General features: G+C 47.0%; 1 long non-coding RNA gene across 1 annotated transcript; it reads right to left on the minus strand.

Annotated features, from left to right (window-relative positions):
- Window positions 1-18,963: 18,963 nt before the first annotated feature.
- Window positions 18,964-85,574, minus strand: LOC145533115 (uncharacterized). The gene is made up of 4 exons (XR_014073871.1): window positions 85,404-85,574; window positions 23,808-23,998; window positions 22,494-23,486; window positions 18,964-19,581 (listed from the first exon to the last, which is right to left on the minus strand). It is a non-coding gene; the product is annotated as an uncharacterized LOC145533115 (long non-coding RNA).
- Between the last annotated feature and the right edge of the window lie 58,605 nt (window positions 85,575-144,179).

The following is a 144,179-nucleotide window of genomic DNA, read 5'->3' on the forward strand; positions in this document are numbered from 1 at the left end:
GTGGTCCCTGCAGCTGGCAGTGGTGAAGACAGGCAGCTCTTGCACGCACAGGTGTACACAGCTGTGTGCACACATTCATGTACACACTCACACACACATGCCCCATCACATCTCTCAGTCTGCACAGGCCAAGCGAGCCTGCCCAAGCCCCTATCTGCATTAGGGGAATGAGCTTCCTGGATTCTCTCAGCCCTGCTCTTTGGCATCTGAACATCAGGGATGAGCCCATCTCATGCCTTTAACCCCATCTCAAGTCTAGACCCCAATAACACCAGGGAGGGTCCCACTGTGTGCTTCTGATATTCTTCCCACTGCTTTGTAGGATGGCTTTTGGGGAGGGGGATCCATTTAGTTGTTGCAGCAGGAAAGGAACTCATTCGACTTTTTTGGTAGTTGTACTTAAGCGCTGATGTTTTTGAACTGTGGTGTTGGAGAAGATTCTTGAGAGTCCCTTGGACTGCAAGGAGATCCAACCAGTCCATCCTAAAGGAAATCAGTCCTGAATATTTGTTGGAAGGACTGATGCTGAAACTCCAATACTTTGGCCACCTAATGCGAAGAACTGACTCATTTGAAAAGACCCCGATGCTGGGAAAGATTGAAGGCAGGAAGAGAATGGGACAACAGAGGATGAGATGGCTGGATGGCATCACCAACTCAATGGACGTGAGTTTGAGTAAACTCCGGGAGTTGGCGATGGACAGGGAGGCCTGGCGTGCTGCAGTCCATGGGGTTGCAAACAGTCAGACACGACTGAGTGACTGAACTGAACTGAACTTAAGCATTCACTATTTCTATCAACTTTTAAAATATTGTTACTCTGGAAAAGATTTTCCAGTTAAACACTTTTGTCATCTACAAATAGTCTCTTTTTGTTTCTTTTTTTTTTTTTTCCATTTTCACTATTTCTTACTTCTTATGCCTTATGAAGAAAGGTTGAATTGTCATAATCATATGACAGAGCAGAGAATTTAGGATGTGTGTGGAAGCCAAAACAGCAGAACACACCTGCCATCTACCAAACCATGCCCCTTCCACAAATTTAGACATTGACCTGTTAACTCCCAATGTGCTGTTACTTGGAGGTGGGGCTTTTGGAAAGTAATTGGATTTAGATGAGGTCATGAGGGTGGGGTCTTCCTGATGAGATTAGTGCCCTTACAAGGAGAGGTAACAGGCAGCTCATTCAATCAGGGAAAAGGTGGTACTCTGTGGGCAGAGAGCTCCCAGCAGAACCAACAGTGCCACCACCTTGATCTCACACTTTCAGCCTCCAAAACCACAAGGAATAAATGTCTGTTGTTTAAGGTGCCCAGACAGGGATATTTTCCATGGCAGCCCATGCAAATACTACACCTTCAAGGATGAAAACCAATGGCCCTCCGTAAAATTTAAACAAAGATTACAGGCAGATGTTAGGAGAGTTACCTTCCACTCCAGGATGGAAGATGAGAGACACATCTTTAATGACATCAAATATTCCCTCCTCTCCACTCAGCAATTTGAACAGACCCCACATATTTGTCCAGACACACACCTTCTTCTCTTCACGTAATGAGGGATGGTGCTGGCCCCCAAAAGAACCTGTACACAAACACCAGGGCCCACAGCCAGCCCACATCCAACCAGCTCACATCCAGCCTCCAAAACCAAACCCAGCAAAGGCTAGCGCTCACCCCAGCTACATTCACACAGGCACGCTCCCCACAATCAAGGACCAACCAGCCCAAGTCTCAAAAGAGACAACAGAGCTGAGAAGCCTCCAAAAGAATCACTTATTATTATTTATTCCCTCTTTTCATTTCTAATTTGCTGTATGTTTACTTTCCTTTTTTCACTTTCGTTACAGTTGCCAGCGATGTGTCAGTGTTATTGTTTTTGCTCTTAGTTTCAAAGAGCTAGCTCTGGGAAGTATTCCTCATTCCTATAATTTCTGACTTTTTATTTCCCTCTGTCTGCTAAAGAATAAAGGCTCTGAAAGCCTCTCTTCTTTGAAGTTCATTTAAATTTTCTTCAGGGCTTTGTTGAGTGTCCATTTGCTTTTGTATTTGGATGAAAGGGTAATCTCTTAATTGGATGATTATACCATTTTTATTTATAGACTCCCATGTTACAGAATTTTTTTTGTAGAAATGAGTAATTCCTGCTTTGGCCAAAGAGTCCTGCATATGTCTACTTGCTCTTATTATTTATAGTAACAACTTTGCCTCTGCCCTCATTTTATTTGTGTTTCCTACTAATAGTGAATTACTGTCTCTCCCTGTAATTGTGGGGGTTTTTTTTTATTACCCAATCACCTCTGCTGCTATTTTCTAATAGATTTTATTTAAAATACCCTGATGCTACTATATTATCTGACCCTATTCAAGAAGTTTAATTAATGCCATCCATTTATTGTTTTTAATACTTTTATCAAAATAAGTTAATCTTAAATCTTTTTTATTTTGGGTGGTTCAGTTTACTTTTTCAGGCTATTTAGGTATAATTTTAGAGCTTCCCTGGTGGCTCAGACAGTAAAGCGTCTGCCTACAATGCGGGAGACCCGGGTTCAATCCCTGGGTTGGGAAGATCTCCTTGAGAAGGAAATAGCAACCCACTCCAGTACTCTTGCCTGGAAAGTCCCATGGACGGAGGAACCTGGTAGGCTACAGTCCATGGGATCGCAAAGAGTCGGACATGACTGAGCAACTTCACTTTCACTTTCACTTAGGTATAATTTACATACAATATTCTATTAGTTTTATATCTATTACATAATGATTTGGTATATGTGTAAAATGAAATGATTACAATAAGTTAATATCCAACATCTCATATAGTTACAAATTCTTTTTTTTATTTTAAAGTTATTTATTTTTTAATTGAAAGATAATTGCTTTACAGAATTGGGTTGGTTTCAGCCATATCAACATGAATCAGTCATAGGTACATATATGGCCCCTCCCTCTTGAGCCTCCCTCCCATCTCCTCCCCATCCCACCCCTCTAGGTTTTTACAGAGCTCTGATTTGAGTTTTAAATTAAATGTGCTTAATCTGCTTTCCTACTGTATTTTTATATTTTTCTTTTATTGTACAGGGGTGTCTAATAAGCAATGTCTTGTTAGAGTTTGGTTTTTAATCCAGCAGGGACTTGACTTTTGATGGGTGAATTTAAACCATTGTGGTTATTGATAGAGCAATATCATATAACCATAATCCACCTGGATTTGATGTCTTAAATTACTTGGAAGGTGAACATTCCATTCTTAGCACTGCTGTGACCTTAAGACTACCTACACACACTTTCGGGCTTCCCTCAGCCAGTAAAGAATCCACCTGCAATGAGGGAGAGCCCTGTTTGATCTCTGAGTCAGGAAGATCCTCTGGAGAAGGGATAGACAACCCAGTGCAGTATTCATGGGCTTCCCTGGTGGCTCAGATGGTAGAGAATCTGCCTGCAATGCAGGAGGCCTGGGTTCAATCCCTGGGTTGGGAAGATCCCCTGGAGGAGGGCATAGCAACCCATTCTAGTGTTCTTGCCTGAAGAATCCCCACAGACAGAGGAGCCTGGTGGACTACAGTCCAGGTGGTTGCAAAGACTTGGACTCGACTGAGCAGAAGCACAAGCACCCGCACATTCAGCCAGCGAATGTCTGCAGCAGTTACCAGCCTCCCAGCAACATTATCCTTTGACATCTTCGTGGAAGACAAGGACGGTGTTCTCTTCCAGATGCCCTTCTTTTCCATGACTTCGGTCTCAGATTATGGGATTTCTTTTTCAATGGGTGGTTGTTTACATCTTGACTTTGTTCATTCACGGGGTAAATATGTATGCAGCTTACACTCGGCAGCCAACACGGCTCTTAGAATGATGCATACAGCACAGGGCAGCAAATCAAGAGTCTCTGGTCAGAGCCCGAGTGCTCCAGCAGGGAGTATGGGCACCAAAGGAGTGTGAGAGATGGTGATGAGCACCACGGAGGAGCAGAGGGCAGGACATGCCAGCAGAGAGCTGTTTTCTGTGGTGGTCAAGGAAGTCAATGAATTAAGCTGGCATTTGAAGCAAAATCTGAATGAAGAGAGGAAATAAGCCCCATGAAGAGCTGGCAGGGAGAGTCAGGCAGAGCTGACATTCAGTGCAAAGGCCCTGAGGCAGGTGTGGCTCATCAGGCTCACCATGAGTAGGGCTAGAGAAAGGGGTGGGGGTTGTGAGACCAGCAATGCTGGGAAGTAGGAGTGGGGGAAAAGGGATGAAAGCAGTAAGGCAGTCTTAAGAAGTTTTGAGAAGTTTTGAGCAGAAAATGAAAGTGAAAGTCACTCAGTCATGTCCGACTCTTTGCGACCCCATGGACTGTACAGCCCATGGGATTCTCCAGGCCAGAATACTGAAGTCGGTAGCCTTTTTCTTCTCCAAGGGATCTTCCCAATGCAGGGATCGATCCCAGGTCTCCCGCATTGCAGATGGATTCTTTATCAGCTGAGCCACAAGGGCAGCCCAGAATACTGGAGTGGGTAGTCTATCCCTTCTCCAGAGGATCTTCCCGACCCAGGAATTGAACCTGCGTCTCCTGCATTGCAGGCAAATGCTTTACCAACTGCACTATGAGGGAAGCCCCATTTTTGAGCAGAGAATTGATTTAAACTTTAAATGACATGATGAAATTTTAAAGGAACCCTCTGGCCACTGGGTGGGGACAAGGCTGCAAGGAGCAGGCTGGAGGCTGTGGTTCTGTGTAGGCACTGTGGTCACGATGAGCATTGGCAGGACCTGGAGGTGCTCTGTGGCCGTGCTAACAATGTGCTGATGTGCTGGCTGAGAGGCGAGACAGAGGAAAGCTTAGGTACTTGGGTCTTCAGTCGTTCCAAAGATGAGCAGCAGGTTAGACGAGATCAATAACCCAACCGTCCCCTTGAGTGTTTTGTGTATATTTGCTCTGTCAATGTCCATCAGACTTCCCTGGTGGTCCAGTGATTAAGAATCCACCTGCAAGTGCAGGGTTCGATCCCTGGTCCTGGAAGATTCCATGCTCTGTGGGGCAAGTGAGCCTGTGTGCCCTAACTCCTGAAGCCCGCACGCCCCAGAGTCTGTGCTCTACAACAAGAGGGTTGTCCTTGCCCACCACAACTAAAGAAAGCCCAGGCAGAGCAACGAGGGCCCAACTCAGACAAAAATAAATAGCAAATATATTTTTTTAAAGTAACACAAAATAAACTTTAGAAAAACAACTGTCCATCACCCATTCGCAGGTATTACTTTTCTCTTAAATTGGTAGTTTCACAGGTCAGCAAAAATATTTCCCATTATTGTTTATTTATTCAAGAATTCTACATTTCAGGCATACCCAAGCCTTTCTGCTGTCTCAGAAGAAATGGAACACTGCAGGTAAGTCCTGGGAAGAACCAGCCTTGCAGAGTCTTTGTCACCCCACTGTGAGAATGACGGTGTGGTTTAGGTTATGGGCTGAATTTTTGTGTGAATGAATTTTATGGGTTTATGTTATGTTATGGGCGGAATTTCTGTCCACCAACCCCCAAATTCATATGTTGCAGCCCTAACTCCCAGCATGTCAAAATTTGACTGCATTTGGAGATAAAGCCTTTAAAGAGATGACTAAGTTAAAATGAAGCTGCTAGGGTGGACCTTAATCCAATGTGACCGGTGTCCTTGTAAGAAAGGAAAATCTAAACATAGAGACAGCAGGGGGGACGTACACAGGGGAAAGGCCATGTGAGGACCCAGGAGAAGACAGTCATCGGCAGGTTGAGGGGAGAGGCCTCAGGAGAAACCTATCCTGCCACACCTTGGTTTGGACTTCCAGCCTCCAGAGCCACCCCTGCATCAGTATCTGGTCTCTCACCACCCGGCTGTGTTATTTTGTGATGGCGACTCTAGCAAACCACCAGAGCCTGCAATCATCTCCTTTAAGAATTATGAAACCATGATTCCACCCTCTTCCTACTTGGTTACAGTGGAGAAGATTGAAGCTATCTTGATTTTATTTAACAGTTCTGCTGAATGTGTTCCATTTTCTTTTGGAGGACTCAGAGAATTGTTTTTGCGTGCTTTTTTTTCCTGGCAATTGAAGGATGTTGCCATAATTCAGGATAATCCAACCTATGGCTATTGTTGTTTAGTCATTAGGTCATGTCCAACTCTTTTGCATCTCCATGGATTGTAACCCACCAGGCTCCTCTGTCTGTGGGATTTCCCAGGTAAGAATACTGGAGTGGGTTGCCATTTCCTTCTCCAGGGGATCTTCCCAATCCAGGGGTCATACCTGAATGTCCAAGTCTCCTGCTTGGTTGATGGATTCTTTACCACTGTGCCACCTGGGAAGTCCCCAACAGATGGCTGGCAAGCCCTTTTCCCTATCCTGGGTTTTCTGGAAAGTGTTACTCTTATAAAGGGAAGTACACTGCCCTGTTGTGAGAGGATCCTGGTCTGGCAGTGCTTAGATGTGGACACAGAGTGGAGCAAGCCGACTACAGAGCAGTAAGGGAGGGTCCCTCCAGAGGGGGAGGCTGTGCAGAGAAGAGACTGGGCATCCTGCTTAGGGGAGTGGGACCCCAGGAAGAGCTCTTCGTCTTTGTCTGGGTGTAAAAGAAAGGATGACCTGGTAGAGTGTGGGGTGAGGACACAGAGGATGTCTAAGAACAGGGAACTTTAGCAAAAGCCCAAGGTGTGAAACAAAATGAGACACAGGGAGGCTTGGTGTAGCCAGGGTCAGGAACGTGGTGGCCGGGAGACTGGCCCACACTGGAAGCTGGGGCTGACAGTGATCAAATCTGCATGTCAGACCGAGAAGCACTCTGTACTGCAAAGCAGCGGATGCCAACAGGAGTTGTCCGGGGAGGCTGTTCTCCCCCTGCAGATCTGCAGGAAAACTCACCTGGCTACACACACCCAGACAGAGAGGTGCTGGATCTGGTAAGGTCGGGAGCCCAGTCGCTTCTCCCAACCTACCTCCTCCACCTTTGACCCCTGACCCACGTTTGACCCCTGGCAGTCTTTGCCCCACCGTCCCCTGGGAGGAGCTTCATGGTTAGCGGAGGAGCTCTGAGCCTGAGGCCTTGGCCCGGGGGCTCCTGGGCCCCACGCTCCTCCTGACCATGACCTTGACCATAGCCAGTGGGGGAGTACGCCTTCTGCCGGTGGCCGATGGTTGTCCAGGTGGTCCTGGGGGCTGGGCCGGGAAGCTCTGGTGAGAGTCGAGGGCCTTTGGGAGCAAGCAGACACCGACCTGCACAAAAAGAGGGTCCCTTCGGAAAGCAGCGGGGGAGGGGAGTGTTTGAAGAGGGGCTGACACCACCAGACTCGAGGGCGTAGAAGACCCTGGATCCACAGGACTTGCAGGTCTCGGGGCCTTGGTGGTGTTTTCTGTCAAATCCACCTGGATCACTACTCTTCCACTTTCAAATTTTTCTTTTCTTTTATTAATAGTTACCTAGTATTTATCTTATTTCATTAAGTTCTAGAACTTAATAAGTTCCCTTGGTGGTAAACGATTTTCTTTCTGCTCTCCAAGGGCCTCAGAGTTCTCTTCTCCATGTCTCTATTTTCTCACATTTTTTTCTCTTTATTCATTTCTTCTACATTCTGGAGGCTATGTCTCCAGCCTTAAATTTCAGCCTTAAATCCCAGCCCCACCCCCTCCCCAGACTTGGGATGCTGGCAATTTATCTAATCTCTCTCAATTTCAGTTTTCTCATCAATAAAATTGGGATAATGGTGGCATTTACCCTGTAGAGTTGCTGTGAAAATGACATGCAATAATGTACATAAAATGCCTGGCAAACAGGAACTGCTTCAGTAAACCTAGCTGTCCTCACGTTCAGTCTTATTTGGGTTATACGCTCATTACCATCCGGATTAGGAGAATATTCTTGGAATGTCTGCTGTTTGATGACATCCGCGCCAAGTTCAATGTTTGAGAACAGGTGGACGGCTCCGGCCGATGCCATGGGTCCCGTGTCTGTCTCGGGGCTGCCGCCACATCCTCCTCCGGCCCCCTGAGAGCGGAGCAGAGGCCTCGGCCAGAATCTTAGGCTTCCCAAGGGAGATCCGTTCCAGTGTGAGACCAGCCTCTGCGCTTTTGCTTTTTCTTTGAAACAAGGAAAGCTTGCAAGGGATCAGCAGTTCTTCCCAGCTCATCAGAGAGCAGGGTGTCTGGGAGGTAGCTGTGATGCCATGAATACCAGGCCAACCTGGAGAACTCTAAGGAAGGCCCCGTGGTGCAATAAGGCAGTGATGCTGCTGAAGGAACAGTTGCAGGGAAATCTATGGCCCAAGGAAGGGGCCGCATGTGATGTCCACATTCCCTGGAGGCACTGCTTCCTTTCCTCCATGCCACTGCACCAACTGCCCAGCGCCTAACCCAACAGCCCCCAGAGTCAGGCTGGACCCCAAGGTCGGGTACACATGTGCTTTCAGGCACCATAACAGGTTCCTCTTGGAGTAATTCATTTGGTAAATTTTACTGAGCACCTACTATTGCACGCCCATTCTAGGAGCTGGGGTGTCTTCAGTAAACAACACCCACAAAACTCCTCTGCTGCACGTCTGCGTCTAAAGGGCTAACAAAACCCTTTGTTGGAGCCACAGTATGATCCGGTGACTTGGGCTCTACAGCTGGCCCAAAGCCCATAGCCAGCCGGAGCCTGGCCACCCGCCCCCACCCAGGGTACCCCTCCCATGGCACCTGTTCCATCAGACTTTCCAAGCCACGGCCTGGACCGCTGGTCTGCTGGTGCCAATTCTTCAGCTCAGTCGCTGGGTGTGAAATATCATAAAGTCTTTCAGGAATGTTTTGGAATCCTAGCTTCTGTAGGAGGTGGCTCTTACCGAGAATTTCTTTTCTTTTTCTTTCCAGCCCGACATGATTTCATCAGTATTTTAATGAGAAACAGAGAGCAGGCCCTGCGGGGGGTACGTCTCTCATATTTTGCCCCCCCCCTTTGTCATCTCCTGGGATGCCCCTCTCCCATGTCCTCTTAAGCTCTCAGCTTTCGGTAAATTTAAGGTCGCCCCGCTCAGGACCATGTGTCCTTTTAATGTCATTTTTTGCTGGATTGTGTAGGCAACCTTTTTTATATAGGAGGTGTTCCTTTGAGATGCTGCCAACCTGATCTCATCAGAAGTTTATGAGAAAACCCAATATGCTCCAGTCCTACTGCCGTGGGGGTGCGAGCCAGCGAGCCAGATTTACCCACGGCTCCAGCACAAACAGGGCTGAGCATCTCCCGCTCCGTCCCGCACTGACTGGCTCCAGAGTGGTCTCTGGGGCTGCTCGCTCCTGCCAGAATGCTCATGACATCACTCATATTATTAATAATTACAGGTTATCCACAGATGGACGGGCAGATGGACACACAGCGACAGAGATTTGTTTAATCTCAGCAAGGCCATTTCCCGACATCTTTCCCCGTACCCACTCTTGCTGCCTCCCTGGAGGAAAAATATTAATAAAAAAAGCAAAATGTCTATGAAAGAAAAATGAAAATCCTGTTGGAGGTTTCGTCACATTCTCCCCCTTCAGGAGGAAAAAAAATGACCTGTCTCCCTTCCCTTCTTCAGCATCGTCTGTGCAACATGCTTCTTTGTGAGTCTTTGAACAGAAACCATCCCGGAAGAAAGGCACCTCGCTGTTCCTCACTCGAGGCTCAGTTCGCTCAAGCTTGACCTCCAATCCCAAATCCAGAGAGAGAGAAGGAATGAGAGTCTGACCTTACACGTCTCACCGCCTGGCCTCCAGTTACTTCCAGGTCTTCCAGAAGAGAAACGGAGCTTCCTTCTGCCTCTGGAGCTGGAACACTGGGCTCCTGTCCTTGTTCACCTTTAGAGGTGACCACCCCACGTGCTCGAGGTCTGAGGTCCTTTTGCTAGACCAATGCTGCCCTTGGCACAAACCCAAAGGAGACTTGGATATGGCAAGCTGCCAGCCAGCTGACCCTAAGAGCTCTGAAGGGAAGAAACTTCTGGACCTCGCAGTAAGGTGGTCCGAATGTTCATCTCTCACGTTGTTACTAGCTGCGCTTATGGCCCACACTCCACACTTGCTCAGATTTTGTCCGAAGCATCGTTGTCCTTTATCCCTCAGTCTCCTCACTCTTTCCTGCTGCTCCATCTCATCCCCGGCTCCAAACAAGGGGTGCGTGTGTGTGTGCTAAGTTGCTTCAGGGTCGTGTCCAACTCTCTGAAACCCCATGGACTGTAGCCCACCAGGCTCCTCTGTCCATGGGATTCTCCAGGCATGAATACTGGAGTAGGTTGCCGTTTCCTCCTCCAGAGGATTTTCCCGACCCAGGGATCAAACCCACATGTCCTACGTCTCCAGCCTTGGCAGGTGGGTTCTTCACCACCAGCGCCACCTGGAAAGTCTCACCCCCCAAACACTGCCCAACAGTGAACCCAGAGGTAATAAAAATGTGACAATCTCCTCTCCTTGTGCCAGAGAACATGATGTCTCTCCTGTTCAGTTCTGGTTAATCTCTTCATCTGAGTACAAAATGTTTACATCTTGTGTTCTAGGATCTTAAAGGACAGAATCCTAAGAACTTTGCACATTGTTGAGCCAGACCTACCAGATGCTTAGATGCCCAGTTAGCACTTCTTAGCCTTATGGACTCTGGACTCCTCATATATGTGGCTGTGGATTAAGAAACACATCTGGTATATTTGCAGCTGGAGTAAACAAGACTTAATCATGGCATCTTCCAACTGGAAAACAATTTTCAGAAAACAGCTCACCTTCTGAGTATCCCTACACAAAATGTGTTGGGGCAAAAGAGTTACTGATCATTTTTTAAACACCCAGGTATTTGACTGTGTCACCCACCTTGTGCTGTGTTCCTGCCAAGGCTCTCCATGTGTGAAAAGACCACCTGGCCATCAGAGACTTGGCCACTGGTCTTGGATACAACTCGTGCACACCTGGACTAAAACTGCCAAACAGTTCCTTATTTCCCAGACTCAGAAATACTGTGTCTTTCGAGGGTTCATCACAATCCCATGATTATCAACTGAACCTGTAGTTTTTCTCTGATAAAACCCAACCCATATAAAATGCTTGAAAGGTTGCCAAACAGCCATGTTTTAGAATGTGCCAGTTCTCAACAGTGTGGTCTGCATTCATATAGAATGCCTGCTGCATAGTCACTACTTAAGAAATGCATTTGTCTTCAATAAAAAAAAGCTGCATAAATATATAAAAATGTGGATTCCATCCTCCAAGTGAAATATCCCTCATCCCAGTGCAAAGGGCAGGGTCATGTTGAAATGAGTTAATGGCGGAGAGAGAAAGCCACCTGGCTGTCCTGTTGATGCAGACAGCACACAGCTTATTAAATATTGAAACTCTTTAGAAAGATCTGCCGACCACCGAGTCCAAATCATCTGTGGTGACTGAAAATAGGTGATTTTTGCAAATCACACCCAGCCATACCTGCCTGCTCAGCTGAGGCACAAGCCACCAGCATCGGGTCATTTTTCCGATGGCACAAACAGGTTTATGCCACCACCTCCCCAGTATTATCAACCAGCAGAGACATGTGCAGACCAGTCGGCCAGGCTGAGGCTCTGGTCTGAGGCCAGCCACTGCTGCCCAGCTAACTGGCCCACCTGGGGCTCCTACCTTTGACCTGGGCTTCATTAGCACTGCACTTTTACCCCCTGAGCCAACGAGGCTGCTGAAATATGAATCAGCTGTCTTCTCTCAATTCCCCAGTCCACTGGCAGAGGTGCTAATGAACAGGGCAGTGGCCAAAGAGCGCAGTGGGAGAAGAAATAGATTTGGGGAAGCCACAAATTGGATAATCTACCTCTGGACAACAGCGATGTGAATTGTGATGCTGTCTATGCAAAACCACCATCCACCTACCAGGCTCCTCTGACCCCTTCTTCCAGGGTGTTCAGGCCTCCCCATCTCCACCACCCCTCTGTGCTCATCCCGCATGCCCCCCTCAGATGTTACCCTCGTGGACTTGAAACCAAGAATGTTCCACCAGTTGCAGATACCACTTATGTTTGAAAGGGAAAAAGTAAAACTGAAAAGTTGGCTGAAATGAAAATGCTTCCTCACTTCCTAACTCTAAAATCATGCATGAGTTCATCAGAGCTAAGAGTTTGTTTGCTGCTGGGCCCCAGTTCTGCAGATACCCAGTGCCTGGGCGGGTCCACCAGGGGGTCCATGCACCCTACCCCAGCCCCTGCTCCGCTGGAAAGCTTGCAGGGCCCATTCCACCCACCTGCACACATTCTCCTCAGGTCACACCATCCCCATGGTCTGGTCTCTTCCAAGCCCAGAGAACTCTGATTGCTCTTCATAAGCCAAACATTCCACTCCCTTCTGAAACCCGCTCGCATTTTGGACTGTGACCTTGCTTGCCCTTCTTGAAGCAGATGTTTTCCACATCATCACACTCCAACTCGACGAGCCTCATCTATGTAGTGGTGCTGAGGCTGGCGTGGCAATTCCATTTTTCTTAGCAGCACTCAGCCATCATCATTTATCTTAAAAATTGGCACATTCCTCCAAATACATTCATGAGAAGGTTGGGTGTCTACTCCAATGAGAGTCAGAATCTTAAAGAAAGCATCTCCACCTCCTTTTCTGCATCCTAAAGCTACCATGAAAAAAAAAAAAAGACAGGATGATGTGTTCTATAGAGGCAGAGATTTGGGGGAAATAGACATTGAAATGCATGAGGTGAAATATATCCGAAAATATAAGCTCAAAACTTCATTCCATAATGAAACAAATAGCAAGCAGAGGGAAAAATTCTAATCGCATACGTAGAGATCAAGAACATATTGCATTTCTATGTAAAACAAACTGATTTCTCACAACTCAGAAAGAAATTAGAATTATTCATTCATAACTTCATAGATGAGGTTTTGCGTCTAACATCCCACTAATCCCTGTTTTCATCACAACTGCGAAAGAAACAGCCAAGCTTTTTACTTTGGGGACATCTGCAATTCTCAGGGGGAGAAAGAGGTGGATTCGGCCTATTTTGTTAAGTGTATCATCAATAATTCTGGGCTAAGGCCATATGCCCCAGTTCCCCTCGAGAAGCAATGTAACAGAGTCCCCCATGGCCTACAGCACTGTGCACATGGACTCTGCTCCAGAGGGGCGAGGCCACCATGAGCCCACTGCCAAGGACAGGAATATCCAGACATCAGAGGTTGACTTCTTGGCTTCAACCAGGCAAGTGGAACTGAGCTACATTAGATGATGGCTCCTGACTTAAAGGAAAGCAGCCTCGTCTTCAAAAGGTGAAGGTCTGCTTACCATCCCCTCCAGAATAAACCACATCATCTGCAGAGAACACTGGCTCTGAAGAGTCATTGCCCATCTGTGAGGCTATCAGAAGTCTCTATGTCCAATAAAAAGTATCAGGGACCCCCTGCCTCGAATAACCAGTACCCCGAAGTGAGACAAGGAAATATCCCTCTGCCATGCTGAGAAAACACTGTCAGCAGGGGCCAAGAACCCATGCATGTGGGAGATGTGGCCTGCCAAGATCTTCTTATTGCTTCACTTGGGTTGCTGATTCAAGTTTAAATCAACAAAGACATTGTGTGTGTGTGTGTGTGTGTCCATGTGCCTGCGCAAGTGTGCATATATATGCATTTTTATGCACATATTCCAACAAGGAGGAGGTGGTTGAAGACAGTTTTAACTGGCCTGAGATCTCTGCCTGGACTCCTGCAGCCTGGAGGCATCCATGCCTTCCTTCCTGGGGTGGAGGAGGGGGAGATGGGGAACTCTGATCACAGGTTTCTGCTTCTTTTTCAAATCTCCTCTAAAATCAACTGGCAAGGCAGGTTTCCACCATTCCTTGGATGAGATTCACAGCAGCAGTGAAGCTGCTCATTCGTGCCCGACTTCTTGCGACCCCATGGACTGTAGCCTGCCAGGCTCTTCCATTGATGGGATATTCCGGCAAGAATACAAGAGTGGGTTGCCACTTCATTCTCCAGGGGATCTTCCTAATCCAGGGATCGAACCCAGGTCTCCCACATTGCAGGCAGACTCTTTACCGTCTGAACCACTGGGGAATCCTGTAAGTTCACAGATGGCTTTAAATCCAGGGCTACATGTTATAGAAGCCAGTTTCCTGGAACCAGAGGCCACCATGAAAGCAATCACCCTATGCTTGCTGCTCTGTAAAGACCCTGAAGTCCACATGGGTCACCCAGGTCAGCCATCCTCAATGATTCATAACTGTGACTGGTTCCCATAGTCATTCACAAATCGCTCCAAACGGGGAGGGATGACCCCTGCCCCTCCCCGCACCACAAGACACACCTAGTTCTTATTGGTGGAAAGTTTCAGATCATTCCAAAGAAGTACACTGGCTTAAAGTTGAATATCATTTGTAGACACAAAATTTATTTTATAATACTAAAGATAAGAACTGACTTTTCAAAAACCATGCCAGAGTCCAACTAGACAGAATGTTCTTCAGATATGTTATTGGTGACTTGTGTCCTTTCAAGGATGCTAGAGTCCTAACCCCTGTCCCTGTGACCTTGTTTAGGAACAGGCCCTCAACAGAGGATCAAGCGAAGAGGAAGCCATGAGGGGAGGAGTTAATCCATCCTGACTCACGTCCTTACAGAAAGGGGAAGTTTGGATACAGCCGCAGACAGAGGGAAGACAACTTGGAGATCCAGGAAGAAGGCAGAATCTCCAGGCCAGGGAGGACCCGAGCCCCCAGGAGCCAGGGGGCCTGGGGCAGACTCCCCCTCACAGCCTCGGAAGGAACCGGCCTGGATTTCAGGCTTCTGGCCTCCAGACTGAGAGACAACACATTTCTGCCGTGGAAGCCTTGAGTCTGTGGTATTTGTCTCAGCAGCTGAGCTGACTGATACAAGGTGTTTGAACGGTCCACTCCCCCGTCACAGCTATGTCCTTGGCGGATCCCACTGGCTCTGTCTCTGTTCTCTTGTGTGTGTGGCGGGGGGGCTTTCCTGTGCCCTCAAGACCCCCCTGAACTTCTGTGGGGTAATTATTAGGTGATTAGTCTTAGGAGGCTGAACGCACAGACAATGGCCAGATGACAGACGACAGTGGACTCTGACCTGTGACCCCAGCTGTGACCATCCCAGGAAGCCAAATCACAGCCTCTGCCATCATCAGCCCAGAACAGTCAGAGCGGGTCAGTAACTGCCAGCTTGCATGATCTTGGCCCCCACTTCCGATGCAGAACCAACCAGAGAAAGTCAAATATGCTCCCCAGTCTCATCACATGGGATGCTCAGCTTCCAGGAAGCTGCCTCCAGCTTTCCCAGACTCAGTCGGGGTACACCTGGAGCCCACCCCCCGCAATGGCTTTTCTACCATAAAGCTTTTCTGGTCCTCCACCTCCTCTGAGTCTCTGCCAAACATAAGGGACGGTGGCTGAGCCCCTTGCTAAAGCCACCTCTGAACAGTCTCTCAACTTTGTTCTCTTTCGGGTGGTCCTCGTTTCTCTCTACAGACTGACTCCCACATTATGTCACATGTTCCATAGGGGGAAGCACATTATAGGTTTCAGGAAATAATTTCTGAATGGTATTAATGTAAAAATGAATGTACAGTACATTGACATGACAAAAAAATAAATATCTGTTGAATGAGTAAATGGGTTTTACCTAGCTTGGTATCTGGGAGGAAAAAAACACCGAAGAATATGAAATACCACCACGAAATGTATTATTGAAGTGTGATTGTGTTTGGTACTCTGGGCTTTGGTCAAACTGGGGGAAATGGCCAGATTGTGAGTTTCCATTTTCCAACATAACATGCATTATTCTTTCAGCCTTATTTATTGTGGTATTTTTCAAATTATAATAAATTTGCTTTCTTCTGAATATTCAGATGCTTCAAAAGGTACCCAAAGGATGCAATTAGCCCCTGGGGAAATATGCTATTATGTGCACATATCATGTTTTGCATAGGCTTTCCATCATCTACATAATTTATGTGCTTCTGCATAATTTTGCCTCTTTTTATGTTTTCTATGTGTTTGTGAGATAATCTAGAAGTCAGTTTCCTACCATCACGCACACAGAAAGAACTCAAGTCAGTTCCTTCACCCAATCTGCTTTCCTTCCAATGAACCCTCTTGCAGAAACCTCAGGAGACAGTTGCCTTTCATAGGCACCAAACATCAAGGCAGGAAAAAAGTGGAAGGTTCAGGGAGCTTTCAGGAATGAAACGGAACCTTGTCCATTTTCACATTCTTCTGGGTATTCACTGGGGTCTCTGATGGATGGTGCTAGCGTTTTAAAGCTCTTTAAACTGTTTATAATCCTCACTTTGGTTTTGAAACAGAAAAATAATGCCAAAATTAATGGCTTTTTAAAGCTTCTGATGTGAGTTGGTTGCATACAAATTTCCCTAAAACTGAGAAAGTCCCTCATCAAGGGAACAGGTAAGTTGAACACAGCTCTGGTTGATTTTCCCTTCTCAGCTGCCTTTTCTGTTTTCCATAGATTTAATTTCTGTCTCTCTGTGTCTTCTTTGCTGCTCGAACCTCCTTACAGAGCGGTTGTGGTGTATGGATTTGAAGTGCCTTCCTGAGTGGTGACTCCAAGTGGAAAGCAGGCTTTGTCTACAAGGTCAGCCCTACAACCATCCTTGCCAGTCATGCCAAAATTTTCCTAAGCCTCCTTTGTCATGAAGAAATAGTGATATAAACTTAATACCACACACGCCCTTCTCTGGGCCAAAACCTGGAGGTAAGGCAGGTCAGAGTTTTAGAAATTACCCTACAACTTGCTTCATTCATATAGACGGAAAAATGGAGATGAGGGGAGGTCTGAGAGGACCATCCCCACAAGACTGAGTGATGGAGGAAGGTGTCAGTGTCTGCAGGAGTCCCTGAACTTTCTGACTCTCTGTCTAGACCTATTTTGGAGGGAAATCTGGGTGAGAGTGGCTTTCACTAATCCACACACATCAGGGCCAGGCTGTGATACACACTGCAAGAAAGCAGACAGCTGTGGGAGAGGGCACTGCCCCCAAGGACCAGAGCACAGGGCTGACCACAGGTACCCAGAGCTCTTCCAGGTACCCATGAACATGATACATCTCACTGCTCCCCAGTCTGGGACATGAGACCCTGAGCAGTTAGACATGGCTGGAGAGACCCCCAAGGCCAACCCCTGTACCTTTTACCCTCTCTATCTACATAATCTTTGCAAAGCCACACCCAGAAGCCCCCCAAGAAAGGCTGAGCAGATGGTACCAGAAAAATAGTAGATAGATACTAGGACATGTTTTTTTTTTTTCCCCTGAACATTCTTAGCAATCAAACAAACAAACAAACAAAACAAATTCCTATCAGAGCACAATGAATACTTGTCACACTGAAAGTGGAGCTCAGGTTAAAAGGAATGTTGGTTCAAAATTTATAATTTCTACAGGATAAATATCAGCATCTGTAAATGCCAGGGAAAACACTCACAGAACTGACAAAAGTGAGGCATCCAAATGAAAAATATATCCTCCTTGTCACAGCATGAAGCACTGCCAAAGAATCAACCAAGGGAGGAAAACACATCACTTACATTGGCATCATTAATATCAGGCATCTGGAAATCATGCCAGAGATGAGAACCAAGGGTCCAAAGCAATCCATCCTCAGAACTGTAGACTATGGGGTCTTGCCCCAGGTCCCACTAGTATCAGCACAGATGTGTGAGCTGAAGAGGCTGCTACTTCCTTTGGGAACCCTTCTGCATGCTACTGACCCTGGACCACTGTTCTCCACTCTTTCTCCTTCCAGGTGCTACCTTTGGCTCAAGCATCACTCTGTCTCCTCTCACATTTCTGCCTTTTCTGATTGTTCTCTTCCTCTCCAGCTCTCCCAACACAGCATCTTCATTCTGATAGAGGTTCTTTCTTATGTAAGCTACAGAATGTTCAAGGCCCTTTCTCACTTTAATACCCAGATCAACTGTCCTCCTGGTGTGAATGAGCAAACTGAGCCTTGGGGAGAAGGGAAAGGGGGCTGGTTGAGGAAAGGAAGGGGAAATCAGAGTCCAGACTCAGCTGGACTCAATACGACACTTACAAACCTTCCAACTGAAGAGTCACTGTCTTTTAGTGATAATAGAGAAAGTGCCTGCATGCCCACACGTTTTTAAAAAATTAGCTTTTTTTTTTTTTGAGCAAAGTGGTGATCTCAGCACAGGTGTCTAATTACTCATCTCACTGAGACACTGCTGAGGTATGTGCTGTGCTTAGTCACTCAGTCCTGTCTGACTCTTTGTGATCCCATGGATCGTAGCCCACCAGGTTCTTCTGTCCATGGGGATTCTCCAGGCAAGAATACTAAAGTGGGTTGCCACGTCTTCCTCCAGGGGATCTTCCCAACCCAGGCATCAAACCCAGGTCTCCTGCACTGCAGGCAGATTCTTTACCATCTGAGCACCAGAGCCACCAGCCAGCCAAAGTATAAAAGGAGACTAAAAATAGTAAATAAACTAGATGTGTGTCTTATCCTCCCACAATCCTTGCATTTGACAGGAGCTGGCACACGTGTACCTACAGGGCACATTCCATCTGGAAGGAATCTCTCATGTAGATCACAATTTAGCAAAGGCCCTCCTGCAAGGACCCATAGTTTATCCAACTAAGCAAAATCAGCAGAGGAGAGGACTGGCAGCTGAAGCAACAGGCAGCATATAAGTGGCACCAAGATGTCACTGAAGGAATTCTGTTTCCATCAAGAATTCACACACTGTTTAGGAGTAGAAGTTGGCAGAGAGTGAGGTACTAAAGTCTACCCTGAGCTATAGTAGCTCTCATGAACTATTGAATTATAAAAACAAATTACAAGGACTTCCCCAGCAGTCCAGGGGTTAAGATTTCATGCTTCCAATGCAGCGAGTGTTGGTTCAATCCCTGGTCAGAGAACTAAGATCCCACATGCAGGATGGTGCAACTAAACACACACACACACACACACACACACACACAAATTATGTAAATAGCTATTTTTTTAAATTTGTTTCTTCTAATGCAATATAAGCTCCACACTGTCAGGAGCCATATCTGTCTCATTTCCAAGCTCAGCACCAAGTGAGGCTCATTGTCCATAAAAGGTGCAGGATCAATGCTCTAGATCAGTTCAGTTCAGTTCAGTTGCTCAGTCATGCCTGACTCTTTATGACCCCACAGACTGTAGCATGCCAGGCCTCCCTGTCCATCACCAACTCCTGGAATTTACTCAAACTCATGTCCATTGAGTCAGCGATGCCATCCAACCATCTTATCTTCTATTGTCCTCTTCTCGTCCTGCCTTCAATCTTTCCCAGCATCAGGGTCTTTTCCAATGAGTCAGCTCTTCACATCAGGTGGCCAAAGTATTAGAGCTTCAGCTTCAGCATCAGTCCTTCCAATGAATATTCAGGGTTTATTTCCTTTAGGATGGACTGGTTGAATCTCCTTGATGTCCAAGGGACTCTCAAGAGTCTTCTCCAACACCACAGTTCAAAAGCATCAATTCTTCGGCACTCAGCCTTCCTTATAGTCCAACTCTCACATCCATACATGACTACTGGAAAGACCATAGCTTTGACTAGAGGGACCTTTGTTGGCAATGCTCTAGAAAACGGAACAAATAAATGGATGAGTCCAGTGAGAAATCCTCAAGGAAAGATCTGTCTTCTGGGACTGCCCAGGGTTCCCTCTCCACCCCTCAGGGTGGGGCTGCTGATCTCTTAGAACACAATTGTATCTGCTAATGTTCTGGCTCAATAGATGAGATGAGCATTATATGAATAGTAGCACAAACACAGGGAAGGTAGAATCCACCCCTTCTCTTTATAGCCATAACCACACCTAGAGAGACATTTCTGTATTCAAAAATAAAAGAAGAGTTAAACAAAGCCCAGAGATTCTGTGATATCCAGAAACAAAAAAACTATGCGAAAAAAAAAAAAACTTACAAAAACAAACTTCAGTAAAGTTGAAGAGCACCTATTGGAGCTCTCAAAAATATCTTTACAAAATAGGAGAAGAAGTTTCAGAAACAAGAGATGAAGAATGAATAAATAACTACCAGGATGAGAGGCAGTGAATAATTCAAAGGGAGTCAATAAAGAACAAATTAAAGAAAAGAAATGATGTTGACACGGAACAAAACAGGACCTGAGGCTCTAAATGAGGCAAGTGATCTGGCAAGTAAACATCAGATCCAGAAAGGATTTATGACCTTCCAAGGAATGAGGGAAGAAGGACAAAATAATTAATATCATGAGAGAGAATATGACAGATGAGAAGGGCAGAGAATGGAGATGGGATGTGTAGATGGTTGCTTTTCATGAAGAAAAGCCCAGGATAAATGGAACAGAAGCAAAATAAATCTTCTTAAAGATGGAGGGGGAAAAAAAAGCTTGAATCTAAAGTCTGAAATAGATTTCCAGTAGCAAAACTGGATTTACACTAAATAAAACCCCATAGAAATACACTGATAATAGCCTCAAGTTTTAAGGTTAAATAAAAAATGTGACAAGCATGCATGAAGGAAACAGAAGCAAAATTGAAAAGAAGTTACTTACAGAGAGTAAGTGAGGTTGGCCTCAGATTTCTCCTTTGTGACATTAAATGTCTTTATATCTTTGAGATATTTGGAAGCCCAAGAACACAGAAAAGATTCTAAAATAGATTGATAAGACATTACTATACAACTGGAAATAAATAGACAATTTTTTATACTTGATATTTACAGAGAATATGCTTTCATATGCACTTTTACATTAATTTAATTTAATTTAAAATTGAATATAAAAATTTAACGCAAAATTTTAATTTAAAATCTAAAATTTTAAAAAGGCAGTCACTTTCAGAGTTAAAGTTTATCAATAAATAAGAAAGATCAACATGGAAGATTCTGTTACCAGTAATGGTGACTGAATCATTGGGATTAACTCTGATTGAAAACAACAAACTCTCATTAAAACAATATTTTGGTTCAAAAAATAGACATCCCCTTAAAAGCAGAGAACAATGAATGGAAATAGGGTTCCCCAGGCCATGTTCCGGAATGACTTGGAGAAGTCGGAATCACAAACCCTGAGGAGCTCGGAGGAGACCCTCTTTTGGTCCTGGGTTATTTTGATGGTGTGAGGCCAACACTGACATGGCCTTTCCATTCCCCATCTCGGGCGACTATATATAGGAAAGGGCCCATAGGGCTCAGACAAGCCTCGGGTCCTTTGGAGGCTGTGATCCCTGAGCAACTGTGTATTGATACATATCAGTGCCCCAGGCCCGGGCGGGACGAGGAAGATCAGACCAGAGTGTGGGGATAATATACGGTATTTGCTTTTTCTCCTTCTGATTCACTTCACCCTGTGCGATAGTCTCTCGGTCCATCCAGGCCTCTATAAACATATGGACATCAAGGGGTAGGGCGAGTGAGTGGGAGACAGGGATTGGCATATAAACACTATTGATGTTATGGATAAAATAGGTAACTAGTGAGAACCCACTGTGTAGCTCAGGGAACCCTACTCAGGGCTCTGTGGTGACCTAAATGGACAGGAAATCCAAGAAAGAGAGGGTATACGTATATGTCGAGCTGATGCACTTTGCTCTGCAATAGAAACTAAAACAACCTTGTAAAGCAATTATATTCCATTTTCTTTTTTTTTTTTTAAAGAACATGGGAAGCTGGCATCTCCCTGAGGAGGGCACAGTCACACAAAGAGTAAATATTCACAGGGCCACACAAGGAAATAAGCAAGATGTGTAAGGACGCACAGAAATCTATGAGAACAGAAGCAATCCTTACAGACCTTGGTGCTGGAATTATCAAACAGAGAACTTACCCTTCCCATGCTTCCCACGGTTAAAGGACCAAACAACAAGATGGAAACCTTCAGAGAATTAGAAAATAAAAATAAGAGGACAGAGCTGATTTGAAAAAGGACCAGAGAGCTTCTAAAAATGAAAGATGAAATGACTAAAAATTTAACAAAACCAATAGACACACTTGGCAGCAGAATGGATGATAGACAAAGAGAATCAGTGAGCAATAAGGAAAATAAAAAGCAAAATCCAGACCGAAGACTGGCACACACGTCAGGAGGGAGGGTCAGGAGTGTGGGGAACACATGCATAGTCAGACAAGCACGCATATGCATGACCGGAGATCTAGAGGTAGAGGAGAAGAGGAAGAACTGGAAATATCTTGAGATCAGGAGTGAGAAGCTTCCAAAACCAGCGGAAGACCCCAATCCACAGACTCAAGAGGCCAAAACAATCTCAGATACGAAAAACAAAGAGAAATATCTAGAAAAGTCAAGTGACCCTGCAGAGAACTAAAGACAATAAACATAATTTAAGAGAAACTAAGGAACGAAGGTAACTTTCCCCTGTGAAAGGTCTGCAGTGCAAGAGTGAGTTTCTGGGCAAATACAAGTGACATAGTGACAATAATTATTTCTGTTGTTGCTGTTGTTTAGTCACCAAGAGGTGTCTGATGCTTTGGGACCCCATGGACTATAGCATACCTGGCTTCCCTGTCCTTCCCTACCTCCGGGAGTTTGCTCAAATTCATGTCCGCTGAGCTGGTGATACCATGCAACCATCTCATCCTCTGTCATCCCTTCCTTCTCCTGCCCTCAATCTTTCCCAGCATCAGGGCCTTTTCCAGAGAGTCAGTTCTTAGCATCAGGTGGCCAAAGTATTGGAGTTTCAGCTTCAGCATCAGTCTTTCCAATAAATATTCCAGGTTGATTTCCCTTAGGATTGACTATTTTGATCTCCTTGCAGTCCAAAGGGACTCTCAAGAGTTTTTTCCAGCACCACGGTTCAAAAGCATCAATTCTTCAGTGCTCAGCCTTCTTTATGGTCCAACTCTCACATCCATACATGACTATTGGGAAAACCATAACTTTGATTATATGGGCCTTTAGTGGCAAAGTGACGTCTCTGCTTTTTAATACATTGTCTAGGTTTGTCATAGCTTTTCTTTCTAGTAGAAGGGTCTTTTAATTTCATACCTGCAGTCACTGTCCGCAGTGATTTTGGAGCCCAAGAAAATAAAATATGCCACTGTTTCGACTTTTCCCCCATCTATTTGTCATGAAGTGATGGGACCGGATGCCATGATCTTAGTTTTTTGAATGTCGAATTTTAGGCCAGCTTTTTCACTCTCCTCTTTCACTTTCATCAAGAAACTCTTTAGTCCTCTTCACTTTCTGCCATTAAAGTTGTACCTTCTGCATATCTGAGGTTGTTTATATGTCTCTGAGCTATCTTGATTCCAGCTTAGGATTCATCCAGTCTGGCATTTCACATGATGTATTCTGCATAGAAGTTAAATAAGCTGGGTGACAATATACAGCCTTGATGGACTCCTTTTATAATTTTGAATCAGTCCATTGTCCCATGTCTAGTTCTAATTGTTGCTTCTTGACCTCCATACAGGTTTCTCAGGAGGCAGATAAGGTGTCTGGTATTCCCACTCCTTTAAGAATTTTCCACAGTTTGTTGTGATATTTCTAGTGGAGATGACAGAGAAAGAGAATGAAAATTCCAACCAGGATCTAGGAAATGGTTAAAATACACTAGATTGTATATTACCTGGGAGAAGGAAAAAGATTTGGGTGAACTTTAAACTCGAATACATTAAGTCTGCATGTTGCAATTTTCAGAATAACCCCAAAAAATAAAATCTGAGAAGCTGTCCAGCTTGAAAGAGGAAAAAGCAGTGAAATGATTTTTAAAAATCCAATCTAAGGCAAGCAGGAGATAAAAAGAAAGATAAGGTCAGTGGGGAAAAAAAAGAAAAACACAGAAGAAGGTGGTAGAATTAAACTCACACATCTGTGGACAGGAGCTGCGGAAAATCTGCCCTTCCTCCCTGGAATTCCAGGATTTGCAGGTTCTTAGACTCGGCCTTCCTCTAAACAAAGGGCCCAGAGGCTGCCAAGAGAACAGATGTCCTTCTGGGTCCTCCTTCCAAACTCCAGGAATCTTAAAGGAGCAGGAATCCACAAATCCAGTCTGGAGGCTGTGCCGGTGGAGGGGGGGTGGGGGGCAGGTGGAGAGAGGAAGAAGCAGAGAAGAAACAAGTGAACTGCTTGCAAAGGTGTAAAGATGGAGAAGATGGAGGTTGGGCCGAGGCTATGGAGGCCGGGGTGTTCAGTTCTGCCCCAAACCCTGAGTACAGCAGGCAGGGGCGATGGGAAAGAGCCCAGAAAGTGACCCTGTGGGGCCTGAGGCTGCATTCTGCAGTGCATGAGAATGCCTGCTGCTTTCCCTGAGGTAGTGGGATCCGGACCCATGGTCCAGGCCTTGGCAATCCCGTGACCAGTCCCTGGATGTGGGGTGCCCTCACCAGAGGCTTGACCTGGAGCCAGGCAGCATCCTGTCTCCAAGGGCAGTTTCTGAGGAGGGCCTCCGTCATGGTTTTTCACCAGGAGCCAGCATGTCTCCCAGCTGGGGAGGGAGAGCCTCTGTCCCCATGGGGACCTGGACCCTTGGGCGGCCACTATGGTGTCCAGATCAACACGCCTGGCCACCTCCAGCCAGGTTTGACTCTGACCCTGAGCTGTGAGCCTGCCTCCCTTCCCCACCTGTCCTCTCCTCTCTCTCTTCATCCACGGCCAAAGCCTAGGCTGTGAATCGGGTCCAGGTTCAGCTCCCATCTTCCTGCCTGCGCCCCTGCAGGGCGTCACAGGGCTCACCTCTGGACTGCTGGAAGCGCAGCACTGTCTCCACCAGGGCGGTCCTGACGTGTGCAGCACACAGGCTGGACAAGGTAGATGGGAAGCGTCCCCTTCTCAGCTGGAATCCCCTGACCCTCCCAGTTTGGTTCATCAGCTGCTTCACCAAGTCTTTAAAGGCATTGCAGGGAGGCTTTCCCTCCAACAGGCCCTCAGGACAGGCTCCCCAGGAGGGTCTGAATGCAAAGAAGTATTTAAGATGCTCTCTGGTTAGCCAAGCCCCTCGGTTTTGTTTAGAATGGTTCTTTTAAGTCTGAATGCAAAGTGTTTAGAAGTGAAGGGATCAGATGCTCTGAAGCCAGAGAACGTGGGATTGTTGGGGTGAGCAGGAAGGAAGTTGAGAGCCCTCCACCACAGGCATCCGGTGGCACAGAGGTGGTGCCCTGGGCCCGGAATTCAGCCCACTCAAGCAAACTCTCTTCCCAAATATGTCTTTCCCTCCACCTCAAACTGGCCTGGAAATTTGTCTGAGTTTCTGCTGGCCATAGGGCTTCCCAGGTGGCTTAGACCATAGAGAATCTGCCCGCAATGTGGAAGACCCAGGTTCAATCCCTGGGTTGGGAAGATCCCCTGGAGGAAGGCATGGCAACTCACTCCACTATTCTTGCCTGGAGAATCCCATGGACAGAGGAACCTGGTGGGCTACAGTCCATGGGGTCACAAAGAGTCCGACATGACTGGGCGACTAACAGTTTTACTTTCAGCTGGCCACAGAATGGAAGGGATACCCCTCACCTCCCCACATTTCCTGGGACAAATCACCACTTATTTGGCAAAAGTTTCAGAGACAACACCCAGGAAGGTTCCTTGTGCAGAGCCCAAAGCCTGGCCCAGCGGGAACCAAAAAGCTGGAACAAATCAAAGAATTAAATTTTCTGTGGATCATGGGAGGGAATACCTGCTGCTTCTCCTATCTTTTATTTATTATAATTAATATGTTTAACTCATGCATCTTGCAGATGCAGGGAACAAATAACTGAGAATATAATGAATATGTTTTATTAAAAACTTCAGATGAAGTTGAAAAAAATTAGAATGTCAATTAATTACCCTAGCATCTAGTTACATAAAAGCATACAGACAGATGCTTCATAATCATTTTTAAAACAACTAGCAAAATATCTAGTTACTATATAGATTTTTTCTCATGGTTTTCTTATGGTAACAATTGTATTTCTAATACATTATGGTCAATGCAGAAGATGTCATAAGCCAACAATCAACTTGTTCGTGATTCTTTTTACATTTCCTGAAACATAAATGCCATGATCTCTACAAATCTGCCATTATTGCAGTTGTGTACAATGAGATTAGTGGTTTGAAATAATATTTTTCATAACAGTACCCAAGGCCAGAGGTTCACAGATACATCTCAGGGAGTTTTGTAAGTTACTTGAGAATTTTTTTTTTTTCTGTTGTCATGTGGCTGAAAACCGAAAAAAGAAAAGTATTTTTGTAATATGAAAACTTCTCTTTTACCATAATTTCCCATCAAAAGCCATCTCTATGGAATAAAATTTCAGTTTCCGAAGTGACTGTTTCTCTTACTGAAGTTGGTGGAATCCCCAGGGGTGTCTCAAATATACTTTGGGATTTTTCCATGGCTCTTTTTCTTACAGAATCATAATTGGATTCTGATGTCACAACTTACAGAAATAATATACTTCAAGTCAACAGAGCTTGCATGCAAGTGAATCCTTATTTGTCTCTTTTTTTAAAGAAAAAAGAGAACATTTTCACATATACATAGAAGATTATATTGGGTGTTGAATTATCGGATTTTTTAAAGTGAAAATCGTTGACCTGTGTGCCTTGGGACCTGCAATGGGCAGACTCCAAGGTGGTCCGTGATGTTCCTCATGGTGTTCACACCCTTTTGTGGGACCCCTCCCCAGCCTTGGGATGTGGGGCAACCTTGACTAACTTCTAACCAACAGAATGTGGCAAAGTGACAGGAGGCATGGATTACACACACAATCACACTGCACACCAATGTAACACTGGCCTTGCTTGGACACACTCCCCTTTGCTCGCTTTGTGAGATGGCCTATGGAGAGAGCCACATGGCCAGACCCCGAGGGTGGTCTCCAGCCAACTGCCAGCAGTAACCTTAGGCTCCCAATCCTTCTGCTGCAAGAGAATGCATGCTAACAACAAATGCATGATTTTAGAAGCAGAACGATCCCTAGCTGAGCCTTCAGATGAGACCATAGTCCTGCAAACCCACCTTGATCAAAGCCCAGACAAGGTGCACCCTTACTTTTGATGGACGGAAACACTGAGATTTAATAAGATGTCGTTCTGAGCTGTGAAGACTGTGCTAATATGTCACACAGCACTAGGGAACTAACACAAGATCTATCCATTCCTAACCTCTCTGCATCAACTGTTGAGACAATTAATCTCCGCAGCCACCTTTCAGCGAGTTCCTTTCCACTTCCAGCCCCTTTGCTCTGTTCTGCTTGCCACTGGCAAAGGCTGAGCCTCCATCTCTTGCTGCTGAAGCCCTGGGGTGTCTCCTCTTGCTACAAGGCAGAGTCTGAACTCCTAGGCTTGGCAGTCGCCACCCTCATCAGGAGAGCTGGCCCTTTCCTTCCTCTGCCGGCACATTTGCCCCATTTCTCCTCCACACCTCACACTGCTTGTCACCTTGCAACTCTGCCTCTGCTAAGTCCCCTCAGCCCTGCCCCCCATACTCCTTACATTTCTGATCTTGCCTGAGCCCCACAGGAACCTTGGGGGGTGATCATTCCCACTTTGAACAGGAAAATATAGGGGGCACCAGAATTGCCCAGGCTTACTGCTGGTGAGGGCTCTCCTGCAACTGTAACCCAGACCCGCCTCTCGTCCAGCTCTCCCTTCCCTGAGGACAGTCCGGGTCCTCTCTTCCTGGATTGGGTCCTGCAGATGAGCCCTGCAGTGAGAGGCCCTCCATCCTGAGAGGTCGGAGGCCGGGGCTGAGCTGCAGCCCTGTTCTCTGCCTTCATACCCACCCTTTTTCCTGCTCTGTGCCTGGAAGGAGAGTGGCCTTGCATGTGTTGCAGGCATCTGCAGCATTAATCCATGAGCAGGGCTGCAGGAGACCCAGAAGGTACAGGGGGAGTGGGGTCTCCAGCCTCCTCCATGTCAGGTCACCCTCTGCCTACAGCCACAGCTTCTGCTGGGCAGCCACTCCCTCTCCAGTTCTGTTGACCACTCTCCCTGCCTCCCTGGCCTAAGATTGGCCCTGTCCCTGGTGACCAGCTCAGGATCCATCCCCTCCCTTAGGTTCCCCGAGCTCTGCCCACGGTGGACACACGCTCCCTTCATGAAACTCTGCTCAGTCTCTCCAGATTGAATCTACCCCCTGTTTCCCAGCAAGCCTGCCGCAGGGCCCCACTGGGCTGAGCCTGGGACCCCTCTCTGGCTTAGAAAGATAGCTTGGGCTCCTCTGTGTCTGCCCAGAGAGAGCACAGCCCCTTTCACTGACACCCTTCCTCTCCAGGAGTTATGGTGCTGCCTGACCTGGTGCCACCTGCCGCCAGGACTCCTGCATCTCCTCCAGAGCATCATGGAGGCTTCCCAGGGGCCCAAGGCGGCTGCAGGTGTGGCTGCATGCCTGTGCATGTGTGCAGAGCCAGCAGCCTCCTGCTCTTTACCATAGAGGCACCTAGACTATGAAAGAGCTGTTTTGTTCATTATTATCTGCTGGAGTATCTTTAACATAACTCCAACAGATCCCAGGAAACGTGATCTTGAAAAAGAGCTGGTACAGTAATTAAAGGTCGTATTGAGAACATCATTAACGTCAATGACCCAGTCCGTTAGCAGTTTAACTGCCTTTTACCTTAACATGATTATATTCAATGAAATTCTGATGATGTTAAACAAGTGAGAACAGTGAGAACACACAGTCTCAGGCTGTGCTCTCGTACACAGCACCTCCCCCGTAGTCAGATGGCTGGGACACCTCACACAGCTGGCCGTGTGGCGGGACTCCAGCAGCAAGCCCCAGCCACAGAACGCCAGCTCAGCTGCATTCCCATGTATACAACAAATACTCCTGAATAAACCCGGTAAATCCAACAACTACAGTGGTTCCTGCGGCTCTGTCAAGACACCTGTTCACTGAATTGCCAGAGAAAGTCAAGTGCTGATTCTCAGCTAGTGCGGTGAGGGATTTGTACTGGATGAAGTGGATTTACGGTCAAGTGGCTCCTCTGAGAGGCCAGATGGACTCTGGCGTGGACCACAGGGAAGAGCTGGGGTTGCCCTCACTGGTTGTGTGGTGCTGAGTCCCCGTGAATCCTGGGAGTGCATACCAGCCCTACACACTGGAATCCATAGGGACAATCGCAAAATCCAGAAAACATGCCCCTCACTTGCCCAGACAGAGGTGAGTCACCCCAGATGGTAGAGATTGCCTAAGTGCTGCGTGACCGATCTGTTCTCAGGAAGTGATGACCTCTTTCTGTGTTATGTGGCACTCCTGAGCCAGCAGATGGTTTGGCTTTAAGGGGAAGCATCTTTATCCCTGAGGGTCCCTTGGACTGCAAGGAGAACAAACCAGTCAATCCTAAAGGAAATCAGCCTTGAATATTCATTGGAAGGACTGATGCTGAAGCTGAAGCTCCAATCCTTTGGCCACCTGATGAGAAGAGCCAACTCATTGGGAAAGACTCTGATGCTGGGAGAGATCAAAGGCAGGAGGAGGAGGGGATGACAGGATGAGACGCTTGGATGGCATCACTGGCTCAACAGACATGAGTTTGTGCAAACTCCAAAAAATAGTGAAGGACAGGGAAGCCTGTTGCAGTCCATGGGGTTACAAAGAGTTGGACACAGCTTAGCAACTGAACAATGAACAGCAATGCTTAGACTAATCCAGGCAACATTCTTAGTGAGTTTACATTCTATTTCTCTGCAGTAAACCATCCAGATGACTGTTTTCCTAGACAAAAAAGGTAGAAATAGACAAGCTCCAGAATAGCCTGTGACTTTAAGTCCTTCTAGTCCACGTGTCCCTCACTTCCAAAGGCTCCAAGTATGTCCCTTCTTTGAGCACAGTTAAGATGACATTTTGTAGCCTCTCTTACACCCAGGTGCAGCCATGTGACTGTCTCTGCCGTGAAACCTGATCTGCGTAGGCAATACCTGGACTTGGCATGTAAACCCACGTTCTTCTGTCACTCAGCTCTGTCTGGCCAGTTGTGACATTCCTGCCTGGCCGTGGAGCAGCCCGCGTGCAGCTCTCACCCTGAAACCACGGCCACCTGACCTTGGCGCTCCATCAGCATGGTCACACCAGCAAGAAATCAACTCCTGCTGTCGTTAAGTGTCTCGGATTTTAGCCGTTGGTCACTCCAATAAGGTCCAAGGTCCATGGAGACAATACAGCTTCTTTCACTCGAAGCTGAGGTTCAGAAGCTCAGATTGTTTAACCGAAAGCATCTCTGGGTGGGGACAAGCCTTCCCGTCAGCCCTCTGTCCTGGCAGCCTGCCCTCTCATGCACAGAGCTCTCTGAGCTCACGCTGGCCATGGAGTTAGCAAACCTGATGACCGGCTGGCAGGACTGGGTACTCGAGGACACATAAGGCCAGCTCTGACCCTGAGGACCCCCCACCTGAAAGCGCATTATGATCTGCGGCAGTTTTTTCCTGCCCACCCTTTATTTCCTTGGGTATCTGCTCTCAGTATCTAGTGCCCTGCAGGCACTGAGGCAAAGGTGTTCCGACAAGAGACATCATGTTACAAACAAATGCATCCATCATTCCTAAATAACTGTTCTCTTGGACCCAGTATACCTCAGCAGGGCACGCCTCCTTGCCTTTTCCATCGGACGCACAAGTAACCTTTACATTTCAAGCCTCTGAGATCTGGGGCAGCTGCTTCTTCAGCACAACCTGGTCCATCCTACCCGACTCCTCCTTTCAGAGACTATTCACCCAACTCTGAACCACCCGTGGTGGTTTAGTGGCTAAGACATGTCTGACTCTTTGTGACCCCATGGACTATAGCCCGCCAGGCTCCTCTGTTCATGGGATTTTCCAGGCAAGAGTCCTGGAGTGGGTTTCCGTTCCCTTCTGCAGAGGATCTTCCTGACCCAGGGATAGAACCCATGTCTTCTGCATTGGCAGGTGGATTCCTTACCAGTGAGCCACCAGGGAAGCCCTGAACCTGAATCGCCCAACTGGAATCAATTCTCTTCCCTGTCTATTTCCAGAGTGTGGCTCAGATGATAAAGAATCTACTTGCAGAGCAGGAGACCCAGGTTTGACCTCTGGGTCAGGAAGATCCCCTGGAGAAAGGAATGGCCACCCATTCCAGTATTCTTTCCTGGAGAATTCATAAATGGAAGGAGCCTGGTGGGCTACAGTCCATGGGGTCGCAAGAGTTGGACACGACTTAGCAACTAAACCACCATGTATATATGTACAAATTGCACACTAAATATGTATTTGTTTGGCTTGCTGCTTTTATTCATCTTTTTATCCCCAGGACCTGGTACTGAGGATGGGCTGTGACAGGGACTTGCTGAATCCATCTCAATTCCCAGATGAAGCAGGCCCTCGGGTGCAACAGAGGCCACCTGTTTAAACACATCCAAACAGGCTGTCTCGCTCCCTGGCATAAGCCTCGGGGACGTTCTCATTCTGGAACAAAATGTCAAGGTGTTTGTGATTCAAGTTACGGGTCTTGCATGCTTCGGTCTATGCCAGGAGCACAATGGAAAATGGAGACTCTGGGAAAATAGCATCCTTCCCAGAGTGAAGGGATGGGAAGGGTGAGAGCCAGGCTTTAAAGTGCTCGGTGACGAGCCTGAGCCATGGCATGCCTCCTACAAGCCACGGCAGCTGTGCACCGGCTCCTCGGCCCATCCTGGTGCCAAGCGCTGGCTCCCTGGGTGGTGTGCCGTGGCGTGACATTATTGTCTGTGACAGGGACGCTGAGGGAGGACGACCGTCTCCTGCATGGAAGCTTGTGTGAGTGGAGAAGGTTAAGAGCAGCTGTCAGCATCGGGTCAAGATGCCAGCGAGACCGCAGCCCTGTCCTCAGACAACCACAGCCTAAATGCAGAAGCCATGTGTGTGCAGGGTCCAGGTCTGCTTGCAGCCAGCGTGGACCATCCATCCCCTCATCCACCCACAGGGAGGTCTAACAAGATTGGCAGCTTAGACTCAACCCCGTGCCCACCACAGACATCCCAGGGCAAAATTGAGCGTGTGCCACTGTTTGCTTTACTGAGCTCCACGAGGTCATCGCTGGTCCCACAGGGCTCTCAGCTTCCAGGTCTGAGACCCCTAAAATACCTAGGGGACAACTGCTAATTCACAGTTCTATATATTTTTTTCTTCTCTTTGGTCAGGGGCATGTGTCACAGCTAACTCCTTGCTAATAGGAGTGTGCCAGGGTGAGATTTGTACTATCACAGCACGAGGAAGAGTCGCGAGTCCCTTGTGGGAAAGGTGAGACCCCCCCACTTCCACCAGGGCAGGAGTCTGGGGGTCTGAGGAGGCTGGGTGGCAAGATAGAGTGGAGATGGGGGGAGTCAGCTGTGTGCAGGACAGCGACAGGGTCCAAACCGGTTCAGTCAGGGAAAGTGGAAGCAAGAAGTGGGAGCGTGGCCAGCAGGGCAGGGATGCCGAGCCCAACGCGGAGGGGTTCAGGCTTCCCCTGGGCACGGGGCGGAGGGATGTGTGGGCCAGTACTGCTGATACTGCTTGGGTTCCAGCGACTCCTCTGCTTATTCCCAATCCCCGTAGTCAAGATTGGAAGACAATGTGTCACTTCTTTTTTTCTTTTAATTTGGGCATTGCCAATGCAGAGAGGTTTTTATTTATTTTTAAAATGTTTTATTTGTTCATTTCTTTATTTACTCGGTTGCACCAGGTCTTAGTTGCAACCTGAGGGATCCTTCAGTCGCAGCATATAGGATCTAGTTCCCTGACTGGGGATTGAACCCGGGCCCCCTGCATTGGAGGAGCTTGAAGTCTTAGCTGCTGGAGCACCAGGGAAGTCCCAGTGTGTCAGTTCTATTGTTTAAGCCAGGTAGAAATGGGTGCAGTTTCAGCTCATTCCTTAGGAGGAATCTCTGACTGATGAAATGGAGGGGGCTGAGTGAACACACCATTAACAGAAGTTAATGGATGGATTGCTCCCCTTGAGTGAGTGGTTTTGTGCCCAGAGCCCGGATCAGATCTCCAGTGGATGAAAGAAACATCAATTTCTTTAAAATACACAGGCTTTTCAGACAGACCTGTGGAAAAGGGGCAAAAAGTACAAATATCTAATTCACACTTTTTTGGGCCCAGGAATATTTAAAAAGTCGTTATGATAAAAGGGAAAAAATGTCAAAAGCAAAAAAGATTTTAGTATCAGTTAAAGGTTTGCCCTTTAGACCAAGTCCATTCATTCTTCATAAAAAGGCTCGCAGAAGGTTCTCATTTTCTTGGTTTTTCTGGCTTTTTTCTACCAGAACCAGCACAGGTCTGAGGTCAGGTGTGTCTACTACTCCCAGCTGACCTTTGGATTCATAGGTGGGTTCACTGCATATGACCAGAGACACAGGGACATCTGACAAGAGCTCTCTGGAGAGAAGGTTCAAACTAAAGGGAAGAAGAGGTCTCAACCGACTACTGGCCTATGGGCACATGAAACTCACTTTGGACACACTCTTTCAGTCTCTCACATGTGAAACGAGTCGCCAGTCCAGGTTCAATGCATGATACAGGGTGCTCAGGGCTGGTGCGCCGGGATGACCCGGAGGGAAGGGATGGGGAGGGAGGTGGGAGGGGGGTTCTGGAAGGGGAGCACATGGACGCCCATGGTGGATTCATGTCAATGTGTGGCAAAACAAATGCAATATTGTAAAGTTAAAAAATAGATAAATAAACTAATTTAAAATAAAAAAATAATGATAATAATAAAAAAGAAAAAGTATACAATGATGAGCCGGTTTCATCCTTTCGATGCAAGTAGGGAGGCCTCTGCGGGGCTCACCTCCGCAGCCTGGGCACGGGGGCCGCACACCTGTAAGGAGATTTTGGGGACTGTTCTGTAGCCCGCAGCCCCCGCCCCCCACTGGACTTTGCCTTCATTCCTCACCACCGGTTCAATGAGCTCTGATTCAGACATCACTTCAATAGGCCTGATGCAGGTTACACATACTTGGTGAAGCTGATTTCCTGCCACCTACAGAAAATGAATCACCCTGACCCCCGACTCCCCTCCTGAAAAAGGTCAGGGGGTGGTGAATACCCTCCCCAGGTTCCCAGTCCCACCATCAGCGCTCCCAGGCCACCTTCTCCAGGGGCATTTCTCAACCTGGAACGTACCCAGGACTCCCCTGGGGCTCTTACTAATGGCAGCGTTAGATGCAATCGGTCAGATGGGACATTTCTAAGAAACTTCCAGGTGCTGTTCAACATCTAAGATCTTGAGCACACCCCACCCTAAGTCAGAGATAACCTCCATCCCAAGTTTATTTTGTGCCAAAGGCTTCTTTGAATAGCTTTGCTGCACCAACCTAACTGGGGCATGAAGGTGACCTCCATGTTGTACCACTAAGATACCCAACGTGACCAGACAAGTATTTGATTCTATTTCATAGTAGCCTTACTTTTACCTAGCACCAAGTGTACACCACAAGGACCTTCAGAGACAGTGCCCACCTTCTATCTAAGAAAGACTAAAGAAAACTCAAGCATCTGCTAATAAGGGTAGACCTGAAAATAATAGAGGACTTGGTAATTTTTACACTGCCCAGGATAATAAGAACTTTTTGAAGAGTATTTTACTTTCTGAATGCATATTTAAAATATCATGTCATTGCACATTCACACACAAATACAAACCCATATACTGTTTGTTCATTGTGGAAAATTTTAAAGATACAGAGTGGCATAAATAAAAAATTAGAAATCATCCTTCTCTCTCCCATGCATGTGTATCTTGAGGTTATAGTATATATAGTTGTATATTTTTCTTCTTTAGCTTAATATTTTATCAGTATAATTGGAAACCATATCACTCCATTAAAAACTCAGTACATGTTATTTTTAATGGCTGCATGGTATACTCCATTATTGTACAATGTTTCCCCTTTTAGTAAAAATTTAGGCAGGAGTTATTGGTGATACATGGGCTTCCCTGGTGGCTCAGCACTAAAGAATCCACCTACCAATGCAAGACATGGGTTCTATCCCTGGATTGGGAAGATCCCCCAGAGAAAGAAATAGCAACCCACTCCAGTATTCTTGTCTGGGAAATCCCATGGACAGAGGATCCTGGCTGGCTCTAGTCTATGGGGTCACAAGTGTCAGACATGACTTAGCAACTAAACAACAACAGTGTTGAGATATACATATAGTGCTTATGCTCAGTCATATCTGACTCTTTGTGGCCCCATGGATTGTAGCCTGCCAGACTCCTCCGTCCATGAGATTTCCCAGGCAAGGATACTGGAGTGGGTTGCCATTTCCTCCTCCAGGGGATCTCCCGATCTCCAGAAAGTTTGTGACAGTTTAACACTCCCAACAGGAGCTCAGAGAGATCTTGACTCAACCATAAACCTTCAGAAGCACTGAGTTTTATGAGGTTTTACATTCTGAAAACCATTTTCAAAACAGATGCGCACCTACTTTGTCAATGGCTGTGTTCATCCTTAGTGCAGCTAATAATGATTCAGGCATCGTCCTCCATCCTCTGAAGCAGAAAACTCTCCCACTCTCACTCTGGCACTACTGGAAGCAAGGTCTTGAGCCAGTAATAAATGAGTGAGGGGAGAAAAACCCAGAATCTTGTAATTGATTATTTAGTGCAAAAGAGGAGGAAAATGATCACAGGTGGTGACGGCAGATGTGACAGCCCAGGATACTTGGCAACGTGTGTGTCACACATTTGATTACCAGGACAATGGCTTCTAGGGTGCTGAATGTCCAAGAGAAAGGCTTTTGTCCCTCCACAGTGATGAGTTACCCATATTTTTATCTTCTCCACTTACTTCTCTTGCTTTTTTCTAAATACTTAAATCAGTGACATCAATAGCAGATGCTGTGTGAAATTAGATGCCTTAGTGAGGCTGTAAAATCTTCTCAATAAACAATGTTGGCAATTAATGTTTCAAAACGGGGCACCACGGTCATATCTCAACACGAATTCGTGACAACTTGAAAGACAGCAGCCATAGATAACAAGTCTGGCAAGGCGCCCGAATCAACTCTCATTCTAGGCACTAAAATTCAAAGTAGTGTTAGTATTATTCTTAATTAGTGCATACTAATTGCTTTCTAACTTTCTCTCTGTTTAAAAAAAAAAATCCTTTCTCTTCTGTCCTGAAGTTTCAAAGATACTCACTAACAGACTAATTTGGTAACAAATGCACCCTGTATATAAGGCATCCTGCTCACCAGCCAGGTTCCTGCATGATTCACACCATTGCTAAGATCATCTCCCTGGTCCAGAGGTTTGGGAAGACTTTGGCTTCAGGAAAGAAAGTCAGAAATTGCTCTTGAGGCTCTAACACATCAATGCAAATACCTCATTTGTATTTCACCACCACAATGAGGATAAATAGGCAAATGGTGCATCGACTGAAGTTCAGCTGAGTTGAAAGTCAAAGGAACATTCCACACTGAAGTAAGAAAATGGATTGGGCTATTCTAGCTCAGATGCCAGACTGCCTACACTTGGGCAATGCTGACTGAAGAGCCATAAAGAGTGTACACTGAAAGTATCAGCCAGCCCCACCCTTACTCATATTAAGACTTTCCTAAAGACAAAATTTCTGAAAAAGAAATAAAGAAACTGATCCCATTCGCAATAGCATCAAAAACAATGAAATATTTAGGAATATGTTTAAAAAGATGAAAGATCTCTCCACTGAAAACCATAAGACAGTGATGAAAGAAATCAAAAAGACAAAAATAAGTGGAAAGGTATCATGTGTTCATTAATTAGGAGAACTAATGTGTTTAAAATGTCAATACTATCAGAAGCCATCTATATATTTGATGCCACTATCAAGATCTCAGTGACGTTTTTTTACAGACATAGAAAAAAACACTTCTATAATTTGTGTGGAAGCATGAAAGACCCCCAATAGTCAAAGAAATCCTGAGAAAGAATAAAGAAGAAGGCATCACACTTCATGTTTTCAGATTATATTATAAAGCTAATAGTCATCAAAACAATATGGAATTGGCATAAAACAGACAAGTGGGCCAATGGAACAGAATGGAGAAATACCAAGCAAAGCTAAGCATATGTGGTCAACTATTATTAGACAAGGGAGCCAAGAATGCTCAATGGAGAAAGGACAGTCTCTTCAATAAATGGTGCTGGGATAACTGGATATTCACATGTATAAGAATGAAACTGGACCCATATTGTACATCACTCACAAAATTAACTTGAATTGGATTAAAGACTTAAATGTAAGATCCAAAACCATAAAACTCCTAGAAGAAAACATAGAAACAAAACTCCTTGACCTAGGTTTTGGTAATGACTTTCTGGATCTGAGACCTGAAGCACAAGCAACAAAATCAAACATAAACAAGTGGGTCTGCATCACATTAAAAAGCTTCTGCACAGCAAAGGAAACCATCAACAAAGTGAAAAGACAACCTAGATAATGGTAAAAATGTATGTGGATTATGTATATCAAATAAGGGGTTAATATCCAAAACATAAAAAGAACTCATACAACTCAGTATCAAAAAAAAAAAAAAATTAAAAATTAGGCAAAGGACCTGAATAGACATTTCTCCACAAAGATACACCAAAGGCCAACAGATACATGAAAAGATGTTCAACAGCAACAGTCATTAGGGAAATGAAAACAAAAACCATGGTGAGATGTCGCTTCACGCCTTTCAGAATGGCTGTTACCCAAAAGGGAAGTGGGAAGCCTTGGTGAGGCGAGAGAGAAAGGAGCCCTCCTGCACCGCTGGTAGGGATGTAAACTGGTGTAGCCACCGTGGTAAACAGTCTGGAGGATCCTCAAAAAGTTAAAAGTAGAACTGCAATATGATCCAATATTTTCACTTCCTGGAATATATTCAAATGTAACAAAAACAACTTCAATAAGATATCTGCATCCCCATGATCATAGTAGCATAATTTTCAATAGCCAAGACGTGGAAAAAACCAGTGTCCATTAACGAATGAATGGATAAAGAAGTTGTGGTATCTACACAACCCTACCGTTTGCAACAACGTGGATGAATCTTGAAGGCATTATGCTAAGTAAAATGAATCAGACAAAGAAAGACAAATACTGTATGATCCTATTTACATGTGGAGTCTTAAAAAACTCTTAGAAAAAGAGATCATACTTATGGTTACTAGACGTAGAGAATGGGGTCGAGGGGGAATTGGAGGAAGGTGATCAAAGGTAGAAATTTCTAGTTAGAAGATAAGTAAGTCCTATTAATATAATAATGCACAACATGATGACTATAGTCAACACTGTCTTATGATATATAGGAAAGTTAATGAGAGTAAATCCTAAGAGTTCTCATTCCAGGAAGAAATTTTTTCCTTTATTCTTTACATTTTTCCTTTTATTTTACTTTATAAGAAGATGGATGTGAACTGAAACTATTGTGGTCATCATTTCCCAATATATGTAAATCAAGCCATCATGCTGTACACCTTAAACTTACTCAGTGACAGATGCCAATAAATTCTTAATGAAACTGGAAAAAAAGACTTTTCTTCTCATTCAGAAAGCCTGTGCCTCCCCATGGACATAGCTTCATCCACAGCAAACTCTTAAGGGTATAAGGAGCTGGGGGAAAATGAAACTGCATCAGCCCCTTCCAGCAAATAGGAGAGGGAGAGAGAGAAATTCAGAAAAAGAATAAAGATACAAACAAAACAAAAGAGACGCATGCAGCAGAGAGGTGATACAAAAGGGTCCCTCACAAACTGTTCTGTGGGATGGGAGGGATTCCTTCTCTTCCTTTATCTGCTTTGTGTCCGAGGCTTACATAGATCATGTTTAACTTGAATTCTCATAATTCTCAAGCCTTCGTGTTCTGGGAAAAGAAGTGAATGAGGTCTGTGAAGCTCACAGGGCTGGGAGGAATCTGAGCCGTGTTCTTTCCGGCTTAAACGCACTGACTTGTTTAACTGAATCGCATCCTCCCTTTTCGTACGTTTGGCCTCCACCTCTCACATTCTTCTCTGGCTCTATCTAGCCTCATGCTCGCTAAGTTGTGCTATTCAGAGCCAGCCTCCACTATGAGAGTTTGGTAGTGCTGAGTGGTTAGGATGCCATCCGACTGAAGCATTGTCTTCCTTCAAGAGGTCTTTATTCTCGTCTCTGGCCACAGCCAAGCTCTTTCACAAGGATGGCCTATGAGTGGAGGAGTGGGTACCAGCAAAAATTGCTATGTCTCATCCCCAGGGCAACCCGGTCCGCTGGTCAGATGTGAGGAGCAGGCATTTTGTACCCAGTGTTTTATGAAGATCATGAAACATGAGAAATGGAAGACACAGTACAGCGATCAAACACTGACCATCCAGCTTCCAGCTCTCTATCTGCCTTAGTGACAGCTCTTCTGATGGCACACCACAGGACACAAAGTGAGAACTGGCTTAAGCCAAACAGAAATAATCTTGTCATGCAGCAGAGGAGGCAGAAGTCCATTTGGCAGGCCCAGAGCATGGTTGATGCCACCAGGACGCCTCACTCAGCCCTGCTTCCCCGGGTCGGCCCAGTGCCCAGATTTCCCACAGGATCCCTGTCAGCTTCAGAACCACACCCTCAGAACACAGGACACCACAGTGTCTACCAAGACCTCAACTAGGGTCCCAGGTGTAAGTCTTGTTGGTCCTCACTAATCTGATTGTGTCATAAGCCTATTCCTAAACAAATTCCTACATCCAGGGAGATGAGAATGTTGCCTGGCTCAGGCTAAAGCAGATGCTTCACTCAAATATATTGGCTGAGCATTTTTGGTGGGTGTATACACCCAGAGGAGAGTTTGAGGTGTGGGACTAGGGAGAGGATAAAGGTTTGCTGGGAGGCAAGTGACAGGACTAGAGAAGCGTGTTGGTGGTGGCTGGTCACACAAGCTAGAGTTAGAGCAGGAATTCAAGTTATAACAATAACTAATCACGACAAGCCATGGCCATGCTTTCACTCTTCACACACAGAGACAATGGTAAGCATGTGTGTTGCACAAAACCAAGGTCACCAAAAATGTTTGTTGTGGTTCACGTGGCCAATTTAGGAGGCACGCTAGAGGCATCCAGCAGCCATAGGAGCTGGGGCCGCTGGCTTTGCAGAGCCATTGTAAAATAAATAAACCACTGTCTAAGTGGTAACCATGCCAGCTGCCTTTCTCTGCTCCACAAAGGCATCTAAGCTAAACTTGAAAATCCTTTCCTGTTTCATGGGTCATTTCTAATAGATTCATTCTATAATTTTCTGAAGAGTTACATGAACTGTCTTGACATTTTTGCTACAGTTTGTCATCTCCAAAGGCACACTGGTTCTGCATGTATTTCCTAATCACGTGTTTCTCATTCAAGGCCTGCTTCCTCTAGTCATCTTTCTCCCATCTCCTTTGAGTAGCTTTGCCCTTTGCACCAGTTACATGCCAAGCACTGTGCTAAGACAGAGGGATCCAGAAAGGAGGAAGAACCAGCACCAACTTTCAAGAAAACACGCTGTGGTGCAGGAGTTCCTTGTCAGCTGCTAAGTGATTTGAGACATGGGGGACACCTGTTTGTCCTTTTCTGCCCTAAATGACTCTCTACAAGTGGGTAGAAATCAACTAAGAAGTTTTAGAAAAGCAGATGGAAGCAAGAAGTACTCCACAGCTTGGGGCAATTACACAGGAACAAGACTTAACAGTGTTGGTTGGTCACAATGTTTGACAACAAGCTCTAGTAAGAAATGGGTAACTTTGTGCAAACCCAGGAGGATGCGATGGTTGGATGGCATCACCAACTCCATGGACAGGAGTTTGAGCAAACTCCAGGAGATCGTGAAGGACAGGGGAACCTGTGTGTGCTACAGTTCATGGGGTCACAAAGAGTTGGACATGACTTAGCGACTGAACAAGAAGGGTGCTGAGAATCTTTCTTCTGCCTTTCCAGATGCTGTCTATGCTCCAACCTTCTCCACACTGGCTCTGCCTAAGAACATGGACTTGCTAGATTGGTCTACATACATGAGCGTCCTTACCCTATAGCTTCAAGTTGGGTTCATCTATGAGATCGTTGTAAGGAGATCAGAGGAATTGAGCAAAAAGAGCGAAGTCGGGACCTGATTTGCCCCACCTCCCATCTGCCACGTCTCATGGGTTGGCCGACCTCCACTGAAGACCACACTTTCTGTTACGAAGTACTTGCCACCTAGCCATCTTCTTTCAAGTCCAGTAACTGGTCCCTTCTTCTTGCCTTCAGACGGAGGGTGATAAGACATTAGACTCTCCAATTTCCCTAAATTTTCCTCACATTTCTGCAAATAATCCCTTTATCATGTTTTCCTTAAATTACTCGATTTGAAACTGCAATCTAATTTCTACCAGGATCCTGACTGATAAACTCAGTTTAGCCAAAACTTCTTCAAATATCTTCTATGCATATTTGGTTAGTTTCTGAAGGATTTTCCAAAATGGTGCATGAAAACTGGCTTCACTGTCTTCCAGGACTGCCTCATCTCTTGGTCTTACTCTCCAGATGAGCTGTGAGCACTCAGCCAACTCCACTTTCCAGAATGATCGCAGCACTAAACTCTGACGCCCAGTGTAGTCTCAACACTGTCTTATTCCCCCAGCTGCCCTGGAAACAGAAATACACACACACACACACAAACACACACACACACACACACACACACACACACACACACACACACCAGCATTAAATTAAATGTGAGACAAAGCCAAGTGTTGGCAAGGATGCAGAACAGCTGAAGCCGTCAATACACTGCTTGTGGAGGTGAAATTCAGTGTAGCCACTTTTAGGAGCGGCTTTGGCAAGATCTGCTCAAACTAAAATACATCTACCCTATGACATGGCAATTCTAATTCTAGGTGTATCCAAGAGAAATGAGTGTGTATGTCCAAAAAAGACATGTACAAGAATATCCATAGCAGGACTGCAATAATATCCCAAAACTGGGAACAATCCAAGTGTCCATCAGCAGGCTTATAATAAATAGTGGGATTTAACAAAGAGCAAGCTACAGATACGTGAGACAGCAAGGCTCAATCTCAGTTACTATGTTTAGAGAGAAAAAAACCCAAGCACAGAAAAGTACACATTGCCTGATTCTATTTATATAAATGTCAAGAACAAGAAAAGCTCATGGATAGTGAAAGATTTCAGAATAGTGATGCTTTTGACTTCCTACTCAATACGTTCCTTTGAGGGATGTACTGAGTGGAAATGGGAATGAAGAAAGCCTGTGAGAGCTGAAAATATTTCATACCTCGGTCTGGGTGCAGACATATGTAAAAATTCATCATGTTGCACATTAAAGATTAGTAGTGTATCTTATCAAAGAAGGCAGTGGCACCCCACTCCAGTACTCTTGCCTGGAGAATCCCATGGACAGAGGAGCCTGGTGGGCTGCAGTCCATGGGGTCGCTAGAGTCGGACACGACTGAAGCGACTTAGCAGCAGCAGCAGCAGTGTATCTTATACTTTCTACTACATGTGTGTGTATATATATATATATGTATATATATATATATATATATCTCCATAACAAAGTAGAGTTCAAAATGAACTTTGAAGACTATAATAATATTAAATATAAATGTTTATTGAAATCAGATGTTTGAGTGACTCTAAATATGGTTGTTTATCAATGTGTTTAGACAAAACCAAAATAAAAGTCGGTGGTATTTCTTCACAAGAGCAGCACTGGCAGGTGGCAGGATAATGAAGGACTGCTCGGTGAGGTACCTATGGTAACTTGCAATTCACTTGCCACATTTTTATTTCCAGCCCAGGATCTTTTCCAGGATAAATCCTATAACTGTACAGCAGAATAAACACAACTTGCGGGGAAATGAGTCATTTTGCAGACCCCTGGGCAGGAGTGATACGGCACAGTTATTAGAAAGTTTCAGTGGCCTTCTGTCATGGAAGAACTTAGTTTAGATGTGGATGTACAGGTTTTAAGGGCTGCCCAGGTAACTCAGTGATAAAGAATCCACCTGTCAACTCAGGAGCACAGGAGACATGGGTTCCATCCCTGGGTCAGGAAGATCTCCTGGAGGAGGAAATGGCAACCCACTCCAGCATTCTTGCCTGGAGAATTTCATGGGCAGAGGAATCTGGCAGGCTACAGTCCACGAGTCCACGGGGTCGCAAAGAGTTGATCACGACTAAGCACTCACACAGGCACGCACACAGGTTTGAGTGAAAAAGCAGTTGTAGGTCACATGAAGTGAGCTTTCCTGGGAGAGGAAGGGATTTCTTTCTTCCTTTTAAGTCTAGAAAAAGTTTCTCTAGGTATCTTTCGCATAATTACACTATTTGGACAAAGAGGTGACCCAGGCAAGGCCCTGCCTTCCGCTTCTGCAAAAGCACCCTAAACTGCTCTACACTGCACCTAAAACCAGAGATGGCTGGGGTCATTGGCGAGGCATTTGGAGTTGGTCTACAGCTTGGTGTGAGGGTTTGAAGCGGAAGGCACCCTAGCAACGCGACACCACAGTCCCAAACGGAAAACCATCCTTGATGTCCGGGGCCTCCGAGCTGCGCAAGTCCCTCCCCCAGAGGGTCACCCAAGTTCCCAAGTGGGTTCAGGGGACTCGTCTGGGGTCAAGATATAAACCTCAAACCTGTGCTCTGTGAGAGTGGGGCTCCCCACGGCTGTCCAGGCACAATGCCGCCTCAAGGTCACCCTCTGCCCCTGCCTCCTGCCCCACCCTCCCCTCGTCTTGCTCCCGCTGGCCCCCAGCTCTGTGAGGCCCCTTCCCCACCTCCTGGCCGTCAGGCCTCCCCCTCCCTCTGCAGGAAAGCACTTCCTCTCACCTGGGCAGGTACCACGTCACCACCAGGACTCACCTAATGCTTCTTTCCCCAGAGAACCCTTGGTATTCCCTCACATACCGTACATTCTCTCTCTTTGTGGGGGTCATCATAATCCATGATGCTGTAGTTATGTTCATGCTGACTCTCCCCTTAGATTGGGCCCAGGAAGGAAAGAGCCTCCTCTGAATTTCCACTCTAAGTACACCCACAGCTGAGTACAGCACAGGGTGCCAGCTGCTAGGAGAAGCAGGTAGGTAAAGAAGGAAAGGGGTGATATAGAAAGGACTCCAAAGATGTGAATTACTGCTCCAGTCAGCCACCTGGTAAGAAAGTGCTCACTGAAGTGACAGACATGAAAATCAAATAGAAGATAAGATTTCATCCTAAAACCCAATGCTGGTGAGGCTGTAGCAAAAGAGAAATTCATCTATTGCTGTCAACAGAAGGCAGCAGGAGAACACCTCCCAGCTGGTAACAGTTATTTGGCATCAGGAAATAAATCAAAATGAACAAAACTACTTTTACAAAGATACACATTTCTCACATTTTCATAATAAATAAGGATTAGAAATAACTCAAGATATATGCCAAAGAAGGCGCTCTTAAGCACAGTATGTCAAATGGATAAAAGTTCTGCAGCTATCTGAAATTACATTCGTACAGTAGCATCATAACAATTACTTTTTATTACTGTTGCATATTAAATAATGGGTTTCCTCAGTGGTAAAGAATCTGCCTGCCAATGCAGGAGGCACAAGAGACATGGGTTTGATCCCTGGGTCAGGAAGATCCCCTGAAGAAGGAAATGGCAACCTGCTCCAGTATTCTTGCCTGGAGAATTCCATGGACAGAGGAGCTTGGCGGGCTAGAGTTCATAAGGTCGCAAAGAGTCAGACACAACTGAACAACTGATCACATTAAATAAGACAGCATAAAAAACATTGGCTACAAAACATGATACTATCACGCAAAAATATGAATAAAGAATAGAAGCAAACACCCCCAAATTAGCATCTTCATGTGAAATCCCGGAAAAAAATGTTGTTGTTTTTTTTTAATTTTCCCTGTTGTTGTAAAACTAACATCAAACAGCAATGATAATTCTACCTGATCTCAGTATCCATAGGCGTTTGTCCTTTATGCTTGCAGACACCAACAGCCCCAAGCTCAGCCCCCTCGTCCACCCTCAGGGTCTCCCTCCTTCACCCAACACACCTTTGCTCTCTCCCACACACACCACCCGGCCTCTGCACCTTCCTGCTCCTGCAGACAGAAGCCTGCCAGGAGGGGGTGGGCAGTGATGTGACCCTTTACATATTCATCCTGGGATGTGGAAGTGGCCTTCTTCCCCTGCTGTACAGCCTGCCTGAGCAAGCGGACCCCATCAGAGCCCCACATGAGCCTCCATGCAGCCGGCACGGGGGAAGTTCTGCAGGGGTCTCTTGAGAGCTCCTGGGAAGACAGCTTCTTGTTCCATCCTCCAGCCTGACTCCTCGGGGCCCCAGCTGAGGTCGAGGCATCCGGGCTGTTCCCCCCCTTCACAAGCAGAGGCACAGACACCAGGGCTTGGGCTCTGAAGCTGAGCCCCTGTTCAACAACCAAGAACAGTTCATTTTTTTGTTACCCCTCAACCTATCAAGCAACCTCTCAAAGTGAGTCAGGAGAAGACAATCCTGAAGTTTCATGTTTGACCTACATACCCACAAGTTCAGTGGTTCTGCAGGCTGTTCACAGGTAGAAGATTTTTTACAGATCAGAGACGGACACAAAGGAAGTGAAGAAAACATATCAACGCACACGCAACAGACAGGGACTTGTTGTTTCATGTGCTGTGTCCTCGGGGACCTTTTTACAAAGAACTAAGTAGGTTAACCAGCTAATGAGGAAGAGTCAGGGTTGTCACCTGTCCTTATTGTTAAGTCCTTCAAGTTTGATCAGACACTTGACCGTTCGGGCTTCCTGTATCCGGGGGCTGTGGGGTGAGGCGAGTCTACACGGACAGGTCCTCTCTGAGCAGCACAGCCCCCCCGCCCCAACATGCTGCCATTCCTGGACCCATGCATCATTTCTACCGGGAGCCGAGCCCTCATCACTCTGAAGCCTCCTGAAGGCTCATTTAGACCTTGGCAGGATGGTGGGTACAGAGCAGCTGTTCACTGTGACTCTTTCCCATCATTTGACCGGTTTTTAATCCGCAACAATGCTTCCAAAATTGAAAACGGAACCAGGTTGGATCCCTGACCAGGGCTGACCAAGTGCAAGGCTGGCTGGGCACACTGCAGCAGGTGCCAAAATGAAGATGAATCTCCGTGACTGCCTGGACTCCTGGCGGGAGAGATGCTCGGCTGCCAGGCATCCTCCGTGATCGGGAGCAAGGCCACCAGCCCTCACAGAGCACCTTCCTGGGCAGGGCCCAGGGACACCCTGTCCTGACAAACCCAGACACCCCATGACCCTCACCAAGGTCTCCTTGGTTCTCTCATGGTCATGAACAGACTGACTATCTGAGATATTTTATTAATAGGAGACAAATCTTCATCCAGATTCAGAGACCGTCTGCCATTCTCAAATTCATCCTAGTCAATAGTCATTTAAAACATTTCTTTTGAGGATTTTGTCCAGCACTCAGGTGTCTTTTTTTTTTTTTTCCAATTGTGGCTAAATATAACAGCCGAACAGACAACTCATTGGCAAAGACCCTGATGCTGGGAAAGATGGAGGGTACAAGGAGAAGAGGGTGGCAGAGGATGAGATGGTTGGATGGCATCACCGATTCAATGGACATGAATTTGGACACACTTCGGGAGATAGTGACAGACAGGGAGGCCTGGCGTGCTGCCATCCATGTGGTCACGAAGAGTTGGACACGACTTAGAGACTGAACAACAACAAAATACAATAGCATTAAAATTTTTCTTAAGTATTTTAAGTGCACAGTTCAGTGGTATTGAGTACATTGTACAGCAACCATCAATCACTCCATCCATCTCTAAAACTCTTTTCATATTGCAAAACTGAAACTCTGTACCCAGCAAACAATACCTCTCTATTCTACCCCTCCACAACCCTCAGCAACAACAATTCTGCTTTCTGTCTCTGTGAATTTGACTACTTTGGGGACCTCATATCAGTGCAGTCATACAGTGTTTGCCCTTTTTATAAGTGGCTTACTTCGCTGAGCATAATGTCTTCACGTTTCATCCATGTTGCAGCATTGGTAGAATTCTTTTCCTTTTTATGTCTGTATAATATCCCATTATATGTTTATTCATTCATCTACTGACAGACACTTGGGTCCCATCCCATCTTTCGGCTATGGTAATGAGGCTACTAAGAACACTGTTGTAGAGATACCTATAAGTCCCTGCTTTCTGTTCTTTAGGGTCCATATCCAGAAGTTCAACTGATGCATCATATGGTAAAAGTAATTCTATTTTTAACTTTTTAAGGAGCTGCTGCACCATTTTCCACAGTAGCTATACCATTTTTACATTCCCATCAACAGTGCACAAGGACTCCAATTAGCACTTATTATTTTCTTTTACTAGCCATCGTAATGGAAGAGAGGTAATATCTCATTGCAGTCAAACTTCTGTTTCAGGATCCGAAAAGAGTAGTTTCATATTTCTAAGATTCCCATAGGTGAATTCCATTGGTCTAATGATAATACATCTCACACAGCACCATCAATAACATTACTGCTGTTCCTATCACGTCTTTGGGTCAGGAACTAGCTTTTTGTGGTTGTTCAGTCACTCAGTCCTTTCCAACTCTTTGGGCCCCATGGACTGCAGCATGCCAGGCTTCCCTGTCCTTCACTATCTCCCAGGGTTTGCTCAAACTCATGTCCATTGAGTCTGTGATGCCATCCAACCATCTCATCCACTGTCATCCCGTTCTCCCTCCTGCCCTCAATCTTTCACGGCATCAAGGCCTTTTCCAATGAGTCGGCTCTTCACAACAGGTGGCCAAAGTATCGGAGCTTCACCTTCAGCATCAGTCCTTCCAATAAATATTCAGGGTTGATTTCCTTTAGGACTGACTGATTTGATCTCCTTGCAGTCAAAGGGACTCTCAAGAGTCTTCTCCAGCAACACAAGTCAAAAGCATCAACTACAGTGAGCATGTAACGAATGCCAAAGCATCCGACGAGTGAGGTGATGACTTGGTGACAGATGGAAACCTTGGCTATGAAGTGGTTAGAAGGTAAGTGGGTTAGTGAACCAGGTGGGAAGAAAAAGCGATCTGTCAATAAGGCACAGGAAAAGAAGAAATGAAAGAAGCCTTGGAAAGAGCTAGTCCTTTGAAGGGAAGCACTGAAACTTTGATGTCTCCCTGCGTGAACCTGTGGAGGTTCTCCTCACTAATTAGCATCTGCATGCATATGGAACTTGGGGAGGACGGCTCACTAGCCCGGCCAAGACTGCTAACTCAGCAAGTCATCTGGAACAGAAACCAGCGCTGCAAAGGCTCACGCTGGGAGCAGGTCATGGATCACCTTTTGCTAAATCAGAACCGAAGAAAGCGTCCTATTAATGAGATGCTGCCCATGACAGACACTGTGCAATTAAACCAGAAGAGGCCCAAACACAGTAATTAAAGAGAACAGAGGAAAGGGGGAGGTGGAGGGAAAGAAGCAGAAAACAGTGTAGCCAAACTCCAGAAAGATTGAGAACTTGCTTAGGATGGCTAACAGGGCTAAAGGCCATGCCCACTGCAAGGGACTTCTACACATTTTTGGAGTTTAGATGTTTTACAAACATTGTGTTAGTTTCTGCTGCACAGCAAAGTGAATCAGCCATACATATACATATATCTCCTCTTCCTTGGATTTCCTTCCCATTTAGGTCAGCACAGAGCACTGAGTAGAGTTTCCTGTGCTGTCCAGGAGGTTCACATTTGTTTGTTCAGTCACTCAGTTGCTTTTGACTCTTTGTGACCACATGGACTGCAGCATGTCAGGCTTCCCTGTCCTTCACCATCTCCCAGAGCTTGCTCAAACTCATGTCCATCAAGTCAGTGATGCCATCCAACCATCTCATCCTCTGTCATCCCCTTCTCCTCCTGCCTTCAATCTTTCCCAGGCATCAGGGCCTTTTCCAATGAGTCAGCTCTTTGCATCAGGTGGCCAAAGTATTGGAGTTTCAGCATCAGTCCTTCCAATGAATATTCAGGATTGATTTCCTTTAGGATTGACTGGTTGTATCTCTTTTTTGTCCAAGGGATTCTCAAGAGACTTCTCCAACACCACATTTCAAAAGCATCAGTTCTTTGGCACCCAGCCTTCTTTATGGTCCAACTCTCACATGCATACATGACTACTGGAAAAACCATAGCTTTGACTAGATGGACCTTTGTTGGCAAAGTAACATCTCTGCTTTATAACATGCTGTCTAGGTTGGTCATAACTTTTCTTCCAAGGAACAAGCATCTTTTAATTTCACGGCTGCAGTCACCATCTGCAGTGACTTTGGAGCCCCAAAAAATAAAGTATGTCACTGTTTCCATTGTTTCCCCATCTATTTGCCATGCCATGATCTTAGTTTTCTGAATGTTGAAATTTAAGCCAACTTTTTCACTCTCCTCTCACTTTCATCAAAAGGCTTTTTAGTTCTTCTTCACTTTCTGCCATAAGAGTGGTGTCATCTGAATATCTGAGATTATTAATATTTCTCCTGGAAATCTTGATTCCAGCTTGTGCTTCTTCCAGCCCAGCAGTTCTCATGATGTACTCTGCATATAAGTTAAATAAGCAGGGTGACAATATACAGCCTTGACGTACTCCTTTCCCGATTTGGAACCAGTCTGTTGTTCCATGTTCTGTTCTAACTGTTGCTTCCTGACTGCATACAGATTGCTCAAGAGACAGGTCAGGTGGTCTGGTATTCCCATCTCTTGAAGAATTTTCCTCTGTGTCTCAAGAGCTAGACAGCTCAGCTCAGTTCAGTCACTCAGTCATGTCTGACTCTGTGACCCCATGGACTGCAGCACGCCAGGCCTCCTTGTCCATCACCAGCTCCCAGAGTTTGCTCAAACTCACGTCCATCCAGTGGTTGATGCCATCCAGCCATCTCATCCTCTGTCATCCCCTTCTCCTCCTGCCTTCAATCTTTCCCAGCATCAGGGTCTTTCCCAATAAGTCAGTTCTTCACATCAGGTCGTCAAAGTATGAGCTGCAGCTTCAGCGTCAGTCCCTCCGGTGAATATTCAGGACTGATTTCCTTTAGACAACTAGACAACCCAAAAATAGATTAAGTAGATTTTCCCCCTCTTTCTCAGCGACCTCTGTTTTCAGACCAGAATTTACTTATGAAAGGGAATAGAAGATCCTGTTATTTGAATACGTAGCAAAAAGTAAAGTTTATTTCTATCAAATATCCAGCCAAAGGGGCAGAAAGAGCTTCAAAATACAACACACCCCATAGCCCAAGTCCATGATGAGGTGGACTTGTGAAGATGAGGTGGTTCTGAAGTTAGAAAGAGGCCACACTCAAATCCCTCTGCCACTGGCCCTCAGAGTGACCCCATTCCTCAATCTATTTCTAAAAGTAACTTTCATTTTTTTTCATGTTCATTGCAAAAACTAAATAAAATGCATACCAAGAAATGAAAAGAACTTGCAAAATCTTTTACCAAGAGATAAGCACAGCTGGCACATCGCAATCACTGCATGAATGCTTCCTAAGGCCACCCTGGGCACTGTCACCACACACGTAGCAGGGACTCTGCAAAGCAGCCACACGGTGTCTCAGGGAGCTTACGTGCCAGGGTGGGCACTCGATGGTCACAGACATGGACTCCTATTGGAGTGCCCTGCAAATCCCCTGCAGAACTAGAGTTCAGAGATAGATGGAGGTGACGCTCTTTGATGCGGGCTGGGGAAGGTGTCTCTGAGAGGGTGGCACCGAGCAGAGATTTAAGGTGACCAGCCGGGTGCAGCTCGTGCAAAGGGCTGAGGAGGATGCACCAGGACGCTGGAGGGTGAGTGGGAGCCAGAGGGTCCTGAGCAGAGTGAGCAACATGGGAAAGCGGCAGGAGGTGAGGTCTGAGAGCAGCAGGGCTGGATCACAGAGCCCCTCGGGGGCTGGGCATGGGGACCGCCTCGTATTCTAACAGAGAGGGGAAAGTATAGCAGCAGTCTGAGCAGAGGAAGGACAGAATCTGATGTAAAAACGTAAAGGGACCAGGACCATAATAGTTAACATATAGAGTGGTACTGTGTGCCCAGTGCCATAGCGGAGAGTCATATGAGTTCACATTAAAAGAGCTCATGAACCCCTACCCAGAGACGAGCCCTGTGAGTGCACTGCGCTCATGACACAGATCTACATATACACGAATACGCACATATACATCAGTTCAGTTCACTTCAGTAAATCAGTCGTGTCCAACGCTTTGTGACCCCATGGACGGCAGCACACCAGGCCTCCCTGTCCATCACCAACTCCCGGAGCCTATTCAAACTCATATCCATCACATCGGTGATGCCATCCAACCATCTCATATGTACATATCAGTGCATAAAAAAATAAAGTTTAATAATACACACTGATATTACATATCCATGATTTTATATGTACTTTATATATGTTTAATCATAGATTTTATGCAATATATAAAGCTATATTTATCAATGGACATGAGTTTGAGCAAACTCCAAGAGATAGTAAAGGATAGGGAAGCCTGGTGTGCTGCAGTCCATGGGGTCACAAAGAGTCAGACACGACTGAACCTTTCCCTTCTCCAGGGGATCTTCCCAACCCAGGGATTGAACCCAGGTCTCCCACACTGCAGGCAGATTCTTTACCAGCTGAGCCACAAGAGAAGCCCAAGAATACTGGAGTGGGTCGCCTAATCCCTTCTCCAGGAGATCTTCCTGACCCAGGAATCGAACAGGGGTCTCCTGCATTGCAGGCAGATTCTTTATAAACTGAGCAATCAGGGAAGCCTGAACAATAGCAACAACACACAAGTATTATTTATACATTGCCCACCAGGCTCCTCTGACCATGGAACTCTCCAGGCAAGAATACTGGAGTATGTCACCCTTCCATTCCCCAAGGGATCTTTCCGACCCAGGGATAACACCCGGGTCTCCAGCATTACAGGCAGATTCACTACCATCCAAGCCACCAGGGAAGCCTCATAATCCTATATACATTAGATTAAATGAGTTTACATAATTACGTAAATAATGATCATTATAAATCTACAATACACATACAACATGTATATTTCAAAATGTATAGTAGTGAGTACATATAAATATATGGGCTTCCCTGGTAGCTCAACTAGTAAAGAATCTGCCTGCAATGCAGGAGACCCCGGTTAGATTCCTGGGTTGGGAAGATCCCCTGGAGAAGGGATTGGCTACCCACTCCAGTATTCATGGGCTTCCCTGGTGGCTCACAGTAAAGAATCCACCTGCAATGCAGGAGACCTGGGTTCAATCTCTGGATAGGGAAGATCCCCTGGAGGAGGGCATGGAAACCCACTCCAGTATTCTTGCCTGGGGAATCCCACGGACAGAGGAGCCTGGTGGGCTACAGTTCATGGGGTCCCGGAGTCGGACACAACCGAGTGACTAAGCACAGCACAGCATATATAAATATATACACAAGCAACCAACAGTACACACTCACACACACGTTGTCAACATCTGTGGCGTTTTGTAACGCCTCACAGCTCTCTTGTGAAATAGTAGCTGTTTTCAGCCTTATTTACAGAGGAGGAAACTGAGGTAGAGGAGCTTGCTGAGTAGGCCAGAGAGTCAGTGGAGCTGGTGTCAGCCTTGAGCTGCCTGGCTGGGAGCACAGGCTCTGGGCCCACCCGGGCAGTGCCCAGAAGCAGCGCCAGGGGTGGGTGCTGGGGCTGGGGTGTCAGAGTACAGATGTGGGAGGTCCGTCCAGAGGGAGCGTGTTGTGTTCACCTGGTCAGACGGTGCGGGAGGTGTCATTTCAGCATCTACGCTGCAGCACTCGCAGGCGCTCGGACCACAGTGGTGCAGAGGTGCTAGCTCACAAATAGTCTAAAACCAAGCTGCATCTGGACAGCGTTCTTTCTACAAGTGTGGACTTAAGCCTTCACGTTCCTAAAAACAAATCAGAATGATAGCCCCACAACTGCTCTCCTGTGGTCCCTGAAGGGGTTCTCTAGGGAACCCGCCAAAGTTTCCAGGAACACTGATTGAAAATCACTGATGTGGCCATAGGATATTTGCTTTAACATGAACGTGACATTGCTTATGCAACTAACCCTCTGTGTTTGAACAAGTGAGTGGTTTCCAATGCTCCATTATCAAGCATTGAAACAAACATCTCCATCCATATTTAATGATAAATTTAATCTTCGTGCAGTTCCCAGAGTAAACCCTTTGTCCATTACTTACAGGGAATTTGTTGGAAGGACTGATGCTGAAGCTGAAGCTCCAATACTTTGGCTACATGATGGGAGGAGCCGACTCATCGGAAAAGACCCTGATGCTGGGAAAGATTGAAGGCAGGAAAAGAAGTGGGCGACAGAAGATGAGATGGCTGGATACCATCTCCGACTCGATGGACATGAGGTTAAGCAACCTCCGGGAGATGGTGAAGGACAGGGAAGCCTGACATGCTGCAGTCCATGGGGTCACAAAGAGTCAGACACGACTGAGCGACTGAGAACAAAAAATCTGTTCAACATCTATTTTTCTACAAGCATTTTCATACTTTTTAACTTGCCAGTTTTTAAAGATATATTCAAAGACTTCCAATGTTCATATAGATAATTCATATTTTCCAGAGTTCTTATTTGTTCTGCAGCCTCAGTGTTTAAGATGGCATAGGGTGAAAGATGTTTAATATTTTGTAAAGTTTATGGGGTCTTTTGGGGAGACTTCCTTGGTGGCTCAGTAGTAAAAATTCTGCCTGTAGTGCTGAAGATGCAGATTCAATCCCTGGGTGGGGAAGATCCCTTGGAGGAAGAAATGGCAACTCACTACAGTGAGTACAGTACTCTTGCTGGGAAAATGCCATGGACAGAGGAGCCTAATGGGCTACAGTCCATGGGATCACAAAGAGTCAGACACGACTAAGCACCCACACATACAGGGTCTTTTAGGAAATCTGACTTTGTTGTATCACATACACAGTTTTTCATCATTCCCAGACCATATAAAACATTTTACTTATTTTCTTTTAGTGTCTTCTGTAGTTTAAGTTTTTATATTTCATCATTAACCCTCATCTGTAGTTGATTTTCAAGCATGCTTGGACATAGAGGCTGAGCGTCCTTGAGAGTTTCCACGACTTCTGTCCCTTCCTGATCTTTCACCTTTGAATATAATGCTTGCTGTAAGGTTTTCCTTTACGGCTTTTACCACATTGATGTAATTTCCTTCTATTCCTATTTTGTAGAATGTTTAATCATGAAAGTGAGGAATTTCATCAAATGCCCTTTCTGCATCAATTAAGACGATCATGTAGACATTTTCTCTTCATTCTACTAATGTGCACATTATACTGATTGATTTCTATATGTTGAACTGTCCTTGCATTCCAGAAATAAATCTCATTTGGTCCTGCTGTATAATACATTTACTGTGCTTCTGACTTCCCTTTGCCACAATTTTGTTGAGAGTTTTTAAAGCAATGTTCATAAAAGACACTGGACCGCAGTTTTCTTTTCTTCTAGAGTCTGCCCAGCTTTGGTATCAGGGCAATCCTGGCCTCAAAAATAAGTTTGGAAGTGCTCCCTCCTCTTCAATTTTCAAGAAAGTTTGAGAAGAATTAGTATGAGTCCTTCTTTAAATGTTTGGCAAAATTCACCAGTGAAGGCACCAGGTCCAAGGCTTTTCTTTGTTGGAGATTTTTGATCCCTGATTTAATCCTTTTAGTAGTTATAGGTCTCTCCAAATTTTCTATGTCTTTCTGACCCAATCTGTGTAGGTTTTGTGTTTCCAGGAATTTGTCCATTTCATCTATCTTATCCAATTTGTTGATGCACCATTTTTCACAGTACTATCTTACAATACTATTTATTTCTGTAAAATCAGTAGTAATACCTGCATTTTATTTCTGATTTCAATACTTTGGATATTCTCGCTTTGTTTCTTAGTCCATTTAGCTAAAGGTTTGTCAATTTGTATTGTCTTTTCAAAGAATAAACATTTTGTTTTATTCATTTCTCTATTTTTTTTATATTCTCTATTTTATTTCTGCTCTAATCTTTACTACTTCCTTTTTTCTTCTGGCTATGATTTCGCTACACTTTTTAAAATCATGTGAATATTTCTGACAGATATTTTTGAAAGCTTTCTGCAAAGTTGCCTTGCAAATATTTTGTTTTACTGCCTTAAGTTAACACACAGCCGCACTGTCAAATTCACCTCCCTCCAAAGCCGCAAATACATTCTCCTCTCTTATAAAGTCAAACTTAAAAGACTCTGCTGTCTCCAGCTTGCATCAAATTACCTCATTTGAAGAACATTTTCAAAGCAAGCAAAGCTCTCGTCTCATTTTGAGTTTTGTTCCTTCTTTCCCACCCCCTCACTTAAGTAAGTAGATGCCAGCAAGCTTATCCCCAGGACCTTCACTGTCCCCAGTTTGATGGATTTTTGCCTCCACCAGTGGAATTTGGGGATACCAACTTCACCCTGAAGATTTAGTTGACAGGCAAACATTTTGAGAGAGAAGGTATGTGATGTGGGACCACTTTAGGCTCCTAGGTCTGATTTGCCTTCAGGGGTGCGTGCCTTGTTGAGAAGTGTGCAGGTTATAGGCTGTTGCAACTCCCAATATCTGGAAATGATACAGAAGTATCCCAGCAAGGAAACAACGCTCTCTCCAGGTCCCTATCAGCTTCATCCTCTTGGTGACAGAAAGGATAAAGTGAGTTCAAAGGGAAGACGTCTCAGCCCCCAGCCTGCCCCACCCAGACACATGCTCTCTACAAACAAGCAGCCCAAGATGCTGTAATTGACACTGCACGTCTGCATGCAGTCCAGTGGCTGAGCCCCAGCAATGAGGATTAGATAGTAACCTGCCCTTTCTGCTTCCGGCTCACCCACCGGCTCCTCTAAGTATGAACTTTTCAGCACACTTGCTGTTCTATGGACCTACTTCAAAGAGGCGGCCAAGCCAGATCAAATCCATTTAGTAATAAGTTAAAAATTTTGCTCTCTGTTAAGACTCTATGCCCCCTTTCCATCACCAATATCAGGAGGGAGAAGAGTAGGGCAAATGAGACAACTTGCTTATTTCTACAAGCCAGACTTACAAGCTGCTATTTCTGTCCACGCCTCTCATCTACAAGGTGAGCCCCTCGCCTGGGGAGTTGGCTGGGGGAGGCGCAGCAAGCCCTGTACCTTGCCGATTGGCTGCGGAGCCCCCACCCCATCCAGACACCTGCAAGAGGGCATCCAGCGGCCGTGATGCAGCGGCTGGACCTGTGCAGACTGCCACTTCCCAGCACAAATGTGGGTTTAATTTATTACGTGACCACTTCAAATGGATTGCAGCTCTCGCCTGAATGGCTGGCTGTATTTGCATACCTTATATTTATAACTGGCAGATAAAAAACTCCTCTGAGGTAGGGACTGCAGGCATGTCTATTAATAAATCACTAGCAGGGGAAGGAAACATCAGAAAGAGTTTCAAGCCTCATATTAGAAATAATTATGTTCACAGATATAAAAGCACAGTTGTACAGAGAGATAAGCACGCAGAAGGAGATCCTGGTTCTCCTCTCAGGGTGGTGGGGAGGTAGGGGCTCCTCAACCCTGCCTCCTCAAGGGAATGATGGTTGGGCTGAGTGCTGTGCTGTGAGCCACTGTGGGAAGGACACAGTCAGGGATCAAGATGTGGTCTGTCTCCTCCTTCAGCCTGCTGGGCACCTGGTGGGTGGTGTCTTGTGATGCACAAGGCACCCATGGGCCTGGTCCCTCTGGATGGTCCAGAGTGACTTCAAGGGGACAGGCAAGGGGAAGACATGCTTGTGGTTTAGAAGGTCGCTCATGACCCTGCAATAAGGCTACAGTCCTGAGTCATAGCAAAGCCTTTTCCTATGGTCTCCATCCCTCGTCTTGAGGGCAGGAGGCAGCTGGCCGTGGAAGTCACAGCCCAAGTGTCCCTTTGAGGGTGTGCGGCACCCACGCCCAAGCTCACTCAGACATCCCTCCTTGAGAAGTCTGGGCCAGGCACTGGCAGCAGGCTGAACAATAAGGAGCCACCATCCTTGGTGTCCCTGTCCTCGAAGGTGAGTCTTTGAGACCCCCAGTGCCCTGAAGATTCAGGAGTAAAGGTCAGAGCTGGAAGTAGGGGGCTGATCTCAGCAACTCCTTCCAGTGCTTTTTCCTCAGTAGGTCCACACTGCCTCTACTAAATCCTCTTGGTTGAATTGGATGAGAAGAAATAACCTGGAAAAATGATACCCAAGCTACAAATATTCATATGAGGCCCAAGGAGTTCACCCCAACTCTTTGGGCCAAGAGTTTATCTGCTTTTTGTAGGGACATACTGATCTGTTAAGTATGACAGTCTCTAAGCCAACTATACAGAGTTGATTTATGAATATAATAACTCAAGAGGGTTGCCAGGGATAAGGAACATCAAAAGATACCCCAGAAAATCCAATGGCCTTAGAGATCACTATGAGCACTCCCAGCCATTTGTGTAGAGATAGTTCTTTTCAACAGATGTCTCGAATGTGTGAGTCTGTCCCATTGCAAACTTTCTTGGCATGTTGATCCTGACTATGGGACACAGGATAACACACAGTAAACCCCAGTCTTCTATTCCAGGAACCAGCTGCCTCCTAGAAGTGCTGAATCATAAGAACCATTCTTTTTCGTCTTGGAATAGAACATTCTGGAGAGTGAAACAATAGTGATGATGCTGCAACAAAAACTGGAAGGTGGTTGGCTGGTTTTCATCCTTGGTTTTAAACAAATAGCTCACACTGGGGAGAGGTGAAGTCCCTTGGCCAACCCTGGTATCAGGATCACCAATCTCTAGTAGTTTCAGTAACTCTGACATGCAGACAGGAAATACAGCTGTGTCACTGGGCTCAAAGAACACACCTGTCAGACCTGCCCTGCAATTACTGGGATTCCTTCTTATTTTTTTACATTAACTTTTATTGGACTATAGTCAATTTATATCCTTCTTCCTTATTATTTTCAGAAATTAAAGAAACAAACTGACAGGTGCCCCGATCCTCAGGGTTCTGACCAGCAGTGTCCTGTCCTGAGATGAGCCCAGGTTCACTGACATGCTCTGTGTCATTCTCTCTGAGGGCACCTTGGGGCAGGAGGTTGCTCATCAACAAAGTTTAAACACTTTCCTTTTAATTTATTGGCTTCCACAATCAAATCTTGGACCCTAAAGTGATACTGATATGTGAGACCCCTCCCTGAACCTCCACTCCATGCCAGGAGCACAGCTGAGTGCGGACACTCTGGTGCAGCATCCAAGTCATCCTGGGAAACCTACATCTGGACCCTGGAGACGCTGGGAGCTGTTGTCTCCAGGGTGGCCTCCAGGAAGCCACCTGGCATCAGCAAGGGGACTTCCCTGGTGGTCCAGTGGCTGAGACTCCATGCTCCCAAAGCAGGGGGCCTGGGTTGGATTCCTGGTCAGGAAACTAAATCCCACATGCTGCAACTAAGACACAGCCAAATAACGGAGCCAAATAAATAATTTTAAAAATCAACATGGGTAGCATCCATGCCGGAAACAGGCAGCTGCACTGTAAAATGTCCAGGAAAGCACAGGGAATAATGAACCTATTGAGAAGTCATCTAATAAAAGTTTAAGGAAGGCACTGCTATGGGGTCAGATCTTTAGCCCCAGAACAGAGACGTGTAGATACAGAGATGTGTAGATGTCTATTAGCTTCAGCTCATTTGTTCTAAAAGCAGAGGCTCCTCTCTGGAGGAATGTGTGTGGGTGGTTCATGCCGAGTCATCTCTGGGAAATGAGAGGGAGCCCCTCAGCGTGGGGGAGCATATGGAGAACTGCCAGGGCCTCCAGGCTCAGTCCCCAGGGGAGGCGGGAGCTCCAGGCCCACGCAGGGAGAAACTGGCTGGTCCCGGGGCCAAAGGCCCCCTGGACCCCTGGCAGCGGTGTCCCTTCGCCTGCCATCTTGTCATCCTGACCCAAACACCGAAGTCATACCTTCTGGAAGCTCAGTTGCCTTTCTTATGTCTCACTAAACCCTACAATTAAGCTGGGAGAACTAACTGAAGATTGAGAATCAATAAAGTGGTAATGTTAATAATAAAAATAATAGCTACATTCTGGGAAAGATTGAAGGCAGGAGGAGAAGAGGACGACAGAGGGTGAGATGGTTGGATGGCATCACCAACTCTATGGAGATGAGTTTGAGTAAACTCCAGGAGTTGATGATGGGCAGGGAGGCCTGGCGTGCTGCAGTCCATGGGGTTGCAAAGAGTCAGACACGACTGAGTGACTGAACAACAGCAGCAGTAACTACATTCAGTCAGAAAGCTCTGTTTCAGTCAGGAAACAGAGCCCAATTGTACCTGGTCATGGAAGTGTCCAAAGCTGAGAAAAAGCAAAGTCGGAGAGGGGAGCAAGGCCACCAGAGATCAGTCCCAGCATGACGTTACCACCACCTCAGGCCTGGAGCCACCAATGGAGGGAGGAAGGCCCGCCCCCAAGGTCCAGCACTGGGGCTCACGGGAGGGGTCAGGATGTGGAGACGATGCTGATCCCGCAGAAAACGCCAGCAGAGCAGAGGCAGGCAGTGGGGATTGCCCTCACGTCCTTCCCGAGCCCTCCACGGGGCTGGCCCGGCTAGATCCCAGCTGGTGAGGGGCCAGAGTCCCCAGACCCACACCCGTTCCCACCAGAGTCACCTCCTTCTCAGACGGCACTGCGACCCAGGCCGCTCTTCAGGCCCTCCAGCCTGAGAAGCGCCCCTTACGGCCACCCCATCACAAGGCCGGTCAGCGCCTCTCAGACCTGCTCCCTTCTCTCCGCCTCCTGGAGCCCATGCTCGCCCAGGTCGCCCGCATCTCTCACCCACGCTTTCTCTACCTGAGATCTACTCCACAGCCTGTTTAACTCTTCACTGTGCACCAAGAATAATCTTCCTACACTTAGTTGCAGGTTTAGCAAATAAATATTCAAGATACTCTACTAAATTTAAGCTTCAGATTATACCACGAATATTTTTTAGTATCATTATGTCTCCTGCACACATGACCTAACAATTCTACTTCCTACGTATATACCCAAGGGAAGTGAAAACATGTATTCCCACAAAAACTGGTCTCAAATGTTTATAGGAGCATTTTTTATATTAATAATAGCTAAAAGGCTTAAGAATCTGCCTGCAATGCTAGAGATGTGGGTTCGACCCCTGGATTGGGAAGATCCCCTGGAGAAGGAAATGGCAACCCACTCCAGTATTCTTGCCTGGGAAATGCCATGGACAGAAGAACGTGGCAGACTACAGTCCACAGGGTCACAAAAAGTCAGACATGACTGAACAGACTTTCACTTCAAAAGACCTATCCATCAGATGAATGGATAAAGACAGTGTGGTATATTCATGCAATGGAATATGATTCATAATAAATGAAATACCAATCCATCCAATAGCGTGTTGGAGCCTTGAAAATGTTGCACTGAGGGAAAGAAGCCAGTTACAACAGGTGCGGGGGGTAGGGATGGGAGGGAGGCAGACAAGAGCTAAAGGGCACGGATTTGCTTCAGTTTTCTCAGGTGAAGATTTTCTAACGTTGACTGTGGTGATGGCTGCCCATGTCTGAAAGTTACCAAAAGCCACTGAACTGCACAACTCAAGTGGGTGAATTGTATGCTGTGAACTATATCTCAGTAGAGCTGTTTTAGGGGGAAAAAAGTACATCCCATGCAATTTTTGGCCTACACTTACACTATAAATTTATCTTCTCTTCATCTGAAATTAAAACTTCACTGGGCTTTCTGTGTTTTATCAGGTGACCCTACTTACAGCAGAAATCAGATCATGTGACTCTTGTTACACCATTTCAATGACCTGCCTTTGCAATGCAAAGAATCCATGCTTCTTGAAGAACTTTAAGACCAGGAAGGATCTGGTCCCCACCCTCCCTCCAGCCTCCTTTCACACCAGCATCCTCTTTGCTCACTCTACTCCAGACGCTGCCCAGCTCAGCTCTGCCAGCAAAATATGATCCTCCAGACTCTGGGTCTTCTTGACAAGGCTCCCCTCCCCCATTGACAGCCCCCCCCCCTCGCTGGAGGCTGAAGACACCAGTTACATGTTAATCATAACGGTTCTGGTGAACTGATGGCCAAAGGTGGTTGAAAGAAAAATAAACAGAGCATCAAGGGTGAATCATCCAGCCTAGAGAGGATGACTAGGGCGCAGTCAGGTGACTCTTCATCGCTAGCATCTGAGCAACAAGGCACGGCTTGTCCTGACAGGGCCTGCACCACACGCCGCATCTGCAAAGACCCGCCCAGCTCGGCCAAGGCTGATGGCCAGCTGCCCGCTCTCACAGGTTCCCTGCACATGGACTTTGGAGGAGAGGAGATGGGCCTGGTCTCTGAGCCCCAAAGGACACACATGTTCAGCTGACCACAGTCGCATTCGTGAACCGATGGACCGCTCCGGTCTGCAGGTCCAAGAAATCCAAGACTAGGAGACCTCGTTATAACTCTCACATCATCAAAGCGCCCAAAGAATGTTTATTCAGCTTCCTTATATGAAAATTCCAAGATTATCTCCAAGTCTCTGTGTAAAACTTTCACATTCAAGGCCACTCCCCCTAACCCCTCCCTTCAAGAACCTCCCCCACAAGGAGACAAGACATGAATGGACACCAAAGCCATAGAGTCCACTCATAGGAAGCTAATTATTTAAAATATACTTTAAAAAAAACCCTTCAGCATTAGAATTAACTAATTATTTCAATGTCTTTTATTTTTTCCAAGTCCAGAAATTCACCCTTGATGTTCCATTTATTTTTCTTTCTGGCACGTTTGAGAGGTTAGCTCACCAGAATTATTAGACTTAAAAAAAAAAGACTCTATTAAACTTAAAAAAAAACCTTCCCTGTGCAAGAATGTCTATTTTCAGAAGAAGTGTAAGATGTCCCTGCCAAATTGGGAGACTGGGGTTGACATGCATACACTGCTGACAGAATGTATAAAATAGATAACCGATGAGAACCTGCAGTATATACAGGGAGCTCTACTCAGCGCTCCGTGGGACGCAGAGGGGCTCTATGTCTGTGAGTGGCCGATTCACTTTGCTGTATGGCAGAAACTATGCATCAATAGAATAAATAAGTAAAAGGTAAGCCTGCCATCACCGAGGCTCACAGAAAAGGCAGATCTTGGAGAGAAAACACAGCGCAGAGGGGAAGCAGAGCCCCCACAGGGGAGAACAAGGCGGTCCTCCCATCTCCCGCGAGCATTGTTCAAACAGTATTCGCATCACGTGGCCTCCTCAGGTTGACAGGCAGAGCCAACCTTCAGCATTGTATGGACCCATTCAGTTCAGCTCAGTTCAGTCGCTCAGTCGTGTCCGACTTTTTGTGACCCCATGGACCACAGCACTCCAGGCCTCCCTGTCCATCACCAACTCCCGGAGTTTACTCAAACTCACGTGCATTGAGTCTGTGATGCCATCCAACCATCTCATCCTTTGTCGTCCCCTTCTCTTCCCACCTTCAATCTTTCCCAGCATCGGGGTCTTTTCAAATGAATCATTTCTTTGCATCAGGCGGCCAAAGTATTGGAGCTTCAGCTTCAGCATCAGTCTTTCCAATGAATATTCAGGACTGATTTCCTTTAGGATGAACTGGTCGGATCTCCTTGCAGTCCAAGGGACTCTCCTGAGTCTTCTCCAACACCACAGTCCATGATGCTTTTGATTTGGGGACCCATTAGAGAGATGCAAGGTGTCCTTTGAAATCCAGACGTGGGCAAACACTGAGAATCCTGGATCAGGAACAGCAACAGCAGGTCTGAAGCAAGAGACAGAACAGCAGGGCAGGCTCCCGTGCGGGACAGCCTCAGGCGGCGCCCAGGAAGAAGGAGGCGGAAGAGACCCTGGGTGGAGGAAACCCGAGCAGAAGGAATAACTCTCATGGTGGCAGCAGTTACAGATTTTCACAGATTTTTCACAGGCTTCTGAATGAGGAGGGACAGGAGGCCAAGCTCAGCATCTTCTGGCCAGCACTCATAATTCATTATCAGTGAGGGTTTAGAAAAACTGGCTGTGATCCTCCCAAGAAGCAGAATGCTTCTTCCTCCAAGGCAGATGATAATAATCACTTTTAACTTTGCATTTTCATTTTCTTTTCCAAACCATTTTCAACCACAAGTGCCAAACTTCCTGCCTCAGGAGGGTGCCTGAGCCAGGGGAGCACGGGCAGCTGACGGGAGCAATTCCAAAGCTGCTGTCCAGGGGCCCCCTGACCAGGCCCTACGAGCCAGAGGGCTCCGGCTGGCCCCCTCCAGCAACCGTGCGGGACCCAGCCCAGCACCTCGAAATCCAGGCGACGCGTCCTGATCGCGTCGTTCCTCGTCGAGCAGGATGTTCTAAGTGGATATCCCCCCAGGTATAAACAGAATACTTAATTTTCTTTTTTAATCATCAGTTTGTGAGCCGGAGGCGGGCACGTCTCCGAGCACTCAGTCAAGGAAAGATTTTGAAGACAAGGCTCGAGGCATTCGAGAGCTTTTCAAAATTGCCTTTTCATTTTCCTCCGTCATCCTTACCTGGGGTTTCCTGTCACCACTGATCCATGGGAACCTAGGAAATTGTTGGAGCTGATGAAACAGCCCCCAATGCTCGTTCAATACCCTGAAGAACGTGACGGAGCAGCCACAGCCAGCAAAGGGGCGCCTGTAATCTTCAGAGTGACCGGTGGGAGGAAATCTGGGGATAAATCCATCTTTTAAAGAATTCTCTTCCTTTAAAGAGCTGGAAATATCGAATATTCAAGCTGAAGGGATACTGATCATGAGGAAGCAGGAGATGGATGGTGACTCGGATGTGGCTGCAAACAGCCGCCCTGACGTCCGTCCTCCTGTGGGGTGTCCACTCAGCCCCTCCAGACTCCCCCCGTCCCTCCACTCGGGCCGGCCAGCATGCAGCTCCTCATTTGTTGCAACATAAAAGTCCCCTTAATATTTTTTATCATTCCACATCGCAGGCACCGAACGACACCCTCAGGAACAACCTGTCCACCCGGTACGTTTTTAGCATCGCCAGCGTCTTCTGCAATTATGTGAAGCTTGAAATGAGCCTTCGAGGTGCTGGGGAGAAGTGACAAAGCACAGACTTCAGAGCCAGCTGGCTGCACCCCCGGCGGACTCTGTCGGTCTTGAGAGCTCAGCACGGCTTGGCCACGGCTTGGCCTCTGCTGGATCCAGGCCGGAAACTTCCTGCTGCAGGCACAGAGGTGAGCACCAGCCTGGGCGGGGAGGGGTCTCTCTGGCCTCAGGGTAGGGAACCCCTCAACCCCCTCCACCCCTGAGTTTTCCAAATAGGTGTTCTTCTGAAGCATTGCTTCCTACCAAAAAGAGGTTGTTCACTGCTCCTCCTGGGAAAAAGGTAAAATAAAACCCAGCTGCCATTTCCAGCCATTTTCATACAGCCCCTGCAAAAGAGGGAACGTGTATGTGTATGTACGGGTGTGGGTGGCTGGGTGGGCTGGTGCGGGGTGCGTTCGAAGCCCATTTTGCCTAATGTAACAAAGATGCTGGGCCGTCCTGGGAGCTGGATGCTAAGTGGCTTTGTAACGTCGCCACAGACTCTGAGAGTCGTCAGCTGGCGTGTCTGGGGTGCCTAAAGTGAGTCTCAAAGGATGCGCTTTGAGAGGCACCCTTGAGAGGCGCCAGCTCCCGCTGATCACCTGCTGTAATTTTCCCTAAGTGCTGGAGGCCACTCTGCCTCTCCAGCCATGGGACAGGCGGCCTCCGGGTCACTCAAGCAGCTCTCTCTCACGTCCTCTGGCTCGCACCTGGGGCGAAGAACTCCACCTGGGCTAAGAGGTCCTTCGCGTCCGCAGAGCGGTCTCTGCACACCCAGGGCTCCATGTGCCCGCTGGTCCGAGGTGAGCATCGCATGCCAGCCACCCTGGCTCTGCTCCAAGGACACACACACCACGGAGGGTGGCCTCCTCCAAATTGGCCCTTGGGCAAGAAGAGGGCGGACCCCAGCGTCCTTCCTCGGAAAACAGGGAGAAGAGAAAACAGCACAATGGGACACACTGAGAGCGGAAATGACTCCCACACCCCGGAGACAGCAGCTACTGAGCACAGAGAAAAAGAAATAACTCGCTGCTCCTGCAGAAACGTCACCTGGAGCCAGGTGCCAGCCAGAAGGGAAATGACCAAATAGGAGGATAAATGGGGGCGGGGAGGGAGAGAGAAAGAAAATTGTCCCAATCAACGAAACAGCTTAGGAACTGCTTGGTTCTCTCCCCTCCTTTGCCATGACCTCCCACCCAAGAACTGCCTGAGCCTGTGTTGAAAAGGGGTGAAAAAGCTGGAAAAGAGTGACAGAACCCAGATACGTAGAGACACATAAAGCATGCGAGATCCTGAGCACATAAAACACATCCAAATGAATCTGTCATATTACTGTATTTACTTCTTTGTCCCTCTTCTGCCGGCTGGCAGCCTTATAAATCTCCCTTGGAGGAAGGGAACGCGGCGGGGACAGGTAACGTATCCTGAGATCGCAAACATAAATATGGAGTTGGGGTGGACGGCCAGCCGCCTATAATACGTCCGCTCCTTTGATAAGTTAATATGTCCGCATAGCATCAAGAACAGGCGAGCTTGACATTTGAATCATTTATGGCTTTGGGGCGGGGGAGGAATGGCAGCAGCCTTATTTTTTTTTTTATCTGGGAAAGAACCCACATGTCTTTATAAGCAGTGAGAGTGTCATTGATGGCGCTTGGGAGCTTTTCCATTTCGGCCATAAACCATGTGTTTGGGACCTGGGCCATTTCTGTTCAGGGGTTATTATTCGCCAGTTCCAACTGGAGAGCGCCCACCGCCCCGGCATTGGGCATGGCCCTGGAGCTCTCTGCCGTGGCCCTGAGCAGGTTTCAGCCCAGCAGGGTCATGGACGTCTCTGTGTCACGTGCTCTGTGAAAATTCCTTTTCCCATCCGTCAGCTGGGCATGGTCCTGGCCGGGCAGGAAAGTCACCAGGGCGCCTGGGAGGTGCGTTCAGTGTGAATAGTTTATGGTTGGAAGAAAACCCAGTCTGTGCTGATATCCTGCACCATCTCCCACTTCCGCTGGGTTAATTCCAGCCATAAAAGCTTGAAACGGGCCCCAGCTCTGGATCTAAACTGTGTGTGTGAGCTGTGGTCAATCTTCCCATGTTGCAGCACAGACCACCTGAATGCCTATGCAGGCACCGTTCCAGCCCCCACCCCGCAACCCCAGCAGTATTGATGTCCCCCTCCCTGACATTTTTCGGGCGCTTGGTCTGAGCCGGGTCTGGGGGACCCTGCCTTGGGGGACCCTGCCCTGGAGAACCCAGCCACCTCTCTGCACAGCCCACAGCCGAAATGTCTAAATACAACAGCAAGAGCAGTGTGGTTATCATAGGTGTCGGTCTGGCGAGAGCGAGGGAGCTGGAGAGGCTGCCGGGGGGCAATGGATGAGGCTGCGGCTGGATTCTCTTGACCCCGGACTGCTTACCCAGGGTCAGAATTGGGCCTGGCCTCAGCCTGCCTGATCCTGAAGCCCAAACCACCTGCTACTTTAGACAGCAAGGGCCTGCAAGTGGAGGAAAGCCCAGAGCAGGCTTCACCCGGGACCTTTGTCTGTGCCTACATCTTGGGCCCTGTGTCCACCTGCTTCTTCAGGAGCAGAGAGAGTCCATCATTTCCCCCCACATCTTCCTGATATTAAGGGTTCACCTCCCTGCTCACCAAGTCTCCAGAGGACCTTGCTCCCCCTCGTGCCCAGGCACAGTCACCCAGTCTGTGGATTTGCGCTTTTGGGTATCCTGGGAAGCTGTCTCCCCTCCTGCCCTGGACCTTCACCCTGAGTTTCTTCACCAAACGCCTTGGTGATGATCATGCTCCTCCATCTAAGGCAGCCTGGGCCTGTGGTCACATGGCTTTTTCACTCCAACTCCCCTGGCTGTTTCTAGGCTGCACGACACACCTCTCTGCCCCCCATGACTGAACTTCATTAAGGACAAGAGAGCCCACCCAGCCTTTGCTGCAGGCACCTCCCTTGTCCCCTGAGCACCGCCAGCCCACCAGCCATGGCTCAGGGACACTGCCCTGTCCTCGACCTCCCATTCTGTCCCCTCTCTTGCTGTGCCTTCTCCTTCGGCTTCAAGATGGGGCTCCCCTGGTGAGAGCTCTCTGCTTCAGCGGCTTGGTCTCCTCATAACTGGGCCACCCAGGCACCGGCAGGGAGCTGGAGGAAACGCAGAATCTCAGGCCCCACCTGGACATGCTGAGCCCGTGTCTGCATTTCAGCAGGATCCCCAGGTGACCTGAACACACGTGAGGGGCCATGGAGGGCTGTCCAAGAGCAGCGCCTCCACTTGTAGCTAATGGTAGGAATCCCCGGGGCTGCCCGGGGGCTCCCCCTCCAAAGAGGGAGGCGGTGGTCCCTGCTGTGGGTGCCATCAGGGTTTCCTACCCTCCTCTCCCCGCGCAGTACACAAGTCTTGCCAGCACCTCTGCTGGTGACTCTCAGACCTGTATCTCCAGCTCGGATTTCTCTCCCGGATTCCACACATTCATTGGTATTAGTGTCTCCAGACTGCTGTAACAAAGGGCCACAAACTGAGTGGCTGAAAACAACGGAAACTTGTCTCAGCATTTTGAAAGCCAGAAATCAGAAAGCAGGGTATTGATGAGTATGGTTCCTTCTCCCGCAGCTTCTTGGCATCACTCCAACCTCTGCCTCCAGGATGACATGATGTTCCCCTGTGTCTTCTGGGTTTCTGTGTCCAGATTCCCCCTCTCCTTTCATAAAGACACCCGTCACTAGATTAGCCCTCCAACACAGTAGGATCTCAATTTTAATTTGACTGCACCTGCAGGGACCCTATTTGCAAATAGGATCACCCTCAGAGGCACCAGACATGGGGATGTGAACATACCATCTGGGGGAAAACAATTCAACCCACAACACCATCCACCTTCCTGCTCTGGGTGGTCCCGTGAGGCCTTTAAATTTGGCACATCCAGAGCTGAACCCATCACCCCCTCCCTGGCACCTGCTGCTATTTCTGTCTTCCCATCCCAGCAACGAGACCCGTCATCCACTAAGACCTGGGCGACATTTCCCATGCCCAAGTCACTCACTGCACAGCCACTGCCACGTCACTTTCCTCCTCATGCTCTCTCTGCTTCCCTGCCCCCCACCTTGAGTCAGATCCCCATCCTGTCTGGCCTGAGCCACTGTGCCAATGTCCCCTCTGGCCCCCTCACTTCTAGCCCAACTCCCTCCTCTCCACTGCAGACAGAGCTCTCTTGCTAAAGACGAATCTGACCTGGTCACTTCTCCCAAAACTGCCTTTCATGATTCTAATGGAAAACCAGACTTGTCTTTGGGTCATCAAAGTCCAGGGTGCCCTGCCCAGCTGCCCTCTGCTCCAGATCAGCCTCTCACTGCCTCACCTCATCATATGCCATCCTTTCCCCAGATGCACACTCCCATGTCAGCTTCCCAGACAGGCACTGCTTTCTCAGGGCTGGCAGGACCTTAGCTGCAAGGTTTCAGCTTAAACATCACCTCCAAGGAAATCAGCCCTGAATAGTCACTGGAAGGACTGACGCTGAAGTTGAAGCTCTGATACTTTGGCCACCTGATGAGAAGAGCCGGTTCATTAAAAAAGACCCTGATGCTGGGAAAGGTTGAAGGCAAAAGGAGAAGAGGGAGGCAGAGGATGAGATGGTTAGATGGCACCACTGACTCAATGGACATAAGTTTGAGCAAACTCTGGGAGATAGTGAAGGACAGGGGAGCCTGGTGTGCTGCAGTCCATGGGGTTGCAAAGAATCAGACACAACTTAGCAACTGAACAACAAAACTGAGAGCTGATCTCTGAGACTCCAGAGCAGCCTGGAAATCTTTGCTTCCAAAGAGCCAAGCATCCGCTCCCAACATAAGACCTAACCCACCATACTGGAATTGCCTGCACTATGTTCTGAGCGTCTTGTCATCTTACAAACCACACGACCATGGAAAGAGATGCGCACTGTCCACAGAACGCCCCGTGCCCGGACAGTGCCTGACACGAGAAGCACTCTGGAGGTGTTTGTAAACTGAATCAAAACGAAGGAAACAAAGAACGTCTCTCCTCTCATTCATAGTCAAGTCTCAGACTCGACAGACTTTTCAGGACAATGAGTCTGCTCAGGAAATACGGACTTTCTGGCTGAAATCAGTAGCTCTGGAGTTAATTACCTTGTAAACGGTTTTCTGAGGTTTGTAGTTTGGGAAGTGTGCTTAACTACCCTGGTCATCATTTACCCATCAACCCCAGTGGAGAGGTGATAAAGGACCTCTGTGATAAACTTGCTGGAAACCTGGATGATCCTGAAATGCATTTTGTTATTTTTTCATGAAGCAAATTATCTCATCTACTCTCTGGCCTTATGATTTGAAGAGATAATCCAGCAAGTCTACCATATGCTCTTCTTCGAATTATTTAAGAGAAAACAAAGAACATTCTTTTGCATTGGCTTTACCTCCAAGGAGCCCTTTACCTAATTAATTCCCATAAAACCACTGTGAGTTAGGTGAAATGAGTTAAAAGTCAGACCTAATTCACTTGAAGCCAGGGGACCACATTCTCAAAAATCACTCTCCCAAATGGAATCAAATCAGGGTCTCCATAGAGAGCTTCACTGCTGAATGGGGCATGCAGGCGTAATGCCCCCCACCCTCACCAGCCCTCCATGGACCACCACCACAGTGAGTGTTCTGATCTGTCTTCATGTCTGTCTCCCATCTAGCCCACCATCTTGGTATCCCCACAGCCCAGTCCATGGCCTGGAGTAGGGGCCCCTGAGAAGATCTCTGCTCAGGTAGGCATAGTAGTATAAGTATTTTTTCCAGTAGTCATGTATGGATGTGAGAGTTGGACTATAAAGAAAGCTGAGCGCCGAAGAATTGATGCTTTTGAACTGTGGTGTTGGAGAAGACTCTTGAGAGTCCCTTGGACTGCAAGGAGATCCAACCAGTCCATCCTAAAGGAAATCAGTCCTGAATATTCATTGGAAAGACTGATGCTAAAGCTGAAACTCCAATACTTTAGCCACCTGATGCGAAGAACTGACTTATTTGAAAAGACCCTGATGTTGGGAAAGATTGAAGGCAGGAGGAGAAGGGGACGACAGAGGATGAGATGGTTGGATGGTATCACTGACTTGATGGACATGAGTTTGAGTAAACTCCGGGAGTTGGCGATGGACAGGGAGGCCTGGCGTGCTGCAGTCCATGGGGCCGCAAAGAGTCAGACACTACTGAGCGACTGAACTGAACTGAACTATTATAAGTAGTATTTGTTAGCTGATGGAACCACTAGACTCCTCCGCAGTAAAAGTTGCCCTGAAGCTGATCCCTATATTCCACGTCTTTGCAGCATTCTGGACACATTCACCAGGGCTTTTAGCCCTGGGATTGGGAGAGAGGAAAACCAGTACCCTCCTTACATCACAGTGCTTCCTAAACTCACGATGCCTATATCCTCTGTACTCAGAACCCCAGGCAGCCCGTATCCATTGACCAAGCAGGCCATAGGCAGACAGTTCCCAGAACATACAACTCACAGCATGAGGAGGTCAGCCTCGCACACGCTCACTCAAGACATCTGTACGAAAGTGATGGAGGACAAAGCAAGCACAGGGCAGCCACCTGTGGAAGGGAAATCGGTTTGAAATGTAGAGAAATTCCCAGCAGTGCAGAAATCTCCAGACTGTAAGTCCAGAAGGAAGTGGAACAAACAGAAGTCCAGAGGGAGGTGGCCTGGCTGGGTCAGGGCGGGCCTTCTCGAGGCAGAGAGAACCACACTTCTCCAGGAAGGCAGAGGAAAAACTCCTTACCGCTCAGGAAGGCCCCATGTTCTCCAGGTCTACCTGGAGACCCTCCCTGGCACTACCCTGCTCCCAGCCCCTGCAAAGGGGCCTCGGAAGCAGACAAATGAGACGGGTGCCTTAGATCGTGTGCCATTATTAGCAGATGCAGGTGAAGTAACAGAGAGCTTGTGATGCCCTGCTGTCCATCACTGCCCACCAGTGGGCAGTGATGCCATGCTGAGGTCAACCACACTCCAGGGCCCAGGACCCTGCACAGGACCCGGCCCACAGCAGGTGACAACTCCAATAGCAATAGAAGTTTTTAGTGTCTTTGAGATGCTAAAGTTTAAGGGGGCACACACCCACCCCAAATCTGTTTTCCTCACCCAACTCTTTGGTCAAATGATCTTTTATTCACATCTCTATGCAGAAACCAGTACGGGAATGTGAATTGGAGTAATCTTATTAATTCTTCTAACAGCAATTGAAGTTGTTAACAGCCGAACAATTCTGTTCCAATTGCACAGGGAAATGCTTTTTCCTTTTAATATAACATTTTCCTTCTACAGTGAATTTAGGTGCTTAGAAGTAGAAAGTAAGATTGATGCATGTACGCATGCATGCATGTTTAAGTAAGTGTGTTTTTGTTTTACGAAAGTCACAAGTCCGTATAGGCAGGGCAAGCTCCTGGTTTTCTCAGGTTTTCCTTCCTAAGGTCTAAATGCAGGGGAGGCATTCAAAGTCCCTCCAAGTATTTCTCAGAAAACTTGCATTTTAAGATTATGGAAATTCTACATACAGTGTGACACAGCATAATTTACAAAACCCACAACCCCAAACTTCAAAAAAAAAAAAAAAACTAGCAAAAAATAAAAAGAATTGTTTTCTTAACCCATAGTAATTTATTATTATAACTCACTGATAAAAATGCTTTGGGAAGTACAGAAAGAACATGGAAAAAGCTTTTTGATATTATTTGCAAATAACAGAAGCAAAAGAAAAGTCTCCAGACTTTACTGAGTTGAATTGATTTCCATTGCTCTCACGGTGCCATTTTTATGATGTCACATATATCTTTATGTGCTAGTGGCAGAGTCCCTAAGAGTCAACGGAATATTGATCAGACTCTGGGTTCAGTCCACAAATAATAAGAGCCACCTTCATCCTCATCCTCATGGCATCTTAATTAGGTCAAATCACCAACAAGGAAACAACCAGCTGAGTTCCTTCTAATATGTGAGTTAACAGTTACCACCCTCTCTTGTCTTCAAAATAGCGATAATTAAAGTAAATTATACCCCTATTTTCAATAAACTTGATGTCATAAAATTGACATGAACAAATGCACTTTTTAATTTTTCTTTTAAGTTTTCTAAAAAGGATAGTGAAATAGCCTACTGAAGAAAATGGAGACTATTCTTCAGTTTTGTTCTTGGCTTGCATAGAAAACTTAAGGTAGCTTGAGTGAGTCATGTTTTTTTTACTTAGGAAACTTAAAATAATAGACATACCATAAAGAAATCATAACTTCCCATTTAATAAAGGAAACAAAATTACTTAAATTGGGAAGATATATAACAGCAAGTGTATAATGTATAAGAATTTAATGCTAAAGTAAAGACAAATAAACAATGACTGTTTATTTTACATTTTTCCTACCTAGCTTCAGGATATTAAAAAGAGAAATTAAAAAGCAAAATAAAAATTATGAGATGGTGAAGGACAGGGAAGGCTGGCTCGCTGCAGTCCGTGAGATTGCAAAGAGTTAGACATGACTGAGGGGCTGAGCAACAATAACAAGCACACTTATATGGACATGAACCTGGGCAAACTCCAGGAGACAGTGAGGGACAGGGAGGCCCGGCGTGCCGCAGTCCATGGGGTCACAAAGAGCTGGACACGACTTAGCAACTAAACAACAAGCATACTTACAACCACAAATGCTAATAAATATTTTTTTAAAAACACCAGGGAATAAATCCACCAATAGATTAAAGAAAGAGAATATTATGACTTGGGAAGTTATGCTCAAGAAAGTAAAGGGGAGAGTTCATAGAATTCATCACAAATAATCAGTTAAATATGCCCTAAAATATTTTATGAAAAATCCTGATTTGTAAAAACATCACACATGACAAAAGCATTCTTGCTTAATATGATAGAAAATGGTAACCTCAAACCACCGTTAAACATCATGCTTATTGGTGAAATGCTAGAGTTCTTCTCATTAACACGAAGAACCAAGTTCTAATCCTTATTATCAACCTTATTAATTATCATTGCTCTGAAATTCCAGGCCATGCAAATGCAATAAAAGGAGAGAAAAATATGTATATATATCAGAAAGGTGTGGTGAAATAAAGTCATTATGTAGATAAAAAGCCCTTACAAAATAAAAAAAAAAGAGAGAAACCACTGGAAAATATACTGATTAACAAAACAGCTTAATCAATTAGCTGAATTCTAGAGAAACATGAAAGATAAAATTATACCTGAATACTTCCCCCTGTAAAATCAGTTATATATAATTTTTTTTTAAGATATAACTTCCACTTCCAGCCAAGACGGAATAACAAGGACTTGACTTGCCCTCATGCAGAAACAACCAAAAAATCAAAGAAAACATATTAAAAAATATTGTTTTCAAGACACTAGACATACTAGACATCAGGCAATAAAGGACAGTGATCCATGAGGGATAAGAAACAAATGATGTGAACCATGCAGTTGCTGCAGCTTTTTACCTTGAGAGAATCCCCAGGAAGGCAAACTTGGGTGGAGGCTAGCAGGTTCACTGCACTAAGATGAAGCCGAGAGTCCAGGGAGACAAGGACAGTAAACTTCTCAGCCACGTGCCAAAGAGGAGAGAACTGTGCAGGGAGAGAGTAGCAGAGTACTGAGCATTTCGTGCATATGAGGAGGCTGCTTGAGGCTAAAGGAAACAAAAGAAGATCCTGTGAAGGGTTAGAGAGAAAGATGCTTTGCAATCATACGGGGCCACAAGTAGTACCTGATTCCCTCAGTCAGGCTAGAAAACCTGAGAATTCACAAGTCACTGGGAAGAGTAGTCAGAAAGTCTTGCCTCAGGAGTTAGAAATAGGTAGATTTTCATGAAATGCTGCTCTGGTTTATTTTTAAAAGTTTAATAGCAAGATTTAAAAGGATCAAACTGTTTGCAAGTAACTTGCCATACTCTTCTCAATTGCACAAATAACATTCTTCAACTCAGACCGTATGATAGAGCACATAGAAAGTCTCAATAAATATTAAATTATGAAAACTATATCATGAGATGAAATTTACAATAACAAAAGAGAACTGGGGAAATTCACAAATACATTGAAATTAAACAATGTATTCCTAAATGCCTAATGCTCAAAGGAGAAATGACTAGGGGAATTTAAAAATACTTTGAAGTAATAAAAATGAAAACAAACATACTGAAGTTTTTGAGGTGAACCTAAAGCATTGCTCAAAGGGAAATTTATAGCTATGAATACCTATATTCAAAAAGAAGGAATCAATAACCTAATTTTCCAACCGAAGAAATTAGAAAAGAGCAAACTAAACCCATAACAAACATAAAAAATAAAATAATAAATATTAGAGCAGATATAAACAGTAGGAAAACAATAGACAAATGAAAAGAAGAAGAAAAAAGGAAAGAAAAGACCATTTAGAAAGTCTCAATGAATTTTAAAGAAAATAGAAAAGTAAAACTATCTCTATTTGCAGATGATATGATCAGAAAATCCCAAGGAATTGTTTAAAAACCTATTAGATCTAATAAAGCAAATTCAGGCATTTCATCTTCACTGATCGAGAAACTATCATTAAGATGGTAATACTCCACAAACTGATGGACAGATTAAATGCAATTCCTATCAAAATTCTAGCTGGGATTTTTTGCAGAAATTGAGCATCTGATCCTCAAATTCATATAAGACAGAATAATCAAAATAATCTTCCCCTCCCCCCACCACCATACACATCAAGGTCAGCTACTTCAAGCCCTGCCTAAAGTCTTCCAGCTCACAGAAGGCAATTTACAATCAGTCTTGACATGGAAGTCCATTCTCATTCTCTGCAGGACTATTCTTTTGATAGCAGAATAACCATGGAGGAAATTTCAGCTTAGGACAGTGGTGATCAAGGAGATTTTTGAGCTTTCTTGCATTTGTCATTTCTCAGGAGTTTGATGTAAACAGATGTAGGAAAGTTAACAAGCTTTACAAAATGTGGTCCATTACATTGGGACGATTCATCTCTGAGAAGCAAAGGCTGATACTGTTGTGGCCAAGCCTCTGACACTGTAAAGTCTCAAACAAAAGAGTGCACTCCGGAAAATCTAGAGGGTGCAGTTATAGGGTCCCCAGGCATGGAGAAGGGGTGGGCATCCCAAAGTCCAAAATAACAAAAAGCAATTTTTAAAAAACAACTAGGAAGTCATCCAGGGCAGAGCAAAAGTTTCAATGCCAAGACAAAACTTTCAAGTAAAAGTCAATGACTGGGAACACTAAAACCTCAGGAGCACTGAGAACCAGGTTAAGACCAGACACCTTCTCCCTTCCCAAACACTATCCTCCACTTACTGGGGATGGTTTTGCCAAAGCCAGCAGCATCTGCTCCGGTATCAAAGCAATGACGTACATCCTCCATCTCAGTGAGGAAGCAACACCAGTACCGTCCTAGTAGTATTAGTCACTGAGTCGAGTCTGACTCTCTGTGACCCCATGTCTGTAGCCCGCCAGGCTCCTCTGTCCACGGGATTCTCCAGGCAAGAATACTGGAGTGGGTTGCCATTTACTCCTCCAGGGGATCTTTCCAACCAAGGAATCGAACCTGGGTCTCCCTCACTGCAGGCAGATTCTTTACCACTTAAGCCAACAGGGAAGCTGCCAGTATCACCCTACTAGACGGCGTTTTCTATTTCTGACACCCTGAACTTGTGACCAACAGCAGTAGTCAACCTAGTCTTTGTTCCAACTTAAGATTGGAAAGGGACTTCAGAGCAATCTCAGGAATCTGTGAATTATTCATGACAACTTCCAAGTCCATGTGTGTTCTTTTCAGTACTTACGATACTGACAAAATATCTAATTGCCCTGACTTTTCATTTTTGTGTTACACACGTCTCAAAAGTTTGGAGAGATTACCACTCTCCCTACACCCACGTCTCACGGTTTTACTTTATAACATATTATATATATTAGTTGTGAACTTTTGATGAGATTTTCTTGCCCTGAAGGAACAAAAATCATGGGAAAATCACATTGTATTCATAAAAATCAAGTTGTGCAAGAAACAGACAAAAAGGGTGAGGCTTGTGGCACGGAGTCAAAAGGAGGTGCATGACTGGCGTCTTGCTTCCCCAGCGCCCGGGAGCCAATGTGCTTCCAGAAGGAGGATGGGGCAGGGGAGAGAGCAGAGGCCTCCTGCCCCAGATTCCTGGCTCTCTCCCCGCCTCGTGCTGTGTGAACGATTGTCGGGACCTGACAATTTGTTGGGAGCCTCCGTGCTCATGGCTGGCATTCTTAGATGCTCCTTCCCTCGCAGTGGCCTTTGTGAAGCTGTCAGCATCTACCTTGCGTAAGAAATGGTGGCAATTCTCGAGACAGGATGTTTCCTCATTATTTGCAGCTCTGATTCAAGCCGCACATCGCCTGGAAGCCTGCCCCCATCTTGCTCCTCCTCTGCCGTGACCTGCTGAGTCTCAGTCACACCTAATCGCTCCTCTGTTTCGTGCGTGTTGAAAGGTGTGTTCCGTCCCCAACACGCGCTCGCCAGACACATGTTTAATGAGACGTGTCGCCCAGTTAGGCTGCGGGGAGGGCAAGACGCAAGTTTGAACCACCGATTTCCAGCCGGGTTTGACAAAGTCTTCGAGTCCTCTCTTTCCTGGGACTTGAAATCTACTTCGTCGCTGAAATGTTTCCAATAAAAGTGGTGTACTCCCTTTGTGTAGTTGTAGTTCTTGAAAACAAAGGAAGTCATCCTGGCCCATCGGGGGAGGCAGGGGAGGGGCTCCCTATAGCGCCAAGGACATTGCACACCCGTTGCAAGGGGAGCTGCGGCTCACTAACATTGTACAGACTCCTCAAGACTTGTGCCTCTGGCTGCAGAAAAAGGGAATGTCATCTCCTTAGACAACACAGGCTCGTTTCTTCACTGATGGCTAGTTTTTTGGGGCAACTTTCCACGTTGACTCCATGGGCTTTTGATCTGTAAACTCGGATATGTTTTAGAATTCCAATTGCTGGAGAAGTCTAAACACTGAGGAAGGCTACCTGACTACAGACCCCTTCTCTCCACCTGCCTGTCGGGGCCTTTTATAAACCCGAACCACTTACATTTTGCCCAAGTTCCCCACGGTTGCAAGCCCAGCTCCTGGGCAGCTCTGCTCCATGCGTAACTTCCAGGCTTGCGGAATGCCTGGGTCAGTAATTCATCTCTTTCTCTCTGGGTATTTATCTCTGTGCCTTCATTCCAGCTTCCCATTATTACCTGGGATTAAGCCTCCATTGGAGGCTTTGGCAGCCTTTGGCAGCCTTATTTTCATCTTCAGTTCAGTTTCCCCAAACGCCTGATGTACATTAACTGATATCACACACGGCATTCATCCATTTTGGAACAATGATTTGAACTGAAAGCTTTCACCTCAAACATAAACAACCAGAGAATACGCTTCCATGCAAGTCTTCTGAGAAATTATCTGATTTTCCAGCAGCGGCTGTTGATTTAAAATAACACCAGTGCAAAACAGAACCAATCAGCAGACTCTCCTGACATAAGTTAAACATCTTTACTCCCTAAAATAGAATTATGGGTGCTGCAGAAGTGTATTGGAGCAAAATTATTCCTGAATGTAACAATGACAATGCAATTTCCTGGATTTATGATGGACACGTAGGGAAATGTGTAAGGGGCCTAAAAGAGTTAATGTCCCTCCCACAGCACTGTATTTTAATGTTGGGGAAGTTTATAATCTAGTATACTATACTGCCATACGAAAGATCTCATCGGTACAAGCCTCCATCCATTTGAAAATATTTGCTTTCATGGGTGAAGACACTCTCTTGACAAAAACGTTAAATGTAGCAAGCTTGGTACTTCCTAAATCCAATCATTTTAAAAACTTGCTATTTTCATATTAGTGCAATGATGAAAATAACATATGTAGGTTTCCACTACCATTCTGCCAAGGGGCCATTTGAACGGTTGGGTGAACGAGGAGAAGTCCCATTTCTCATCCAGCCAAGCGCTTTCGCTGCTATTTGCTATCTTTTTCTGTATGGAGTCAATATGAATCTACCATCAGCAAAATGCAAGGAAATGAGGAAAATAAGCAAGATAAATGGCAGGAAAAGTGAAAAATTGTGACAAACATCAGGAACAAAGATAAGGCCTCCAGTAAGGAGTGGCCAGCCACACAGAAATGTTTGGCCATCCAGTTCAAAAGTCAGAATTGGGACTCTCAGGAGAAAGAAAAAGATCATCACGGTCATTTGGGGAAAACATGTTGAGAGCACAGGGATGACTTAAGTTGGATACACTTAACGGGACTCCCGTAGTCTTTTTTCTGAATGAAAAGATGACTGTAGCCCACGAGGCTCTTCTGCCCGTGGAATTCTCCAAGCAAGGATACAGGAGAGGGTTGCCATTTGCTTCTCCAGGGGAACTTCCTGAGCCAGGGATCGAACTCGGTCTCCTGCATTACAGGCAGATTCTTCACCGTCTGAGCCACCAGGGAAGTGACTAACATTTCCAGAAGAAATGACTAATCTGTGTTTCAACGATGCTCTTAATCTCGTCCCTAACCAGGCTCCCATAAATCATTTCCCACATGTGCCACACACTCCTCGAAGGCACTAAAGGTGCTGCGGGAGCCACATGCCTCTGCCCCCCACCTTGGGCACACTAAATACAGTCCATTATCAGCCAGCGACAGCAGTCCCAAACACGACGCCCCAGAAGTTGGAGCCCAGACTCAGTGCAGAGCGCGATCCAAGCTCAGGCATTCCTTGGAAAGTTTGACTCCAGCTCTCCTGATTTCTTAACGCTGCCAACTTGAAATGGAAACCTCCAGAGAACATGTACTCTTACAAAATTTACAAAGAGCTTTGCTGCAGAGCCAACAGCTGGAAAGGCCGCGCAAGCAGCCGCTCTCCCGATCTGATTTCTTACAGCATTTTGGCACTTCTGGTTCAGCTCCTGGCGGGCAACCAGAAGCCAGAGAGGTAATAAAACATGGTCTGCTCCCAGGCTAGCTCAGGCCAGGCTCCTTCCTGGAGAAGGGATGACTAATGCCTGGCGAGAGCCTGGGCCACGTGCTTTCACTGCTCTCAGTAGAAGGGACACAGGAACGTTCCCACAGGCGCTCCTGGCTCTGTGCCTTTCACAGGGGTCGGCACCAGGGTGTCAAGGCCAGTTAGTGCACAGTGGATTTCTGGAATGCCCCGACCCCAGCCAAATTTAGGAGCACAAATCACGGTAGAGGCAACCGCTGCAAACCAAAGCTTAATTTGCCAGGTTCAGTCCCAAAGCAATTTGTAACAAGTAGCATCCAAACCCTAGTCATCTTTTAAATAATGGGGAAGAAATGATGCCAGCTGAAAATTTGATACCTATGGTTCTTCCTGCATATATAGCTCCCTTATTCTTAGCCATTTTATTCTTGTCTTTCTTCATTTCCACTCAGTAGAGGAAAGAGATGAACTGCTAAGGTCTGCAACCCTGAAGTGGGTTACCCTGCTGACACTGCTGGCGTGGACCATCTTTACCCCTCCAGGGTGTGTGCAGAAGGGAGAGTGTCTGAATGTCCTTCAAGAAGGAGGCAGAGAGAACCCCATTCACAGCGGAGGAATAGCATCTTGTTATGGGGCCAGGGTTCTGTCCTCCTTCACGGTTCAGCCACAACTTCGCCTGATCCATCAGCTTCTTAATTACTCTCTCTGCTTATGCAAATGAGTGGATGCTGGATTTTAGATTACAGAGAAGAATGGCTAAGCTCTAATTTTCTGACAGCCAGTTTATAAGCATCCATCAGCTGGGCCCAGATAGACCCAGCAAGGGATGAGTGTGTTTGCTCAGATACCATCGTCCTGGCTGGCCCATCCATTTGTTTTGAGGGTGGGGTATGAAGACCCCACTGTAGACAAAGTAACTTAGGCCAAGGTGAGGCATGAGGCCATGCAGGGACTTGGCCACTCAAAGCATCAGGAGTAGGATTGCCGGGTACCATACAGGTTGCCCAGTTAAATTGCATTTCAGATAAATAATGGACAAGTTTTCAGTATAAGTGGGATATAATTATACTAAAAACTTGTCCATTCATGTAATATCCAACTTAACTAAGCATTTTGTGTTTTTATTTGCTAAATCTGCCAATTCTAACTTGAGGTTTCTGTTGATAGAAAGGTAACCACGTTCTTTCATGCCCAGAACAATCTGACTAAATCAGGAGCCCCGGCAGACCCCTGCAGGGCTGAGCAGAGTCCAGGGAGGAGAGGCAGACACTCTCCATCCCACCCCTTCCTCACCCACACTGACTTCAAGGACCTAAGGGAGATGTGCTGCGACTTGAAAACAGCTTTCTCAGGAAGTTCAGCCAGGATGCCAGAAGCCTGAGAAGAAAAATGTATCCAACTCAGAAAGATCACATCACACACCAAATAAAGGAAGTGTTAGCTAAAAACTGGAAACCATCACTTTTCAGAGGGAAATAAGTGTAGCAATAGAGAGACAGACAGAGACAGAGACAGAGAAAGAGAGACAGAGATAGAGAGACACAGTGAGACAGAGACAGAGACACAGAGAGACATGAAGAGAGAGACTGAGACAGAGACAGCTGAAGAGATTGGGCTCTAAGCTCTTTGATCCTTCACTGGGCAGAGAAGGACTGTTCAGATGGGCCAGTGCTGTTTTCCTTATGGAGCTTTTAAAACTCTTTTATTATAATTATTATGACGCTTTGTAGCTAAGGAATACAGTAGCATTGCATAAATTTTGAGAACTTCAGATAAGGATAAAGAAGAAAATAAAAAGTGTTCATATTCCCAGGATTAGAAGAAACCACTGTATTTCCTTCCATCATTTATCTAGGCATATATACCGACTTTACAATACTGGAATTATAAAGCATATAACATTTTGTAACCTACTTTTATCTTTTAATATATTGTGAATATTACTGCACATGCTTAGTTTCTGAGAACGTGGTTTTTAATGACTACTTAGTATTCCATTGCTTTTAATGGACCACAATTTATTTGACCTGTTTCTTCTCACTGGGTGTTTATGCTGTTTCCCATTTTTCATAACTAGAGAGAGCGCCACACAACCTCCTCGTACATACAGTTCTTTGTGACTCTCTAATTGTTTACATGGGACCAGTACCTGGAAATCAAGCCAGGTACTGGGCTTCCCCAGTGGCTCAGGAGTTAAAGAATCTGCCTGCAATGCAGGAGATGCTGCAGGAGCCGCAGGTTTGATCCCTCAGTCAAGAAGATCCCCTGGGGAAGGAAATGGCAACCCACTCCAGTACTCTGGCCTGGGAAATCCCATGGACAGAGGAGCCTGCTGGGCTACAGTCCATGGAGTTGCAAAGAGTCATACACGACTGAGCAACTAAGTATAGTATACTGGATCTTGAGGTATAAATAATGCTTAAGTTTTAATTCATATTGCCAATCTTTCCTCCAGAAAATCTCAAATGATACATAATAATTATATATATATATAATAATTACTGTTTTTTTGTAATTATTGCCAACACTGGGCATTACCCCTTTCAAAACATTTTACTAATTTGATCAGCTAAAGATATAGCCTTTACTTAAAATTGCATTTCCTTCATTTCTGACATAATGAAAATTTTTTCAGAAGTTTATTGAGCACTTGGAATTGTTACTAATGAATGCTTTTTTAAATTTTTAGGCATTTTTCCCCCAAATTTTTACTGAGTTATGAAGATTCTTTATGTATTAAAGGGAAAAATTCTTATTTAACAATATGACACAATACTTTTGCGTTTGTGTGTTAATATTGGTTAGGGTGTAATCTGGTGTTGGGAATTTTCCAATTTTATTAGACAAAACTTTATCAATTTCTTGTATATTTTCTTCCTTGTTCTTCCTCCCTCACCGAGAAACTAGACAAAGACGCAGTCCTCATTTTTCAGGTTCATATAGTTCTCTTATGACTTCACCTCTGTAATCCACTGAAATGAATTTTTATTTAAGTGTAATAGAGGGATTCTTTTCCAACTAATTAACCTGTTATCCCAACATCACTGAATAATCAAAACTGTCCCCCAAGTACTTGAAATGCCATGCTAGCTGTTGCTGTTGTTCAGTCACTAAGTCATGTCCAACCGTTTGCGACACCACAGATTGCAGCATGCCAGGCTTCCCTGTCCTTCACTATCTCCCAGAGTTTATCTCCCGGAGTTTGCTCAAATTCATCTCCCTTGAATCGGTGATACTCTCTAACCATCTCATCCCCTGCCACCCCCTTCTTCTTTCGCCTTCAATCTTTCCCGGCATCAGGGTCATTCCCAGCATCAGAGTTGGCTCTTCACATCAGGTGGCCAAAGTATTGGGAGTTTCAGCTTCAGCATCAGTCCTTCCAGTGAATATTCAGGGTTGATTTCCTTTAGGATTGACTGGTTTGATCTCCAACCCAGTCGGACACATATCCACTGGATCTTAAGTCCAACCCCTTAAGCATTTGGCCATCCCGGTGGAAATGTCATGTATATCATATGCTAAATGAGTGGGCTCTTGTCTGCCTGTCTAATCCTGCAAACACACTCCATCATGGAACCATCAAAACGACAGAGTATACTGCTTAATTACTCTCTTGTGGTCAATATTTTGCCCATTCTTCTAGAATGATTTAGTCAAACTTATGTTTGATTTTGGTAGGAACTGCCCTAAAAGCATAAGTTAAATTGGAGAAATTTGGCCTCTTTGCACTCTTTAGAACCAAGATCTGTATTTATTGATGATTTCTCTGACACCTCTCAAAACCTGTTGTCTATTTCTTCACATGGTCCCCTTGTGCATCTTGCTGGGTTTATTCCTAGGATTTAAAACATTACACTCACCTTGGAGATTGGAAATCTTTATCTTTTTACTTTCCAGCAAGTCATAATGTAATGTAGGAAAAAAATCACTGATTTGTGCCTGCTACTTTCTTTAAAATATTCTCTTAGAGTTTCAGAGATGGAATCATACCATGTGCAGATTTAGGTCTGTTCCTTTCTGAAACTTAATCTTCCTTTTCCTGATTCCTGTTTTATGACGTGCATTAGAACTTGGAGAACGATGTTCATCATTGGGGGAACTGCTGCTTCCTGGTTCTGCCCCAGACTTTGAAGGACCTACAGAGGGTTCTCATGAAAGGTGACGCTGCTGCTGATTTCGTATTGTTTTTCCCTGTCAAGGAATCATTTTCTTATTCCTGGCTTATTAAGTTTTTATCAGAAATCAATGTTGAATTTTATCAAATGTCCTCTGAGATTTTATAGAACATTTTCCGCTTTTAATCTACCAATGGGATATGTTTTATTAATAGATTTCTGAATATTAAAACATTATCGCACCCCTGGAATAGACCTATGTGAGATACGAAGCTTCTGTTTTCAACGTGCTATGTATTATTTAGGCCTTTTTGTTCTTTGATTCAATGACTATGGTCTGCATCTCAACAGGTTCCAGCCCCACCTGCGCCGTTCCAGCTTGACCTTCTCAGAGAGATGGGTCTGAATTTTTTTTTAGCCTTTTCAGGTCTCAGATTCAAGCCTCAGTTCTCTCTGTAAAACATTTTCTCCCAGTGCTCTGCAATCTTTCCCAAAGCAGGGGAATTAAGTGTTCTGACAGGATTGAAAACCTTCACCCCAAACACTAAAGAATTCTAAAATTATTCTGGAAGAAATGGCTAAATACTGAATAATAATGAGGAAGAAGACAAAGAGATTCATTTAAAAATATGACAAAGTTACAAAAACTAAACCACAAGCCACTTGTGAAATTTCTCTCCAAGGTTACCTTCCTGTAGAAGTGTTTCCCTGCTTCAGACACAATCTTCAGGAAGATTTCTGTTTTCCTCAGAAAAATTTTCCATCCACTGAGTGATAAACTGTGTTATATCCAGTATTTCTTTATAGTTATTTAATTCCATTGGGTTCCTCATATTTTGTTTCTTCAACCGTATTCACTAATTTTTCATTATATATTATATATCCCTCTTTTTTTCCTAAATCAGATTTTTCAGCAGTTAATCTATTTTAATATGTACTTGTGTTTTTTAAGTTCTTGAGTTTCTCAACTTTACTGTTCTCCTATATTTTGCTACATACATTTCCATATTTATTTTTTCACCATTTTTTAACTTAATATCTTTGTTTTTTAAAATTATAAGTGCTTATCAGTTTTCTATTGTTGTTTAGCCTTGTTTCATAACACACATAATGCATTTGACCTCAAATTAATTTTAGGCTTCATCTCAATTGTTTTATGTGTCATTAAGGATTCTAGAGTTATACACTTTCTCTATCATCTAAAATTTACCAGGAGAGCATCATTCTAATTTTTTAAATGCATTGCAATTTGTGTTACATTTTTGTTATTAAAATTTATATGTATTTTTTTGTATCTATGGGATGTGATCTATACAGTTTGTTCCTCAAGAGAATTCAATAAATTTTTTCATGTGATTAAGATTTTTCAGTCATCAACTTATACAAATATATCATGGGTCTTATCTTCTTTCTCTGTATGGTATAAATGTCATTATCACTTATTAAATACTGAATAAGCTCTACTTATTACATGTGTTTAATTTTTATCTCCTTATTTTGTAACTTGTCTGATACTGATTGTTGTATGTTGAAGTTATTCACTATTTTAATTATGTCTTTGTCAGTGTCTTCTTATAATTTTAACTTAGCTTACATATTCTAATAATTATTTTACACATAAGGGTTTGCTGTTCATTATATCTTTGTGGTGAATTTACCTTTTATCACTGTAAAAATATCCTACTTGAAACTGCTTAAAGTCTAATTTGATATCACTTTTCAATTTTTATTTGTATTTATATGGTACATCTTTATCCAGCCATTGTTTTTCAATCTTTCCATATTTTTTTTTTATTTTAGATGTGCTTCTTGTCAACAGATTTTAATTTGATTCTGTTTCTCAATCAAGTCTGAAAGTCTGTTCTCTGGGGAATTGGTCTTATTCATATTTATCTCTCGACTTATTTCAGTTACTTTTTTTTTAATATTTCTTTATTGCTTTCTTTAATGCATCTTTTGCTAAAAAGATATTATTTATAGCTCTTTTCTTTTCTTTAGTAACTTGGAAAGCATGAGTCTTATTTTTATTCCACGTATGGTTCTTTACACATTGCTTTTTAAGAAGTCACGTATATTTCTCTGGCTTCCATTAACACTGAGATATTATCTAAGATTGTTCCCAAGTAAAACAGAAATTTAATGCATTTATTTTTTCTGCTCTGCCCAATTTCCCAATTTTCACTATTATCTAAAAGCTTAAACCAGATAATTAATCTTCTATGTCTAACATGCATTTTTGCCTTCAAACATTATTTTTTGTATATGAGTTACTTTTAATCATATGACCAGTTATTTAAACTCTACATACTTTTCTGGATCTGTTGTTTCTCTCTCTTCCACTGTGACTTTGTCACCGGCAAAGTCCGTTAACAATTCCTGGGAAAGAAAAATAGAATCCGGGTAATAAAATTAAGTCACGTTTTTTCCTTTGTGCTTAGTCTGGTGTCGCTTGCTCACAAGGGGCCGACTGCAGAGGCTCTGCACACGGCCCTTTAGACCTGACTCCTGGTGCAAATGGCCGTGCAGCTCAGGGCCGTGCGCAGAAGCACTGCCCGCGCCACTGGAGTCAAGATGGCGGGGGTGGGCCGTGTGCAGAGACGCTGCACCCAGAGTGACCTTCTGGGGCGAGAGCAGCTACACCTCTCCATCCTTCCATCAAAGGATAAAGCTTTCTGGGACTTCCCTGGCAAGTCCAGTGGTTAAGGTTCTGTGCTGCCACTGCAGGGGACACAGGTTCAATCCCTGGTAGGGGAACTAAGATCCCACATGCGGCATGGCCATAAAATAAAACACATTCTCTATTTGGGCTGCTTAGAAAGAGACTAATAAAAGCCAGAGCTTTTTCCTTGACCTCAAATGTCCATTTAAAAAAAAAAGGTTTCCTTTGCTTCTGAGCTTACCTTGGTCTTGGTCTATTGGCTCCAATGACCAGGCAAAAGGACCCTTGTTGGGGCCTGACTCTGGAGGGTTGGAATGAATATATAATTTTTGTAGTTGACTGCAGAGTGACTTCTAGTACTTTCTTGAGGAAGAACACACAAATGGTATATTTTCCAGGTTTCTTTCTTATCCCTCATATCTCAGTTGGTAAAGAATTCACCTGCAATGCAGGAGACCCCAGTTCAATTCCAGGTCAGGAAGATTCACTGGAGAAGGGATAGGCTATCCACTCCAGTATTCTTGGGCTTCCCTTGTGGGTCACATGGTAAAGAATTCACCTGCAATGCAGGAGACCTGGGTTCAATCTGTGGGTTGGGAAGATCCCCTGGAGAAGGAAAAGGCTACCCACCCCAGTATTCTTGCCTGGAGAATTCCATGGACTGTATAGTCCATGGAGTCACAAAGAGTCAGATATGACTGAACTACTTTCACTTTCCTTTCATATCTGAGAACATCTTTTACTGTTGCCAACTCCAGTTAACATAGACACCATGATCACCTAGCCAGATGAGGGAAGAGAGAAGTCAAGGAGACAGCACACAGCTTTGCAGTTCATCCTTATAGATCTCACAGGCTAACCAGATGCACCTAAATACAGCACGTTCAATAGAGAAAATCAGGTCAAAATATTTTTCTATAAAAACTCTTTCAACAGTGATGCATTATTTTCTTTACTATTGCAGACGAGTCTACCAACTTATCCCAAGGAACAAATTATGGTCAGAGATAGAGGAGTATTGGAACTGAATTTTTCTCAGGTAAATTGTTCAGGTAAACAACTAACAAAGTAAACAAAACCATTGGAAATCTTAAGCAGGGCTGCATAAGAGCTGTGCTTTCAAATAAAAGTGAAATTGATTTGGATGTTTTGTAGGCAAAAGAGGCTAATTGCAGTGCAATTCTTGTTTCTTTGGAGGTAAATTGTTTTTCAGCTTGGATGTATACTTTCTTTTACATGCAGGCTCGGTTAATTGTGCCTGGTGCTCAATGAGCTCTTTGGATTCCTCGGTGATTATTTTGGCTTCTCTGCTCACTGCTCTCTCTCAGGAATTCCAATTGTACGGCTCCTGGTTCTTGCCTTTCCAGGTCTCCTACTTTCTCCTTTATGACTTTATGTATTTATACCTACACTCTGAGCTTCCTGAAATTCTCAAGTTCACCTCCAACTTACTGAATCAATTTTCCATAATTAGTCAGGAAACTGCCCTTTAGAATTCAGCAATCATTTGTTTGTATGTAACCTTTGAGGGTCTTGTTTTTGCCACCTTCCAAACTGCCTGTTCCAATTTCATAGGTGCAATGTCACCGCCATCTTGTTTAAAAACAGAAACTTGCAAATTTCTGGAATTTTCTATGCCTTGCTGTTAGTTTATTTCATGGAAGGATATTTGTTCAGGACTTCTGGGTTTTTTGCTTTTATTTTTGTGTGTGTGTGTTTTGTTTTTTTTTTTTTGTCATGAGTCACTATTCTCGCTCTGCTTATCCTTACAGACAAAGGTTTCTTTCTTGCCCGTTTTTTTTAGGTATTATGGCTTCTGTCATTAAACAAACGTTCCAGGCACAGACTAAAGGACACAGGGAAAGTTGAGAGAGGCCTACCCCCTAGTGGGACTGCTGGGGAACCAGAGTGGGGTGTCGTCCCCCACAGGGACTCGCCTCTGTCTGAAGAGTGCCTACCCGAGTTTGCCTGGGGGGCCCACACTCCCAGGAGCAGGGTCCCATCCTCCGCCGGGCACGGCCACTCTCCCGACACCAGGATTCTTCGGTCCCCACCTAACTTCTCCGCAGTGGGGAGCAACAGTCCAATCTGGTCGGGACTGTCTCCAACAGTTCTCAAGGGAGCACTGTTCATCAGGAAAAGATATGATTTAGGTCAGGTCTTCATTCCAAACGGCCCCACATGTGGAAAACGTAGGCAAAACCTCTTGATCGTTCTGGCCCCCGGATGCTCCTGTAGTCTCTGATTCCTCCTGGGCAACAGTCCAATCTGGTCGGGACTGTCTCCAACAGTTCTCAAGGGAGCACTGTTCATCAGGAAAAGATATGATTTAGGTCAGGTCTTCATTCCAAACGGCCCCACATGTGGAAAACGTAGGCAAAACCTCTTGATCGTTCTGGCCCCCGGATGCTCCTGTAGTCTCTGATTCCTCCTGGGGTGTCCTCCACATTCCCATCTCTCGGGTCCTTCCCATGGAGTAAGGATGGACGGGGATGTGCGGCCAGGAGGTCCCAACAACAGCTGAGAGCAAGGAAGGTGGCCTGGCTGCCCACTGCCACCCCCACAAGTGAGCAAGGCCACGGCCACTCCTCACCCGGTGAAGGGCCAGGTCCCTCCCAGCCCACCACAGGGGAAGAAGCGTCCAGCTGCTGGGACAGGATGCCGAGCTGCAGAAGTCTGAGAGGCTGAGCAGACGGAGGGACACCCTGAGACCCCTCCTGCCTCCAGCTCCCCTGGGGCCGGACCCCCAGCCCGAGTTCCCAGGCTCTCTGGCAACACCTTCCGGCAAGAAGCAGGACTCCAGCCACCACTGCCAGCCACGGTCCCAGACCTCCGTGGTCTGCAGAGACCCAAAGGCAACTGGGTCCAGCATTAATACCACATCCTGCCAATCTTAGCTCATCCTTCTTTCCTCAGGAACCATTTTTCTCTGGGCCTTGCCTGGATGCCAGGAGTCTCAGGAGGCAAAGATGGGCGATTTTCACATCACAGTGAAAATAACATTTCTTCTAGACAGTCAACAGCATCCTGAGACCGAGAAGGTAAATATGGACTTTCCCCTCCTCCTTTTTCATCCTCCTCCCCACTCCCCCCCCTTTTTTTTTTCAAAAAAGAGCCCCCTCTTTTGGGTAGCTGACAGGGAGGCTTGCATGGGCAGGCCTGTGGGTCTGCGGTGACGGGAGGTGGGGAGCGGTAGAGTGCTTTATCTGGTCCACATCGATCGCCTCTAATGAGCACCGGTGCAGCTGCGGCTAATGGTGGTACGCCTGGTGTTAAGGGCAAACGCGGGAGGAGATTATCAACCCAAGGGGCTTAACAGTTGCTGGACGGCCCGGAGCCCTCGGGGTGATGATGCACTTGAGAGGTCAGTGAATCAAATGAGGGGAAAGATTCAGTGCCTGATGCCCTAAGAAAGGCAGCAGGAGTGTTGTATTCTTTTTTTTTTTTTTTTTCCAGCAGCAAGTCCCAGCATCAACAAAACCCTCCACTTCTGCTAGTCATTAGTCCCCGACCCTTTGCCCGATAAGACGGCTCCTCCTGGAGCCGCCGCGTCCTAATTATGACCCATCAGACTGCAGCAATCCCACCCAATTAGTGGGGCTTAAGCGGGGGCCACTTGATGAAACAAGGTTCCGGGGCCCTGCGTGAACCGAGGAAGGCCAGTGCCTGCTCAGATGCGATCCCGGCTCCTCCAGCCCGCTCCTTACCTGGGGGTGGGGGGACGACCAGGCTGCCATTTGATCTGATTTGCTTGATATTTAATTCACTGTGTTGCCCGCCGCCCCCCTCGGAGATCTGAGAGGACCCTGGCGAGTGGCCACAAGGGGTGCCAGGCCAGTGGGCTTCAAGGGACAGCTCCCTGGTAGACCCTACTGAAGGCTCGCAGTCAAATGTCAGCCCAGAAAGGGAGCTACAGGTATTAGAAAAGACTTTGAAAAATGAGTGGCAGATGCCTTCAGGGGTCAGGCATGTCGCACCTTCTGAAGCTTAACAGCCTAATGGAGTGATTGTGGATGGGGACAGAGCCCAGAGCTGGTAGGATGGAAGGGTGTGCTGAAGCTGGGGGGCCGGGGGCTGGGAATACCACGTGTGTCCCCAGCTTTGCCAGAATGCCCAAACGTCTATTTATTTTAATGCTATAAATAAGCAATTTAAATATTATCCTAGTTCCATAATAAGTAACATGGTAACGTGATACCCTGCAGTTATAACAAATTATTTATTAGGTTTTTTAAAATTCTAAAGCAGCCTCTTTGTAACCAGGAGATTTCCGTTGGGTCAGATCATTAAAAACATGGGTGTGGGTCTAACCCAGGCGTGTCCCAGGGCTCTGATCTCTGAAACACAACCCATAACCACATTTTCTTTGTCACTTTTTTCTGTGGCCGAAGGAAGATCTTTAAAAGAGGTTACCCCATGGAAAGGGCACATGCCCCCCAGGTCTCTTCTGTATGCTTCCAGCCCCTCTGCTTACATCCGCCAGAAGGGGAGAGATATGGGCCAGAAGACTAAGACTGATTGCCTGAGAAACCCCCTGGGCTTGAGCCTGCTCGGCGCCCGTTACAAAGAACACTCGCAAGAAGCAAGCGGGTTGGAAACGTCTGTTTCCAGTCCTCCTGAAACATCTCCTGAAAGCTCCAGGTTTGGTAAAGTGCACAGTCAACTTTCCCAGGAATAAAAATCATGAAGCGCATTAATTTTCACCAAAGAGCATAAAAGATAGTAGTGGCTGAGATTGCAATTATTAATGAAGAGGCTCATGTTTATGAATATATTCATAATTTTCTCATTCCTCAATCCTTATCTATCTTGTTAACGAATCCTTTTTCTAGCCCCTGCGTTAGATGCTATTGGATGTTTGAACAAATAGAAGCAGGCGGTCCTGACCACGGAGGTTTGGACAAAGTCAGAGGACACCACAGGCCAGTGGGTCTGTGGATAGGAACCCAATGCGAGGCTTAGGCAGGATCTCAGAGGAGGAGGCCTGGGTGCTCCATGATCAGAGAGGAAAGTCTGCAGGGAGCACAGGGCCTGGAACAGGGGCACCTAGGAGCGGGCACTCAGGACAGGAAGTGTTCTCAGTGGAGACACAGGAGCTAAGGTAGCAGGTAGGAGCATCTAAAGAGTGCATGGGAGATGTCCCCAAATGAACGAGGGCTGCCTACCCACAGAGTTACAGGGAACAAACCATGGAGAGACAGAGATATATGGGTGACTTCTTTAGTTTCTGTGCTTGTCTTTGTTGTCAAGTATTTGATAATGAGCAGACCTTCCTCTTAGAATCAGAAGTATCAATTCATACCTATAAACCACACCCTCTATGAATGGACAAGTCTGAAACTGCACTTAAAGGACAAGTATGGGGAAAAAGAGGCTGATTGAGGCCAGAGGCCCAGAGAAGCACTCTCAGCAAACAGGGAGATGGGTTTCTCTATTCCTCTCCTGGTGCAAGGAGATGGGTGAGCCTCCGTGTGTCCATGGCTGTGACACAAAAGCCCACGGGGCCGTTAGACTTTCATCTGCTAGAGCTCAAAGTCCCCCGGGGCTCCGTCCACCTGTCAGCTCCCAGGGGACAACAGGCTGTGTGTCACCCCCTCCAAGCAGAGGAAGCTTCATCTCAAGGGAGAGGCAGGGAGGCTCCCAGGTCCACGGACAGCACATAGTTGGATGTGCAAGGGATTCACAGCTTAGGATCACGTTCCGAACGTTACGAGGCTGATTAGAGGGCGTGATCTAGGCAAAGCTGTCCCTGCAAAGTGAGAGACACGTGGAGGTGCAATGGGGGAGGCAGGTGCTCTGGGTCTCATGGAGGGAAGAGCCCCAGATCACAGCTCAGCAGGACATCCCGGGGCTCCTCCTCGACTGTGAGCTGCATGTGCCAGCAGCATGCCAGGCTGGCAAGACAGGGTGGACACACCTCCTGCAGGTACTGGCTGGTCTCTGCCAGGGTGCCATCTCCCGGCTCCTACATACATACTGCTGGCCTGGGACATTGCTCAGTTGACCACGGGCAGCCGTCAAAACAAGGCTTGGTCTTATAGCCTTAGATTCTGAAGGAGGGGCATGTAGGTCAACAGACGCGGGAGTCTTAGAAGGTCACAGAAAGACAGTGAGATTCTCTTGCCAAAGAGAGTCTGAGAACTGGGTGTCCTACTTCCAAGGCCGGCCAAGGAAGGCCCGACCTGAACCTGCCAGAGACCAGTCCACAGAACAGACTGCTGCCATGCCGCCTAACACACCAGGCCAAGTCCAGCCACAGCTCAGCCCAAAGGATTGTCCTGCGAGGGGCCCAAAATGGACAGGGTGGACCCCCTAATGGGCATGCACAGTGTGAGTGCACGTCATAACCAAAGACTGTCCCCTTACTTTTCTTAATGTTATGGAAGTATGTGTGCTCAGTTGCTCAGTCGTGTCCGACTCTTTGTGACCCCGTGGATTGGAACCCACCAGGATCCTCTGCCCATGGGGATTCTCCAGGCAAGGATACTGGAGTGGGTTGCCACGCCCTTCTCCAGGGGATCTTCCCAACCCAGGGATCGAACCCAGATCTCCCGCATTGCGGGTGGATTCTTTACCATCTGAGCCACCAGGGAAGCCCTTCTGGAAGTATAATTAATTTATAATATTGTGTTAATTTCTTCTCTATAGCAAAGTGACTCAGTTATACATATATATGTATTATTTTTCATATTTTTATCCATAAAGGTTTGCTTCAGGATATTGAATATAGTTCCCCATGCTATACAGTAGGACTTATTGTCTATCCATCCTATGTTTGACAGTTTGCCTTTGCTAAAAATGCCATTTGCAGCAACATGGATGGACCTAGAGATTATCATACTAAGTGAAGTAAATAGGAAAGAGAAAGACAAATATCATAAAATATCACTTAAATGTGGAATCCAAGATACAATACAAATCAACATATCTATGCAACAAAAACATACCCAGAGATACCGTCCCTTTTCCAAATTCTTGGACACAGGACCCAGGAATCCCCAAATGCACACCCCCACACCTCGTGTGAAGAATAGTAGCCTTCACTTCAGATTTCCCAAGTGTGTGAGTCCCCAACCCTACTTCCGTGACACATTAATTAGGATCTGACTGAATCCAAGAAGCTGTAATCAATAGGATTTGTCTTGGCCAAGAAGATAGCTTGATTTCAGGACCCTTGGTGGATCCTGTTTTGGGCTGAAGTCTCGGGTATGGGGTAAAATGTTCTGAGAAACAGAACTCACTAGCTATCATGTTATTCTTGACCTTACCATTCTGTGGTCATGGAAAAACCACTGAGACTCAAAGAATCCTAGCTCTGTTAGGAACTCTAGAAGATAGCAGACCCAGTCTGTTTAGTTCACAGCATGACTTGCCCAAGGACTCAGGGCAGCTTGGAGGCCAAGTAGACCTGGAGTCAGTCTCCTGTTGCCTGTGTCTGGGATCCTCCCGACACAAGAGAGGGCTCTGAGTTGACTCAGGGTCTTATAACTTAAGGAGAACATGAGGTCTTGGCATTGAGCCCAATCAGCTTGGATGCCAGATCTGAGCTCTGCAGGAGGACCCTCTGCCAACAGAACTCAGCCCACGTTGGACAGTGTGACTTTAGAAGGTGGCTCTGGGGTTCTGGTCCCTGCTGACTTTGCCATGCGTCCGTCTTCACTCCGCTGCTCCTATGCTCCAAGTCTCTCCTGCTTCTAGACCTTGAGTACAATTCCTCTCTTCCTCAAATGCCATCCCCTCTCTTCAGAGTTTGGGTCCTTCAAAATCTGATCTGAGAGATAAACGAAGAAAGTACCCACTCAAGGAAGACTTTCCCTGGCTTCCAACAAGCCTGAACTTCCTGGAAAGGAATGACTCTCCTTTCACTGAACAGGCTCTATTATAACTGTTGGAACTGATCAGACTGTGATTCCCTTAAAGGTAGGGATAGCTTTTATTTCTCTCTCTATCTTTACTGCCTGACAAATGCCTGGCTGTGGAAGATGCTAGATCATTAACAAATGACTAAAAAGAACTAGCACTCATTAAGAACCTGCTCTATGAACATTAACTCATTTCATTTTTATAATATTAAGATATGCCTAATTTTTTAATGCTTTTTTGGCCATACCACATGGCTTGTGGGATCTTAGTTCCCTGATCAGAGATTGAACCTGTGCCCCTTTCATTGGAAACCCGAAGTCTTAATCGCCAGACCACCAGGGAAGTCCCCAAGACATGCCTAATTCTATATGAAAAAAAAAAAAAAGTGGGACTCAGGAAGGTAGGGCACTTTGTGTGGGTGGAAGAGTTGAAGATGGGGAGCTGAGAGTCAGACGGCCAGGTGACTGTGTGGTAAAAAGAAGGAGGCTTTCAGACAGGGGCCCGGAAGTTACTGTCACAGAACCAGGTGCACTGAGTTGTAGACCCCCTAACTAAATTCACCACTTTTTAAAATTAATTTATTTATTTTAATCGGAGACTAATTACTTTACAATATTGTGGTGGGTTTTGCCATACACTGACATGAATCAGCCATGGGTATACATACATTATCCTGAAAATATGGCCAGAGAATGGCATGGACTGAAAATAACTATGCTCGTTTGAGCATTTGGGTGCATGCAGAAGAAAATCAATAGTTTGCAAAGAATTTTCATTATTTTCCATGCTTCCTATACATCAAGTTAAATAAATGTGAGAAGGCTGCAGGCAAATGAACTGACAGGTGAGGAGCGTGGCTGAGGGCAGAGGCACTGGCATTTCAACACGAAAAGCCCATGGTTTCCTTGCAGGTAAATGACCAGTGAGGAGGAAGATTCATGCAGAGAAGTCAAAAGGGGCTGCTTCTCCCAGACACGGAGCCCTCCTGCACAATCTTCAGGAACCTAAAGTGGAAACCACAGGCCAGTCTCCTGCAGCGCATGGCCTGCGTGGATCTCAGGAAGAGCTGAACAACAACTGGCACCCCAAATCCTATTTCCCATAATCTTTATACTAAGGCTGGGCTCCAAACAGTAAACAGAATCACACTTAAGACCATAACAAAATGCTTAGAGAGTTCAATTTTTATTTTTCTCGAAGATTTTTTTTTTTATGTGAGCCATTTTTAAAGCCTTTATTGAATTTGTTACACTATTGTTTCTGTTTTATGTTTTGGTTTTTTTGCCCATGAGACATGCAGGGTCTTAGTTCCCCAACCAGGGGTCAAACCTGCACTCCTTGTGTTGGAAGGTGAAGTATTAACCTCTGGGCCCCCAGGGAAGTCCCTACATTTTTCAGTGTGGAATCTGCAAGTGGTGGAGGTCTTCCTTATCTTGACTGTGATGGCAATCACACAAACACATAAAACTGCATAGAACTAAATGCACACACAAATGTGCACACACACACATACATAAGTGCGTGTAAGACTAGTGAAGTCTCAATAGGGTCGACGGCCTGTGTCAACATCAGTGTCCTGATTGTGACATTGTACTACAATTAGATAAGATGGGACCACTGAGGGAAATGAAGCCAAGTGTACACAGAGGCTCTCTGCATCACTTTCTTACAACTGATGCAAATCTACACTAATCTCACAATAGAATATAGTTCCCTGAAAAACTAGCCATCACACCAGGATAAGATTCTGGACCTCCCTGAAACCGTCGTAAAAGTTGACCAGTTGGCTGTTTGAAACTTCATAGTTGAAGAATCACTTTGCTGTCTCCTCTGCTTTGGGCCCTATTTGCACTTTCCCAGCCCTTTCCTCCCATGACACTGCTCAGTTCTTAGATTTGGCTACTCTGTAGAGCCAGCCAGGAAAACAGATCAAAGCCCAAATGGCCAAATCAATCACAGTGGAAGTAAGCTGATTCTTACACCAGTGTTTTCACCTTTAAAAAGCAAGAATCACAGGAGCAGAAGAGGCTGTTTTCCAATCTCAGAAATATAACCAGCTCAGCTGTGTTGTTCTGGATCACCCCCTTTCTTTCTCTTCCATTCACGTCCTTTTCCCTGCATAATATGGCCCTTCTCTGGGCAATCCCTGCTCTTTCCAGCCTGTGACAGACAAGAAGATCAAGCCTAGATGTTGGGATAAAACAGATGTAAAGATGTGAAAATGCTTTGAAACACTGCCAAAGTTTAGTATTCCTATCATTTGCAGGTGGTGTGTATACATATACCCCCAGTTTCACAAACCCAGAAAGGAGGAGATACCATGTTGCCAGAACTCAAGGAAATTGATATGAAAGCCAGATGACAAATCGGCCCCAACTCAAGACTTGGATTTCCGGGTGTATAGCAGCTTCTTATAACTTGAGAATTTCAGTCACTAAATGTCCACTTTTGTTACCCTGACTCCAATTCTTAGTCTATTTATCATTTCCACTGCAAGTTCTAAATGGTTTGTTTATCTTATAATCTTCAGGGTTTCCAAACACTATTGATGCTCCTGGCACAAAACTGATCCTATTGTTTGAGTCTGTAGTTACTTATGGGCAATAAAAAAAAAAAAAGGCATCAGCGCATCCTGTACCCAACAAGAAATAATTGACTCAACCCTGTGATTCAGACAAGCAGACACACTTTCCTAGAACAGCACAGACACATAAACACGTCTAGGAAACTTGGCAAAAAGTTAAATAAAGACTAATGTGTTTCCTAATTTCTACCCCATCACATTGTAGCTGCCAGTCTGAGTCAAAATGAACAGAAGCACAACTCAAACTAGCTTAAGTACAAAAGGTAAACCATTGCCTCAGATAACTTGGGAGAGTCCAGGGGTAGAGTCAAGATCACTTCCTGTATGACTGGAGAAGGTTCAACCCAGTCAGGTGGACAGCTCCATCCTCCAAGCCTGCTTCCTCTGACTGTAGCCTCAGGCGGATACTCTCTACAACTCCAGACTTCCGTCCTCAAATTGCTGATCCCAGGGAAAGCGAGCTTCCTTCTTGAAAGCTCCAGCATAAGCCCAGAGAAGGACCCTCTGTAGCCCAAAGTGCGCCCTGAGCCAGTTGTCAAGACAAGCACTAGTGCTACGGAGGTGAGGGTCTCTGACCAGGCATCAGGGATCAGGGGTCCACTCTAAGGCTTCCCAGGCTGGAAGGCAGAAGGGGTTCCAACCTGACCTCAGAATCTGGGCAAGACTACTTTATAACATAAGCAAACCTATTTCTTCAACAGACAAAAAAATATAGTTCTACTAAGTATACTTAAAATGCTTGTGGACATTTAGAAGGAGGACTTTAGTAGCAATTTCAGATAAAGTTCTATTTTTCCACTTAAAAGCATTTCATTTTACAGCTTAGGCTCAGATGATATATTAAACACACACACACACACACAGCTACAGGGAATTTAATTTGCAAAACAGCTTTAAAGGAAAAGAAACTGTATTGAGGCTCCAAACTACCTGCTTTGAGTGTCAGATTAATAATTCTGATCATGAAGCTGGTTTTATTATTTTTTAACTCCACTGCATTATCTGTTGTAGTTAAAACAAAAAGAAAAAAAGCATTGTGGGATCCAACTGCATTGAAAACAGTGCTGCAGTTATTGGAAGGCAAAAAGACTATTTTGCTTCCAGCGCCCTTCGTGTTATTCAGAAAAGAGGAAGTTACACTGAAACACAGGTGTGATTCCCCTCTAATGTTTAAGAAGTTTCATGTTTATCTGAAAATAAAAGATTTCAGGGGAATTTGCTTAAATATCACTAATTAATGCAAATTGTCTCCTGTTTGCCAAAAACCACATATACATTGGAAAATGAATAATTCAAAGGAATGACTGTTTAAATAATTTGAGAAACAGTCCTTTCAAATTGCTTAGAAAGACCACATGGTAGCTATAGAAATTCTTTATCTTCTGGACCATGGAAGTTCTCTCTTTTTAAAGGAATCATACTCTATAAAGTAAGGGCTCGCTTAAAAATTCAGACTTTCAAAGCTCCCTTGGAATTTTGAGATTTCTTATTCCTCAAGGCACATTTCATAGCAATGACAGAAGCATAGCTCCAACAAGCTGGGGAATAAGAAAGGATGCCTAGCCCACAGGGCGTAAGCATACAGGTGGGTGGGGACAGCTGGATCTAAGACTGGGCGGGGCCAAGTCCCTCCATACAGGTGGGTGGGGTCAGCTGGATCTAAGACTGAGCGGGGCCAAGTCCCTCCATACAGGTGGGTGGGGTCAGCTGGATCTAAGACTGAGCGGGGCCAAGTCCCTCCATACAGGTGGGTGGGGTCAGCTGGATCTAAAACTGGGCGGGACCAAGTCCCTCCCAGTCTCTCTTCTACTCAGGTTGGTGTTGTTCTCGCAGCTGAGCTTCTCTAAGGGCCAAAACCAGGGTTTCTGGAAGCCGCTAGGCTCATATCATCCCAGTCTTACATCACAAGAAAAAGAGCTATTTTCACTCTCTCAGTTTGACTAGACTTAGATTGCACTTTGCCACATGCCCACATCCAGGCCAAACCCATGATCATAAGACAGGCACAAGGACTGCTTCAACTTCAGTCCCATCCCCACCCCTCCTCACAAGGGAAATGAGATGGGGTGGTTTGCAGCATCTTCTTTAGATCTAGGCCAGCAATAGTGTTCCCTGTTAGACCAGCATCCCTTAAAGTCTAGTCCAAGGAGCAGTAATGCCCACAAGTCGTCTGATACAGGATGCTGCTTCCTTTATTGAGAAAGTCTTGCTATTAAAATAAAAAGACTTCCCTAGTGGCTCAGTGGTAAAGAATCCACCTGCCAACGCAGGAGATACAGGTTCGACCCCTGGTCCAGGAGAATCCCACATGCCGCAGAGCAAATAAGCTCACGTGCCACAACTACTGAGCCCGTGCTCTAGAGCCCAGGATCTGCAACTACTGAAGCCCCAAGCCCTGGAGCCCATGTTTCACAAGAGAAGCCACCGCAAGGAGACGCCTGCACCCCACAACTAGAGACTAGCCCCCATTCCCCCCCACAACTAGAGAAAAGCCGATGCAGCAACAAACACCCAGCACAGTCGAAGATAAATAAATCAGAAAAATGTTTTTAAAAAGTCAGCTGGACTGAACGGTGTCTTCAGTGACATGCTTGGCCTCACGTGTTTGAGGGATCCCTCTGCGAGGCCCCCTGACAGATACTGAAGATGCACAGGTGAACAAAACACAGAAGCTATTTCTTACCGCGTGGGCAGGGAGACGCACTTAAACAGAGAATTACGGCACAGCGGTGACTGATGGGCTTTAGGTCAGGGACAGCAATGGGGAACCTCTGAATGAAGGATCTATGTCCCCATTCAAAAGCGAAATCGGTTCGATGGAGCCCTTTAGACGGCAAATACCTTATAAGGCTGCTGGGTTTCCAGACCCCATGAGCCCTTCCTGACCAGGGCCCCAGGAGAGGCGTGAGGAGGAACCCAGTAAGGACACTTGCCCTGAGCCCTGAGCAACCCCAGTAACCCAATCTGTGTCCCAACATCACCATCCCAGCTCCAGACTCGAACTGGTCTTTGTCACTGAAGCTCAGGATCTCACCTTGAGCTCTCCTCTGCTTTCAAATAGGAAAACCCCTCATGGACCATTCCCGAGCCATGCCAGAAAATTACCCTTGCTAATTATGATGAAATAAAGAGTATGTCTGTGCCGTGCAGCAGCCTACACTCTCTCTGCAATAACTAACTGTCAGAGAGAAAGCAATCCAGCATCGCATTAAAAGAGAGAACTGAAAATGTTGTGCTCTTGCAGGAAATTGAAAGGAAATTCACATTTTACTTTTGTCTGCCAACAGATGTCTTTCCTGTAGAGGATGCCCTCTCTGCCTACAGATGGGTCAGGTATCAGAGGGCTGGCTCAAGCCAACAAACCTGTTTGAATTCTCTGATTCATCCGTCTCTCTGAAGAATACTTCATCTTAATGATATTTCTTGCAGATACACATTCACTCTACATGGTTCCAGTCACATAAAACGCCATCTTCTTGGACCATGTGTTCAACATTCACATCTCATCTCTCTGCTTCCAACACTGATTCTCTCTTCTGTCAGGACACAACTGCCTACTGCTGCCCCAGACCTTCCTTGTCTCTGGTCTCCTCCAGATCCCTGAGTTTTCTCCTGCAGTTTTCTGGCGACTCCAAGGGCTCTGCATCACTCCTGTCGTGCCCCTGGACTTATAGAGGCATTGGGAATGCCTCGACATGTCAACAGCTGGCCCCAGATGCTTTGGTGCCCCCCTAGAATGAGCCATAATTGCCCCTGTCTTCTTAAGGGGCCTCTACAATAGTGAGCACCAATTTCAACTCTTTTGTGCCTTTCTGATGAGAAGCAGAGAGAGAGAGAAATATCAAAGCAAACTGAGCAGAATTCTAAGACATGCCAGGAGATGCTCCAAACCTTCACTAGCCAGTTCTCAATCCTCCTTTCCCGCTATCGTAACTGCTTCAGGGTTTTCTTTCGATCAGGGAGCTGTTTGGTGCAAAACAAAAATCACAAGAAAAGCATCAGGAGCAACAAAATACAAAACAGCAGCCAGTGGACAATTTGTCCAACATTCTCTCTGATTAAAGAAACAATGCTGCATTTGCTTAATTTCTCAGCATCACTCAGAGAAGAAGAATGCACGGAGCAGAAGAAAACCAAGTGTGGAATCATGACAGGCCGTGGATCGAGGCCTTTCATCTCGGAAATCTTTAGCTTTCTTTCTTTTTTTTTTTTTTTCAAAAAAAGAGAGAGGGGAAACATCAATCAGATATTATTTCCAATTATTTTTCAAATTGGAACAGAGAAAGAAAACACACACACACACATAAGCTTGACATGGTGTTACTCAAGTTTGTTGCTGGAAGGAAAGTCCTTGCTTATATTGAAGTAAAGTTCTGAAAATAAGCAAAGAACAGATTCATTGATTTTGGGGGAGTCTGGGTGTAAAAAAGAGAAAGAATAAAGAAGTGCTCTTTGCCCGCTCGGTCCAAATGACATCCCAAGAGGCCTCCCTAATGGTGGGGGAGGGGCGGGGGCAGGTGCCTACCCCGGCACATGGACAGAACTGCCCTAAGGCTAGGGCTAATGGTATTGGCTGAGTCTGCTGTAAGCCTCTCTTTTCTAATAGCCAACTTTCTATGTGCGAGAAGACAGACAGATATTGATTGGTCCAAATGCCCTTGAGTTGACAACATCTGAAATGAAAATCCACAAGGCTAGCACAAACTTTCTGCAAGTTCAATTTCTGGAATCTGATTATGACACTGGACTGTGAAACCATTCACACATGTAAAAGGCCTCTCTGTCCAGCACCACCCCCCGCCCCGTTTGGCACCTGTAATTGGAGGGAGTTAAGTGGCTTCATCAAGCTTGTTATTCAAATGTCGACTAGAAAGAGGCAACTGCAGGCTAATCTCGGGGTGATGAGAGAGAGAGATGCTCTCTTGCTGGTACATCCCTAATGTCAGAAATCAAGTGCACGGAGTCCTCGTGTTGCTCCCCACCTGAAACAGTGATTACCCTCGGCTTAAATACGCATCCCTTAAAAAGCTAACGCACAAGGCTGCTCTTTTCGAGTTATTCCAGAACACCTATAGAGACAATTCTTGATTTCATGACTTGGGAGTTTGGTGGATGAGAGAGCCTTATCCATTTTGCTGTATCCATTATCCAATCGCAATTAATTTTCTCTTCCTTTTCCTTCATCTCCCAAATAAGATGCTGAAGTTGCAGTTCACAGTTGTGAAAAGTCCTGGGAATAGCAGGTTTGTGGTGCTCTATCCAGCTCTTATTAAACACGCCTGTGCATTCTACAAATTCCTCTTGATCGATACATCGATTGAGGTATAAACCTTAAATAAAGCACTGTTACACTGGAAGTACACACTGTTCTTGTCTTGGTAGGTTATTTAGAAGCATAAAAAAGACAGAGCCTTTCAGAAACAGACGTTTGTGTCAAAGAAACTGCAGATGGAATACACATTAAATTTATTCAGTCATTGATTGGAAATGCTGATCCTTTATGGCTTCATGTTTCGTTCCTCATTAATCTTAGTTAACCCTCGCAAAACAATGCCAGCTTTGTGGCTCCCAGTATCAAAAACCCACCATGCCAAGAAGGCAGCGTCTTAAGACAGCTTTCATTCCTGACATCAGTAAATCAGTCAACAGCCCCATCTTAGAAAATGCCACTGCTTTCTTTTTTATTATTTTAAACTTTTTATTTTGTATTGAGGTGCAGCCGATCAACAGTGCTGTGAGTTTCAGGTGAACAGCGAAGGGGCTCAGCCGTACATATACATGTGTCCATTCTCCCCCAAACTCCCCTCCCATCCAGGCTGCCACATAACACTGAGCAGAGTTCCATGTGCTACACAGTAGGTCCTGGTTGGTTATCCATTTTAAATAGAGCACCACTGCTTTCTTACTAAAAAAGATTAAGACAAGAAAGAAGCAACCTCTGTAAGACCAGATGGACGGAGATGAGAGGTGGGAGTAGCTGGCACAGGGCTCTCAGCTGAGCCCCAGGATGGACCAGCTTCAGACTCAAGAGAAGGCCTGGGGGCAGGACACCTCAGGCACACATTGCTGCACCGGCCAAGGGCAGCTGCCATCAGGTCAAGGCCAATGTCCCGCTGTACCTGCTGCCTCCAGAGCCTTCTCTTTACTCCCATCTTGCCCGTGACATTGTAGGTGCCTTGGTAATACCTTGTCATTTCAACCACTGGCCCCAAACAGCTTTGCAGCCCCTTGAAGTGGACCACGCTGTCCTGTCCTCCCTAGAGTATCTTTGCCACAGTGGGCTCCGATTCCACGTGCTCCCTGCTTTCCCCGTTATTCCCCCGTTATTGTAAGAGAGATTGAGGAGGAGGGAGACAGAAAGAAGAGGAGGGAGAGGAAGAGAAGGAGGAAACACATCCCAGAAACCTGCACCCCCAATTCTAAAATTTTCTAAAAGAAGCAGAAAACTAGAATGAGACACAGTCAAAACCCTCGACAGCCCAAATGACAAAAATTTCAGGCAGGGGTCCCAGACCCTCTCTGCTGCCACGAACCACTGCACGGAGCCCATCACAACCTCATGAATGGGGGCTGGAAGGTAAAAGCCTTTCCTGAATTTGTGAAAAGATCAACATCTGAATATATATTAAAGGTAAAGTCCAAATAATTCATAAGAGGAAGAAAAACACCAGCCTAACTTCGGAGTGGGTGTGGGGCCACCGAGGCTCCCAGCTGGTGGAGGCAGGCGGGCAGACCCCCGGGGAGGCGTGTGCTGAATGCACTCTGCTCTGATTGCGTCGGAACAGGCACGGTTTTAAATGGCAGGCCATTTTATTGGAAGAACCACATAAATCTCTCGACCCAGAAAAATATGTGCTCACAGCACAAAATGAGGAGAGCAGCCCATGTCTCACACCAGAACTTTCGGGTGAGACATGAAAAGTTCATCCTTCCCCACGTATTAAATCTTCCCGTATCCAGAGGTTTGGGACATGGGCTGACATCATTCCAGAGGGGTGTGGTTCCGAAACCCCGAGCCAAATGCCCAGAACCAGCCAGGGGCATAGGACAGGAGCATCGCTCACCGTGGGACAGAGCGCCGGGTCATTGCAAGTCGTCTCACGGGGCCAGCACAGGGCCATCTGGACCAGTCCATCAGCTTCCCTCCAGCCAGAGCCAGACAGCAGGGCAGTGAACACCGGGGCTCAGCCCTTGTCTGCCCAGATGAACGTGGGTGTGTCTCTGTCCCCGCCGGCTACCTTACCAGCGCACTCTGGAAGGGCAGAGTCACCCTCCAGCATCTGAGTTTCCCATCACACTCAGATCCAGTGACTTTTTTCTATTTCCAAAGAGAAAATCTACCTCCTTCTGAGGATAAGATTGGCCATTTCCAGAGTAATTGGATGAATGACCATCAAGCATTGCAGGCTGTTCCAAAAGTCGAGTTTAAATGCGTTTTTGAGCAATGTTTCACTTTGACAGGGTCACGTGGCCTCCCAAAGTGACCCTGGGGAGGGCTGCCAGGGTGGGAGAGCCTGGCTGGTGGTCGGCAGTCAGCCCTCTGCCTTGACCCGAGAGTCAGACCTTGCCAGGAACACCCGAACATCTAAAGAATTCCATTTTTTTTCCCCTCCGATCGCAGGTCAAGTCACCACCAAATGAATGTGCCAAAAGAGAGTGAGATCCAATTAAAAAATGTTTAACTGTCCCCTCGCAAGGTCCCCGCTCTGTGGCCCAGTGTTTGCCTTGCTGATGGAGACCATGTATGGAGCCACCCTGCCCCAGCTTGGGTCCTAATGACGCTCGCCCTTCACCCCACTCCTGCATATTCCAGCCGACGGTCAGGACCCCTGGGAGCGGGACTCCTCCAGCTCATTTAGTGGGCAGTCCCGTTTCAGCTTGTCCTGGTCACTGGGAGGACCCAGGCTCTGCACAGCACCCTAACACAACATCAGGCGGGGGTCCAAGCTGCCTTCCTGGGTGGGGTACACAGGCATGGCCATGTCACTCCCCACTCACAGAGAGACGCGTGGTGCCTCCAGGTCCACCACAAGAGGCCGGCTCAACACCCGGAGCAGATGGAGCCTGTGCTTTGCTTTGCGCAGAAGAAGATGCTCGTTAGATTGAGCACAAAGGATTCACTAGAAAGAGCCTTGCCCTGGTTTTCCATCCAGAAGACATCTAATTGGTGAGTTCCAGGGAAATGGAGCCAAATTCCAGGACAGAACACTCTGCCTCCCTGGCCTCCACAGCACCTTTCCCTCTGGCTTGTTCTCCACCAAAAACTAGACTTCTTTTTTTCCCAATTTCACAACAAAACGTTCTTGAGAACATTCATAAAGATTCGGGGGGAAAAAGAAAAAGCTTAAAACATCTCTAATTCTAATTCTACTTCCTGGAGTAACCACGAGTTTTGGTATACTATCCTAATTGTTTTCAATGAACATATATGCAAATGGAAACCCACTCCAGTATTCTTGCCTGGAGAATCCCAGGGACAGAGGAGCCTGGTGGGCTGCCGTCTATGGGGTCGCACAGAGTCGGACACGACTGAAGCGACTTAGCAGTAGCATATGCATATATGCATGCTCAGTGGCTTCAGTCTTGTCTGACTCTTGGCGACCCTATGGACTGCAGCCCACCAGGCTCCTCTGTCCATGGGATTCTCTGGGCAAGAATACTGGAGTGGGTTGCTATGCTCTCCTCCAGGGATCTTCCCGACCCAGGAATAAACCTGGGTCTCCTGTGTCTCTTGCACTGGCAGGCGGATTCTTTATTGCTGAGCCACTGGAGAAGCCCATGAACGTATAGTAATACATACCTTTGTAAAACAAAAATGTGATCATACTCTACATGTTATTTTACAGCTTGCTTTTTTTTTCATTTATCAATGTAATATGCACAATTTTCAAGTCCTTAAACCTTTTCTTTCCATCTTTGAAAAAAAATGCAGAGCCCACTCACTCTCTTATTCCCCAATGTACCATTGTCACACATTTGGATATGCAACACTGTGAGGAACATCTTCCAGGCTAAAACGTTGCACATGTAGGTGATGCACTTCTTTAGGATAAACAAAGGATACATGCAGACAGAATGGCTTTAGTTCAAATGACATTCTTTTTTTTTTTTTTTCAGGTAGAGCAGAAAATGTTTTTCTAAAAATAAGTATGTTTCTTTGATCAGTGTTTTATAGTTTTCTGAGTACAGGTCTTTTGCCTCCTTAGGTATGTTATCCCTCGGTATTTTATTCTTTTTGTTGCAATGGTAAATGTGATTGTTTCCTTAAATTCTCTTTCTGATCTTTCAATGTTAGTGTATAGGAATACAGCGATTCCTGTGCATTAATTTTGTATCCTACAACATCAGCAACTTCATTGATAAGTTCAAGTTTTCTGGTGGCATCTTTAGGATTTTCTATGTACAGTGTCATGTCATCTGCAAACAGTGACAGTTTTACTTCTTTTCCACTTTGAATTTCTTTTATTTCTTTTTCTTCTCTGCTGCAGCTAGGACCTCCAAATCTATGTTGAATAATAGTGGCAAGAGTGGACATTCTTGTTTCGTTCCTGACCTTAGAGGAAGTCCTTGCAGTTTTTCACTGTGGAGAATAATTTTTACTGTGAGTTTGCCATATGTGGCCTTTATTATGTTGATGCAGGGCTTCCCAGGTGGTGCCAGCTTTTATTTAACAATTGCCAATGCAGGAGACACCAGAGACTTGGGTTTGATCTCTGAATCAGGAAGATCCCCTGAAGGAGGAAATGGCAACCCACTCCAGTATTCTTGGAAAATTCCAACAACAGAGCCTGGCTGGCTACAGTTGATGGGATCACAAAGAGCTGGCCGCGACTGAACGACTGAGCATGCGTGTTGATGTATGTGCCCTCTATGCCCACTTTAAATAGCAGCTTCCTGAGTTTGTCAATTGCCACACTACATGGCAACAGAGTGTCATGAGCAAGTTCTACTGACGATGCTACCCTGAGCCCAGAGAACATCGTTCATTTACCGATAAAACGTGTTCTCTCTCCATATGGCTTTTCTCCCACATCTCTGAAAGATGAAAATGAAGATGAAGATGAATCCGTTTCTAGAATAAAATACTGTAGCAAATCTGTACACATCAATCCATTTATTGGATTGATTTTGTTCTTGAACCGTCTCATCTGCTCTTCGATGAAAAAGACTCCTAGTGCAGTAAGCTGCTTGCCGCTCGGCTTGCCTGATGGCAGATTCCTATTTCGCAGCATGTGCGGTTCCAACGGATGGTTCCATCCACCGACTTAATCCTCAATCCAGAGTCTGTCCTTGTAGGTGCCCCTGTTGGCTGGGGTGCCTGGCTGCATACAGGGGCACCTCATCCTTCATTACTCCCACTGAGCTGTATGACATGCACCCCACCCTTACACTCTGCAGCCAGGTCTGGAGGGGTCACCACCACCCCTCCCCCGCCCCCACCAGCATCTCCATCAAACCGCCCCGAGATCCTCCTGGAAGCCAGTCCCAGGTCCGGGCATGGCCCAGTGCGTACACACATGATCACCCTGATTCTGGGAGGGGAGCTGAAAGTCCGGAACTCGCCCACCCAGCATGCCTGAAATCTCCTACAAGTTGGCCCCTCTTGTTAAGACATGAAAGGCTCTAACTAATACAAAAAGGAAGAAAAAGTGATCTGGGAGAGGAAACAAGCCAACACGCGCCAGGCATTAATGCCTAATCACCAATTAGCGAGCGAGCCTTCGGTGCCGACGTGTGGCGGAGCGGCTGGAGCTGGGTGAGTGGGTAGAGGATGAGCCGGAAGAAAGACGGCCGGAGATGAAAGGCGAAGGCGGCAGGATCGGAACCCCCACCCTGCTCCACGTTTGCCCAAGGCCCACCCCATTCCTCCAAACACTCCGGCCGCCTTTGCAAACCACTTGCACGCTGAACGTTTCCGACATCAAAATATTCATAACGAGGCACCTTCGCAAGGTTCTCCTGGGAGAGCTGCCTTTGGTTAAGGAATTCCGAGCCCGGGAAAGCAGTGGGAGACCCTGCAGTGAGTGGGCTTGTTAAGATCAGTTGGCAGGGTCCCAGCAGGCTTCTCAACAGTCGATGAGAATTACTAAACATCATTGCAAAGAGTGCAGAGTAATTCCAGGAGCCAAAAAGAAAAGAACTGGTAGTTAATTGGCACCAGGCAATTAAGGATGGGGCCCGGGAATGTCATGTGGAGAATCATTGACCAGAAAGGCTCGGCAGAAATCTGAGAGATACATCCTGGTTGCAATTATCGGTTCAACCAGGTCTCGGGGGCCCCTGGACAACGTTGGTGATCATGGTGAGAGGGTGGCTCCTGTCTGCGGCTCTTTGATGGCTCAGCTCTGTGGGCACAGGGCCTTCAGAGACCAAATCAAATGCATCTGGGGAGGACAGCATGGGAACCGGGGCTTGAGGAGGACAGGCAGAACTGGACTCCACGTGCCTGCCAGGGTGGAGTGAGGTGCTCCTGGAACCCAGGGTATGGTTTGGGGGCACAGCTACCACCGGACAGAGCAGCAAATGGGGAGGAAGGGCAGGAACCTCTACTCTTCTCCTGCTCTTGAACCTCAGCCTGCCTGCCTGGAGAGGACAGTCCAGCCGAGTGGAGATGTCACGGTTATGAGAGAAGAATCAGTATCAAACTCCTAAGTCCTCTCTGAAGACATCTGCCCCTGCCTCAGAGGACCTCACCATCTAGAGAGCTCCTTGGCGTGGTACCGGGGTGGTCTTTCTGGACTCCATTTCTCAAGGGTTGGCTGCATCCCTGCTGTGCCTACCAAGGGGCGGGCTCTGCCCAGCGATCCATGAGCCCCTTTGAATTGCACAGATCTCCTCCTTCGTGGCTTAGGGCGCAGGGCCTGGAGAATACGTCTGATTGGGACCTGAACGCGCTTTGTCACCCCCTGGCGATTCCTGGAGTTGACGTACACACCGCAGATGAGCTCGTGCCTTACCAGCCCCTCTCCTTGAGTTGACCTGAGGAGGCTTTTGTTCTGATGCACCAAAGAAAACCCTCACATCACTGCTGGAGGGGGAGGGGGTAGTTCACTGTTGAAAATGCACCAGAACCCCAAAGGAGGGTGTCCTTGGGGGTCTACAGTTGACCGCAGAGGCATTCATTTTCATTTCTAAGGAGCACGTATGATACTGAAGGGCTGCCTAAGGAGAGGCTGTCGTATTCACTCGCGCTCCCTAAAACAGCTAGGGAATGCCGTTGCCATTGTGTTCCGCAGACTCGCTGATAGAAAAGAATCACCTGGAAAAAATAGTGACCCTAAGACTCTTGCACTGCATATTGGCCGCTGCCCCGCTGTAGGGCCCAACACCTACATGTCATTGATTTCTTCCCAAACACCAAGCCGGGCAGATTTCAGCGAGCTCTGGGATGCCAGCATGATTTGCTTTGCTCTTTTCAACAAGGTGACCCCCTCCATGAAGCACAGGCAGTCCTGGGCCTGAGCAGCCAAAGGCTGTCCTTGCCAGGTGACTGCCAAGGCTGCAGGCTGCTTTCTGCTTCTTGCCGATGCTCAGCTGGCCCCAAGGCCATGGATTAACAAGCCCCAGTACAAGTGGATGGGAGGGAATTTTCTCTTCCTTCTTCAAAGAACATGAAACTGATCGAAACAATCCTGAGAAGTCAGTTACCCCCACCCCACATCCAGCATCACAAAGGAAGAAGCTGGCAAAGAAGCAAATTCCACGTAGAGAATTATGGTCAGACCCTTTAGCTGTACTGTACTCAGTCATGTCCAACTCTTTGTGACCCCACGGACTGTAGACCGCCAGGCTTCTCTGTCCATGGGATTTCCCAGGCAAGGATATTGGAGTGGGTTGCCATTTCCTCCTCTGGGGGATATTCCCGACTCAGGGATTGAGTCTCTTCTGCCTTCTGCATTGGCAGGCAGGTTCTTTACCACTAGCGCCACCTGGGAAGCCCTAAGTTCCACCCAGCGGATAATACCGTTTCATTCAATCACCACTCAGTTCTAAGCCCATCTTTATCCTCACACTTTCAGCTCTAAGTCCCTGAAATTGCAGTCAACCAAAGAGGAACCTACCGTAGGCTCTCAGTAATTATCATTGTGTTATATATGAAGAGAAACTGAAATTACTGTCTAAAATAAATTTCTCCAGGAGGAAAAGTTAGTATTATGTCTTTTAGAATTTAGGGTTAGGGTAGAATTACAGTTGAGGTTAGAGTTACTTGTAATCTATAAAAAAAGAGGGCTTTCTTTAAATCCTTAATCGGGGATGAATTGACAAATGCAAGTTTTCTGGAGCTAAGGATTGCATTCTTTACCCTAAGGGGAAGAGGGAAAGCAGCCTTGGTGCTGGCAGAGCTAAAACACGGGGACTGCGCTCTTTCCCCTTCATTCAACCGTCTACCCTGCATGCCAGCGATGTCCCAGGCACTGGGAATGCAGATGCGAGCGGAAGGACAGACTGCAGCTCTCATGGGCCTTACAGTCTCCTCGGGGACACAGAAAACAAGCTGAAATAAGAACGATGCTTCAATCTGATGGCAAAGAGTATGGGGAGAAACAGCAGTAAGGAGAGGATTTACCTGAGGTGAGAGAACAAGTTTTATTTTGTTTTTGTAATTAATTTATCTTATTATTTATTTCTGGCTGCCTTGGGTGTTCATTGGGGTTTTCTCTGCTTACAGTACTCAGGCTTCTCCTTTCGGCAATCTTAAAGGAAATAATCCTGAATACTCATCAGAAGGACTGACGCTGAAGCTAAAGCTGCAATCCTTTGGCCACCTGATGCGAAGAGCCAACTCATTGGAAAAGACTCTGATGCTGGGAAAATTCGAGGGCAGGAGGAGAAGGGGATGACAGAGGATGAGATGGTTGGAGGGCATCATCGACTCAATGAACATGAGTTTGAGTAAACTCCGGGAGATGGTGAAGGACAGGGGAGCCTGGCGTGCTGCTGTCCATGGGGTCACAAAGAGTCAGACACGACTGAGTGATTCAACAACAGCAAGTATTGCTGCGGAGCACCGGCTCCAGGGCATGAGGGCTTCAGAGGCTGTGGCATTCAGGCTTAGTTGCTCAAACACATGTGGAATCTTCCCAGACCAGGGATCGAACCCATGTCCCTTGCATTGGCAGGTGAATTCTTACCCACTGGACCATCAGAGAAGTTCGAGTGAGCACAGTTTTAATGGTAGTGATCAGTGAGGGAAAGGTTCTGAACCTCTCAGAGCCTTGATACCTGGCCCGAGACTTCGGTCAGGCTAGGCTCCATGTGCTGAGACCGTGGGCACGGGGTGAAGGAGTAGGAGCTGCAGTGTCACTGGTACCCAGCCCAGGAGGCAACCTCAGCAGAACAACGCCCATGACGTTGCTGATCTACAGAACAGTCCAGAATGCGTCTCAGCGTTTGGAACACCCCACTCTCTTTGCCCCATCTCACCCAACCCACACCCCCAACTCCCTGGAAATCAAGGAGCCGTAAGATGCCCATGATATAATGTCAGAGCTGTAGGTTCGTATATTGAAGGGGTCAGCCAGTTACCCAAGCAGGTAGTCAGCTGTTCATTCTAGAAATGTACACTCAACACCGTAGCTGTTATGGGACGGCAAGTCTGAATCACCGTCCAGACTCTGTTGGAGGAACCAGGGGACACAGACTAAAGCTCAAGGAGGTGGTCGGTGAGCATAGGAGAGCACAGTCGGCCAAGCAGAGCTCACGTTCTCTCGGTTTAGGGAGTCCCTGGAAAGTTTCACACAGAGGTGTTACTGGGTCTGGGTTTTAAAGAATGAATACGAGGTTTGTTTCAGGCTAAGAAGAGATGGAAAAGCACTCCAGGAGGGGAGAACGGCAGATGCAAGGTCCCAGAGGTGAAACAAGCCCGGAACGTCTAAGGGTAGCCAGGTTGGTCGGTGCGGCCCGAACGTGGGGCTGCGGGCAGGAGGCACAGGAGGGAGGATTTGAGGAGATGCTGGGGCTGGACCATAACTGTGACCTTCTGAAGCCCCACAGGGCACTGCTGGGGCCAGCCCTGCTTCCCATAGAGACCCTCGCTGGGACATGGCAGGAGGCCACCGCAGTCATCCAGAAGCAAGCTGAGGTCTGAAGTGAGGCAGGGCAGGGGGGTGGGAGGAGGAGATGGGGGCAGGGTGGTGCAGCTGGAGCAGCAGGAAGGGTAAGTCTGAGACAGCGGCCTTCTGGGCAGCAGGGAGGCATTAGTTTTCGATTGCTCCAATACCACATCTCCATAAAATTGGCAACTTAAAAATGCACATCTTTTTTATCTCACAGTTGCATGCGGTCAGGAGTCCAGACCTGGCTTCTCTGGTCCTCTGCTTGGATCTCAGCAGACTGCAGGCAAGGCACCCACGAAACCGGGGTTCTCATCAGATGGTTTGACTGGGGAGGGGTCTGCTTTATTACTTGTGTGGCTGTTGGCATGAATTCAGCAGCTGTGGCTGCAAAGCTGAGAGCCCCGGGTTGGAGGAGGCTGTTCTCAGTTTGCGGAAACGCCCACGGTCCTGGCCTTGTTAGGACCTTCCGTATGACCACCTGCTTCGTCAGTATGCTTCCAGCGGCTTCCACCACCTCAGTATGACCACGGGGTGAGAGAAACTCCAGCAAGACTGATGCTACAATTCTAGGTCAGGGAACCATGTAAGCACATACCTCGGGTTGCCTTGGCTGGAGTCTAGGGTCAGAAGCAGGCCAGAACCCCACCACACACAGCAAGGGCCAGGGGCCGGAGATCAAAGGCGCCTGTTTGAGTCTGCCCACTCAGGGCGGGTCCCCGTATTCACTAACAGCATGGGGCAGGGCGGGGAGTTCCCATTCAGATGCTGAGCATCACCAAAGCGGAGCACAGCTCTTGTTCCTGTTGGTGAGACTGAGACCGGAGAGACACACAGGCACGGAGGACCCACGGACGCCAGGAGGGAGGAGGGGCAGATAGGGGAGTGCGGCTCAGCCAGCGTGGGCAGGCGCAGCCCCCTCCTGACCCCCAGCTACTCTCCAACCATAAAAACAAAGTGTTTCCTGCCAGGAACCAGGAAGGAGGGTAATCAATACAGCTGCTGAAAGCGACTGCACGTGGCATGATTCCATGGATGTGATATGTCCAGAAAAGGCAAATATCTGGAGACCGAAAGTAGATGGGTGTCTCCCTGTGGTGGGGAGGAAGTGGGGAGGGGCTTCCACAGGGCCTTGAGGGATCTTTTTGGGTGGATGGAAGAGTCCTAAATTTGGATTGTGGTGATGGTTGCACAACTCGATAAATTTACTAAAAATTACTGATGTGTAAACCAAAAATGTGTTCACTTTATGGTGTATAATTTGTAGCCTGATACAACTGTTTAAAAAACACAGCTGCTAAAAAACACCATATGTAGTCAGGGTGGGTCACCCACAGCAGCGGTACAAGCAGGTGGGTGATGCCCTGTCCACAGTGACACAGGCCTGTGGGTCTCCCAGGAGACTCTGCAAGAATGGGGCTGGTACAGCTCAAAGGGGGTGAGAGTGGGGGGACAAAACCTCTCAGGCCTCCACTTTCAGGAAGAGACGCACTGAATGAGTGTCCCCTGGGGCAGCTGTGTCCCCTTCACCCACCCAACAACCAGGTCCCAAGACCCAGCAGACATCCTCACGGTCCCTGGCCCGGAGCCAAACACACAGAGCCCTTTACAAGGACCCCGCGGCCCAGAGGGGACGTGGCCACAGGACCTGCAGGAGCACCAGCCCTGGCCTGGACCATCCCAATCGACCAGCAAGTGTGTCTGGTTCTTGGTGCTGTCTGAGCTCATCAACATGCTGTCTTAAACCTGTGCTCACTCAACCCCAAACACATGACATTTGAGCCCAGCTTGTCCCCAAAGTAAATTCCCAAGAGGTGAGGACACATATACCCCCTCCTCGCTCCCTCCTCACTGCCTCCCATCTCATAATGAGCCTTTTGCCCTCCACAGACCAGCATCCCATCTCCATGGACCAGCATCCCATCTCCATGGACCATCAACCCATCTCCACAGACCATCATCCCGTCTCCACGGACCAGCATCCCATCTCTAAAGATCAGCATCCCATCTCCACGGACCATCATCCCGTCTCCACAGACCAGCATCCCATCTCTATAGATCAGCATCCCATCTCCATGGATCAGCATCCCATCTCCATGGACCAGCATCCCATCTCCATGACCAACATCCCATCTCTATGGATCAGTATCCCTTCTCCATGCTCAAGTTAACCAAGAGAATCAGGTAGCCATCGAAATCAGAAAGTTGACCCTCCTCCCAACACAAGGAAAGGGTGGTGATCAGAGGGAAGCTATTGAAGGCACTCAGCCAGCATACATCATGGGTGAATCATGATAACAATACTATCTAACACTCGTGCAGCCTTTAAAAAAAAAATTTGTGCTTGGCTGCAGCAGGTCAACTGTGGCATGTGGAATCTTTAGTTGCAGCATGCAGACTCTTAGTTGTTGCATATGGGGTCTCATTCTCTGTGTAGTGATCAAACCCAAGCCCTGTGTTTTGGGGGACCGTGACAATGACTGTTGGTTCTTGGGACCTTGTTGTTGGGTGGGTGAAGGGGACACAGCTGCCCCAGGGGACACTCATTCAGTGCATCTCTTTCTGAAAGTGGAGGCCTGAGAGGTTTTGCACCCCCACTCTCAGCTGCTGGACCACCAGGAATGTCCCTCATGCAGCTTTAATAAGGGACAGCACCACTCAAAGTGCTTTGCATATACTGGGTTGGAAAAAGTTCATTTGGATTTTCTGTACCATCTCACAGAAAAATCCAAACTTTTTGGCCAATACAGTATTTACAGTGTCCATTACCACATTTGCTCCTCCTCACAAGCCAGATGGGACCCCCGCCACCCCGTTTTACTGGTGAGAAAATCCAGGCTCGGAGCCCCGCCTGTCCTGACACAGGCCTACAAAGTAACCTCCAGCCCATGTCACCCAGGACCCTGCCCGTACATATTCAGGGCACATCTCTGCAATGTGCACACACACAGGAAACTGCCCCCACCAGGGCTGGGAGACACCTCCAGGTCCTACCAAAGGGCCAGAAAAGTCACTGCAGCCCACACAGGAAGCTTTCACCCTTTGACCTAGTAAACATCTTTAATGCACTCAACTCACCTGTTTCTAGGATTAGAAACAAGTCAAAGCAAGTTGGGGAAACAGTGGAAACAGTGAGAAACTTTATTTTGGGGGGCTTCAAAATCACTGCAGATGGTGACTGCAGCCATGAAATTAAAAGACGCTTGCTCCTTGGAAGAAAAATTATGGCCAACCTATACAGCATATTTAAAAGCAGAGACATTACTTTGCCAACAAATGTCCGTCTAGTCAAAGCTATGGTTTTTCCAGTAGTCATGTATGGATGTGAGAGTTGGACTATAAAGAAAGCTGAGTGCTGAAGAATTGATGCTTTTGAACTGTGGTGTTGGAGAAGACTCTTGAGAGTCCCTTAGACTGCAAGGAGATCCAACCAGTCCACCCTAAGGGAGATCAGTCCTGGGTGTTCATTGGAAGGACTGATGTTGAAGCTGAAACTCCAATACTTTGGCCACCTGATGCGAAGAGCTGACTCATTTGAAAAGACGCTGATGCTGGGAAAGATTGAAGGCAGGAGAAGGGGACGACAGAGGATGAGATGATTGGATGTCATCACCAACTCGATGGACATGAGTTTGAGTAAGCTCCGGGAGTTGGTGGTAGACAGGGAGGCCTGGAGTGCGGCAGTCCATGGGGTCGCAGAGTCAGACACCACTGAGCAAATGAACTGAGCTGAACTGCAAGCAAGTTGCAAAGCAGACTAAAGACTGCATTACAGCCGCACAGTCCTGTTAAGCATGTGAAGTGTGGCCAGGCCTTAGCAATTTTGGTTGCAGAGGATGGTGGTCTAGGACTGAGGGGAGGAGGAGAGGGACTCATTCCCCAACCTGGAAGGAGCCTGGTGCGGCTCGTCCGAGGCCCTAATTAGCTAGATGAGACGGCTGCAGCCCCCGGAAGCCATGTGACCTGCCCAAGGTGAGTCTGGAGTCACGGGAGGCCACAGAGGACCCCATGCCCGTGTCCGCCTGCTGCTCTCATGTCTGATTAACTCGTAGCTGAAGGTGGAGCTATTGCGCAGACACCTGACAAAAGTCGTTTCCAGCTAAGGGTTTCTATTTAGTCCTTACACATGGCCTGTGTATTTTCTCTCCTGGAATTTGATATCTTGGGAAACCTGCCAAGGACTATTCACCAGGGAGAGCGAGTATGTGAAACAGGAAGGAAAATCAGAGGAGGAAGGTGCTGGCACTCACAGCAGGCCCGAGCTGGGGACCTGACCTCTCGATGTCCCTCGGTATCTAGTCCAGGGTGGTGCCTTGCAGTATTCGTGCAGCCCAACCAGCCCGGAAGGCAGCAGACCCTGAGCGGGCATCACCCCACCTTCACTGGGTAGGGGGCTCCCCTCCAGTGCCACTGATGCATTTTCTGGCCCCTCAGACGTCTCTTCAAGTGCAGCCGTGCCACCCACTGACCGAACCCTGGACTGCTTCTCATGTTGTTTCAGAAGCAAATTTTCCAAACACATCAGTCAGTAAACCTATGTCCAGAGTGATATTAATGGCAATTATCATTGTCAAGGCTCTTTCATTTTTTTTTCAGAAAGATGGCTTCATCCATTACACCGTGATGGAGCAGGATGAGGTCTGAAGACAACAGGACCCATGTAAAATAACAATACCATGTGAGGTGAGGGGTTGCCCAGGGGCTCAGACCCAGGGGTTACAACATGCCTTTCTTTCTTTCTCACGTATTTCTTTGTCCATTCCATGCATCATCTGGGGACCTAGTGAGGGCTGGACACTGGGAGATGGTACCTGCTGGAGATGCAGATGCCCATGCTGGTCCCCGGGGACTCGGATTCAGGGATCAGCATCTGATGCTCGGCCGGCCTGATGCACGCTGGTCATCCACACGCCCTCCCAGGAGGAACCCTGGTCCCCGCAGGTGGGGCTGCCTGGGAAGATAGCACAGGACGGAGGAGGAGGTGCCGGCAGGAGGGAGCAAGGGACCCAACTGAAGGAAAGGGAAGATTCTGCTAAGCCGAAGATGACGGGGACTCCCAAGATGAAGGGGAGCCTCCAGAAGAAAAGAGGCGGGGAGATGGCCCAAAGTGAGGTGGGATGCATCTGAATCCACTGGGACCCTCTCCAGCCCCGTAGACCAGACCAGGAGGAACAGCTGTGCTCAGCTGGGGCTTGCAGGCAACAAGAAAGGGCCACCTCCGGGACCCGAGGAGCCAGCCATGTGTCCTGGTTTGCCATCTTCTGTCCCAAAGGGGAGGAGGGCCAGGGAGGTCCTGCCCAGCTCAGAGGAAGATCTGGGTGACCCTGCCAGCAGGGACCTGTCCACGTGCCGACGTGTTCCTCCCCCTCCTTCCTGTCCCGCCCTCTGTGCCTCCCTTTCTTGAGTAAACATTCCCATCAGAAAATAGAACCATCATCTCCACTATGGAGTCTATTTAATGTAGTCCAGCCCCAGCTGAAAACCCAAGGAGACCGTCGTTCATATGAGCCTGAGCTCATATCCAGAGTGTGCGCGAGATCGCAGCCCTGGTCCTCCCCGACTTCCGTGAATTAATGTATTCCACATACAATCTTCTCCCAGTCAGGAGGGAATCCAGTTTCATGGAGGTCCTTTTAGCGGAGGATTCATCAAACCAGAGTATATGCATATGGTATGAACCTCAGATCCATCATCTAAGCTGTTGGTTTTAGTCGAAATGTCAAGAAATGATTTAGTATAAAATCCGCCACCAAAGCATTTATTAAAAAATCTTTTGCTGCTCTTCATCTACAAACATTTACTACCCTGCATACAAATGTCAGCGGTTCAGCCTAATATACTTCTTCATTTATTTACTGTTCATCTCTGCTGGATAGAAGCCAGAAACACGACTTCACCCGGCAGACTGCGGCACGTCGCAGGGCTGGAGAGTGCTTCTCGCCACCTCTGATGTCAACTAATCCATCTTATCGGGACGCTGTTGGGTATGAAGGTCGCGCCTTCTTTGGGGAGTGGAGTCCTCCTCACACATAGGTTTTATTTAAAGATGGAAGTTTATCAATGTATTACCAGGACTTTCTGGAAGAAGTAAATAAATGAAATGCAGATTTGACAGCTAAAAGTCGACTGTAGGATGTTGACTGTGCTTTCCTGCAAATACAGAAGGTGTAAAAGAAAATGAACCCGCCGATTCCCTGCCTCATGGTTCACAGACCCTGGACGGTCTCCCGTGATCGCATTTTGTGTTAAGCAAATTCTCCAAGTCGAGCACCTTCCCATGGAGCCAACGGAATCCTGCCACGGGAATGAAGACCAGAAAGCAGGGATCCTGCCAGAGGCTGAGTAGCCTGTCGAGGTCACACAGCTGGTTGGTGACAGCAGCAGCCCTAGAACCTTGGATTCATGGTTTTTGATTAAACCTGTGTCATCTGGCCAGGCTGCAGGGGAGGGAGAGGGGATTCCAACAGCCAAGAGTGCGGCCAAAATAAGCAAACAAATATAGGCCGTTGAAACTCAGGGGGAGCTTGGATTTCAGAGCCTCAATTGTAAGCAGCAAAAACCACATTTCACCTCCAAGTAACCCTCATCTGCTTTCTATCTTCCAAAGCTGCGCTGGTCACGTCATCCTAGCAACGGGTTATCGATGCCTTTGTGACAGGACCTGTGTATTCTAAATTGGCAAGGCAAGCATCCAGCTGTTAAAAAACACTCCAAAGAAGAATGGGTTGCTAACAAGGAAGGCCAGGAGAAAGGTCCAGATGCGTTGGCCATGGGGAGGCCGGCTTCAGTATAAATGCACCCCGAGGACCAGCTTCAAAATCCAACGATAAACACACACACTTGTGCTCCCTGCATCTGGGGGTGCCTCCGGCACATCGCCGGAGCAGACTGGACCGACCCTCACTCCCCACAGGTCCCGCGCCAGCAGGGACGTGCTCAGGCCAGAGTTTGGCCTGCTTCCCGCTTGTAAATGCTCCACAGATCAACCAGGGGAACAGAGGGAACCCGCAGGTCAGCGGGGCCCAAGCCGGGCCCCAGAGAGCTTCCTTACTGTCTCCTGGGGGCTGGGTTCGAGGCAGTCAGCATGTGCCTGCATCTTGGTGGGCACAAACCCGGAACCCTCTTCTCCCCACATAAGCCCTGTGTTTCTATTTAATTCCCTTTTCCTGAATTCCCCTTTTCCTCTCTCTCTCTGACTGGCCTATGTGACGAAAGAGCAACTCTGGGCATTTTACTGAACTAATTCACTCAATCCCAGACTCCCTTGGAAGCAGATACACCTGCTCAGACGGGCGTGCTCTTCCTTCCCGGCCCTTCCCCAGATCGGATGGTTCGGGAAACCCCGTGCTGTGTGCCTCCACCACAGACCCACAAGTTAGAGAGGCGAGGCTCTGTCCACCGTGCTCACCATTCTACCCCGGGGCCCAGGACAGTCAAAAAGTGCCAGTGCAGGAGCAAATGAAGTCCCATTTCACAGATGGAAAACCGAGGCTCTGAGAAGTTGTGGATCCCAGGTCAACCCAGGCAGTAGATGGGAGTCAGGACCCTTGAGGTCAGGAGCAGTGACCTTCATCTCTGTCTGCTCCTTGGCAGGACCTGCAGGTCCCGACTGAGTCTTTGTGCTCTCAGATGCCACATTCAGGGGGCAAGCCCCAGGTATTCCTCTATATCAATGCAGGTCATTTCAAGAGGGTCCAGCTCTGCTCATGAACTCGGGGCCTGCCTCTTCTGGCTTATTCTGGACAAGGAGCTCTCTGGAATTCGGTGCCACCCTGGCCCTGCCCCTCAGGGCAGGCGTGATCTCAAGCTTCTCCCAGCCCATCTCCGAGGGGTTGGGTGCCTCAGCACCCTCTGGAGTCGCCTGACTCACGTGAGTCATTTCTAGTGTGAAATACATTTGTAGCACTTAAAGAGAGCAAGCTCAATTATTTAACTCTACCTAGATTTAGTTCAAATATAAGAGTTCCAGTGTACATCTGAGACTTCTGGGAAATTGATTTTTCTGCTTAAGATCATTTCATAGGGTTTAGCATTTAAACCAAATAGGGTGCAAACTGATCTCCTAGTAGATATTGAGCTTGTTTTCTTTGTTCTAAAGACCAGCCCAAGAGAGAGTCATGCTCCCGCCCCAACGCTCGTTATACACACTTTATGACTTTAACAGACCACGGCAGCCCACCGAAAGTCATCTCTAAGGCAGCCGACTCCGTCTTCTTGGCTCAAGGCGGGGCTTTCGGAGCCACAGTGCCAAGGGAGGGCAGGCAACAGCGTTTAGCACTCAGCTGACCTCCCATCCACCCTTCCAGGATGCCTGCTGGAGCCAAGAGTGTTTGGGGTTGTTTTTTTTTTCCTATTTCTCAGCCATTTTCAAGTGATTTCTTTAATTTCCTCCTGAGAGTAAAGCACTGATTGACCAGGGATTTCAAACTGAAACCTCTCATCAGCAAATACCACTGACAGTTCAGGATGGAAAAACATCCCTGAAGCTTATATTGAAGTCCACAATTAAATTAGCCGGTGGTAGTCAGGTGCTCTAATATTTAATGTAAACTGCTTTTCAGATTCTTCGGAGGAGAAAAAAGTTGTGTGATCCTGTGAGGACAAATGGTCTCAAATAACTTCCTAAGGATGACAACTTTACAAAAGGAAATGATGAGATTTTAAATGAAGAGAATCTGTAAGTCTGTTTTTAAAAAAGCAAGAGCACACAACATTGCAAATCAACTATATTTTAATTTAAAACAGAAAATAAGAACAAACGGCAGTGGGGTGTGGAGGGGTCAACACCCAGTCATGGAGTCCCCAGTCCCATTTTCCTGCAAATCATCCCTGGGTGAGTTTAAATAGGGCAAAAAAGTACATATGTTAAGGCCATACTAGAAAGTTATAGTTATTCTAATTAAAGAGGAAACAAGAGACTGGGGTGAATGGCTGGGAAATGGCTTTATAGACAGAATTCAAGCAGAATCAGCCCAGAGTCAGGGACAGAACGAGCTGGGTGCTTCTCCAGCCAGAGGCGGCTCAACGTGTGAACAAGGTGAGTGTTGACCCTCTCCTGGTGGGAAGTGAGGATCGGCAAGGATAGGTTCCTGGTGGGAAGTGAAGATAGGCAAGGACAGCTTAGGGTCTGGCACACAGGGGCCTAAGCCCTCCCGCACATAAGCACCCAGTACATGACAGTTACTATTACTTAACATTGTTATTGTTAGCATGTGTAAAGCGTGCAGTACTGTGACTGGCATTTTTTTTTTTTGACTGTGCAACGTGACATAGAAGATCTTAGTTCCCCTGCCAGGGATCGAACCCGCACCCCTTATATTGGAAACACAGAGCCTTAACCACTGGGCCACCAGGGAAGTCCCATGACTCATGTGTTTAAAAGGGAAAAAAAAAGCCACAAGGTCAGTCCGCTGTGCCCCCACGTGCCCATCTCCTCTCATAGGTGAGATGGAATCTAAACACTTGAACTTGCTTGTGAAGGCCTCCAATGAGCCAACGACCAGTGAAAGCCTTCACCTTATGGGTGGCTGTATAGCGGGGCTCAAGAACAAAGCCGGGGTTGGGGGGACTGTGAGGTCTCAACAGCATCATTCACCTGACCCAGGCCACGAGGCTAGGCTCGGAGACTTGCCCTTTAGAGTGATGGTGTCCGACCGAATTTCCGTGATGACAGAAGTATTCTTCATCTGTGCTGTTGGACCTGGTGGCCACTGAGCCCATGACAGGTGGGGAGTGCGACTGAGGATCTGGGTGTTCACATTTCATTTTAATTAATTTCTTTAATCCACTGATAATTAATCAGCTAGTTGATTACGTTTAAACAGCTAGCTGTGGCTGGTGGATGCTGTATTGGAAGTAGCCTGGACGGCTCCTTGCCAGGAGAGCTGGCAGGTCTGAGCCCCAGGGTGGTCTGAGATGCTTACAGGCACGAGGCAGGAGGCCACTCCTCGCCTCCTCTCCCCAGCCCTCCCACCACAGAGCGGGATCTCCCCCCCTAGCTTGAGAGCAAGCACACAGGGCTCTGCAGACCCCAGCTTCCAGCCCCTCCTGCCAGGGGACCCAGAGGCAGCCAAGCCTGGCACAGCACTTGATGCTCCCAATTAAAGGGCCTGGCTGGGCCCCACGCAACCCAGGCAAGATCTCAGGATGGCTCCCACACCCCGCAGGCTGGTGGACGCAGCCATGTCAGCCTCTCTGCCAACAAGCCCACATCCTGCTCCTGTTGGTCCTGCCTGGTTCTCAGGAAGCCCTGCTGCCCTCCAGGGCCTCCACATGGGTGCTGGTGGCACAGACAGGCCAGAGAGGCTGCCACGCCCACTCCTGGAGACCTTACAAGCCCACCAGCACACACATACAGTCCACACGTGCTCACCCACACATGCACAAATCTACACCAACATACTCGTGGGCAGCCAGTGCACACAGGTACACACATGTGTTCACAGGGGTGCACACACATGGACACATGTTTACACAAGCACTTGTGCTCACACACACTGACCCTGATCTCTACAGCAGTGACAAAGTGAGACCAGTACTGATCCTACGTGAGCCTCGACTTCCTCATCTGAAAAACAGGGATAAATCCGTTTTTTAATAGTAAATACTATTATTTACCTTCAGTTTCCAGCACAGGTTCGCTCGACACACTCTCCCCCTCTCACCTCACCTGGCCGTCATCACCTGGGCCTTCTGCCTGTCCTCAGGTGACTTCTGGCTTCCACGCCTGAGCTGGATGAGCTTCCTGTGTTTACCCCATTATCAAGGAGGCTGGAAAGGGGCTGAAGATCATTTCATTCACCAAAATTCCTCCTAGGGACAATGCTCTTACAGGCTCATTTACAGGCTCACCTCGGAGATACTGCAGGTTTGGTTCCAGACCATCATCAACAAACCGAATATTGCAATACAGAGAGTCACACCAAATTATTTTTTGATTTCCCAGTGTATATAAACACTCCCTTTACCCTATACTGTTCTCTTAAGTGTGCAATAGCATTATGTTTAAAAAACAATGTACAAACTTTACTTTAAAAATCCTTTATTGCTAAAAATACTAAACATTACCTGAGCCTTCAGCAAACTGTAATGTTTTTGCTGGTGGAGGGTCTCACGTATTGCGAGAATTACCATAAGATGATACAGACACGAAGTGAGCAAATGCTGCTGGAAAAATGGCACCAAATAGATGTGCTCAATGCAGGGTGGCCACAAACCTTCTATTTGCAAAAGTCACAATATCTGTAAAGTGCAATAAAGTGAAGCACAATAAAATGAAGTGTGCTCATACAGAAGAAATATCCTGGTAGGTCACTTGGGGCAGAGAGCAAGCTCGCGTAACAAAAGGACGCAAAGCTGCGCATGAGGGTGGGGTCTGGGCACTGAGGGGCCCTTCCTTATGCTGAGTGCTGGGCGCATCTGCAAGCTTTGGGGGCAGGAACTGGGGTCAAGCTGATTAAGGAGCCAGGAATCCTAATTCCCAAGAGAAGTCCCAAAGAGAAGCAGGCGGAGCAGCTACATGGCAGAGGGTCCAGAGAAGAGTCCATGGAGGGTGTGGCAGGAAGGGCCTCGGGCTGTGAAGTTGTTCCCTGAGTGAGCAAGGCAAATCCCCAAAGAAACCTTTACTAACCTGTGTGAGATTCGCTCGGGATCGTGTGGGGACAGTACTTCTGGAGACCCAAACACAGCCGTCAACACCACGACTGCGTTTTGCTGCCAGGAAGAATCAGGGCCGATCCTTGGCCATTGAAGTCACACGCTAAAGGGACAGCTGCCAATTCTAATGTCTGTTTACTCCCCTTTCTGTGTCGTGCGAGTTGAATTGCATCACCCCCAAAAAAGAGATGTTCAAGTCCCCTGGGACCTGAGAATGTGACCTTCTTGGGAAACAGAGTCCTTGCAGATGCCATCAGGCTGCAAGGAGGGCCTCCAGGAGCAGGCTGGGCCCTGCTCCAGCGACGGGCTCGCTCACAAGAAGAGGAGAATCTGGACAGGCGGACGCAGGCAGGGAGAGGCCGGTGGAAAAAGGGAGGTGGAGGCTGGAGGGGTGCGGCTGCGAGCCAAAGCATGCTTGCATCACCAGGAGCACAGAGACGGGGAGCATGCCTGCAGATCTGTGACGGCAGCCACAGGAAGCTGCCCCGCGGGGCTGTCCTGCACTGACCTGGCACCCAGTAGGGGCTCTGTACATATCTGTGGAATAGAGAGGATAGTGCGCAATTTTATAGAAAACTGGGGGTATGAGATGCTTGCGATGGGCCGGCTGGCAGCTCCCAGTCTGCTCCTTAACTCCTGGGCCTGGACAGAGTCCTCAGAAGGACCCCCCCAGTACCCGAACGCCTCTGCCCCGCTCCCCCTTCACCTCCCTTCCCCTTCACCTCCCCTCCCCCTTCACTCCCTTCCCCCACTCCCTCCACCTCCCCTCCCCCACCTCCATCTAATCACAGTCCTTGCCACAGCCACACAGACTGGTTGGTCCAAATCACTTTTGTTCCTTAGTCTACTTCCAGAATTCATTAAGCCTTCTCATTTCTGAGTGTTTTCTCACTAACTGAAATCATGTAAATCAAACTACTCCATGGAATCCTCCTAACAAACATCTTATATAATCCCCTCCCTCTGAGTGACAGGATAGATCTTAAAAATTCTCATCACAAGGGAAGGGACGTGTAACTCTGTGAGTTGAGGTATGTCCCCTAGACTTACCCCGGTGATTGCTTTGCAAGATATGCACAATCATGCCCTTCCATTGTGCACCTCAAACTTATACAATATTAAATCTCAAATTATAGCTCAATAAAACTGGGGGAGGGGCCAAGAGAGGACCTACTATTATGTGAGTGGATCCAACGGATCAAGAAGGCATCCCTCACACACTCTCACAAGAGCAGCGGGAAAGTCAGAGCAGCTGGAAGTTTCCTCGTTCAATTCCAAAGCAGAGGGGCCAGGCCGCAGCCTGCAGGCCACATCTGGGCACTGTCTGCTTTTGTACGGCCCACAAACTAAGAATGGTTATTACATTTGTAAACGGCTGAAAAAAATCAAAAGATGAATAATATTTCATGACACATGAAAATTATCTGAAATTCACATTTCAATGCCCATAAATAAAGTTTTATTGGAACAGGGCCACGCTCGTTCATTTACAAATTGTCTGCAGCTGCCTCAGAGCCTCAGTGGCAGAATGGAGTCATTGAGACAGAGACGGGATGGCCCACAAACCTGAAACACTCATCATCTGGCCCGTTACAGAAAAGCTTTGTGGATACCTGCTCTCGATGCTTTAAAGGACCCTTCAAAGTACCGCTGTGGGCCCAGCCACACTCACCATCCACAGGTGAGGGCACGGGCAGCTTGGGGTGAATGAGCAAAGCACAGCACACTTTTCCAGGCGAGTTCCAACATTTTCTTACACCACATACTGTGAAGATGGCTAAATGATTTGCACACACACAATGACTCTTCTGTAGAAGAGAGAAGAGAATCTGCTTTGTCTTCCTGTGCTTATTTGCTCAGTTGTGTCCGACTCTTCGCGACCCTTTGAACTGTAGCCCACCAGGCTGCTCTGTCAATGGGATTTCCCAGGCAGGAATACTGGAGTGGTTGGCATTTGACCCAGGGATTGAGCCAGTGTATCCGGAGTCTCCTTCATTGCAGGTGGATTCTTTACCCACTGAGCCATCAGGGAAGCCCTGATATTTTGTCTTCCTAAATATAGTTAGAAATTATGTTAGAAAAAAAAAAACACAGCACCGAATATTTGGTGACCTATAAATAGTCATCTCTGTGGCAGAGCGATCTCACTCTCCATTCAGAGGATTTGGGGGTTTGGCAGGGGTGGGGGGGGGGCCTCGTGAGATTACAGCCCCTCAATCACTCCAGGCAAAAGACCCAGGAGACTACTTGGGAAAAGCCAACGGCCAGTGGAGTCTCCTCTGAGCTCTAAGGGACCCTCGCACCTTCACTTCTGTCACAGCCAAGGACTCTCAAAAAAGAAGCACTAGGTAGGAAACAAACATCTTAAAAAAAGAAGATAAAGCCATTTGCATCAACATGGATGGACCTAGAGATGATCACATTGAGTGAAGTAAGGCAGACAGAGAAAGACAGGTATCATATGACACCATTTGTATGTGGAATCTAACAAAAGGGTACAAATGAACTTATTAACAAAACAGAAATAGAGTCAGATACAGCAAACAGACTTACGGTTACCAGAGGGTGAGCGAGGGGGACGGATAAATTGGACGATTGGGACTGACATGTGAACACTTCTATATATAAAACAGATACCTAAGAAGGACTTACTGTGAGCACAAGGAGCTCTACTCAATACTCTGCAATAACCTATATGGGTGGGAAGCGAGTCTAAAAAGGGGTGGATACCTGAATCTGCAGAACTGATTCATTTTGTTGCACACCTGAAATTAACACAACACAGTAAATCAACTATACTCCAACAAAAATTAATTAATTTATCATGGGAAAAAAAGAGTTAAAAAAATAAGTAAATAAAAAGAGAAGACGAGACTCTCACCAGAGAGCGTAGTCTTAGGATGGTCCAGTCAGTGTTTCTTCAAAACAGTTCTGTTTTGAGTGCTGTAATTTGACCCTTGATACAGGAATGTCAAAAGAGAAAACCCCGGAGCCAAATCAGGCAGAAAGCAGATCAGGTGTAATTTTCTTTTGCAATCTGAACAAAAGACATTTTCTAACCAAGCCAAATAAGGGGGGAAAGAGTTATATAGATAGATACGGAAATGCACACATAAACGTGCTTCACGTGAAATTTCAAATGGCTCAGTGACAGCTCTGAGAACCTGTCTGGGGATCATTTTATGGAGAAGCAGTCAGAATGCAATCAATTAGAAAAGCAAGAAGGATGTATGTTCTGTCATTTTAGTGGGAAAATGGCTGCTTGATTTTCCTTGGCGTGCTCCCTCATAACTACTTTGAAGACCTCTCAGCTGAGAAGAGGAATCCACATCCTGAAGCTTCCCACATGTTCCTCCCATCAGCTACAAGTTCATCGTTCATCCATCTAAGTGGGGTGCACAGAGTATGTGCTGAGAGTCTGCAGAGGCTTGCAGCCCGCCTTCACCGAAGCTCTCAGGGTGCGAGCATGCGTGCCAAGTCTCTTCAGTCGTGTCCAGCTCTTCGTGACCCTATGGACTGTAGCCCACCAGGCTCCTGTGTCCATGGGATTCTCCAGGCAAGAACACTGGAGAGGGTTGCCATGCCCTCCTCCAGGGGATCTTCCTGACCCAGGTATCGAACCTGAGTCTCTCATATCCCCTGCATTGGCAGGTGAGTTCTTCACCACTAGCGCCATCTGGGAAGCCCAGCTCTCAGGGTATCGTTGAGTAAATCACATCATCTCCTTGTGCCTCAGTGTTCTCACCTGTGCAATGGGAGTGAAGCCCCGCCTTGCTTCCTCCTTCTTGGTCTGTGGAGTATCTATTGAGACTGAAGGAGTGAAGTTTGTTCAACAAGGAGAATATTCTTATATTTTTCTGTGAATGATGAATGATGTGTGCGTGCTCAGTCATGTCTGACTCTTTATGACCCCAAGGGTTGTAGCCCACCAGGCTCCTCTGTCCAAGGGATTTTTCTGGCAAGAATACTGGAGTGGGTTGCCATGCCCTCCTCCAGGGGATCTTCCCGACCCAGGGATCAAACCTACGTCTCTCGGTCTCCAGCCTTGGCAAGCAGATTCTTTACCACTAGTGCCACCTGAGAAGCCTATATTTCTCTCTGAGTCTAACAAAAAGGAAGACTAGGGCAGGTTGGAAAGCACTTCTGAGTGTTCATACACGGTAGGTTCCAGCGTGTCTATTCAGTGTGAATGGAGAATGCATTCACTACATGGAGACGGGTGGGCGGACGGCTAAGCATACAGACAGAGTGCATCTTCCAGCCACTCTCTACCCTCCAGGAAAGTGTAAAGGGCCTAGAAGCCGTCAGAGTCTGTTTTTCTGCTGCCTCCAGCCATAAAATACTCACAAAACAACAAGAAAACTACATTGACACAATCCCCCAGATAGATCAGAACAGGAGAGAGATTTTCATGGGCAGACGGGAGCCGAAAGCTGAATCTTCCTAATGGTCAGGATTTATATCAGCCCAGAGTATCTTAAACATCTCAGCTCCAGCAAAACATCAGATAAAAAGTGGGCCAAGTCGTTGGATTTGTGAGGCCATCTGAGGGCTTGGCCAGGCCAGGTTCAGCTGAAAAGAGCAATACTGGAGGAACATCTCATTGGCAAGTGCTACTGTGGGCTTGCATGACCTAATATCCTATGAATTGAGATGTTTTAAATGTATCAAACATTTGTCCCCCCCCTTTTTTTTTTAGAAATTACACTGACAGAGGCTTCCTTAAACATTATTTGAATAAAGCCTCATTACTCACAGTCCAAAGAAGTTCATTAGAAGGAGATGGCTTTGGAAAGGAATCAAGAAGCTCCTCTTTCTTCTCAGCAGTGAATTACATTAGCTACTTCCTAGTTACTTAAATCTTGAAATAAAAGATGTAAACGCCACAGTGACATCTTAAGATCATTGGAAAGGCAGGTCTTGCATGCACAAAAAATGCCCAGCTGGTCTGCAGATAAAACAGATTGATAATTAGTTGCAAAATGTAACATTTCATCAAGAATATTTTGAATAATCCAATTTATCTTTGTCAGATATGCAGCACATATTTTTCCGGGGAGCAGCTTTGTTCTTTAACATAATATTATAATTTCAGGCTGCTAATGAAGGCGCCCGCCGGCCGGCCGGGCCTTGATGTGCGGCGTGGCGGGGAGCGCGCCGCGGCCGGGGGACCCGAGCGCCCGAGCGCGCCGCGCCCCGCTGCCGCCACCTGCGCGCCGCGGAGCGGGCTGCGGGCCGCGGGCCGCGGGCGATCAAAGGGCCGGCGGGCGGCGGGGAGGGCGCCCCTGGCGGGCAGAGCGCAGGCCGGCGGGCGGGGGCTCCACAGACTACGGCTTCTAATTAACTGATGCGAGCGCGCGCTCCCCGACCCCAACGGTGATGGCGAAGGCGGGCGGGCGCGCGTGCACGGCCGTGGGTGGCGGCTGGGACGCCGGGCATCCCCAGGGGCGCGCCCCGGGGGTGCACCCTGCGTGGCCTGAGCGGGGATGGGAGGGGGCAAGGAGGGATGCCGCCGCCTCCATGGTCCGCAGGAGCTGCAAACTCATCTTCAAGGGCTCTAGGAACCCCTGGTGCCAGGAGACAATTAAGGCCCACGTGCTGGTCGATCCTTTCTAGGGGCAATTTATCACTTTACATAAGGCCTGTTGGAACCGCCAGGACGCCCGTGTTTACATGGATGAGTGGGAGCTACTTAGCATAAAGTCTGGAGAGCCCAGGAGGCAGCCTCCTCTTCAGACCGAGAGAGGCCGGAGCGCTCTGGAAGAGAGCCCCACTGAGGTGCCTTCAAACCGCAATGTACTCTCAGGACCCTGGGGCCCTGCGGCCACAGCACGCCCAGGTCACCCACATCCCGGGAAGCACAGCCACGGGAGAAGAGGTTGGCTGGGTGCAGGGGAGGTATTGGCAGAGCCCGGAAATTAACTCACCGCAGGAGGGCCCAGAATTTGGCAAAGCAAACTCCAGGGCCAAGAGTATCCTTTCCTTTTGTCTGCACAAATAACCACCCCCAATATGCTATGTGTGGCAAAAGTTTCTTTCATTTGAAACATGTAAACCCATGGCTGAATCATGTCAATGTATGGCAAAAACCACCACAATATTGTAAAGTAATTAGCCCCCAACTAAAATAAATAAATTTATTAAAAACATAAAAAATAAATAAAATGTATCATTTCAGCTCTCTGACAATCTAGAGGGGAAGGATGGGGTGAGAGGTGGGAAGGACGCGGGACAGGGAGGGGACATCCATATACCTGTGGCTGATTCATGTTGATGTGCGGCAGAAACCAACACTACATCGTAAAGCAATTATCCTCCAATTAAAAATAAATTTAAAAAAAGAGAGAGAGAAATAAAATGTGTCATTTCAGCCACACGTTTGCAAACCAAATTCTCCACTGTTGTTTTCTGGAGTTGTTTGATGATATTTAGTATTTTCAAAAATAAATTCAATTCCTTTGCCAAGATTAGAGCTCTCTATGCCTTAGTTCAGAAATCCTGATCAATAAGAGATGGATGCTCCTTTCCTTATTGTCCCCGTTTGAAAGGACAGTGCTACCTGTGTCCAAACATCCTGCAGCACAGTTTTGATGACCCTGAAGTGTCCAGGAGGCAGAGATATTCGTCGCGATGCTGATAATGAAGAATAGTAAACCTGAGTTGATTCAGCAAATTCAGAAGGCTTTGAAAGATTGACCTGCTCACAAGACCAAGCCACGGGGTCGCTCACTTGGAAGATCGCCCCACGAGGAGGTCTTCTCTGCATTCAGTTACTTCCGCTCCTATAGTCCAGGAATATTTCAAATACTTGGCGGTCTCGGGGACCACAGTCAGCACGGTGGGCTGAGTCTATTGATTTCACCTCTCCCAGTATATGAATTCCTTCAAGTACGCGGTGAATGTCATTCGGCCTGGGCTGGGGAGGGTCCCCCCCAGGAGGGTCCCCCCCTCCAGGAGGGTCCCCCCCCGAGGGTCCCCCCACTTCGGAGGGCGCTGACCAGTCAAGCCGCCCCTTCTTGCTTCTGTTCCTTCCAGGCTCGTTTTGTTACCAGTCTTCCTGGGTAATTACGTCTCTTGTCCAGATGCAAAGGTCAGTCCAATGTCATCTCTTTTCCTGAGTAAATTCTGACTGTTCTGATGTTCTCTGGGGTTCTGATCACCTAATGCTGCCCATGGAGTCATGTTTTCTTCTCTGCTCTCCCTTCTGCAAAGCCACTGGAGCAGGAGACAGCCCGGAAAGCTCTAGAGGGTGGGCAGGAGGCCAGGGTCTCTCCGACTCCCCCGGCTGTTCCCGGAGGCCCTGCATCGCCCCCACTCCATTCCCTGCCCTGGCCGGGGGTGCTCCTCAGAGTACCACGGAGGAGAAAGGAACAGATTCTTGTCTTGCTCACTGTCACCCCGTGTTAGAGGTAGAATGGTACGCGCTCCTCCATGGGACCATGTTCCTGGCACAAAGCACTGGGGCACTTGCCCAGGCTACATGAGCAGCTGTCAGCATCCTTCAAGAAGCCCATCAGAAAGGTTGGAGAGACCCACTCGCTTTATGTCACAGTTGGTCAGGTCCGTCAGCCACAGTCTAAGTCCCAAAGGGCTGCTGCAGCACACCCACAAGATGGGGCCCTGGGGCCCAGTCCTCGTCTTCAGGACAAGGACTGGGGCCAAGCACCCTTGTGAAGCCTCTCCACCCCGTGTGTCCTACGGGGCGGGGAGTCCCCAGGGCCGAGGCAGGTTGCCTGGTCTCTGACTCCCCTGCATGGGCTCAGCCACAGAGTGGCTGAGTGGCCAGAAGCAGACTGGGACCCTCGGGGCCAGCAGACCACCGAGACCGCCAGTCCCTCTTGGGGCATCCCCAGCACAGAACGCGCATGCGTGCTCAGTTGCTCAGTCATGTCTGACTCTTTTGGGACCCCGTGGACTGCAGCCCGCCAGGCTCCTCTGTCCATGGTATTTCCCAGGCAAGAATACTGGAGTGGGTAGCTATTTCCTCCTCCAGCGGATCTTCCCGACCCAGATATCGAGCCCAGATCTCCTGCTTGACAGATAGATTCTTTACTCCTGAGCCACCAGGGAAGCCCCAGCACAGAACAGACTGGCACAAACAAGACCCCCCACGGCCCCGTGAGGACCTAAGAGGAGAAGCCCACTGACGCTTGACCCACCCAACAGGCAGAAGAGACAAGAACCATCAGCAGGCCCCTGCCAGCAAAGGGCAAATCCCGAAACAGGACGTGACTGTTCCTGAGGGCTTCCATCCGCCAGCCCAGGAAGGGAGCTGCCCACAGGCCAAGAGTCTCCTGGGCCCCCAGTCTTCCCAGCCCTCGTGTCCCCAGACACCCCTGTGAGTTTCGCAGCATCTCGAACGCCTCACCACCGTGGACCTTCCTCATCCGCCTACCGGCCCCTTCTGCAGCAGGTAGACCCTGCATCTCTGTAGCCGCAGGATCTGCACATAGGAAGGAGCCTACAATCATCTGGGGAGGGGGTGGTTGGATGGCCGCCTGCCTGCAGTGTAGGCACCAGGCAAGGTTGAACAGAGTGGTAAGCAGCGCAGGGCCTGGTCTGGACTCCTTGGCCCGTTTTTGCCCCTTATATCTTTTTACGTGTCCCTAAACCAAAGATCCCTCCTGTAACCCTCTTCTCAAAGCTCCAATGGCTCCCTGTTTCCTACCTCTTTCTTTCTCCAGTCTGGGGGATATATAAAGATCTGGTCACGCCAATAGGGCTACGTCCCCAGCATGGCACTGGGACCCTCCCAACCTGGCCAAAGCCAACTTCTGTCTGAGGGTCCAGCCTCCTGATCTGACCTTGGCCACACTAGGTTCAGTCCAGCTCTCAGCCTCCCCCGCCTCTGCCCCATGGCCTCTGCTGGAAATGCCATTTTCCCTCCTTTCTCTGCCTCTTGATGCCATATACATTCCACAGGCATCACTCTTGGGGCTTCCAACCCTAGCGCCCAGCAGGAATTATCTTGTGGCCCAACTGTCCTTGGTAGTTACGTGGCTCTTAGAACCCACACCGTGTCTGGCCGGTTCCTGCAGTGATTAGCGGGACTTGCTCACTCTGCCACTGGACTCATCACTCCGTGAAGACAGAAATGAGGGGCCCTGTTTACTTAACGTATCCTAAGCCTCAGTGAAAAATTTCTGGATAAAGAAATGAGTGCCTCCAACCAATAAAAGCCTTCAGCTGGGCCCAGTGGAAAGGTGTCCAGCGTATTAGGTTTGCCAGGAAGGGATGAACAGAGTGGTAAGCGGTGCAGGGCCGTGGGCTAGAAGCCCAGCTCGTGGACCTCAGGCACAAGCCGCTAGACGTTAAGAAGGAAAGAACGATGAAAAACAGTTCAGTGTATCACAGAAAGAGTAATTCACATGAGTTTAGGTATGAAGGTGAACTAAGGTGAAAATAATTTTTTCTTAGATGTCAAGCAAATTCTTCCACAGTTCTCCTCGAAAAGCCCAAGTAAACTACACTGAATAATAACTAGCGGAGCCAACATCAGCGGTGGAGTCAGTGTTTTCTCTTTTAGGCACAAATTTGCTCAAGACGACAAGGGGGCCGTGCTTCCCTGACTGTCATTCGGGGCCCCACGAACCTTTGTTGAGCAGATGGCTGAGTCCCCACAAGGCTCCCTGCTGGGTGCAGCCTGACTCAGGAGTCCCCGATCCAGGGGCACCTACCCTTACCTGGCAGTGATGGGTCCCCCCAGAGTCGCTTGCTCCAAGGCATCCTTGCCTTCAACTAGGTCATGGGCACCTGGTGAGCAAGACCCTGAAGCCCGCTAAGTGCCTTGACATTTGTCTATAGAGAATTCATGGAGCCAGCAGCGAAGCAGGCCCGTTGCAGGAATGGTAGAAAGGACAACTAAATGTTGAAGGCTCTGGAAACCTTCCAGAAAGATTCAGCAATACGGGCTGCTCCGCAGGTCACCCTGGGAGGCCTGGGCGGATCGTTCTCCCTTCCCACTTGTCACAGGCCCTCTCTCTGCATTCATTCAGAACACCATCTCTGCCATGAAGTACCCTTCTCCCCAGGGCTCCTTCTAGAAAAATTCTTCTCAGTCTTTAGGGCCTAAATCAGATACTATCCCTGCTTGGGAGGCTTTCCCGGATGTTTCCAGTCACTCTTTCTTCCTGCACTCCCACAGAAAGTTGCACCAGTGGCTCACCTGTGCACAGGTGAGGCTTCTCCTGGGGCTGACGTGTACACAGCTGTCTCACGAGCCAGGGTCGTGATTCTAAAGACAGAGGAGCCAAGTTGCCTTCATCACAGCATCACCAGGGCCTGGTGGCATCTCAGCAGGGTCAGGCAGGTACTCAAAAGATGCCTGGTGAGAAGGAGGGAAGGGAGGACAGAGGGAGGGATAAGGATTTGAGACTCACCCGTGACAGGTTCTCCTTGTTCCTAAGCTATTGGTAATTCTTGTACGTCTGCTTATCTCTTGAGTTTTTATCTTAATTTTTTGTGTCTTAACTTTATCAAAAGCAACAAAAAAAAAATTCAAGGGTTTTTTTGTTTGTTTTAATTGAGATGTAATTGACATATAATATTGTATTAGTTTCAAGTATATAACATGCTCCATATCTGTATATACTGTGGAATCATCACCCCAGTGAGTCTAGTTAATATCTATCACGGTACTCAAGTATACATTTTTTTCAGTTATTTTTATTCAGTTGTTTTTTTTTTTAAAGCAAATGAATATACAGTGAAAGAACAATGAAATGGATGTCAAGCAAATATTTTCTCTGGGAGAATGCTGTCACAAAAGATGAAAATGTCTTACACTCTGGGCCCCTACCCTCAACTACCCAAAAAGAGGTCAGACCCAAACATCCAGGCTCAAGGCAATAAAACAATGAGAAATCAGATCTTGGATTCAGGGGCTAGAGTGCTAGGTGGACCAGAACCGAGCGCGGGGCGGGGTTGGGGCTCAGGCAGGCGCACACAGACGGGAGGAGGACAGCCCTGACCCCAAGCGCAGAAATCAGAGAGGAGAGGGCAACAGCATCGCGCTGCAGTGCCCCTTGGGGTGGGCACGGTCCGGCACGAAGCCTGGGGCCCCTATACCGTGCTCGAGCGGAGATGACCGGCTCCCTCCAGGGACAGCACTGATGCACAGTGGCCTGGCACAGGGAATGGACTTCAGGGCTGGGCTGAACCCTGCTGAGCCTGTGCCCTGACCAGCCTGTGATTTTGACCCCCCGTCCACATTGTCATTGTTGTTCAGTCACTCAGTCGTGTCCAACTCTTTGTGACCCCTCGGACTGCAGCACGGCAGACTTCCCTGTCCTTCACCATCTCCTGGAATTTGCTCAAACTCTCTCCGTTGAGTCAGTGATGCCATCCTTCCAACCCTGTCCACGGCACCTCCCTGGGCTTCCTTCTGCTGCTGAGAAGCAGGGGATGCTCCTGGGAGCCTGGCAGAGAGGGCTGGGGGCTGAGCACCTGACTTCCCGTCACCCCCTCCCAGGGCTCCCCCCACCTTCTCTCTTGTGACTCCTTGTATGTCTTCTCTCCATGTGCCCACACAGCTGGCAATTCTTTCTGCCAGTGTCCCTTTGCTTCTTCATTTTCTGCCACTCAGCTGACTGTAAATCCCAAAGGCAGCGGTGGTACTGTCTCACGCAGCCCAGTCTCCAGGGCCTGATGTACTACCTCACACACAGTAGGTGCTCAGGAAACGTTCGCTGCATGGAGCCGCACCTTCTCCAGTAACTAGTGTCTGGCTTTGCTCCCTCTGCAGACAGAAGGGCGGTCCCAGCAAAGCCCAGATAATGTCGGGGTTGGGACAATACCTCTTGTCTTTCTCAGAAAACATCTTACATGGAGCAGATTTCACCACTCGCACAATGCAAATGATTTCAGCGGCTCCTCCAAATATAATTTTCAAAACACAAATTAGGAGCGCCATACACATGGATAAATGTCTCCCTTGACTCTTCGATGCCAAGGAAGGATCCAGTGTGGGCTGCCCAGCTCAGCAGGGCACCTGTGCACAGTTTATCGGCAGGGCAGGCCCTCTGGCCTGGAGAGGAGTCACCCTGATTGCCCGGAAAAGTCGGGCCACCGCAAATCTCTGCTTATGTACACAGTGGGAATGTGCATAAACAACACACAGACAGCCCCAAACGCCGAAATTAAAGAACTGTTTCTTTCCAACAATTTGGTCTGCAGCTCTGACTATTATCTGGGGATAAATCAGTTTGCAGCAGCCGTAGACAGCCATTTCCGTGAGAGTCCCGCGCAGCTTAACTGGAGAAGCGTGTTAAAAGTTAAAGGACCTTCATCACATTAAGAACATGAATTTTTCTAACCATAAATTTATTTCACTGAATTCCTGAGCCGTAGAGTCACCCTACACTCTTCCTTGTAAATCAGAGGGGGTGTACCCACTTCCTGATGTTTGCCAATTTGCTGTTTTTCCTGTAATTAGGAAAAAATGCAACTCACTAGAGTTACAAGCCCAGAGGAGATCGCAGGATTCAGTTGAGTCGTTTAATATCTGCCTGGACTTGAAGCTTTGTAAAGAGGGGGGTGGGAGGTAAAAGGTCAAAAAGAAATGATTATCTAAACACAGGGTGATAAGACCTAACAGCAGACGTGGTCGCCGGGCCCCTCAGAGTGGCTTTGCTCTCTCCCCCTAAATGCACGGGGCCATCGATTTACGGCACTTAGTAGAGAGAGGACGCAGGGTTAGGAACATTAAAGCTAACAGAAATAAAACTTAAAAGTCCTGGGGAAATGTGTCTGCTTCCAGGTATGTGGAAAGACTCCAGACTAGGACGCATAGCCAAAATGCAGCCCAGAGCATCCAACCTGTGTCTTTCAGAAACTCCATGTATTAAACCTCCACATCCTTGTTTTGTAGGAATTATGACACAAGCGGAATTGACAGTAGGCCCGTGGCAGCAGGCTCCTGAGTCTCTAATGGCAACTAGAAAAGGAATCCCTTTACGCTCATGCTTATCTTGAAAATGAAAATGGTTTTCATACATCAGATTTTCTTTTTTTAAACCTTCAGGACATAGCCTAATCTCTGATTTGTGGCAAAGACTGGTGTCCATTTTGGTAAATATACCTTCACCAAAATCAACTACCTACAAAGGATGTTATTACTAGCCACATAAACACAAGCCAGTCATTTCATACTTTGGTTAGCCCTACAGATGCTATTTTATAGGAATTACTTTCACTGTTTTTGAAAACCACATTTGTATCCATAATTATTAATAAAATAAATAGTAATGAAAATGTTAAAAACAACAAGTGTTTATGTGGCCAAAAGAGTTCTTTGACACGGTCTGGTACATGGCAGGGTCTCAATAAATATCTGAAGAATTAACTTAACATGAATTGAATCTCAGACTTTTTTAAAAAGCTATCTCATTTTATTCCTACACATGGAAAACACTTTCATTTCCATTCATTCTTAAAAAAAATAAATAAAAACAAAGAAGCCCAATAATCCTCCTTAATTTTCATCAGGAGATAGCAAAAAAGCAAATAACAACCACAAACAAACAAGAGCCATTTTGTGAAAATGGAACACAAAGCATTTCCCGTGACAAGACGTGTTTTCCTTCCTTCGCTGCCCGCCCCGGTGTCAGTCTCCCCAGTAATTCTAGAGGTGAGCAGAGCAGTCCTTGTGTCTAATCGTCCTAATGACCCTGGCCTTCATATTTAAAATGTCATTCAGAGATAGTTTCGGGTTGGCAGCTGCTGACGGGAAGGAGCAATAAATAATACTCCTTCCATTTGCACACGAGCCCCGCGCACAGAAGCCTCTGGAAGCGCGTTTGCAGCGGAACACCTTGGGACCCACTATTGGAATGCCACCCCATTTGGTGCCAGGCACCCCGCACATCAGCTTCTAGGAGGGGAATGGAGAGCAACCTGCCCAATTGGAGTTACAAGGGAATTTAGGAAGACAGAATGTAATTACCTGAACTGGAATCCAGCCAAGGCACTGGGGCTGCTTAAAAAAAAAAGTCAAGGAAAAAAATAACCTTAATTCTCTTAGCTGATAAAAGCCAAGCAGGCTTCTTTCTGCTTATGCTTTGGCAGCATAAGGTGTTTAAATCATCACCAAACAATAAATAAAAATAAAACTTCGCAATGTCTAGCAGGCCCCTCTGACACACACACACACACACACACACACACACACACACACACACACGAGCTCACTGCAAATTCCTTTGTCCATGGGGGTGGGTAAGGCAGTAGTGAATCTCCAGGTTCATTTCCTTTCACGTTCAGGCTCTGTGTTCAGTTGGCACCAAGGGAGACCGACAGCAGGTTCTGCCCACGGGACGGCTGTGCCACCCCCTCGGAGAAGCAGAACCTTTTTCAGACCCACTAAAAGGAGAGGGTCGGGCAATACCTCCCTGTTTGCTGATTTTTCTCTTTCCAACCTGGGCTTAATTCTGATGAAACCAAGTGAATAAAATAATCATATCACACCGGGGATGTGAAATTTTAGAGAGGTCTTTAGTTAAGTCTCTCTCTCTTTTTTTTTTCCTGAGACGAAAGACATGGACAAAGGAAGATGGCAAGAGAGAAACTGATCTCCAAAGGCCAGGAGGTCGTCTACACGCTTAAAATGCTAATCAGTTGGCTCCAGAGCCTGCTCCAGAGGACATGGTCCCATAACATCCACGGCCTGAGCAGGGTTTCCTCAGGAAAATGTGTCCCCTCTTCATTTCATTAAAAAGCAGAAGTGGTGTTGTCGCTGCTCCAAAGCCTTGCCTGGCTATCTGCTCCCGATCCCCGCTGCCCAAGCATAGCCAGTGCCTAAGGATTCAGCTCCCATCACCGTAGCAGGAAGTTGTCAACACGAAAATTCCAGTTAAGCTGGTGGCTGGTGGTTTTCCCCGGAGGGCTAAACAAATGAGTCCAATAGGACACCTCAAACTTTCCAGGTTTGACTGGGGTGGGGGGGGTGGGGTGGGATGTGCATATACATTTGTATGGCACAGTAGACCAGAGTCATTCCTATAAAACCTACTGAACAAAGAAGTCCAGTTGACTAATTCATTTTTAAACTGGAAGGGCCATGGCTTTTATATCCTGAGACCAGTGAGCACTAACAGAATTAAAGTGGAAAATTCACCATTTCATCTGATTCTCTAACACGGCCGTCAGGTTGAAAATCTCCATCATTTACAGACATAGTTTTGAACTGTTTTCCAGCAAGTGAGGACATCTGCACATATTTTGTTTTTTTTAAGAAAAAAGATATGGAATCCATAAATGTGAAGTGTGAAATGAGGGGAGCGCAGAGAGGAGGAACAAAAGCAGAACTGGGCACTGGCGGAGGCATTCCTTTGCACGCACGCTCTGGCCTCCTTCCAAAGCAAGGAGTGCCCAGCATAACTAGATTAACCCCCAGCCTCATTGTTCAATTTTGCAGAACTATTAAGTATCTCTATGATCCTTGATTGAATTAGCTTAAAATTTTAAAACAAAATGCCCTTACTAATATGTTTATACTTCTACAAATCTATGCTGCTGAGAACGGGGAAAAAAAGCAGGTTTTGTGCTCAGCTTGGAGTCAGTTGCTAAGCTGTTTAGGGGACGCTGTGCTTTGGTGAGCTTCCGTGAGCCCTTGTGGCTGCTCTGTTAACACAGTGACGGTCCCCTGGGAAGGGGATGGTGGTTCCTCCCACCACAGGCCAGGTGGGGGCTCAGAGGACGGCAGAAGCGAGGTCCCTGAGTTTTCTGCAGTGATTCCAAGACACTGCTGTTTCCTAAGCCCTGAATTTTTAGGAAAACTTAAACTCACCCTTGAAAGCCATACCCATTTGGTTTCTAGTTGGCATACAAAGTACCGACACTACCATGTACACTTTTCTCCTGCATGGAGTGTTCTTGGTGCTTGAGGTGTGTCTGCTTTTCCAGACTTGTGGGCCCCCAGTATGGGCCACCCCGATCTCACCACTTGCCTGAAATGAGCAGTAAATGAATAGAACAGACACCCGACCCGCACCCACACCCACAAAATCAGGGTGGGAAGGAAGCGGAGGATGGAGAGGGTTTCTTATTAATAATTCATCCTGAGCAACCCCCTGGAGCAGTTTCGCTATGAAATGCTATGCAGAATGCTGCAACACGCTAATTAATATTTTCAAAGTGTTCCATGGGCCCCCTTTAAAAGCACTTTTGCCATCCATTGAATGTTCTGCATTATAAGTAAAAGATCAATCTTGTCCCCCAATCTTATTGATGAGCTGTCTCACCGACGTAGGATATTAAGAGTCCTCAGGATTTTTTTTTTTCCTCCCTGTGATATCACTCCTGGAGAACTGGGCTTGGAAACTGGCTTCTCTTCTGAGACCAGCTGTTCCTCCCAATAGTTACAGAAAGGTTCAGGCAGGCAGGGAATCCCAGGCGTGGGCTGCTCTGACCATGGCACACTGTCCCTGCCATGCAATCTGATGCCCAGAACAGAGACCCACAGGGAGGTATGCTGTCCCCTGCAGAGCACCTGCGTCCCCAGGCGCAGTGACAGGAGAGTCCTCCAGAAAGCGATGTCAGCTGACATCTCCTCCTTACAGAGGAGTTTCTGATGGACGAAGCCCAGCTAAAGGTCCAGGCCTGTCCCTGGGCTCCAAGGAGGTGATTGCTGATCAGAGATTCCTCTCCAGCAGCAGAACAAAGCCCCCACGCCCAGTGTAGTTTTAGGGGACACACCCTCCCATCAGAAATATCCAGGACCTGGTCAAAGGACTACAGAGTCTTGAAGCTCTAGCCTCGCTCACTCTCAGCACTGGGCCACCTGCACCGGCAGGAACCCCAAAGGCATCCCACGGAGCACAGTGGAGGGTCACTCGCCACGTTCCTGTCTCAGTGATTCTTCCTAAACGTTACCTGGAGACTATTTCTCCATTCAAATCAATTGTGCCTATCGATCCAGGCAATTAAAAGAATAGGAAAGGAGTAACTTTTGCCCTTTACTATCTTGCATTCAAGAAAGTGATTTACAGAGTCAATCGAGTCCACTTGGAAATAACCTGCTTTCCATGGTGAAGGATGTTTTCCTCCCGGGAGACCCGAGGGACGGCCTTTGAGGTGAGAAGGGAACCTGGCCTCTCAGGGACACCAGAATCCGTGGGGCCCACCTCAAAGCCATTGGCCATGCTGCCCCCTTTTCCAGCTCATAAATAGCACCCAGAATGCCACTGACCGGGATTTTTTTTTTTTTTTTTTTTTTTTTGCTGTGAAATTCACATAACATAAAATTAAGCATTTTCAGTACACAACTCAATGGCATAGATGACATTCATAGTGGTGCCCAACAGTCACTTCCTTCTAATTCCCAAACAAGTTCACCACCCCAAACAAAACTGGACCATGACCAGCCTCTCTCCATTCCCCCTATCTCTAGCCCCTAACAACCACCAATCTGCTTTCGTTCTCCCTGGATTTACCTGTTCTGGGAAATTTGATGAAAATGTGATCCTTCTTTGTCTGGGAAGTTTTCAAGGTTCCTTCATGTGGTACCTTGCATCGGTGCTTTTTCTCCTTTATATGGCCAAATAATATTCCACTGCATGAACATGTCACATGTTAATTAACCCTTCATCTGTGGATGGATATTTGGGTTGTTTCTACCTTTTGGCTGTTGTGAAGAGCTTTGCTTTAAGAATCTGCATAAAAATACTTGTTTTGGTTTCTGTTTTCAAGCCTTTAGGGCATAGACCCAGGAGTGGAATTGCATATGGAATTTCTGCTTTATTTGGGGGGGAGCTGATGGGAATTTTGAGATGGCTCTGCTCAGTGAAGGAGGGCTGTGCATCCACACACGATGGACTCTGCTGTGAGGAGGAGAGGGAGCTTCTTTTACGCCACGTAAAGTTTCACAGGTGAGTTTCTCATGGAGTAAAGAATGGTTTGCTCCACGCTTCCTGCTGCAGATAAACAGATCACCTCCCGCCAGGTAACCCATGTGACTTTGTAAATCTGGGAAGAAGAGGAGAGAAACTCGGGCAACTCTTCTGGCTTAACGTCTATGTCATTTTATACAGACTCCTCGCCCTGTCATACAGGACCTTTCACAATAGGCCCTCTTTAGCCCTCAGATTTCTTCCTGCCAGACCTCACCCAAGCATTGCCCTCCACTAGACAACCACTCACAGATCCCTAATCCCCTTTTCTCTGGCCTGTGGCCTTTGCACATGCTTGTTCCCTGATCTGAAAATGATTTTCTCTTCTCTGCTCAAAGCTCATATCTTGAACACTCCTACTCATCCTTCAAAACCCAATTCAGGTGTTTCCTGGTCCCTAAAGCCTTCCCAGCTCTTCCAGCAGACTTAACATCTCCCTTCTCTGTGGTCCAGAACCTTCACCCTCATTTCTATCATGACCTGGTGCCTGAGAGAACAAACACACAGATTCACATAGATTCACACAGACCAAGGTCTTCACCTGCTTTGTTGTTCTGTTTCTGAGCTTGTAAAATACATAATAATATAAAGCACAAACTAACTCTACCAGCTCAGAAAGGATTACTGTGAGCATTTAACGAAAGAAGAAAATTAAAAATGCAAAGCACTTGGCACAGTACTTGGACCACAGGCACAATACATGGGGCTGAGTTCAGGATAACTGGTTGTGTGTTATTTTAATTTGTTTGTCTGTCGTGGTTGTTTATCATAGGTGTCTTTCATCCTTGATCATGAGCAACCCCCCAAATAAGGACCACACCTTTGCCTTTCTCCTTCATATCACGAGTTCAAAGCATGTGAATTATGCTCAAAAAACGTATTTGTGGAACACATTAGAGTTCATTAATGTACAGAATTGTTCAATGTGAACACATACAACCCAAAGATGCCAGTTGTCACTGATTCTTTCTCTGGATACCGCAGTGGCTTCAACAGCCCCAAGGCAACATGATAGAGGAACAACAATTGGAATAGAGGAACTGGTTCCCTAAGCCACCTGTGGACATCCGTTCCCGCAGAACAAAGCGGGAGAGGAGGCAAGACAACCTACACTCCACAAGCCGGGCTGGGGCTGCCTTACAGCCTTCAAACCTTTCGCTCCTGAGAGCAAACCAGACAGACCAGGATCATGCTATGCACACATGTTGGATAGGAGTGACTCTTATTTCTAAAAAGCACAAATGAGTCCGCTCAGGTGGGAGGGGAGTAGCATGGGCAGGGGGGTGAGCAGACAGGAAGAAGCCAGGACCAGCAGAGGAAGCCTGTTTGGGTAAAACTGAGCAGCCGCGTGCAGTGTCAGGCTGAGACGTCCTCACCCCTCCCTGATGCAATGAGGACAGACGCACAGGCCCAGCCTCATCATCTCTGCCTTCCCCCCTCCCTGGGGACCTCAACTCCAGGCTCTTCCCTTGTGGTCCCCATCTGTCCAAACACAACCTTCATGTAACATCCAGCTAAGTCCATCTTCATCCATCGACCCTCCTGACCAGCCCAGACCACCACCCTTCTCCCTCTGGACTTCTTACTCATCATGTAGTTTCACATAGATGACCCTGACTCACCAGGAAACCTTTGGCATGTCCTGCCTTCCCAAGGTGAGTTTAACCATTCTGAGGGCCGAAGCCATCACCTGGTATTCCCACAGGACATGGTTGTATAAGCTATATGTTGTTGTGTAGTCATTAAGTCATGTCCGACTCTTTGTGACTCCGTGGACTGCAGCACGCCAGGCTCCTCTGTCCTCCACTATCTCCCAGAGTTTACTCAAACTCATGTCCATTGAGTCAGTGATGCCATCCAACTATCTCATCCTCTGTCACCCCCTTCTCCTCCTGCCTTCAATCTTTCCCAGCATCAGGGTCTTTTCCGATGAGTCAGCTCTTCGCATCACGTGGCCAAAGTATTGGAGCTTCAGCAACAGTTCTTCCAATGAATATTCAGGGTTAATAAGCTATGTAAGATAAGATATAAACTCCATCAGTATCTTATAAGTCATAAAAGTCTGAGAAATTCCTCTCGATTGTTTTGGAGGAAGTGAGAATCGGGACCAAAATTAAGGAACAGCAGACCTTAAAAGAGACCTAAAGAGGGTGTCCCTCAGCCCCTTGTCACAACAGTGAGTGTACACTCACAGACTCCTCGCAGGGAAGAGGCAGAGCTGGCAGGGTCCACCCAATGCTCTTTGCCCAGATAAGGCTCTGAGAAGGTCTGCACTGAGAAAACCAGTTCAAATGCATGTGCCTCTCAAATGGATTATGGAACACTCCTCCCACTTCTCTGCAAAACACCTTCTAACACCCTGCAGAAATAATGTTCTGCAAACACAATTAAGGCAATGCTAGTTAAAATATTATCTATAATAACATAGAGCAAAGTAATAGAACCAGGAGGTGAAATTACGCAGTTTATCAATTCTTTGTTGGTCCAGTGATTATAAAACTAATAGGAAACCTTCTGGGAGGTAATTGCACGACATACCTGAAGGTTACAAAGTTTGTGTCAGATCAGAAACGGGGATGCAGGAGTCCAAGCCAGGATGCTAATCGTCAAACCAAACCTTTCGTGAAGCAAATGGCTAGGAGTTACGGTCTGATTCAAGGTGAAGCTGGGAACCGGGGAACTTGAATCAGGGGGAGGGTCACTCAGGCCCTCAGAATGGGAAAGCTGATGAGTAACCTCTGCTCCAGCCAGACTCTGGGGGCCTATAGATGAGCCCACATGGCCTCTTGGCTTCTCAGATGGGAAACTGAGACTCGAGCACAGCTCTGCCCAAGGTGTTCCAGGAAGAAAGACCAGAGCTGGACCACAGACCTCCACATCCTCAGCTTGGGTCTCTCTGCCCCAGTGACCCAGTCGAGGAGCATGAGCTGGTAATGCAGGAGGTGGCCCGAGTTCAGGGATGCAGGTTCAGCATCTGGATAAGCACACAGGAGTTCGTCAGCCCGGTCAGACCTGGAGGTAGGTGCCACCTCCACCCACAGCTCTGTCTGAGTGGGGTCCACACCTTCTCCCCAGCCTGGTCCTAAGACCCCAGGTGATGAAAAACAAGACAGCATCTACACTTCTGTCCAAACCAGTAACACAGAGCTTTGCAAAAGACAATCAGTGTGATGACAGAAAGAGTCAATCACTCCTTTCCAATCAGGTTGCCACTGGCGCTCAAGGCAGAAATGAGAGGACCTGACCCGCCTGGTGCCCATCCCCAGCCGCTCCTCTCTGGCCAGCTGGCTGGCTCGTCACACCCGGGAGTCATCACTGTTACTCCCTTTCCTCTCGGATCCTTCCCTCCAGCAGACCTCTCCTTCTGGGTACCCCACCGGGACCA

Source organism: Giraffa tippelskirchi, chromosome 2, assembly GCF_054371585.1.
Source record: "Giraffa tippelskirchi isolate mGirTip1 chromosome 2, T2T-mGirTip1v1.2.pri, whole genome shotgun sequence".
NCBI classification, from domain to species: Eukaryota; Metazoa; Chordata; class Mammalia; order Artiodactyla; family Giraffidae; genus Giraffa; species Giraffa tippelskirchi.